Genomic DNA, 144179 nt, shown 5'->3' with positions numbered 1-144179 from the left:
ATGCAGATTCTTATCCACTGTACCACCAGGGAAGTCCTCCATTCCCTTTCTGTTTTCACAGAATAAGAGCGAACATTCTTAGAATTCGGAGAAGGAAGCGCTCATTTCATGTGGGACGTCAGGATAACTTCTGCAAGGCTTGACAATAATAACTAATATTTATTTGGTGCCTTCTTTATGCCAGATCCTGTGCTAAGTGCTTTACTGGCTCATTTCATTTCGTCGAATCTTCTCTGAGCCTCTGAAGCAAGTATTCTTGTTTCCTCATTTTTCAGATGAGGAAACTGGCATTCAGAGACATTAAATAACTTGTCCAAGGTCACACAGTATCTTGGACTTATCTCTAATCAGTGATCAAGATAAGATTTGAAAGCAAGCTCATGCTTTTGGCCATCATAATATATTAGCTATCTATTACTATGTCACAAATCACCCCAAAATGTGTCAGCTTAAAACAACAATGAACATTTATTATCTCACACAGTTTCTGTAAGTAAGAAACGCCGGAGGTACTCATCTTGGGTGCTGAAGGTCCCTCGTGAGGTTAAAAATCAGAGTGTCAGCTGGGGCTGCAGTTGTCGGAAGGCTTCCTTGAAGCTGGAGGATCCAGCTCTCAGATGGCTGTGCCCATGGTTGAGAAGCCCACGCTGGGTGCTGGTAGGCGGCCTCAGTTCCACACTAGGTGGGCCTCTCCAAAAGGCTGGTCGGGCATTCTCTCAGCATGGCAGCTGACTGTCTCCCGAGGAGATGTTCAAAGACAGATCAAGGTAGAAATTGCAGTTGAAAAAATAAATGATCTAGCCTCAAGTCAGACACCACTTCCACAATATTCTTTTGGTAACATAGGTCGGTCCTATTCAGCGTGAATGAAAACGGCACAAAGGTGTGAATAACAGAAGATGGAAGTCACCGGGGACTCTCTTGGAGGCTGGCTACTACCGTGTGCTCCTCAACACTCAGGAAGTACTTGACAAGGCATTTCACATCTTTGGAACGGCATTGATGAAATGGTAGGTTTTTGAGTTGGACCTGGAAGGCTGGACAGTACATTAATAGTTAGAAAAGGTAGGAAGTAGGAGCTAATCATTTCTCTTTGCCTCTTCACTCCCAATTGTCATCATTGTTAACTGACATGGTCATTGTCATCATCCTTATGGCCATCAGCATTCTAGAGATGTCCTAGACTACCTTCATGGGTATTTACAATTTATGATTTTAAAGATACGGACAGAAGTCCACACATGTATAAAGCTATACATATACTGTACAATGCAAAGCAGCAGGTATTTTCATGGAGTGAGAAGGATGAATCCTGAGCTGTAGCAAAGACCTGCTTGTTTGCTCCCTGGAAAGCATGTCTCCATTGAAGCCTAGAAGAGGAGGGACTTGGTCCCTTCGCTGAGGGCTGTGAGGGAAAAATCTTAGTAAACTAAAGTGGGCTGGCTCCAGATGCCCTTGCTGCGTGTTGTCCTGGCACCCTGAGGCTGTAATTTCTCATATAACAGGATGCTACATTTGACTTTCTGGTGTTTTGGCAAAGTCCCCAAGGTTGAGACCATCTGTGTAGTACATGCTAAGGGATTGTGAAATCAGTTTTTATTAAAAAAGATTCTTAGTACATCACTCACATGAGTTAGGGCACTTGGAGGACAAACGATGAGGTGATAGTGGGGATGAGTCTGGAAAGGCTGGAGGGTGAGGAGTCAGAGTGGGGAGTCTCCTTCCTCCACACCAGATGAGGAGAATCACTTTGGAGAATCACTTGGAAAAATCCCTGGCATTGAAGGGACTTAGTGACTGGTGCACAGCTATGCCTGGGAGGTCTGAAGAGAAAGTCAGACTGGAGTTACCTTGATGAGAAAGAGGTATAAGGACCATACTGGTATAAACAGTCCTCCCAGTGGCAATGGGAGCCGGGGTATGGCCCTGAGAAGGTGGAGCCAGACTTGAGTCACGCTGAAAGGGTCTCTATCCAAGCCATCCCTTGTGACTCCAATAGAGAGTCCAGGTGACTGGAAGTGAGGGATTGAGAGGTCAGCTGGGGAAGGAATGACCCGTATCAGGGAATTAGAGGAGGCCAGTTCCACCACTGGAGAGGAAGTCCTCGTGGGAGGAAGACCAAGTGTTTACACATATGCATTAATGAGGACACTTGACCAAGACAGATGACCCTGGGTCCTTAAGATCTTCTCATCTTCCTTACCTCTCTCAACCCTCCTTCCTGCCGACAAAGTCGTGGGTGGGAGAGAAGGGCATGCATGCATCCATGCTGAGTCACTCAGTCGTATCTAACTCTTTGTGACCCCATGAACTATAGCCCGCTGGGCTCCTCTGTCCCTGGGATTTCCCAGGCAAGAATACTAGAGTAGATTGCCATTTCCTCCCCCAGGGGATCTCTCCCACCCAGGTATCAAACCCATGTCTCTTGCATCTCCTGCATTGACAGGCAGATTCTTTTACCACTGTACTACCTGGGAAGGCCAAGAACCCAGCAAAGGAGCTCAGACATTGCCTTTCCCTGCTGAATCTTCCCAGCCTGAGTCAGTCCCAAGACAAGGCTGGGGGAGCACTTTTTAACTGGATGAAAGATTGAAAATTTGCCATTAGACTAAATGGGACTTTATAAATTACCTGAAACGTGAAGTTATTCTTTAATACCTAAGAGTGGCCAGAATAAATATAGGATCAGTTGTTGGCACCTAAGATTTCCAAGGAATAGGAAGATGGAGTAGGTTTGTGGAGGCAGTGATAAGAAAATTGAGTTGCTTTTGATTGACTTCAGTTCTTTCAGAAAGCTGGTTATATTTTGAAAGGTGATTCTTTCCGACTGCATTTTCAGCTCTAGGGGGGCAAAAGTGCATGTTAGTCTTATCCACTGGGGAATTCCTAGCAGCAAGGATTGTGTGTAGCTCACTGTAGGTGTCCAGCAAAACTTTGTGTAATTGTGCTGAGTTGAGTTGAAGGGTTTGGACTAGAGATGGGTGAATGTGATGCATATCTATTGATTCAGTGGGAGAGAAAGATCCCTCATTTAGGATGTAGTGAGGAATGTATGATGTGATGGCAGGACTGCCATATTGCAAGCCCTGGGTTCTAAGCCTGGCTCTACAGCCAGCAGGCTGATTACCTTGGGATGATACCAGGACTCTCTGGGCTTCAGTTTTCTGATCTGGAAAGTGAAGAGGTTAGTTGGATTGGCAAGTGGATTCCAAACAAGGCTGTATATGAAGAATCAATTGGGGGTGCTCTGTAAACACAGATTCCTGGACCCACTCCTGTCTCTTTTCCAATTGAGGTTGGTAGTATCTAGAATAGGGTCCCTAGATAATTCTGATGTACCAGGCAACTTAAGCACTCACTGACCAAGATGATTGCTAAAGTCTGTTCATGGGTCTAAATTGCTTGCTTTATCTGAAAAATGGGAATGTTCTTAGTATTTGCCCCATAAGGTTGGTATGAGGATTAAATGAAATAACACATTGGAAGAGTTGAGAGCAGCTTCTGGTACATGTGACCTACTCAGTAAATAATATCTCATGAACTATAAAAATAGAGTTTTGCCAGCAGAGTAGAACTGTCAACTTAAAATTTGGTTTTAAACCTGTAAGTATAATGCCAAATCTTTTCTTGTTTTCCTTTTATTTTCTTACACATTTCCAGCCTTGTTCATGCCCTTTCTCTCTCTCATATGTTTGTCATTATTTTCTCTTTAAAATGTTTTCTTATCCCATCCACCCACAACCCACGCTTGTAGTTGTCTTTCTTCTCACACTGAAATTACGGACATTGCTCACTCATTTTCCAGTTCTCAGGGCAAGCTTCCACCAGTACCTCCACCCCGGTGTCCCTGAAATGTGATGTCTTAGAAAGTCCCTGGCATGCAAGGCAAGTTTTCTGTAAGTTGCAGAGTGAGTCGAACAAGAATGGAGGACAGTGGGTAACTCCATGTTCAAATTCATGGTCAAGTCCTGATGGACGGAGGGGCTGCTATTGCCCTGGTGAATGTTGATCTTGGTCAGGCTCGCCTTCCTGGATGGTTTTCATTGCATCCTGATTTGGCTCAAGCCAAACATTTTGTGCTGGGCCAGCAGTTGTGAAATCCACAGCATATCCAGTGGTATTGTGTGTCTATTTTTAGACTCCATGTCCTCAGGGCCACAGAGAATGGGCGTTCTGTGGTATTTCGCTGCTTCTCTTGGGCCTTGCTGTCAGGGAGCTGACCTCATTTTTCACTTACCATCAGTAATTGACTGCAGAACCATCTCTGTGTTTCTCCAGAACCATCTCAGACTTTCTTCACGCACCTTCCCATGATGGAACTGCAAGTACACTGCCTGGTTTCCCGGATGGAAATTAATTCTGGCCTAAGGCACTGCTCCTATACAGTTTTCTACAGCTGCAGGGGATAGGCCCAAACTCAGCATACCCTAAGTCCTTGCAAGTCCCTGATTTTGATGAGCTGTTAAGGAAGGGGATGATTAGAATTGGAGAGAGTGGGGTTGGGTAGACCTATTGCAAGGTTTGTCAAACCCAGAGCAAGGCAAGTGGTGGAGAAGGTGGTTCTCACCTACCCTCTCTGTTATCACCCTTTGACAGATCATCATTGTAACACTTAGCCAATCAAGCTGTTAGTTGCTGGGGAATTTGTCTGCATCTGCTAGTAGCTTATAGACTGCTGTGGCTCAGGCACTTAGTGGGATCTCAGACACTATCTGTTGAGGGAATTTGGAATACATTACATGAGAAGTGGGTCTTATCTATCATTTATTTCCAATGTCACACGAGATTTAGGAGACGGTAGGGACTTTATCCTATCTGTGAATGAATATCAGCATCTATGGCTTTGGAGTTGGCCAGATGTGTTTTCGAAAGCTGGCTCCACAGCTTTGCAGTCAAAATTGATCTGTTTTCTTTCTGAGCCTCACTTCCTCATCTGCATAATGGAGATAATAGTATTCATCACATAAAGCTTATCTTGAAGGTTGGATGAGCTAGGGTATCAGTTGATGAAAAATTTCAGTCAAGAGAGACCCTCAGAACTGATGGTGACTCTGGGGGAAATTAAAATAGAGACATCAGAACTGGAGGCGAGATGGTAGGAAGAGCCAAAGATATGGTGAAGGCCAGTGAAGAGTATAGAATGTGGCCATTTCCCTCAGCTGGTAACCATTACCGTTTGCGTAGTCTACCCTCTCTTTTTGGATCAGAAACTTAGATGTCCAGACAGGGAGACTGGAAGGTTCCTGACAGGCTTCCATGTACAGTCTGGGGTACCCAGGGCCCCCTGATTCCACTGAGGCAGTCTCTGCTGGAGGCATTTCTGTAACAGGATGCAGGTCACTGGGTCCAGTGGAATTCAGGACAATGGGAAGCTGAACACAAACCCAAATGCTCTGCCCAGATCTGGAAGATCACTCCTGGTGGCACCAAGGTAAATGGGCTTTTCAGACTGTGACTTCTGTAAAATTCTCAATGTCTATAGCCAGTTTATATAGTTAGTGTTTGAAATACGTTATATGGAATATTTGGCTGTTTGAAAGTCTAAGAGAGTAGTACCACAGAACGATCCATCTTCTCTTATATGCTGTGTATCCTCAGGGCTCTACAAAAAGGGGGTAGGAAGGACAGAGCAATGTGTCACTTCAGAAATATTTTTAAAAATTTCTAATTACCCAGGAAAGTGCGTGTAATAGTTACACATATGTCAAATCTATCAGTGTCTGACACCTAGATATTCAAGAGCCATTACTTTATCTTCTCCTCTAGGATTAAAAGATGACTAAAAAAAAATCATCAAGTCATAATAAGAGGAAGAAGCCCCAAACCCCCAGTTCTAAATCTAAATCTGTTTTTAAAAATGTTGCAGAATTATACTTTCTTAGACCTTTGATCACCCCAAACCTGCTCTCTGTTCTCACTAAATGCCTGGGAGAAACCAGCTCAGATCATGATTCTGGAGAATTTCCTTTTGTCCTGACCATTATCCAGCAACCAGTGCAGGGAAGCACAGTGTGGGTGAGAGAACTGCGGACCTCTCCTCACTCACCAAGGTGGAACTTCAGGGGAGTGGCTGGAGGGCAGGGAAGAGCTCTGGACTGGGAGCCAGGAGAGCTGGGTTCTCACCCTCACTCTGCACTGTGACCCACACGACTGTGAGCAGGCTACTTTAATCCAGGACTCAGTTTCTCCCTCTGCCAAACGAAGTGCTTGAATCAAATTGCCTCCAAAGTCTTGACAGTGGTCCTGTTACTGTTCTAGTCAGTCATGGCCTTTCTCATAGGTGAATTAGACATTGATGCCCGTTGCCACATAGATGTCGGTGCTTCCAGTGATGGAAGCACTTGGCCATAAACTTGCTTTAGCAGATGGAAGGTGGGCAGACGTGATAGGGTCACTCACTGAACAGAAGTTTTAAGAGCCCTGGTGTGGTTCAGTTGCTGCTCTCTTACTCTCGGCCATGAGACCAAGAGGAGCTGCTCCCCAACCTGGATCCTAGAACTCAGAAGACATCTGGAGTGGAGCCACAGAGCCACAGTCCACCTGCAACCAACAGGCGACATGAGTGAGAAGTGAATCTTGGTTGCTGTAGGCCCTTGGAAGCTTGCAGTTGTCTGTGATGACAGCCTTATTTAGGGAAAGTGGGCTCATATGGTCTACAGTTTTGACATTCTGGGCCTTCCTGCCTCCAAAGCAGGAGCCTCTTGGTCATTCCCCTCCACACAGAAGGCATGCCCTTTCTAAAACCAGAATCATCTGATTGTGTCCATTAGGGCTCTTTGGTTGCAAGTTTCAGAAAATCCAACTCAACAAGCAGAAGATAAAAAAAAAAAAAAGTTTAATAGTTTATTTAACAGAAAACTCCAGGATAAACTTGGCCCAACTTTACCCAGAGGTGTAGTATTATCATTAGGACGCCATTTCTCTCCATCCCTTGGTGCTACTTTTCTGCTTTCTCATTTTTGCATTATCCTCAGGCAAGATAGCTGTTTTAGCCACCTTCTCTAGGCTAATCCAGTCTAGCCTAAAAATGACACTCTTTTACCAATAGTCCTTGTGCAAATCCTGAGTCACTCTGATTGGACCAACTTGGGCGAATATTCCTGAAACAATTCCTGGGAAGTCAGAAGGATAGAGTTACTGTGACAGGCTTACTTCTAAATCAATCACTGTATGACTTGGGGGATTTTGTGCTCTGATTGACTGGGTTTGGGTCACATGCTATTGACCCAAGAGCTGTAGAAGGATGGCTCTCCTAAAGGCAACTGAGCTACTATTGCCGGGAGAAAGGGAATATCTGTTGGAAGAAAAATCAGTAAGTGAGCATTATCCTCCCTTTGTCACTTGCATGACAGTGAGGAAAAGACTTAAACCATGCCCCCCCTCCCCATAATTTTCAGAACCAAATCCCAACTCTTCACTTTTTTTATTTTTAATTTTTTTACTGGTGGATAATTGCTTTACAATATTGTGTTGGTTTCTGCCATATATCAACATGAATCAGCCACAGGCATATGCATGTATATACACGTACATATATATATGGAGGAGACAAATCCCAACTCTTTGATCTGGGCCTCATTCACTTTGCTGACCTCACCTTCCTCCCCACTTCCAGTAAATCCCCCTCTTGGCCAGGTTAACTTTCTCAGAAATCAGCAGAAGACTATGGACATCTCTCCTCACTCACCAAGGTGGAAATTCAGGGGAGTGGCTGGGGTGCAGGGAAGTGCACCTTGAAGTAAAACGAAGATATGTCAAAATAGAGTTAGGAAAATTGTTTTTTTTTAAAAATTTTTTTGGTTAATTAACACTTTCAACACATGCATAAAAAGTTCAATGGGGATATAATCTCACTAGATGACTAGGAGGAGAAGCCTGAATCTGGGGCCCTCTGTGATGGGGAGTTTCAAGGTGAATAGGCTACCAGCTACACACTCAGCCTCTGAACCATGTCAGCTCTCCCCAGCCTAAGAGGCCCTGAGCAGCCTCACCAAGCAGCTCTCTCTTTCTCTCTCTAGTCGCTAAGTCATGTCCGACTCTTGCAATCCCATGGACTGTAGCCTGCCAGGCTCCTCTGTCCATGGGATTCTCCAGGCAACAATACTAGAGTGGGTTGCTGTTTCCTTCTCCAGGGGATCTTCCCAACCCAGAGACTGAACCTGGGACTCCTGCATTGCAGGCAGATTCTTTACCAACTGAGCTACACCAAACAGCTATGATGCCTGACAAGCAACTGATTTCCCAAATGCTGTTTCCGAGCCTCAGATGCCTTTTCCCTGCCCCTTTCCTTTCCCTGTTTTAATTCACACCCTTTAAATGTAAGCAACTTGCCTTTTAAAGACCGCACCTGAATCTTATAGACCAGGGGCCATTAATCTTTTAACGCCTTGAACCCCATTGGGAAAAAAAAAAATGAATTTGTGACATAGTAAACTATGTGCTTCTTCTTAATGCATTAGATAACAAGATCCAGAAGCAAGTCTAATATTTACCATGGTTTTGGTGTCATGATACACATACATGCTCTTTCAAAGTTTCTGTCACAAATGAAATGTGATATGAGAGTATCTCTGATTATAATTTGTGCCAAAGTCATGGGTACTACTATGCTACTGTGGTTTGTTGCCTACACTCCTAGGAGAAGGGGCTTTCTCATTTCAGTTACAGGTTGGTGAAAATTAAGATAACTTTTTTTTTTTTTTAATGTCCAAGTTCAGGGAGCTCTAAATTCAGTCTACAGACTGTAAGTTATTAATTCTTGCCTAGTCCAATTTAGATGGCCCTGAGCTAAGATCTGGAAGCATTTTGTCTATGTCTCTGTATCATGTATCTTATCTTCTGCTTTCAAAGCTGAACCCTCAGCCTGCCTGTAACCTGCCTTCCCTTCATCTACTTACAGGAAGGGTGAGGGCAATGGGGGAAGATGGAAAGGAGGTTGGACCTCTGCTGGTAGCCCTCAGCCTCAGCTTCTGTCTCCAGCTCCCAGTGCCAGCTCAAACCGAAATACTTCACCCAATGAAATTCCCTTCTTTCTTAGAGAGAAAATTTAGTGTCTCTCAATTGCTGTTTGCTGAGCTGACCCTGATGATGGGAAAGACTGAAGGTGGTAGGAGAAGGGGACGACAGAGGATGAGATGGTTGGATGGCATCACCGACTCAATAGACATGAGTTTGAGTAAACTCCGGGAGTTGGTGATGGATAGGGAGGCCTGGCATACTGCAGTCCATGGGGTCAAAGGGAGTCAGACATGACTGAGCAAGTGAACTGAACTGAACTGAGCTTGACTCTTGGAAATCCAGTACTGGAAGAAGTGCTAGAAGCCTCTTTCTGAAGAGACAGTTTCTACACTTTCCTGGTGTTTGTAAAGTCTTCCCTAAGGAGACCAATGACCACCCTTTCCCCCTGATCAGGGGAGTAGATGGGGAAGGGGGGCAGTTAATCAGATGCTAAAACCAGTCAGTGTGTGCGCTTAGCGGCTCAGTTGTGTCCAACTCTTTGCAATCCCATGAACTGTTGCCCTCCAGGCTCCTCTGTCCATGAAATTTTCCAGGCAAGAATACTGGAGTGGGTTGCCATTTCCTCCTCCAGGAAGCCAGAGTTTTCTTTATTCTCTTTGTTGCAAATGTTTTACCATCTAGATTAAGTGCTTAATTGGGTCTCTTGCTTAGTCTGGAAAAATGGTAATCACTGACTAGTTGACTGTAAGTTACCTGAGCATGGAAACCAGGCTCTGTGTCCCAGTTTCTAGTATGCATTAGACATTCAATATTTTTGGAAGAAAACTTCTATGAAAAAACAATAGTCAATGAAGGTTAAGGTGTCAAGAATGAAAATCTAAAATATACCTGATTCTTGCTCAGTCCTAAGGCTTTCATTCAAACATTTTTCTTCATCAAACCAGTCTTTCTCTATTATCCTCTCTTGCTCTCCCACCTAATACCGTGTCCAGTTAAGTGGTTTTGCTTTATAACCTTGCACCAGGAAATGACATGAAACATAGACCTCCCTAATGAACACTTGTTCCCTATATTTTTGGGGTGAAAGGACTGACAGATTCTGGGGAGAGGCTGAGAATACTTCATTTAACAATTGATTAATGACAAGAATATTAATTTTCATATATTTTCTTTCTTAACCACTGAAAGGTGAACAAATCAAACTAAAAGGGCTGTGAAGCTGTGCATGCTTTTATCACTGGGCCCCTTTGCTCAGGTCTGAGGGCCTCTGTGCAGTCGTGCAGCCATTTGGATCAGATTTAATTTGGTGACTCTTTTCATGTGCCACTTGTATTCTAGGCAATCTATTGGTTTTTCCTGGAACCACCTGGCTCACCAGGTGATGTGGCTTTTGTTACAGACTTTGGTTTATGGAGGTTTGGGGAACTGCAGATTGTGAGGTAGACCAGAAGTCCTAGAAGGTGGCTGGTTTGTCACACAAAATATTAAAAATTGGGAAATAAGAGGTCTACTTTTAAAAATTAGGATATTTAACTACTTTACTGAATTTCCAACTTTTTTTTTGAAAATTGGAAGGCCTGGCATTACTGAGTTCACTGTCTCATGTTCTAACACTTGGTTGGTGTTGAGTCAAAGCTGCTGTTACTGGTGCCCACAGTTACCCTCTGCTTTCTATGTTTAAAATTCTTCAGGCTTCGTGTTCTTATTTCCTTATAGGAAAGTTATTCCTATAACTTTCAGGTTATAGACCAACGTTCTTTCTATGGCCCACAAGGCCTGCATAGATTGACTCCTGCCTGCCTCCCTGTCCTCATCTTATGCCAGAAATAATAAAAGCAGTCTTATATATAGGGCTAAATATGTTCTGGACTCTGGACAGTCTCAAGAAAATCCTGGGAAGGAGATACTTTTATTGTCTTCATATTATGGGTGAAGAAGTGAGGCACGGAGAAGTCAAGTAACTTACCCAAAAGCACACAGCTAGGAAGAATCATAGTTGGGATGCAAACCAGCCAGTCAGCCCCTTGGAGACTCCACTCCTAACCACTCCATTCCTTCTCTTTGCATTCCAGTCACATAAGTCCCTCCCATCACAGGCTTTTTCCATGGGTGTTGTTACCCTGTCTACCAGGCTTTCCTGTCCTTCCCCAGCTTTCCTCACCCCTGGATTTCTCCTCATCCTTCAGCTTCAGTTCAGATGCTTCTTCCTATGGGAAGCCACTTGGTGTCTGAACCTCCAGAAGTCATAGTTTTGGTTTCTTTCTTCTTGAGCAATGCTTTCCAGTAGAAGCTTCTATGATGATGGACATGCTCTATATTTGTGCTGACAGTAGGGTAGACACTAATCCCATTGGTTGCTGGGCACTTGGCTGGTGTGACTGAAGAACTGAATTATTGACTATGTTTAATTTAAAATTGAATAAAAATCACGACTTGGGGCAAGTGGCTACCATCTTGGACGGCACAGCTTTGGAGTTTATGCCTTCTGTAGGAATTATACTCTCTCACCCCTGCTGGTCGGATCTGTGCGTGTCAGTTACAGACCGTAAGCTTGATGAGGGCGGGTAAGACTTCTTTTGCTTCCCATTATATCCCTGACCCTGTAGTCAGTGCCTGGCACATTCCAGATAACGCCTGAATGATATACTTTATAGCTTTTGTCTCTGCTAGAGAAGAATGTGCTAGAGATGGGCAGTCTGAACTCCACCCAGGCAGAAGGTGGCTTTGCAACAATGTTGACACTGGAAATAAAGCTGTATATGAACCCAGGCTCCAAATATGAGCTCTGTGAAAATGGAAAGTTTCCTTTTACCATTAGGAAAATGGAGATAGTGATAATTGCTGACTCAGAAGATTGTGAGGCATAAATGAATAACTGTTGATAATAATAGTTAAGATTTCTTATGAGTTTATTTCATGTCTTCTAAGAGTTTTCTATGTATCGTTTCACTTGGTCCTTGCAGAGAGCTGGGGCATGGAAGAGCTGGGTGACATGGGGCGTGTGGGTAGCACAGTGATGCAGCCTTGTTTGAGCTCACCTGTTCCCTCCCCAGAACCACCTCCAATCATCATGTAAAAAGTGCCAGCTCTTGTTGAAAATCCCAGCATGTTTAACTGTTGTCCATTTCCACACCCCCATCTTTGTCCCCTCCTCCCCTCCCCCAGACCCCACCAGCTTCTCCCTGGTCCAGCTGCAACAGTGAAACCCCCTGCTGGTTTCTGGGGCCAGCTCTGGGAAGCCACTGCCTTTGTGGGATCCAGGTGGCTGAGCCCACCTCACAATAGCTGAAGAGGCCCTGGAGCTTGGGGACAGGCCGGGTGCCAAGTGCTAGTGAATGGGCTGACAGCCCAGTCAGTCTCTCTGCTGACCCTGCAGCTGCCCCCGACCTTGTGCGGCTCCATTGGCCACTGTGAGCATTGTCCAGCTGTGAGAGGTCAGCCTCTCTATCCTCAGGCAGGGTGCTTTCCATTTAGCTTTGTTGAAGACTCCTCTTTGAAGGATTCCGACTCGGAGGCTGAGAAGGGGGTGGAAGGAGAGTTGGAGGGAGAGGGGAGGAGGGAGAAGAGAGGGGAGAAGGGAATGAGCTTTGTGGGTAAGAGGTCAGCTTGGTCCAGAAACCAGGGTATTTTGGACTTTGAAAAGACCCTGATTTGGGGAAAGTCTGAAGACTAAAACAGAAGAGGGTGGCAGAAGATGAGATGGTTGGATGGCATTACTGACTCAATGGACATGAATTTGAGCAAACTCTAGGAGATAATGAAGGACAGAGAAGCCTGGCATGCTGCAGTCCATGGGATCTCAAAGAGTCGGACATGACTTGGTGACGGAACAATGACAGCCTGTTAAGCAATGCTTTGCAATAAGGCTAATGCAAATGAAACTAACACTTATCAAGAACTTGTGATGGGCTGGGCATTGTTCTGATCACCCTTCAAAGCCTTTGTTCTCTGACTTAATCCCATTTGACAGAGGAGAGGACTGAGGAACAGAGAGGTTAAGTAACTTGCGCAAGGTCATACAGTAAGTGATAGAGCCAGGATTCCAACACAAGCGACTGGACTTCAGAACCTAAGTCTTTATGAAATCATAAACCCAGATTATCTCATGTGCATGTTGGGAGACCCAAAGATTAGTCATCAGGTACACCCTATTCCTTGCACACCTGGGACCTCAGAAATCTAGAGAGGAGGCATCTTGAGGATTTGCTCAAGGTCATATCTGTCACTGGAGATGGAGCTGGGTAAGAACCCAGTCCCTGATTCTACTTTAGACCATATTAGAAAAAGATCAGGACTTGACTATGCTAAAACAATCAGAATTCCACCTCCCTGGTGACTTCAAGTAGAGATTCCAATGATGTATTTCTGGAAGCAGGTATAATGAGATGCTCTGTGAAAGATGCGACTGGAGGTGGGTGAAGTCTGGGTGGTGTCTGTAGAGAATCACTGTGCATACTTGCTTACCAAAGGCAAACTCTCTCCATCGCTTGGTTGTGGAGCTTTGTCTGATTCATTGGACCCTTGGACCTTATAGAGAAGCACTAGCTGCAGCTCAGGTTGGGAAGAAAGGGGTAGAAATCAGATAGAACTGGGAGGGTGTATGGTACAGGGGGAAAGCCATGGACTTCAGAGTTGGGCAGACTTGGGTACGGATGCTTCCTACATGGTAGCCTGTGTAATGTCAGGAAAGTCCTTAGAAACTATTGCTTCCAATGGGCAACAGTAGCTCTCAGGTCTGTGTGAGCCCAGACAGAGTCATTGAAATGCCTAACACACAACAGTCACCTTCACCGGGGATAGCTATTAATACTCTTAAGATAGTTAACCAACAGTTCCTGAAGTGTACTGTTCCTAACAGCTCCTAAAGTGCAGGGGTTTTTTGGGAATTAAGAGGTATTACTTGACAAAAATTTCTATAGCCAAATAAGTTAGACAATGTAAGATATGCAGATTTCTTTCTATAGAACTTCTCAATGCCTTTAGTTGAATTCTTCTCCAATTCTGTCTCTAGTCCTACTACTTAGGATTCTCAATTCTGATTTTTGAAAAAAGAGACATGGCTTTCCTATTCATTTATTTTGTAATAACTTTTAGGAAGAATTTATTTATTGTTGTTCACCTTTGTGGAATATTTTTCTTTAGTTTTAATTGGAGGATAATTGCCTTACAATATAGTTTTGGCTTCTGCCATACATCACTGTGAATTAGCCATAAGTACCCATATGTCCCCTTCCCCCTGAACCCCTTCCCACCCCCACCTCATCCCACGCCTCTAGGTTATCACAGAGCTCCAGATACCCGTACATCAGCTATCTATTTCACACAAGGTAGTGTATATATATCGGAGAAGGCAATGGCACCCCACTCCAGTACTCTTGCCTGGAAACTCCCATGGACGGAGGAGTCTGGTAGGCTGCAGTCCATGGGGTCGTGAAGAGTTGGACACGACTGAGTGACTTCACTTTCACGCATTGGAGAAGGAAATGGCAACCCACTCCAGAGTTCTCGCCTGGAGAATCCCAAGGACGGAGGAGCCTGGTGGGTTGCTGTCTGTGGGGTCACACAGAGTCGGACACGACTGAAGCGACTTAGCAGCAGCAGCAGCAGTGTATATATATCAATGCTATGCTCTCAATTCGTCCCACTCTCTCCTTCCCCTGCTGTGTCCAAAGTCTGTTCTCTATGCCTGCATCTCTATTCCTGCCCTGCAAATAGGTTCATCAGTATATTTTTTCTAAATTCCATATATATGTTAATACTTGAAATTTGTATTTCTCCTTCTGACATACTTCACTCTGTGTAACAGGCTGTAATTCATCCACCTCATAGAACTGAGTCAAATGCGTTCCATCTATTTAGTTTTGATAACTGTTTCCCCTTTGGGCCCTCTATGTCTTAAAGTATCTTGAATCTTTGGTGGTACTCTGAGTGTTAATTAGTAAGGTCTACTGGGCTAAAGGGATGGTTGATATGTGTCATACCAGGTGTCTTGGGGCACAAAACCAGCATTTATAAGTGAGGGCTTACTATGTGTTGGTTACTTGATATACATAATCTTATGTATGTTTCACAAAAGTCCTGTGTCATTTTATTATCCCCATTTTATAGACTGGGAAACAGACTCAGAGAGCTCCAATATTCAAGGCAATCTGTATAGTTTATACAGCTATGCTTCAGGCTGCTTCCAGAGTCTGCATGCCTGGAGTGGTGGTATAAGCACAGACTTTAGGGATGTCGGGAAATAAAAAGTAACCAGATAGAGAAATGAGAAGCTTCTTGGGCAAGGAAGGGTAGAGGAGCCCCAGAGCAGGAGTGAGTTCGCTGGGCCACACGCTTTTCTCTGCTGAATGCTGGGGCTGGGGAGATAATTGAATAAATAAAGAGCAGGGTCAAGTTTCCTGAAGGTTGACAAGCCTATAAGATGACAGTCCTCATCTAGTTTAGGGGTGGAAAATGGGGGTAATTGAAAGAAATTGGTTATTTTTGTCACCTTTGGCTGAGCCCTGGACCTTTCATGTGTTCAGTTTGGATTGATGTGATTTTCCTGCCCTGTTCTAGTCTCTTTTTTCCCCTCTAATTTCTGAAAGATGGTCTTGGAGCCAGTTTCTGAGAGATGATGTTTTCATTTTACATGGGGTTGCTTCAATAACTTAATATTACTTATTGTCATTTGCAATAATCACTTGAATATTGGAAATAAGATCTTTAGGGGGCAGAAAAGCTTGCCTTCTTTCCCATTTGGAACTAATGATTATTCTTCTTAGAAGAATGAAATGGAACTTGGGAGAATTAAGCCTAGAGAGGAAAAATGGAAAGTGGGCTAGAAGCCAAAGCATTTGGGGTGCAGTTCTAGCAGAAATGGGCTTCCCTGGTGGCTCAGATGGTGAAGACTCTGCCTGCAATGCAGGAGACCTGGGTTCAGTCCCTGGGTTGTGAAGAGCCCCTGGAAGAGGGCATGAAGACCCACTCCAGTATTCTTGCCTGGAGAATCGCCATGGACAGAGGAGCCTGGCGGGCTACAGTCCATGAAGTAAGTCAGAGTTAGGACTGGAGGCACCACTTAGCTATGTGACCCTGAGAAAGTCCTTTTACTTCTCTGGGTGTCCATTTTCTCATTTGTCAAAGAGAGGGTTGAGCCAGGTCTTCAACTCTAATATTTCACAGCTTACTGTGTGGGCATGGGATGGATAAATACACAGTACAAGCTTAGGACTGCAGGTAAGGTCAGGCTTGGGGTGCTGGGTCTGGTGGGATAAGGTGCTGGGGGTCTGGGTCTGTGGGGGGCAAGGTTTCCTTCACGACATCAACCTCAGAGGATTCAGGTGCTCCCCCAACTCTGGATGCTATGCCACACCTTGCAAAGACCATGTGGCATAGTGGTTACAAGGTCTGAATCTCAGCCTGGCCACTTTACTAGCTGAGTGATCTGGCCAAATCCAAATGACATCACCATAATTTAAAAAAATATCCCAGAGTTTGGGATACACAGATTGGCCTGGAAATACCTGGTGCCAATCCACTCTTGTAGTGTTTTTCATCTATAAAATGGTTTCCAATCAGTTATTTTCTGAACACATGAAACTGAAATAATACAGCTTACAGACTCACAGGGGTTTCCTGGTGGCTCAGCGGTAAAGAATCTGCCTGCAATGCATGAAATGCGGGTTCGATTCATGGGTTGGGAAAATCTTCTGGTGAAGAGCATGGTAACCCACTCCAGTATTCTTGCCTGGAGAATCCCATGGACAGATGAACCTGCTGGGCTACAGTCCATAGATTGCAAAGAATCGGACATGACTGAACGACTTAGCACATAGGCTTTTTATTGATAGTAGGTCAAGGCAGCCTTTGTCTACTCTTCCCAGCTCTCCTCCCATTCCGGTTGCCTTTGGGCCTGGGATCATCTCCACGAGTCTCCCGTCTCTCTTCCTTTACCTAGGAACACCTCCCTGTGAGCCCATAGGGAAGGAAGTGGGCCTTGAGGTATAATCTACAGAGAACTGAATTCTCCATGCCCCCTAAACTGAGCCCTCAACTGGCCTCCCTTGGTGCCCAATACTTCATCACGATGAGGACTTCTCTGGCCCAGAGGCAAGAGATCTAGACTTGCTACCGACAGGTGCAGTTTGTTTCCACCCTAGAAGATTCCAGAAGGGAACCTCTCTGAATCCAGGCTCCTCTGCCTGTGGGAGCAGATGTGTCCTTCCTCCCCCCACCCCACAAAGTTGAGAGAAACCCAAGGGTGTGTGCGAAGCACTCTACACCACCAGCCCATACGGGGTTAGTTGCACCTGATGGGATTTGGCTCTGGAATCTCTTCACCTGCTCAGGCACTCGCCCCCCACTCAGGTCCAGCTGACTCTCACCCTGTAGAACTCTTCCCCAGCATGGTCAGATCTCCTGTTTGTTTGTTTGTTTTTAAGATAAGCTAAAACATCTGGATTTAAAAGCACAAAATAATCTCCCAAGTTTAAAATGTTAGCGAACTGTTATTTTTCCTGCAAGACCCATTCCAGTGATCACTTCTTCTGGGGAGTCGTTCATTCCCCTTGTCTCCTCTGAGCGCCCCCCCCATGCCTTCTGTGTCTCTCCATCATCATTGAGTCTTATCACCTTGTGTAATCTCTCGTGGGATGCATACTTGTCCAGATTTAACCCTGAGTTATTTAAGGGTGATCACCTGGCTTGACTCACTTTCCTCAGGCCCTGCAAAGAGAGACACTCAACAGACTTTTAGAATGAATCGATGAATCAATGATCAACGAAGAGCTAAAGCAGGCACGTGTTATGTTATGATTCAGAGCTTGCTAACTCAAGGACCAGGCAAGGAAAAAAAAAAAAATCCTTGAAGCTGGCTGCCCTTAAGACCACAGGTGCCTGGCTGTTTGTAACACGAACCATCTACTTTCTGTCCTATTACATGGGTTAAGCAAGTGTTAATTGCTCAGTCATGCCTGGTTCTTTGTGACCCCATGGGCTGTAGCCCACCAGGTTCCTCTGTCCATGGGATTCTCTGGGTAAAAATACTGGAGTGGGTAGCCATTCCCTTCTCCAGGGGATCTTCCCAACTCAGGGATCGAACCTGTATCTCTTGCATTGCAGGCAGATTCTTTATTGTCTGAGCCACTAGGGAAGCCCTGGGCAAACTGCCCCACAAAACACCTGGGCCCACTACTCTTATATCCTGGCACATCCCTATGTGCTGAGGGATTATATATCATGCTCTGAATAAAACAGCTACACTCAGGTGCAAAACTGAGAAAAAGAAACAGGACACAAATTACATCAATTGTTAGGGTAGCCAGGATACTAGTGATGTTCTTGCCATTAAAAAATGTATTATGGTTTCAATGAAAAATTTGTTTAGTTGGAAATAATTTTGATAGTGGAACATGAAGAAAGGTACAAAGTATATTATTACTAGATATCCATGTAGCTGCCGCCTTGAATTGCTGTTGATATTTTATCTTCTTTCCCTCAAATATTTTTATATGAATGAAATTTTAAAATCAGAGTGGAAATTCTCTTTCCCCTTCTTTCTTGGTTCACTTCCTCAGCCTTCTTCCTCTGCCCACCTTACCTCCTCACACACCACAGGCGTTGATATCCCTTGTTTGGTGGGTCTTTTTTATACTTAGCAATGTTGTTTAGAATAATAAATAAAAATAAGAGAACAAAATCATTTCCCCTTTCTTTGTGTGCCTGTGCACTAAGTTGCTTCAGTTGTGTCTGATTCTTTGTGACCATATGGGTTGTAGCCTGCCAGGCTCTTCTGTCCATGGGATTCTCCAGGCAAGAATAGTGGAGTGGGTTGCCACAACCTCCTCCAGCTTGCCTTTCTTGACCCAATGCCTATTCTTTTAGATACCAAGATGAGAGGCTTAGGCTTCCAAGGTGGCGCTAGTGGTAAAGAACCTGCCTGCCAAGGCAGAAGATGTAAGAGATGTGGATTCAGTCCTCTTCTGGGTTGAGAACAGACTGGAGCAGAGCATGGCAACCCACCCCAGTGTATTCCTGCCTGGAGGATCCCATGGACAGGTCCACAGGGTCGCAAAGAGTCAGACACGACTGAAGTGACTTAGCACGCATGCCCACAGGAGAGGCTAAATCTTCAGTTTGGGAAGCTAGAATATTTTAGTAGGCATCACTAGGAAGAGTGTGGTCCCAGGAGATGCTGTTTAGGGCAGTGTGATATGTTCAATGGGATTAAATGTGTCCAGTGCAGCCAGGGAAAGGACATGATATTCAGTTTACCACATCGTGGGTACTTTAAATACGTAACCACATTCAACCTTTCCAGAAGCCTATGAGGAGAGTATTCATCCCCATTTTATAGAGGAAACTGAGGCTTATGGAAATGACAAGATAGCCCAGGCCAGCCCACTAACAATCACAGCTGGATTTGAACCTAGGTCTGTCTGACTTCAGCACGCCTGCCTGTAGATGTCAACGGAGTAACACAGGCTGTGAACAGATTTGGGTTTAATGGCTAAGGTTCTTGTTCTCATTAAATAGAACTTCCACTGGGTGCTCTGTTTTCTTTCACTCACTTAGAATTTTTCTGAAACTTTCTTTCCTTAGGGCAACATTTTCCATCACAAAAAGGTGATTTGTTTTGGAAAAACTGGGGTAAAAACAGCTCTACAGTTCTTGCTTTCCAGAGAATGGAAAAACACATGCTATTTGGTTGTGTTGTTAATAGCTACTTTGAGAAACAACATGCAGACATTCACATAAATTATTTCTTCTTTGTTAATCACGCCAAATGCCATCCACAGCATTTCCAAAGAACAGCTGGGAACGTGAGTTGAGAAATTGAGTAATTTCCTAACATATTTACTTTCCTCATGAAATCTATATCCTCTACTTTAGGAAGACAAATGTGTTTGGGATTTCTCAACCTGGAGTAATTTCACATTTTCCAAGGACCAACAGACTTCCAGGTGCTCTTGAGGGACATTCGAGTCTATGTGACATCTTCAATTTAACAATCCCATAAAATAGGGAGAGATATAGAAAAACAGATGAATGAATAAATGGCTAGTATTTTGCAATTAGAAAAGCATGTCACATATAGTATTTCATACATAATCCTGGAGGGTAGGGGAGGAGATGTTGTTATTCCCATTTTACAGAAGAGTCAGATGGGATGCTCAGAGGTTGAGTGGCTGGATTAGGCCATGTGGTTGGTGAGGGACAGGACTACCCTTTCACCCAAGGTCTCTGGACTCCAGGAACTATGCTCATTCCCCAGAGAGACAGAGGGATGGGGTTTGAATCTTGACTCTGATGCTTATCAGATGTGTGCTCTAAACTTCATGTCTTCAACTGTAGGAGGAAGAACTAGGATGCCTATAACCAGAAGCATGAAGAATCAGTGAGCTAAGGAAAGACTTGAAAAAAGATGTCTTAGATCAGGCTCACCAAGTAGTCTAAGCAAAAAGTGGGGTCAATGGGAGCATCCTAACTCTTTTTGTAGTCTCACTGTTGTTGTTGGTTAGTTGCTCAGACTCTTTTGTGGCCACAGGGACTCAGCTCGACAGGCTCCTCTGTCCATGGGATTTTCTGGGCATGATTACTGGAGTGGGTTGCCATTTTCTCCTCCAGGGGATCTTCCTATCTTCCTGACCCAGGGATTGAACCCACATCTCTGCACCCCCTGCATTGCAAGCAGATTCTTTACACTGAGCCACTGTGGAGGACTAGTCTCACTGTTTAGTAATTGATTTTTATCTGGGCACATGGCTGCCCAGAATAGAGACTTCATTTCCCAGCATTCCTTGCAACAAATATGACCATGTGATCAGGTTATGACCAATGGGATATGACATGAAGTGAGGGAGGAGGTCTGCCTGCCTTCTGTCTTTATCCTTTCTGCCTTCTGTCTTTATCCTTTCTGCTGACTGGAATGCAGACATGGTAGTAAACCATTTTGGACCATGTAGGTGAAGGCAACATCTCCATATTAGTTTCCTGGAGCTGCTGCAACAAAGTACGACAAGCTAAGCAGCTTAAAAAACAGAAATTTATTGTTTTCTGGCCTTGTTCTGGAGGCTCGAAGTACAAAATCAAGGTGTCAGCAGAAGTTAGTTTCTCCTGAGGGGTGTCAGAGAGGGTCAGGTTTGTGCTTGTGGCCCAGCTTCTGATAGTTTGCTGGCAATCTTTGAGTTTTCCTTGGCTTGGAGATGCATCACCCCAGTCTTTGTCTTTGTGGCATTTTCCCTGTGTGCCTTTCTGCGTCAAAACCTTCCCTTTTTGTAAGTTCACCAGGCATATTGGATTAGGGGCCACCCTACTCTGGGATGAGCTCATCCAAGCTTAATGAACTACATCTGCAATGACCCTATTTTTCCAAATAAAGTCACATTCTGAGGCACTGGGGTTGAGGACTTCCACTTATAAATCTTAGAGGGGACACAATTCAACCCATAACCACTTCACAGTGGATGCTGTGCTGTGATTACCTTTTAGGACTGAAGGATTTATAGCAACAGCTGCCAGCCCCCAGCTCCCAACATTTGCTGAGATGTGCCCTCATCTGAACCCTGTTTTCTGCTCCAAGGTCACATGTCTGCCCTGGGGGCAGACAGGATCCAGTGACCAACCTTTGTGTGTGGTATAAAGTCTTGGTCTCAGGACGTCAAGTTGGACAATGCTGAAAAACCATTACAGTTGTGGGGTACCCCAAAGGATTGGCTGAGGCTGTGACTGCATCAGAGCCCATGCCTCCCTCTGCTCAATCCAGTCTGTATATTTTTCCATAGATGTCCACCCTGTATGTTGGTCTCCAACCCCGAGTCTGTTTCCTGGGGAGCTCAAACTGCAACAAACCCTAAAGAATCCAAAGCAGAGAAGAATCCTGCGTCCGACCCCCAGGGAGTTGCCCTAATCAGCCTCTACTGTTTACTGTGATATAAATATAAAAATATAGAATGAAAGAATATATATAGAAAAAAAGAAACTACCCCTCCATTAAGCCTGTACTATTTGCTGCATCTTACACTGCAGTGAACAGCTGACTCATTGGAAAAGACCCTGATGCTGGGAAAGATTGAAGGCAGAAGGAGAAGAGGGTGACAGAGGATGAGAAGGTGGATGGCATCCCCGATTCAATGGAAATGAACTTGGGCAGACTGCAGGAGATGGTGACGGACGGGGAAGCCTGGTGTGCTGCAGTCCATGGGGTCGTGAAGAGTTGGACATGACTTGGTGACTGAACATAGCAACACTGCACTGCAGGCTTCCCAGGCTCAGCGGTAAAGAACCAGCGCAAGAGACACAGGGGACGTGGGTTCACTCCCCGGGTCGGGAAGATCCCCTGGAGAAGGGAAAGGCTACCCACTCCAGCATTCTGGCCTGGAGAATCCCATAAACAGAGGAACCTGGTGGGCTACAGTCCACGGAGTCACAAAGAGTAGGACACGACTGAGTGACTAAGCATGCACGCATGATCTACAGCAGAACCTGTGTCTCAGCACTTGGTGAGGTGTAGGGGGTGGTTTGCACAGAGCAGGTGATTGTATTTAATGAGATCTGACAATCTCTCTAGCCTGGAATTTCTAGGAACCCCAGATTCTGTGAACACAGTATAGTGGACAGTGGTCTCCAGATTTGTGCATCATGCTGGAAACTAAAAAAACTGCTTGTTTGCGGGTGACATCAAGACCTCTTGATGTCTTTGTGGTGGGGTCTGGACTTCTGTGATCCTGCTAGCTGGGCAGCCATCTGAAGATGGCATTTGGGATGAACTGGTGTGGGGGAACTCACTGGGCTTCGCTTAGGGGATTTGGTTCAAATTCTGAGTATCTCTCTTTCCAGCTCTGTTATTTTTCCGGGCTTCAGTTTCTCCGTCTCTGACACAGGACTGAATTATTTGCAAGTCCTTTGCTCTGCCTACTTAGAAAGTTGCACAAGGCCAAATTAAGCCCAGATGAAGGGCTTTGAAAGGTCAGTAGCGCTGTCTAAGTACACAAGGTGTGATGATTGTGATTGGTATTGACATTAAAAGGCTGTTTTTGGTCACAGGTTGTGCAAACCAATGCTTGACAGATGCTGTTCCCCTAGTGCTCCCAGGAGTCTTGTTGCTGGAAGATTTTCCACTGAATGAAGTTCTCCTTCAAAAGTTTTGTTTTGAAACCAGAAAGCCAGTGAGGAGCCTTGGTTGATCCTGGATGTGGGCTGAGCAACTCAACTAGCCAAGCTTGGTGCAGGCCTTTATCTAGGCCTGGACCTTTGTGGAACCTGGGAAGAGATGCTCTTTTGTCCCTAATCCAGCTTGTCACGGTTGATCAAATGTAAAAATTGCAGTTTCCAGATGTCTCTGGACTGAGTTGAGCCAAACTCTCTGCCTTTGTCTTCATTTTTTTGTTTTTTAAATCGAAGTCTAGTTGATTTACAATATCGTGTTAGTTTCAGGTGTACATGTGGTGATTCAGTTATATATGTATATGTGTGTGGTGGTGGTGGTTTAGTCGCTAAATTGTGTCTGACTCTTTGCCATCCCATGGACTGTAGCCTGCCAGGCTCCTCTGTCCACGGGATCTCCCAGGCAAGAAAGCTGGAGTGGGTTGCCATTTCCTTCTACAGGGGATCTTTCCGACCCAGGGATCAAACCCAGGTCTCCTGCACTGCAGGGGGATTCTTTACTGACTGAGCCACCAGGGGCACATATATTTATATATATGTGTCTATATGGGCTTCTTTTCCTTTTCTTTTTTTTAGACATTTTATTTCTCAGCTCTTTTTAAAAGCCTGTATCTTTATTTACCTATGGCTGTACTGGGTCTTAATTGCTGCAAGCAAGCTTTACCGAGTTGAGGTGAGCGAGGCGACTCTTCATTGTGGTGCACGGGCTTCTCATTGTGCTGGCTCCTATTTGGAAGCAAGGGCTCTGGGCATGCACGCTGGCTCAGTAGCTGTGGCTCTTGGGCTCCAGATATAGGGAGGCAGGAGGGGGAGGGAGGGAAAGGAGAGGAAGATCAGAACTCACCGAGGCTGCCGAGGACCTCGAGGCCAGGTCGTCCACCCTCTCCCAGTTACCAGTCATGACACAAGGTTCAGAGGGGTTTATCTTGTCAAGGTCACAGAGCAAGTTTGGAGATAGCTGGGTGTAGAACACTGGAGTTTCAACTTCTTGGCCTGGGGCTGTTTGCCACCCACAGAGATTGTTGACTGCTGCTTCCTGGAAGCCTCTGCAGAGCTGGGGAGTTGGGTGGAGCCTGGACTCCTTTGCTTGGACCTGCTTTCCTATCTCAATAGCTGGTTCCTCCCTTTGGTGTTGCTAGATCCTTGTTAGATTAGCTTCTCAGAAGCAGCCATGGGCAGTGACCCGGCCGGTGGCCCTACTTTGAAATGCAGTAGAAAGTTGATTATGGTCTGGAACAAGGGCGCTGTGACACCTTCATTTTCTCAAGAGACCCACCACTGCCTGAAACTGCCCTATTAAAGGACCTCCTTGGGGGCTGCCTTGCTAAGATTCCTCTATTTAAAATGTAAATAACCCTGGGAGCAGCAGCACTTTTCCATCTGACCTGCTTTTGTTGCCAGAGCTGAGAGCCGCTCTGATCTCCAGCAGGTCCTGAAAGAGAACCGAACTGGGCGCTGTGAGGGCCTGGGGGTGGGGAGAAGGTGGAAGTGACGACCAGGTGTGGGAAACTCCCTTCTCTTACTGCAGAGCTCTGGTGAGGGCTGGTGGGCTCTGGGGCCCAGCCCCTGCCTGGGTGAGGGGCATTGGCCCTTCTTGCCCAGGGATCTTGACCTGACTCCTAGACTGCCTGGGAGCCTGGGTGTCCTCAGAACTGGGTGCACCTTTGACTCCCCTCACAGACAGGGAGCAAGGGATTTCAGGGGTGGGCTCCACGCCTCACGTGGGGACTACCCCAGCTAGAGGGCTAGCTGATACTTCTGGCTACTTTGGGGGAAAAGATCTTAATGTGTTGGGCTCAGAGCTCTGTGATGGTCATGAGAGGGCTTGGTGTGGGGGTGGTCTTTGCAAAGGCAGAGGAGGTACCTCTCTTGCTAATGTGATTTCAGGGAAAATCAGAAGAAGCCAGGTGCTCAAATATATCCATGAGCCCCCTCACCCAGCCCCCTGCTCTCATTGGCTCTGCCTCCTCACCAATGGATCAGCATTTCTTTCAAAAAAGAATATCATAGAAATATGATATGAATGATATGTCATGAATATCATAGAAAATCTAGAAATGCATAAAGAAAAAACAAAAACATCTATAATCCTGTAGCCTGTAGACAACAGACTGTAGCCCACCAGGCTCTTTTGTCCATAGGATTTCTCAGGCAAGAATACTGGAGTGAGTTGCCATTTCCTTCGCCAAGGGATCTTTCTGACCCAGGGATCGAACCTCCATCTCCTGCATTGACAGGTGGATTCTTTACCATTGAGCCACCAAGAAAACCCAACCATCAGGTGTATCTGTCTCTAAATTCTTCTAGGAGAAAATTGTAGGTGGTATGAAGTATCAGCTAAGTTCAGACTTTGAAACTGCATGACTTGGGTTGGAGTGCTGGCTGGACCATTTATGAGCAGTCAGAGTTTGAACTGGTTATCTCAGTGTTCTGAGGCTCAGTCTGCATCTCTCAACAGGACCAGGTTGGGAGGATGAGTGAATATGTGGAAAGTGCTTAGAGAACTACCTGGCACATGGTAGGTATCAGTTAGTTTGTAGCTATGCCAATAACCCATCGTATTACAAACTAGTGAAAAGTTGGGCAACATTTTCTCCTGCAAAGAAATAAAAAGGAACCAGTCATCAGATCATCAGGGTGAGGTGGGGTTGGGGTTGGCTTGCCCTTTTTCTGGTAGTCTCACCCCACATGTGATTCAGCTTTCACAGTCAGGGCCTCTAGAGGGTCTTTCTGCATACTTCTATTCCAGTTCAAGCCTTCGAAGATGAAAATCCTCCGGGGGGGGGGGGCAGGGGCGGGGAATGAGCTATTTTCATTAAGGTGCTAAGAGCTTATCAGATCTGGGCAGGAAGGGAGGAGACATTCAGTGGCTCAGAGAGGAAAGGAGAGAAAGAGGAAGAGAAAGAGGAAAAAGAGGCAAAAAGTGCTGCAAAAGGCAGGACAGAGCACAGGAGATAGCAAGACCAGCCCTTCTGGACCAGACTGCACTGGGTGCCCCCAGCCCCTGACCTGGCTGCTGTCCCACAGGTCTCCCCCGCCTGAGATGAGGCAGGGCATTGAAAGCCCCCCTGCCCTTCTTAGGTAGCAAATAATGAAAGGAGCCTCAGTTTTCTCACTTGCAAAATAGAAACAATAACCCTTCATTTGCTTGTCACGAGGTTAAGTGCAATGTTATAATGTATCTGTGGAGCTTGCTAGAATGCCTGGCACAAAACATGAAGGCAGCATATGCTCATGAAAAAGAAAACCAAAGGACCTCAGTAGACATCTCTCCAAAGAAGACATGTGTATATTTGTTTGCTAAGTCGCTTCAGTTGTGTCTGACTCTTTGCGATGCTATGGACTGTAGCCCACCAGGCTCCTCTGTCCGTGGAATTTTCCAGGCAAGAATACTGGAGTGGGTTGCCACGCCCTTCTCCAGGGGATCTTCAAACCCAGGGATTGAACCTGGGCCTCTTATGTCTCTGCATTGGCAGGTGGGTTCTTTACCACTAGCGCCACATGGGAAGCCCAAAGAAGACATATGGATGGGTAATCAGCACAGGAGAAGATGCTCAACATCATTAACCATTAGGTAAATACAAATGAAAATCACAATGAAACAGCATCTTATATCCATTAGAATGGCCATTATTATTATTTGTGACTGCACTGTGTGACTTGTGGGATCCTAGTTCCCTGACAGGGATTGAACCTGTGCTCCCTGGAATGAGAGTGCAGAGTCCTAAACACTGGACCACCAGGGGATTCCCTAACATGGATATTATTAAAACAAACAAACAAACAAAACTCAGAAAATAATGAACATTGGTGAGGAGATGGAGAAAATAGAATGCTTGTGCCCTGATGGTGGGAATGTAAGATGGTGCAGTCATTGTGGAAAACAGTATGATGGAACCTCAAAAAGTTAACCACAGAATAGACATTTGACTCAACAATTCCATCTCTGGGTACACACTCGAAAGAAACAAAAGCAGGAACATGAAGAGATACTTGGATATGCATGCTCACAGTAGACTTGTTCAAAGAAGCCGAAAGGTAGAAGCAGCCAAGTGTCCATGGATGGATAAAGGGATGAACAAAATGTGGTATAGACATAGGATAGAACATTGTTCAGCCTCGAAAAAAGAATGAAATTCTGACGAAAGCTATAGTACAGTGGAACCTTGTAGGCATTATGCTAAGTAAAATAACCACTCACAAAAGGACAAATCTTGTTTGATTCCACTTTTATGAGGTGCTTTGAGTAGTCAAAAGCACAGAGACAAAGAGTAGAATGGTGATGGCTGGAGGGAGTGTGGAAGGGGAATCAGGATTTAACGGGTGCAGAGTTTCAGGCTGGGAAGATGAAGAAGATGCAGAGACAGATGGTGGCAATGGTTGGACAACAGTGTGAATGTACTTAATACCACTGAACTGTATGCTTAGAAGTGATGAAAATGGTAAATTTGATGCTATGCATATTTTCCCACAAAAAGTAGCAAAACAAAACCAAACCAAGGAAGTTATACTAGCAATGTTATTATTAACAACAATTATCGTTATATTTCTGAAAGTGGATCCTGTTTATTTTCTTAACTCTCTTGTATTTCCTAGCCCAGCATAGTTCCAGGCTCTACAATAGGAAAGCTTCAAGCAAAACAAACCTTGGAACATTAACTAAAGGAACAAAAATCATTGGTAGTTATAAGATTATCTTCTACTTTTGGTCTTCCTTCCCCTTTTCCTTCTTTGGGAAGTCATGTCCTGGGTCTTTATCCGGTTTTATTTCCTGAACCGAGCTCAGTGCCTGCTTACTAGAATTTTTTTCAGTGAAAAAACGATAAAGACTATTCCTAGGAAACTTGTGTCTGTTCTCCCATTTATAATCCTAGAAATGAAACTTGAGGCTACTGACGTGGGTTGTATAAAGTCAGCAGAGCAATTAAGAAGCTAATATAGGGACTTCCCTGACTGTCCAGTGGTTAAGACTTGGCGCTTCCAATGCAGGGGGTGCAGGTTCGATCTCCATTTGGGGAACTAAGGTACCATGTGCCGTGCAGTGCGGAGGCACCTCCACCCCACAAAAAGCTAATAGAGGGATCAGAGCTATCTCAGTTCATTGTGATAGAACCAGACAGGTGAAAAGTGAAAGCTTTGAGGGCAGAGGAGCCAAGACTTGGTGAGAGAAAAGCAAGATTTCATCCCTTTCCAAAAATGCTGAGTCCTTAATCACTAACCAGAAAAAGACATGTTTTGAATCCTCTCCAGGATTCAAGTTCACTTCGAAAGGAACTGGCTTCATTCCCTCAAGAGGAATAAGAGGCTTTCCTGGCACTTTGTTTTATTCATTGAACATTTCTTTGAAATGGTCTAATTTGGGGGATACACAATAGCCATTCCTTGGTAGAGCAAGATTTATCTCAGGGTTTGAGAACCAGTAGGTGAAAGCCCTTGGAGACTGGAATGGAAGCCCTGTTTGATTGGCTTATTTTCACAGAGTATTTGAAACCACTGTGGTCCTTTCTCATCTCACAGGCCATGGGATTGTTCTTTTGAGTGAGAAGAAAAAAGGAAGAGGCAGAACTGGGATCTCTGACCCAGTTGACCAGGAAGCAGATGAGTATTTGTTGTCCTTAAGAGAGTCTGGACATGGTTACTGCAACTTTCACTACCATTCTATGCACACCGGTTATATTAGTTAGCTTGTGCTGTGTAACAAAAGACTCTAAAACTTAGTAGCTTAAAACAACAGCCATTTAGCTAGCTCATGAGACTGCGTGTCACTGCCTGCTTCTCTTATCTGGGCCAGATGTGACTTACAACGCTGGCTTCATGCATCTGTGGTCACTTGCAAGATGACTTGGGGGCTGGCTGGTCTTGGGTGGCCTCGGCTGTGCTGGCTTATTTCCACTTCATGTGGCCTCCCATCCTCCAACAGGGTGACCCAGCCCGGGCTTGTTCCAGTGGCAACTGTTCAAGACCTCAAGAGACAGAGCAGAAGTGGACAAGGTCCCTTGAGGTTCAGGCTGGGAACCGACCGGATGTCACTTCTACTGCATTTTATTGGTCAGAGTGAGTCACAAAGTCAGCCCAGATTCAAGGAATGGGCAAATTGATTCAAGGAGGGGAATGATGGTAGGCTGGTTTTGTAAACAATCTATCATTCTTACTTTACAAGTTTGCTATCATCTGGGACATCATGTGAATGGGAGAAATAATGAAACAGCACTTAACACAGCGCTTGCCGTTAGTCATGTTCATGAAATGTTGGGTAAATAAATAGAAGCAATTTATTAGACAGAGAAGACAAAAGTAAGAATAAGATGCCATCCTTGTCCTCAAGAATCTTGGAGCCAAGAGGGAAGACAGATGCATAAACAGATCATTCTGATAAAGCGTGGTCAGGGTGGCCTTTAGCAGTGTGGATGGATTATTGCAGACATCAGTAAGAGATGGGCTCTCCTCATCCAGCCTGGGAGTAAGGGTGGGGTGTAGAGAAGTCAGAGACAGTAAAGTGTAGTGGTTAAGACCATAGTTTCCAGCCATCTTGCCCAAAGTGAAACCCAGCTCTGAATCGGGGTGTGATCTCGGGCAAGTCACTTCACCTCTCTGTACCTACGCTCCCTCATCTTTAATATGCAGATGTTAAAAACAGGGCTTACCTCATAGTGTTTGCATGAGTATTAAATGAATATTTGAAAAGTACTTGTAACAGTGACTATATAATAAGCATTATGTGAGTGTTAGCTATTGTTATCATTTTTTTTTTTTTGATAATGAGTAGGTTTTAGCCATAGGAGAGCTTGGGAGAGATCAGAGCATTCTAGACGTTAGGGGTTTGGTATAACCCTGTTGCATTCTCCTCGCCTCTAGATGTGAACCAACAAAAAGAACATAGGACTCAGACAGAGGAGAGAATCAGCTGTATACTGCTAAAGGTGGACTAGCGGTCTCAACTTGCCTTTGAGGATGATGTGGTCTTCCTTCTCCTTACTACAAAGCTGGCATACAGTTAGTGTTCAGCAGGTTATTATTTGTGACTCCAAACCTCGAAGTTAACTACTGGATTCTTTCGGCTCTAACTGAATTTTGAATCTAACGGAGATCAAATTTCTGGGAACTTTTCTTACTTGCCCCCCAACTTCCTTTCTCCTTCCCTGCCTCCCTCTACAGAACCTAAATACGTCTGACATTACTTTCAGCCTGCTTTGTAGATAAATGTAACTATGTGACCAAGTTCTGGTGGAGGGAGTAGGCTGGGAAGTATTTTCTTCTTTCATAAAAGGGAAGAAAGACACATGAAGGGCTCACCCCACCCTCAAGCTTTCTTACTTGGAAAGCAATAGTATGAGAATGTGATGTCTGGAACTATCGCAGCCACCTGTGACCATGAGGCAATAACCCAAAGTTACAATCAAGCCAACAAACTAAGAATGGTTCAGAAGAACAGAAAGAGCCTGTGTCCTTGATGGCTTTTGGAACTGCTGAGCCATCTCTGGAAGAATGTACCTCCAGGGTTTTTGTCATGTAAGATAATATGTCTTCATTGTTTGTCACTTTTCCTTAGTTATTTTGTTCCTTGCTGTTAAAAGCATTTTTATATAAATCCTCTCATGACAGGAGAAAGGTACATTCTCACTAAGGCTGTTCAAAAGAATGAGCTACACACTAAAAATCTCTTCCCAAAAAAATGGCCAGCAAGTGTTCTTCCCCCACCCCATGGTGAGTACTCTTAAATGGACACCATTTATCTTGGATTTATGTGTCTCAATGTATTTTTAAAAACCAGTCTCATTTCTTTATAGTTACACATGTGGGCTTTAGCTCAGCTTAGTTCAATATTTACTTAGCACCAATTGTATGATGCACAGTAATAGCACTGGTGATACACAAAGAAAAACAGACCCAGACTCTGCCCAGTCTAGAGGGGAGAACAAACGGATAAACAGTTTCAAAAAAAGAGAAATTTCAATGATAGTATGGAAGTTCAAAGGAGGGGAACCAACCACATGGTTGGGGAAGATGATAAAGATAGTGAATCAAACCAGGAAAGAGAGTATTTACTGAACACTTACTTTGGGGTGTATGAAAAATTAAAAAAGTGAAAGTGTTAGTTGCTCAGTCGTGTCAGACTCCTTGCAGCCCCATGGGCTGTAGCCTGCCAGGCTCCTCTGTCCATGGAATTCTCCAGGCAAGAATACTGGAGTGGGTAACCACTCCCTTCCCCAGGGGATCTTCCTGACCTGGGAATTGAACCTGGGTCTCCTGCATTGCAGGCAGATTCTTTACCATCTGATTCACCAGGGAGTATACAGAGTGTATGAATGTATGACTTGTATCTTGAATTCCTAGTTCTGGAAACCTACATCAGCTCATGAGAACTCCCTCCCTCACTTTTCGGCATCATCATAGTAAGATAGATTAATTTACACCTCCATAAATGACAGAGAGATGAGGGGTAGCATAGTCAGCCTGGGCACTAATAACATACCTAGGATCACCGGATTAGGGGCTGCTTATTTGCATATAGCCAATCAGAACAAAAGTGTGAACAGCAACACTCCAGTGAAACCAAAAGGAAAAGGAGCTGGGAACTCTGAGCTTTCAGAGCTGGACGGCATCTGCTGATACTGCAGGGCCCATGCTTTATACCTCTACATGTCCCTCGCTCACTGGCCTAAGGAACCCTGGAAAGTCTTTGCCAGCGGCTCTGGATCACGCTCTGATGAGAACTTTGGGACTGGATATAACCACAGTTATGGCTGAGACAATTACTGAGGCAAGAGAGAGAATACTCATTCCTACAGGTGAGCGATTCCTACAGGTACCTTCCTGAACATTAAGGCACTGATAAAGCCTTTTATCTCAAAGGAGTAGATGTGTTTGCATTAAGGCAAAGGTTAAGTCTAGACAGTTTAGGTAATTTTCTGTTGGGAGACTTTTTAGTGTTAAATAATCCTCTTTGTGTGTGTAATATGAAAGATGTCCTCAGATGGGCTTTTATATATGGCAGAGCCAATGCAGTGAACAAAGCCCAGCTCTCTGTAGCCTGAAACCCGTGTAGCTCTGACAGGGTGCTTGTAAACAGGGACTACGTCAGGAACTCCTAGAATGACATGGATGGAGTTTGCAGGATCCACTGTCTCTGCAACTCTGTTGTCTATAGGTTTCACTCAAGAGGCCAGGATCACAATCAAGGTTGGACTCTTTACAAATCCAGGAAAATACCCTTAGAGGACAAGCTCACCTCTGGCCAACACTGTCACATAGGACTTATTTGCAAAAGTGAAGGCAAGTTCTCTTTCACCCACACTGACACTTCTTAAGCTCATCTGGCTATGCTTGAAATTCAGTAATTAGAGTTTCATCCTTTTGGCTAAAATCAAACAGGCAATCTGTGCTTTGTTAAGTACATTTCTTGGAGAGTGAACTGTTAAATTTACTAGTCACAAAAGTGATGTTCTCGTGTTCCTGCCTCTCACTGGATGCTCTGAGCAGCCCAGTATGATATTTGATATACTTGTTTAATTGATGAGGAAACAGAGGCCCAAACAGAAGCCAAAATCTAAACCCTTAGCTTGAATTTCAAATTTCTATGAGGGATGGGGGCCCTTGGGTCTCACATTGCTCATGTGAAGATCAGACACCATAATACAATTGCTGGGACTTCCCTGGCAGTTCAGTTGTTAAGACAGTGCTTCCATTGCAGGGGGCCTGGGTTCAATCCCTGATCAGGAGATGAAAATCACACATGCCATACCATGAGGCCAAAAGTAAATTAAAGAAAATAAAGGAAGTGTTATCATTAGTTAAAAAATTAATGCAATAGCACAGCTCTCATGGATGTCATCAGGAGGACCAAATGAAGCATGCTGCTCTTTTGCTTGTTAGTTCCTTTCTTAAAAAATATTTTTATTTATTCATTTCTGGCTGGGCTGGGTCTTTGTTATCGCGCAGGCTTTTGTCTAGTTGCAGTACGTGGACTTATTGCGGTGGCTTCTCTCATCGCAGCAGACAGGCTCTAGGGCGCTCAGGCTTCAGTAGTTGTGGCGTGTGGGCTAAATAGTTGCAGCTCCCAGTTTTAGAGCACAAGCTCAATAGTTGGGATGCATGGGTTTAGTTGCCCCTCAGCATGTGTCATCTTGGCGGATCAGGGATCAAACCAATGCCTCCTGCAGTGGCAGGCAGGTTCTTTATCACTGAGCCACCAGGGAAGCCCCTGCTTGTTCCCAGGGAGCCACAGGGAAGCCCCTGTGAACATCATTCACATTTAGCAGGTGGTTCTTGGTAGTTCTGATCTGAGGGGCAGAGAGTTACCAAGATGCAAGAGGAGAAACAGCTGCTGCAACAGTAAAAAAAAAAAAAAAAAAAAAAAATAACATTTCCCTTTAATCAAGCCCTTGTTATGCACCAGATGCAAAACACAGTTCAATATGGTCGTGCTGCTGACGAGAAAGCCCACTGGTAACACATGAAAGCCAGGGGTGAGAACCAGAGTGCGAGTCTACTGGGTGAAAATACTCCAAGGGCATACAAACTTCCCTAAAAGCCCTTTCAGCTTGATGAATGTGTGGAGGGTCTGGTCAGCGACCTTTTCAGAGAACATCGAGGTAGCTTGATGTTTGAAAGAGCAGGAAGTCAAGCTGAAGCCAGGCCGGGTTCTTTGTCCTGCCCTTTTTGTGGTTCACTCTACTCTAATCTCGGAGAAGGAAATGGCAACCCACTCCAGTGTTCTTGCCTGGAGAACCCAGGGACGGGGGAGCCTGGTGGGCTGCCATCTATGGGGTCGCACAGAGTCGGACACGACTGAAGCGACTTAGCAGCAGCAGCAGCATACTCTAATCTCGGAGAAGGAAATGCAACCCACTCCAGTACTCTTGCCTGGAGAATCCCATGGATGGAGGAGCCTGGTAGGCTGCAGTCCATGGGGTCACAAAGAGTTGGACACGACTGAGCGACTTCACTTTCACGCATTGGAGAAGGAAATGGCAACCCACTCCAGTGTTCTTGCCTGGAGAACCCAGGGACGGGGGAGCCTGGTGGGCTGCCATCTATGGGGTCGCACAGAGTCGGACACGACTGAAGCGACTTAGCAGCAGCAGCAGCATACTCTGATCTGGAGACCGATAGCTCCATACATTCCATTTCTTTAGAAAAAGGATATTGAGACCCTGCAATGAACCGTATAGAAAGTATTTCACAAGTGACTTTCAAACATACCCCCTCTTTTTTCATTTTGACAAAGTCCCTGTGATGGAATATTATCTCCCATTTTATAGGTCACAAGTTTAGTGGCAGACCTGGTCCTCTAACTCCATCTTCTACTCTTTCCATCACATCACTTCTCCCTGGATTCCTCAAGTTCTTTGAGTCACCGTCCTAGGAGCTGGTCAATGTATTTTTCTCTGCCAGGCAATGTATATTTCAGGCTTTGCTGATCATCTGGTCTCTGTTGAAACTACTCAGTTCTGTTCTTATAGCTCAAAAGCAGCCATAGACGTACATGAATAAATGGGCATGGCTGTGCTCCAAGAAATCTTTATGTATAGCATTGAAATTTGAATTTCATATAATTTGCAGATATCGTAAAGCGTTGTTCTTATTTGATTTTTCCAACCACGTAATAATGTGAAAATCAGTCTCAGCTTGTGTGGGGCACAAAAAAAGGTGGTGCGGGCCCCTGCTCTATCTTAGTTGTAAAACTGGGGAGCGTGCATACCTGTCTCTTAGATTTTATGGATTAAATTAGATCAGACAGGGAATACACGTTCACAGAGGACATCATCGCTCTTCTGTCCCACTCTCAGAGCATGGGCTTTCCTGGGCTTCCGTTCCCTGGTGGCTCAGACCGCCCGCAATGCAGGAGACCTGGATTCGATCCCTGGGTTGGGAAGATCCCTGGAGGGGGGCATGGCAACCCCTGGAGAATCCCCATGGGTAGAGCAGCCTGGTGGGCTACAGTCCATGGGGTCGCAAAGAGCCGGACACGACTGAGCGACTGAGCACAGAGAGTGAAGGGCTGGCCACTTGCAGGCCTGGTAGTCTGTAAATTCCTGCCAAATTCTTGAGAAAGAGCTTTGACTTCCTGCCTTTTCCTGGGCCTGAGGACATCCACGCCTCCTGGATCGCCCCGGAATCTCTCCACTCTGCTTCTATTTTAGCCAAGTTTTTTTTTTGTTTGTTTGTTTGTTTGTTTTTTTCCCTCTCAGTCCTGGTCATTAGTTAGTTTGTGCCTTGGTTCGCCCTGAAATGAACTGGATTTCTTCCGCCTGTTTCATAGAGATTTTCGTGGGCAGAGGCTTGGCCACTTGGTGGTGCTATGGGAAAATATTTCTACTGGTAATGCCACCGGGAAGTTCCTCCCAGAGAACTTCAGGTTTCAGGGTAGGGACACCAGAATTGGCATTTCTTGGGGGGAGGCGGGGAAAGAGGTGTGGTTCATACCTGGGCATGTGTTTTCTGCTTTTGGCCACATTCTGTTAATTTGGGTATTCAGGGCTCTGGATTCTGAGGTTTCAGGAATCCCAAGTCAGATATATGCATTGGAGGGACCAGGGGAAGACACTGGTTCCCAGATCCCTGCCCCACCCCCACTTCTGTCTTGTTTAGGGAGGGAGTCAGTCTCTCCCCTCCCCAAACAAAACATGCAGTTCTCTTTGGAGCCATTCAAATGGCCCTTATCTTTCAGCGAGCTGACTTTTTGTGACTTTTATAGAACTGCTGTTTGCGAGATGTGATGTTGCTTGGATACTAGCTGCGGTGGGGCCAAAATACCTGAGTTTGAGCCCCTGGCTGCCCATTTATGAGCTGTGAGAACTTAGATAAGACACTCAGTCTCTTAACACATCAAGTGAAATGAGCGAAAAATCAAAATCTCTAATCTCAAGTAAAATATCATTATGAGAATGAAAAGAAGCCAGTTTGTGAAGGCGTTTGGCACTCTCAAGCAAGCCCATGGGAGATATTAGAAACTTCCTGAGGGCAGAGGACTCTATTAGCTGACTCTTGATCCCCAGTCCTGCCACAAGGACTGCCTCTTATAGGTGCTCAGGGAACATTTGTTGCATGAACGAACGAAACATGGGGATGCAGAGATTGTGAAGGGAAGGGGAGATTGGCAATGTGCTTGGTAAACTAAGGGTTTCAAAAGACGAGGCTGCAGAGGGAGCCGGAGCAGCAGATCCTGGAGCGGAAGTTGGGGCACGTGCTGCAGGTACTGGGAAGGTGGCTACCACATCCCTCACCAGCTGGCTGCCTGGGCAGCCTGGCTCCAGCTGGGCCCAGTTGCCAGGCCACAGGCCACCTAAGGCCCAGGGGACCGCTCTCGAGCAGGTGGGCCAGGAACTTCTGCCATCACAGGCAGGCTGGTGCCACGCCCGGAATGCCCTTCTTCTCCAGCCCGCGTTCGGTGCCTCAGTCCCTGGTGACCGTAAACATAACGGACGCAGGGCCTGACACTGAGCTGCCCTGGGTCTTGGCAGGGCAGGGCTGAGGGACCGTATCCCAGGGTTAGAAATACAAATAAAAACAAGACAGGTAAATACAGGCAATGATGTAGGCTATCTAGATCCCAAGGCTGTTTTTCCCTGACCTAGGTTTTCTTTCGTTTGTTTGGGACAAAATCACTTGGGAAATTGTGATTGCTTTACAAGGTTGTTATAGCTGATGGAATAAACTGAATAAAATTATTAATTAAAAAGTCAGATAGCAGCTCCCTTTATGTCAATGCTTATCACATATAGGTACCATGCTAAACACTTCATAGATATCATCTTATTTACTCCTATAGCATAAGTATTAACCCCATAGAATCACATTGTACAATACAATAAAGTATTAATATGATATCCATTTTACAGATGAGGGAACTGAGGTTTAATCTTTACCTACTTACTGGGTTCATAGAGGCAGCAGATGAAAGAGCTGGAACTCAAATTATTTATCCATCCATTCATTCATTTCACAAAGAATTATTGAGCATTTATTATATACCAGGTCCTGGGGATTCATGAGCAAGTAATTAGATAAAAATCTCTGCTTTGACCAGACAAACACAACAAGTAAGTGAATTGTATAATATTCTATGCTTCCCAGGTGGCACTAGTGTTAAAGGACTCACCTGCCAGTGCAGGAGAGGTAAGGGATGTGGGTTCGATCCCTGGGTGGGGAAGATCCCCTGGAGAGGGCACAGCAATCCACCCAGTACTCTTGCCTGGAGAATCCCCATGGACAGAGGAGCCTGGTGGGCTACAGTTCATAGGGTTGCAAAGAGTCAGACACGGCTGAAGGGACTTAGCAGGCATGCATAATATTACACATTGGCAAATGCAATAGTGGAGAATAAAGGGGGTAAGGAGCCCCACTGGTGGAGTCGGGGAAGAGAGGGTGGGCTGTAGTTTTAAGCAAGACGATCAGGAAAGACCCCACTGGCAAGATGACATCTGAGCAAAGAGTTGAGCTGGATTGCTGAGTTGTATGGAAGTGGGTCAGAGATAGTATTTTAATGCCTTTGAGCTTTGCCCATTGGGCAACTTGAAAAATTGGAGTTCAAGGAAGATTTCTATGGATTCACCTTTTTCTTAAGTTCATTCTTTCTTTCTGGGGCTATGCATTTCCAGAGTAAGAAATAAGAAGGTAAACTAGAGAGAAGGTAAAGGTAGTCAAATTCATCCATCCATCCATCATCTTTCCAATGTTTGTATGGCACCCATTATAAGTCTGATCTATACTTCTATTAGAATGAAGATAAGATCTACCTCTGTACTGTTGGATACAATAGCCATTAGCTACATGTAGCTATTGAGTGCTTGAAATGTGGCTATGTGACTGGGAAACTAAATTTTTAATTTCATGCAATTAATTAAAATTTAAAGCAGAAAACCTTGGAACAATGGAAAATATTTTTCTGTTAAATACAACTTAATTGTTTTGCTAGGATTACATTTCTGTTTGACCATTGGAAACGTAGCTCTGAATTGAGATTTACAGTAAGAGTAAATTATGCAAGGGATTTTTGACATCTTAGCTCACAGAGAAGCATGTCAAATATCTCATCAATGAGTTTTTTAATATTACAGTCAAGATTACATCTTGATTGCACATTAAAATCACATTTTGAACAGACTAGGTTAAATAAAATATAGGATTAAGATTAATTTCTCAGTTTTTAAACTCCTTTTTAATGTGGCTGTTAGAAAAGTTTAAATGCTATACAGGGACTCCCCTGGTCATCCAGTGTCTTAAGACTCTGTGGTCCCAATGCAGGGGGCCCGGGTTTGATTCCTGGTCAGGGAACCAGATCCCACACACTGCAACTAAGACCTGGAGCAGCCAAATAAGTAAAGAAAAATAAATACTAAAAAAAGAAAAAAGGATGAATTAGAAAAAATAAATGCTACATGTGGCTCACATTATATTTCTATTCGATGGTGCTGTTCTAGACCTGAATGCCCTGGAGCTTTCAGGGAACTGAGCAGAGCTGGGCACACAATTGAGTGATTATACTACCATCATGTAAGTGCTATAACAGACCCAGGAACTGAGTGCTCTGGGGACAGGGCCTTCTGTTCTGGCCCGCGCAGGATCAGAGGCAGAGTGACATCTCAGGCTCAGTGTCCGAGGTGAGCTGGAGTTTGTCACCTGGAGGGCAGGAAAGGGGGTGTTCTAGGCACTGGGTTCAGCATGTATAAAGGTGGAGAGATATAAAACAGAGTGTGGTACCCCAGAAACAACGGGCACTCAGTGGGAGGAGGTGGTGTGGATACGAATCAGGAGAGGGCTTCTAGGGTCACAGCATCAGGGCAAGGGAAGCAGGCATTACTCAGCCAAAGAAAAAGGCATGGCTGGGTACCTGTGAGCTAGCAACCGTAACAGATGCTTTCTTCTACAGTAGCTCATCGGCTGAGTCCACACAAATGTGTTGAGTACCTACTGTGTGCCAGGCATTGTTCTACATGCTGAATATACAGAGGGAACAAGACAAAGTTCCTGCTCTCAAGGACATGCAGATAGTAATATCCAGGACAAGGAGGAAAGAGAAGAAACCAAGGTCAGAGAGGCTGAGTGACTTGGGTAAAATCACAGAGCTGTTAATAGGCAGAGCCAGGATTCTGACCTGGGTCTTTCTGATGCTAACGTCGATATTAGTATTACCCTGTCCAGATGCCCTGTATGTGAGGCTAAGGAATTTGGACTTTGTCCTGAAAGCCACAGGAGACAGCAGAGGAGGGAGATAGAGGGTCAGATAGACATGTGCTTTAGGAACGACATATGGTGACCACTTGGAGGAAGGATGGCAGACAGGAGATCAACTAAAGAACTAAAGTCCTTGCTTTGCAGTTCTTGTAGGTGCCTCTCCTTAGCCATCATCAGAGATACCTCCCTAGATCTCTTCCCTCCCGCCTCAAGCCTAATGTTCAGTACAGTGGTTACAAAGAGACTTTCCAAACCCAAGTCTGATTATGTCACTGCTCTAATCAGGATTGGCCAATGGCTTCCTGCCTGACTCAGAATAAAACCCAGAGCTCTCCCACCACTCCACAAAGCCCTATAGGATTGGTTCCTTTGGTTAACTCTCTGACTTCAGCTCCTACTCCTCTCTTCCTATTTCACACCACTCACAGTGGAATATTCTACTCTACTCACTGTTTCATCAATAGGCCAAGGATATTCCTGCCTTGTGGCATTTGCATTTTCTAGACCCTATCTCCCGAGGTCCTTCCCTGGATATCCATATTTTTCCTAGAGACCCACATGGTCTATTCTCTCGCTTCCCTGGAGCCTCTGCTCAAATGTCACCTTATCAGAAAGTCTTTTTCTTACCATCCTCACCATTCTGTACCTCTTTACTGGGTTTTATTCTTCCTGCTAACCCCTACAGTTATAGGACATATAATGCATTTATTTGTCTATCTGTAAACTGATAGACTGAGCACCAAAGAATTGACGCTATCAAACTGTGATGCTAGAGAAGACTCTTGAGAGTCCCTTGGACTGCAAGGAGATCACACCAGTCAATCCTACAGGAAATCAACCCCGAATATTCTTTGGAAGGACTGATGCTGAAGTTCCAATTCTTTGGCCACTTGATTCGAAGAGCAGACTCATGGGAAAAGACCCTGATGCTGGGAAAAACTGAAGGCAAGAGGAGAAGCGAATGACAGAAGATGAGATGGTTGGATGGCATCACTGACTCAGTGGACATGAGTTTGAGGAAACTCAGGGAGATAGTGATGGACAGGGAATCCAGGCGTGCTGCAGTTCATGGGGTTGCAAACGGCAGGACATGACTTAGTGACTGAACAGCAGCAACAAAACTGAATGAAGGCAGGGACTTAGCTTTTGTTCACTTCTGTATCTGCAGTGCCGAGAGTCACGATGAGCCCATGGTAAGCACGTAGCCAATGTGACTGAGTGCATTCGCCCATACAGGGAGTGTATGAGGAATACATTAATAAAGTGTAAGAAAGGAAAACTATTTTTATTTATTAATTATTTTTACAGGGCTGCCTCTAGTATCTTTTTCCAAAAAAAGACTTATTTAGGTATTTATGGCAGCACTGGGCCTTCACTGCTGCGCATGGGCTGTCTCCAGTTGCAGCAAACAGGGGCCTTTGACTGCGGTGGCTTCTCTAGTTTCAGAGCATGGACTCCAAGACACGGGGTCTTCAGTAGCTGTGGTGGGCTCAGTAGTTGGGGTGCATTGGCTCAGTCGCTCTTCATTGTGTGGGATCATCCTGGACCAGGGATCAAACCTGCGTCCCCTGTGTTGACAGGGGGATTCTTAATCACTAGACCACCAGGAAAACCCTATCTCTAATATCTTGACTTTTATTTTTTAACTTTTTTTTTTCTTTTACAGTGGAGTATTGCAGAGTAACAAAGTTGTGATAGTTCCAGGTGGACAACAAAGAGGCTCAGCCATACATATATATGTATGTATCCATCACCCCCTGGTGGCTCAGCTGGTAAAGAATCAATGTATGACAAAACCCACTGAAAAAAAAAAAAAAAAATACAATGATGAAAAAAAAAAAAAAAAAAAAGAATCCGTGGAAGACCTGGGTTTGATCCCCGGGCTGGGAAGATCCCCTGGAGAAGGGAAAGGCCACTCACTCCAGTATTCTGGCCTGGAGAATTCCATGGACTGTATAGTCCATGGGGTGACAAAGAGTCCGACATGACTGAGTGACTTTCACTTTACCCTCCCCCCCAAATCCCAGACCAACCACATAACATCATGAGGAGTTCTTTGTAGATCTACTATACAGTAGATCCTTATTTGTTATCCTTTTAAATATAGCAGTGTGTACATGTCAATCCCTAACTCCCTAACTATCCCCTCCTCCCCATTAAGAACTCGTTATATCTCTCGAACCTGCCCAGAAATCTCCATTCAACTTCCTTGAAACCCAAAGGCTCTTCCATTGTAGCCAATGAGAGTTATTCCCACGCGACCCAGTGCCTCTCTGCCTGTGACACGTGTGCTCTCTCGACTTTCTGGCGGCCACTCTTTCCAGGGTGGTATGGTATTGTTTGCTCCTGCTGGAGTCCTGCCAGCGCTTTCTCTGTTGATGGGGAATTTATCACATTTCAGTTTCTTTTCTCAGTAACAGAACCTTCCGACGAATCCCTTCTGTTGTGTTCCCACAGGAAGCTGCTATCTTATTTTTCAGTATAAAGTTTAGGACAGAGAAAACAAGGCAAATGGAGCTGCTGCCAATTGTCCACTTGCCCCATTCACTTCACACGTGCACGAAGCAGGGAGGAAAAGAAGGAACGTGCTGGGGATGTCAAACTGAAATCTCCAAATGGGGTCGAGAATTGTCAGCCCTGAGGAGCATCCCGCCTGGTGATAGGATTCCACAGAGAGGCCAAGGTACCTGGCCAAAGGACCAGGGTATGGGCACAACAGGGGTCAGGGGCCCTGTCTCTTGTCCCGTGGGTTGTCCCATTCTCCGGGGATGACCCAAAGTGATGCTGTTCCCAACAGGACTCTTCTGGCCCCTCAATCAGCAAGTAGATGAGAAGAATGGAAAGTAGGATCTCAGTCTGGGTTATTTCAGTTGAATGCTTGTAATAGCCACTGATTCTATTGATAATTCTTTTTCCTGGTGTCACGTCAGCCCCCTGAAATGGTTGTCCACTATATCCTTGTATACACAAAATTCCAGTGGGAAGGTGGCCAAAGATAGGAACAGCCAATATTTATCGGGTGCTGTCTCGTGCCGTCTCATGTTGCTCTTAGTGCTTTTTATTTTCTGCGTTAACGCAATCAATCCTCAACAAACACCCTCTCTGCTAGGTATTATTTGTGTCCCCATTTTAAAGATGGGGAAATTGAGAAACAAAGAAGTTGCCCAAGACCACACAGTTTGAAAGTGGTTAGAGCCAGGACTTGAACTCAGCCAATTCTGATTCTGAAGCCTGTGTGCTTAACCACCATTCTTACTGTTTCTCTAGCCACTTAGCTGCGGAAGGAACATAGCATTCTATTTTGATGTACAAGGAAATTTTAGTTTTTAAGCATATCTTCCACTTTTAAATAGCCTGGGATCTCCCAAGAAGTTTGGTGGCTGGAGGTCAGTTGAAAGCTGTAAATGGTATTTATTACCCACAGACTGGGTGAGTAAGAGGTTCAGCTTCCTGAAGATGAGACCAGGCCTGTCCTGTCACAGCGCACTCTCAGCCCCAGATGTCTGGTATGTAGCGGGAAAAACAAGAAATACTGTTGAATGACTAAATTTGTTTCTTATTAAATCATTTTATGACTACTGAATACTATGCTTGTTTGGATCTTGGATACATTTAATACAGGGAAAATAAGAGGAAAAACCTTCCAGTTCCAAATAATAAGCTTTCTCCTTAAATAAGCAAGGGGACAGAGAACATAGAAGTGGCATTTTGGGTTCCAACTATTGAGATTGTTGTTATAATCTCCCATTGTGCTTTTTATATGTAAATATGGTGGTGTAGTGGTAAACAATCTGCGGGCAGGAGATGAAGCAGAGGAGGGTTCCATCCCTGGGTTGGAAGATCCCCTGGAGGGGGAAAATGGCAACCCACTCCAGTGCTCTTGCCGGGAAAATCCCTTGGACAGAGCAACCTGGTGAGCTATGGTCCATAGGGTCACAAAGAGTTGGACTGGACTGAGTGACTGAACACACACAGAGTATAAATTGTATATGTTTGTTAGGATAGTACCAGCTGCTGTAACAAAGAACCTCTGTAATCTCAGGGGCTTAACACAGTAGCAGCTTACTTCTCACTCATGTACCAGTCAATGTCCTGGCCAGAGGTTGGCTTTATTCCTAAGGTGATGCAGGGACACAGGCTTCTTTTATTTGGTGACCTCACCATCGTCTGGGGCTTTGGAGCCCTCTGCTTCCAGCTAGGCCATGAGGGGAATGCACATTCATTTTTCTTTTTCTTTTTTTTCACATCCATTTTTCAACACTCTGCTCTAGAAGTAACACACATCACTTCTGTTCATATTCTGTTAGAGATAACCAGTCATAGGGCCGCACTGGGATGCAAGAGAGGTGGGGACATACATTCCCAGCAGAGCAGCTGTCTGTGAGCTCACCTGCTTGAGAAGCATGAATATTTGGTGGGCAATTAGAAATCTGGGCTTCCCAGGTGACTCAGTGGTAAAAAATCCACCTGCCAATGCAGGAGATACAGGTTCAATCCCTGGGCTGGGAAGATCCCCTGGGAAGGGAATGCTGGCAACCCATTGTAGTATTCTTGCCTGGGAAATCCCAAGAACAGAGGAGCCTGGAGAGGTCACAAAGAGTTGGACATGACTTTGCAACTGAACAACTAGAAATCTGCCACTGTGAAGAATGAACACTTTCCTGGGTTGCTTTTTTTTTTTTTTTAATATTATTTTATTAGTTGGAGGCCAATCACTTCACATTTCAGTGGGTTTTGTCATACATTGACATGAATCAGCCATAAGGTGTCTACCAAACAACATATTTAAGTTAGAAATATTACAACCTTTGGTAACTTTCCAAAACCTCATCTAGAAAAATGTAAGACTTAAGTTAACCAAAGCATACGCATTTATGGATATGAGCTTGGATGTCAGGCAGCTTGGAACAGGGATCAGAGGAGAGCCTGATCACAGACAACTTAACCTTTTTGAGACTCAGTGTGATCAGCTAAGTGGGGATCATTAATACCCATCTTGCAGTTTCATGATGATTAGAGGTAATAGATATAAGTGAAAATGAAAGTCACTCAGTCGTATCCAACTCTGCAACTCCATGGACTATACAGTCCACGGAATTCTCCAGGCCAGAATACTGGAGTGGGTAGCCTTTCCCTTCTCCAGGGGATCTCCCCAACCCAGGGATCAAACTCAGGTCTCCCACATAGAGGGTGGATTTTTTACCAGCTGAGTCACAAGGGAAGCCCCCAATACATATAAAGGTCCTGGCAGACGGTAGAAGCAGATAAACCATAACTGGCTTTAGGAGGTCTTCTGAACAGCTATTTCTTAATAGAGCAAATATTACTTTCTTTTTGCCTTGACAATGGAAAGTGTAATAAAGAACAAATAGTGGGCCTTATGAAAATATAAGTTGTAGGACTTATATTATGCTTCCAACTGCTAATGTGACAACATTGGTCCCATATCCATAATGAAGCCAGAAATCAGAGTCTAATCAGGCAGTATGATTAACCTGCTTATAATTGCCTGAATTCTAGTAAGAGTCATAAGAAGGTGAAAAATGAGTATAATATTAATAGCCATGATTTACTGAGTCTATTTCTTAATCCTTGCACCAACCCCTGAGACACACTGTTACCACACCAATACCACCTATGTTATTACCATCACCATTTTGCAGATGAGAGAACAGAAGGGTAAGAGGGAAAGCAATTGTCCAAAATGCTCAATTATGAGTGGTGGAACAGGGATTTGAACCCAGGCAGTCTGACTCTAGAACTCAAGCTCTTAACCAAGGCGCCTGGGAGCCTGTTGGAGGAAATGCGTTATCTATGTGAAAACACTTGAGCACAATGCACGATAACATTGTGCTAAAGTGTGGTTCAAATTATAAATGCTATAGGAATTCAGTCTGGAGAGGAACTCCCTGTTCTCGGGCATGACTGTGTGCCAGACATTGTACTGTTTCCATCCTTCCCAATTAAGGAGAGGTAGAACTGCATATGTGGAAGAGCACACGCTTGGGAACTGGACAGGTAGGGTTTAATTCCTGGCGTGGCTATTTACAACCTGTGTAATCTCAGGCCAACTTCTGAACCTTTCTGATATGGTTTCCTCAACTGAAAACAGGGTTTACTGTCATAAAATAGGATCAGCACATGGTAGGTGCTATTTATTCGATACTGATTAAGTCCTAGGCACTGGGGAGGATCACCATCAGGCAGAATAAGTTAGGTTATGCTGCTGTAACAAACAACCGCTAAATCTCCCTGGTTTAACACATTTAATATTTGCTCACACTGCTTTTACAATGCAGGTTACTTGGGCCAGTTCTCCCATCGTTACAGAGGCCCAGGCTGGATACGGGAGGCTCTATCTCTGTACTTCATGGTTGTTGTGATTGCCAACATTGAATTTTCAGGATTGTCAAGATATGGGCATTTACCCATTGGTCCTTCAAAGTTTCCACCTAAAAGCAATGCACATCACCGCTCTCATTCCATTGGTCTAAGTAATGTGGCCACATTTAATTTCAAGAGATGGGGTAGTGGATTCTCACCATGTCCATGGGCTTTCCTGGTAGCTCAGACAGTAAAGAATCTGCCTGCAAAGTAGGAGACCTCTGTTCGACCCCTGGATTGGGAAGACACCCTGGAGGAGGGATGGCAACCCACTCCAGTATTCTTGCCTGGAGAATCCCATGGACAGATGGTCATAAAGAGTTGGATACCACTGAGTGACTAAGCACAGCACTTGTCCCTGGGAAGGGAAAGATCCAGGGTAAGCAGTTTTAATTACCGCTACAGACATGATCCGTTTATCTGTAAAACAGATCCGCTAATCTACACTTCAAGAAGAAACTGAAACTCTGAGAGGTTAAGTCATTTGACAAATGTCACACAGCCTAGCCACTGGGAAGCCAGGCTCAACCGGCATGTTCTTTATACTGACTTTCTAATCTACATATGCAAAATCTACAGATTTTGTGTAAAAGCAGAATAGTTGCCAGAGGTAGGCAGGGAGACCCTGCAAGTGTGGAGGACACATTTCGGTGACTGTGGTGTTACAGACTATTACTCTGGCAGCGGGGAGGGGGCTTGCAGGGAGGATGTGCTGTTGCTGGATCCAGGGTAAGGTGATAAGGTATAGACAAGCCTGAAGACAGCAGGAATGCAGAAGGGATGAACCTGAGAGCTGCGGAGGAAGGGCGAGTCCGGCTCACCTTTGAAAAAATGAACCACCGCGCCATCTGTAGAACGCACGAGACATTCCTCACCGCTCACTCTTCCCATCCCAGTCTGGTATACCGCACTATTAAAAAAACTCCCGAAGCCCCCCTTCTCCTGCCTTCTTCCTTATTTTCCCTTGCTGCTTCTTAGAAGAAGGTGGCAGCCTTGCCACAGTCGTAGCCCTTCCTGCCTGCCCCCCGCTTGTGGGGGTGGGGTGCTGGGTACCACCTCCAGGACCTGGCCATTTCAGTTAAAGGAGAAATACAAACGCCCAAGGGGCCAAGAGGCCTGCCTGGCTGTCGCCTCTGGCTCAGCCGGTCTCAGGCCCTACTCCATCCGAGGTCCCTGGTTTGCCCATCTCCAAACACAGCTTTGGCGGGCAGGGTGGGCGCCCAGCTGCATCCAGGCACCTCTAGCGACCTAACTCTCTTAAGCTCCCAGGCGGGAGTCCTGGACAGTGTCGGAGGGCCGCAGTGCGGCGACCGGCCGCAGGTTCAGCCTCGGAGCCTCCCTTCCCCCCCGCCTTCGCCTTTCTCCGGCGAGGGCGCGGGGCCGAGGTCAACGCGCCCCTTTTGGGGTTTTCAGGGGCGCGCAGCTGCCCCGGCCCCGGGAGCCGCCCTACGCCAGCCGGGATGGGGTCTGCGAGGCCGGGGTGCGCCCGGCGGCGGGGGAGGGGGAGCCGTGACTCACCGCCTGTAACCCGACACCGCGCGCCTCCCCTCCCCCAGCCTCTCCCCGTCTCCGGCCTGGCGGCCGCGGCGACACCTAAAAGAAAATGAAGGGGCGCCCGAGCCCGCGACGCCCCCGGCCGGATCGCCAGCGGGCCCCGGGGGCCCCCGGCTCCGAGCACTCTCGTCTGCCCGGCCCCGGGGCTCGGCGAGCCGCCGCCGTCGCCGCAGCCAGGGCGCGAGCCGGAAGGGAGGCCGAGCGGCCGGAGCCGGAGTCCGAGGAGGCGGCGGCGGCGGAGGGCCCGCGGTAGCGGCGGAGGCGGCGGGCGAGCCGCGGGAGGGGGCGCCCGGGCTGGGAACCCCCCGTCCCTTTCCCAGCCGCGCGAGGACAAAGCCCCCTGGCCGCCGGCGCGGCCTAGCCGGCGCTGCACAAAGGGCGAGTCGCGACACGCTTCCATCCCCCTCCCAGTTCGGGGTGGCCCCGGGCCCGGGAGGCGGGCGGGAGGTGGGGGAAGCCCGGGCCGCGCCGCCCCTCGCCCCCTCCCCGGGGGCCGGCCCGCGCGCCGCGCCCGCCCCCGCGCCCGCCCAGTCTGCGCGTCCTCCCGGGGAGGGGTCTGGGGGCGCGGCGCCGCACATAACACTCCCCCTCCTGCGCTCCGAGCCACCCCTCTCCCCTCCCTCCTGCGAGCACCGCCGCCTCCCCTGCCACCGCCGCCACCTCGCCGACGCGCCGCAGCTCGCCGCGGCCGGTGGGCGGTGCGCGGATCGTGCGCGCCGGGGGCGCCAGATGTGCCGTCCCCGCCGCCGCCAGTGACCCAGCCGCAGCCCCGGCGGGAGCCGGCCGCCTTCCCGATGCTGCGGGGGCGACCGTGAGCGCGCCCCGCTTTCTCTCGGCGGGGACCCCGACACCGCGAGCGCCCTGCCCGGTCCTGCCCTCTCCGGCCCGGCTTGCCCCGCGTTCGGACATGGAGGGGGCCGCTGCGCCCGCGGCCGGCCCGGACTTGGGGCCGGGGGCGCCGGGCTCTCCGCCGGAGGCGGGGGCGATCGCGGCCCCCTCGGCGGCGGCCCCGGAACCCAGGAAGCCGCACGGTGTGAAGCGGCATCACCACAAACACAACTTGAAGCACCGCTACGAGCTGCAGGAGACCCTGGGGAAAGGCACCTACGGCAAAGTCAAGCGGGCCACCGAGAGGTTTTCGGGCCGAGTGGTGAGTTGGGGGGAAACCCGGGGGGCTCGGTCTAGACGCGGCTGGGGACGCAGCGCGCACGCGGCGGGGTTTGGGGGCGCAGAGGGGGTCTCTGGCCCGAGAGGGGGCTGCTCCGGAGCCCCCAGATTCCTCATTCTCCCCCGCCCCAGCCCCCCGTGGCTCAGGCGTGTTTTTCTTCCGAAACACTTGTTACATCCTGTCTGCGCATATTTTGGGGGTTTTGATCCCAGCAGCAAAGTAGTGTTTATGATTTGCAAACACTTTGCACCATCGGGACTGTTGGGGTCTCCCTCGCGGGCACGCATTCATGCCCTGGAATGCCTCATTGCTGTAACTCCACACAGAGCCACATCCGCAGCTCGGAGCTGGTTCGCCTGGCCCCGCATCCTATAGATGAATGAGACCCCCCCTCCCCTGCATCCTCCCAGTCCCCGTCGCTGCGGTGCTGAGGTCGCTGCAAGGGAGGACGGACTCCTGCCTGTTTTTAAGAGGAAAGGTTAGGGGAATAGAAGTGAAGGTTCAACCCTCATGCCTGAGGGTTGTGACAGTTTGCTGCTGGCTTCTGGGAGGACTGAAACGCCTAGGGCATCATGGATAGCCACACTGAGTTGCAGATTCAATTGCCTTTCAGGCCCCGGCTGCAAGACTGCCGTATTGTGTAAGGGGTCTGACCCAGCACCCCCACTCTTTGTGACAGCTGCAACCCTGCCAGGGTCCTAAGGCCATTACTCAGCCCCAAGTAACATCTTGAGTGCTTTGGAGTCTTTGCATTGTCCCAACCTTGGCTTGTTGTCATTTTCCTTTCTGCAGAACAGGCCCTTGCAATCCATGCTGCTTGTGGCTAGAGGGTTGGGTTCAAAGTGACTGACTATTGCAGAAAGATTTTGTGTGGTGTGTGGCAGAAAATTAACATGGTTCTTTGATTTTCAGCGTATCAGATGGATTTTAATCGATTTAGGGCCAAAGTCAGGAAGTAATTATGGAACTCCTTGTGTACACTTTTGGGGTGTGTTTGGGGGCCCAGGGTTGCTTATAAACTTAACACATGATCACAGGGGAAAAGCAGAATGGGCTGCTGAATAAAGTAAGTGGTGGGTTGATGTCAGTATTTTTGCATCTGTGCAGTGACAGTTCTGTGGACAAAACATGGCACCAATCAGAAAGTTCAGCCAGCCCAGTTCTCAGATACTGGTTTATCTGGATAATCCCTTCATTCTAGGCTTCACTCTGGGTTGATACAGCTCTATCCTAGATCCTAAAAATTAAAGTCCATTATAGATTAACTGGAAATTTGAGAGATTGTACATAGTATTTTAAAGTTGTCTCCTATCAACAAAATCTATAGCAAGTCGTCGAGAAGGCAGGTGCCATTTTTGTAGATTGAAAATTTTCAAGAGGAGATGCAAAAATGTCCTTTGAGGAGCACACTCCAAGGTTCTGTGGAAGAGGAGGCTGAGAAACGTGCGCTTCATTCATGCTTTTTGTCTGAGGTGATATTCCCCAGGCTGGATGTTGAATAAGCAAAAACTAAGCCTAGCTCCTTGCTCATGTTGTCTTAATAGCTGTTGAAGAATCACGCTGGGAAGTTCGAAAGCGGAGTAATGAAAACCAGACGCGGTTGGAGCTGCAGGTTGAGGATGTGAGCTTGTGAAGGGCTGAGTGGTAAGGGTGTGTCTGGGATCTGTGAGGGGGCACTGAACTCCGGAACGCTGAGTAGCTTGCCGCCAACTGCCAGAGTGAAAGCTTGTCTGAGGGCAGACATCTTTCTGAGCTTCGCTGGGGCCTCAGGCATTCCCTCTGATAGCTGTCTGATCCACGGACTAGGATAGAGCGAAAGGGATTGATTGCATCAGTAGGCGCGAGCCTGCCTTTCTCTTGTGGTGGGTGTCTCTCCTTTATTTGCAGAAACTCTGAACATTCCTTCGGGATTTAATCGAATGGCCACTAGGGGGCGCCCTGAGAACGGAGGAGGCCCATTTCACCGCAGCAAGCTGTTGAGTCCCGCTGTGTTGTCCAGCCCTCTGTTCAGTTTCCCATTGTGCTGCTCATTACAGCCCCATCACTTGTTTTACTCGAAGATTATGCAAAGATTCTAAATCTGGTAGCAGATCCACATCCAGAAACTGGCAGTCCCCAGACTGCTTTCTACCTGATAGATAAGCTTCGGATGTTAGCAAAATCATCTAAGTAGATGCATTAAGCAGATGGGAAAACCGAGATTGGGTGAAGGGAAGGCTTCCTTGACTTCAAGTCCGTCCCTCCACCCCCAACCCCGGTCCCCTCCTCGCGGAGCACGCTGCTCACAGATGGTGTCAGAACTTAAGTGAGAAACAGAAATTGTCAGGTGGAAAATTCCCTATGCCTGACTGGACAGAAAATAAAACAAACATTAAAAAAAAAATTGGTCAGCAAGTTGTTCTTGCCTGTACAGTGCTTGGTGACTCAGAATCTGTCAAGAGCAGCAAGAAATTTTCATCTGAAGTGTGACTTTGGAGTTTTCTTCTGGTTCCAAGGATACACTGAATATCCACTTGCTTTTGAGGTGCAGTTCCGGAGAATTCAGAGGACGTTGTCTCAATTCTGCCTTTTAGGTCTTTGGGTAGTCTTGCGAAGTGATGCTTTATTTTCGTTTGTACCCACGCCTTTCCGAGAACTTTCCAGGAGGCGCCGTGCCTTTCAGCTGCTTTGCCAACACGAGTGGCCCAAGTAGGGTGTTAGGCTGCCTGAGATGCTATGAAGTCAGCACCCTGGAGACAGAGGATTGTTTAAGAATCTTGTGGCTTTTAATTGCATGTCTGGAAGGGCCTTCTGACTCAAACAGCACACCATGGAGCATCAGCATTCTGTCAAAGGCAGTTCCGAAGAGAGAGGTTGCAGAACCAGGAGCTTGGAGTCAGCTGGTCCAGCCCTCTACGTGGTCCAGACATTCTCCAGGCATCCTTTTCATCCCAAGTGTAGTCTTGCTGCTACTATCTGAGCATGTCTATGAGAAAGGACTCAAAGTGGCTTCTTCCAGAGTTCATAAGCTGCACAAGTGAGGCCCTCTGGCAGAAGGACAAAGAGCCCTGGCTTATGTTCAAATCCTGACCGATTCCTGACTAGCTTTGTGACTTTGGGCAAGCTGTGTAACTTTCAGAAGCCTCCACTTCCTCATCTGTAAAATGGGCTAATATAGTACCACCATATGAACTAGTTGTGAGAATTGAATAAAATAACCTATGTGAAAGTGAAAGTCACTCAGTCGTGTCTGACTCTTTGTGACCCCATGGACTCTACAGTCCATGGAATTCTCCAGGCTGGAATACTGGAGTGGGTAGCTGTTCCCTTCTCCAGGGGATCTTCCCATCCCAGGGATCAAACCCAGGTCTCCCGCATTGCAGGTGGATTCTTTACCAGCTGAGCCACCAGAGAAGCCCTTAGAAAGCCTCAAAAGGTGAAATTAGCAAATTCAGTTTCTTTTTTTAGCAGATTTTTATCCCCTCATTTCACTTGGACTTTCATTTAGGTTTTAAGACCATCAGAGAGGCATGATGCATTGACCAATTAAATCACTCAGAGAGATGTAGGAGAAATAATCAACTTTTCAGGTTAATTAGGGAAGTGCACCGATAGATAGGAAGCCAAGACCGTCAGCCAGATTCTGATAGGATCTGAACACATTTCTAAGGCCTTGAGTTTGGGCTTTGTTTATTGCACAACTTTCGTTTTGATACAGTTTCGGGCAAGGCTGCAGAGCAAGCCCCTGTGTTATAACATGGCATTTTATTTGAGCCAAGCTCCCTGGACCCTCAGGCTGCACTGAGCACTGCCAAAAAATCCAACAGCAAAAATAAAACAACGTTTTGGGGAGAGGTGTTATGCGATCAGCTCACTGTCAGCTAAGTTCACCTCTCTCTCTGTTCCAGGTTATCTCTTGTGAGTAGTGTGAGGTGTGGTGTGAGCAGGAAGCAGGTCTCTGGGAGGGTCTGGCATGGGAATGGCAGGGCTGGTGGGTCAATTGTGCCCCCAAATTGCTATGATGCCCTGGGATCGGTGATGGAGCATCCTCACCCGGCAAAAGAGCTGACTTGACTAAAAGTGGGTGTTTTAAGCATTGGCTCCAAGTTATTCATAGCTCGGTGCTGGAAAACTCCAGCTCAGGGATACAAATTAGTAAGCTGGCCTGCCAAACCAGGGGTGTATGACTGTCATATGCAGGGTGGCTGGGGTACCATATTGCAGCTAAGGCCCAAACCTGGTTTTAAAGTATAAGGGACCTTGACAGATGTGTAGTCCAAACTTTTCATCCATCCTTGAGGTGAGAAAAATAAGGCACAGAATTGTCAAGTGACTTCTCTGAGGTTGCACAGCTGGTAACTGAGTAGGCTGAGTCTAAAAAACCTGATTCTTCGTTCGGTATTTCTCCATCACTCATTTAATAAATCTTTACTAGAACAAGACATGATCCTTAGTCTTAACGAGTTTATAATCTAGTAGCAATGATGAAATGTACTTACAAATATTGAACTAATTCTGCTCAGTTCAACAAAGATTTATTACCATCTGCCATATGCTTCTCACCATGTTAAATTCTGGGGCATACACATGGATAAGACCCAAGGAACTTATAGTCTGGTGGAAGAGACAAGAGTGAGCAGTTGCTAGGCTGTGGGTACCTCTTCTGTACAGGAATTGATTACTTCTGGAGATTTTCAAGTTGAAACATAGCTCATTGAAGATCAGTTCATTAACTTGAGTGCCATGCTAGGTAGGAACACCCCCTCCCTCAAATGCCGCAACTGCTCTTATTGCTATCAGCCGATATTTTTGAGAGTTCGGGGTATGGCAGACTGTGCTAAGTGCTTTATAGACATTTTCTCATGTCTGATTGTCACCATGACCCTAAGAGGCTTGCACTCACCTTAGACCCATTTAACAGATGGGAAAAACAATACTTGGGGAGTTTGAGTAACTTGCCCAGGGTTAAGTAGCAAGGAAGCATCAAACAAGTCTATTTTGAGACCCACTGCTGCTGGAAACACGGAGAACCTTTTATCTTTGTTGCACGGTGGGTGACCTCCGGATTTGGATGTGGTGTTCTGCTCACGTTCCAGAGAACTAGTCATGGGGAGATGCTGCTACTGGGAGCTTTCTCGTTGTTCAGGAAGGGGATTGAGAGAGGGCCATGGAATACGGTAGGATTAGGGAGGGAAAGGGCTGTTAAAGATGACCCTTGATTTGTATTTCCAAAGACCAAAATATGGAAGCTTTCAGGCAGAGGGCAGATTCCGGGGTGAGCAGGCCAGATCTCTTGGAATGTGGGCTTTATGCTGGGACGCAGTAGGAGGCAAGGCAGGTAAGATAGGACTAGGTGGGATAATAATAACATTTAATAACAATAAATAATAGCAGCTAATTCTTCTTGGGTGCTTATAATGTGCCAGGTCCATTTAACTAATTTAATTCTCATAACAATCCTGTAATCGTCTCATCTTCCAGATGAAGAGGCTGAATCACAGAGAGGTTTGCTAGCCTGCTGAGGTCACACGCTGCAGCCGAGCCGGGGTCTGGACTCAGGCAGCGTGAATGCGAAGACCGTGGCCAGCTCCCTTCCCCTAGGTGGGCTGAACTGGGCTCTGATCACAGCGGGGCTCCGAGCCCAGGGGTCTGCAGTGCTGGCTTGGAGCCGGGAGCCAACCTGGAGGGTTTTGCAGGAGTTGAGCTATGAGAAGATAAAGATCGAAATGGTGTCAGGGGTGAGCGGGGGAGATGTCTGCTTGTTGGGCCACGAGTCTGTCTTAATGAAGCAGGTCCAGGAGCGCTTCTCCTGGGCACACACTGAGTTCTTTGTGCCTTCAGCAGCCTCAGGTTCTGGAATCCCTCGGGGCCCTCCGGAACTCAGCTGGTTCACTTTCCTGGACAGAAGTGCTCGCTCACCGCTCCAGGACGTCTGATCTCACTTCCTCCCAGGAAGCTGCAGTAGATAAGGATTGAGTCAAGGTGTCTTGTCTGCTGACAAGCCCCATCCGACCAACTTGGACCTGCTGTCCACGCCTAGCAGAGTGCCAGGCACATAGGAGTGCTGGGCAAAAGGCTCATGGGATGGCACAGAAGGGAATACAATAGCGAGTAACTATTTCAGGAGGTTGGGAGCTGTAGGTCATCACCCCTGACCTCAAGGAGCTTTCTGATTTGTGGGCTTGGAAAGACAATGGCTGGAAATGAATGGCAGGTAACAGCAGCATCTGCAAAGTCAGGCAGACCCTTCCCTGCTCGAATTCCCATTTGGTCTTGTGCTCGTGGAGAGGAGAGAGCCGTGCTGGCTGTGGCTTCCTGTCCTCAGTGGCTCCGGAGTCAGACAGCCTAAGTCTCATTTGTCTTTCCCACATGAAAGTCCTGGAGCATCTGTAAGTTATGATTTGCGAAGTATCTGCTTTAAAGCAGAATGCATTTATCATCCCGCCGGCCCAGACGACGCTGTGCAGTGCAGGAATGAGAAGATCCCAGGCCCAGGGCCCAGGAGGGGCCGGGCCAGATGACCCACCCATGAGTAGAGTCTGGCTGTATTGATAAAATTCTCTGGAAGTGGTCCAGAAGCAGCCAGATGTTGACTTCACAGTGAGGCTCTTCGGTAAACTTTTAACTGCATGTTCAACCCGGGGCTGGGCTAAAGATTCCCTATCATGAAGACACAGCTTCCACTGGGGTCAGCCCATCTTTTCCTTTCCCTCTAGCAAGGTATATTTCCTGAGGGCTTCCTAAAGTGCCCAGGACAGTGGGAGGTTTCAGAATAGAATATGAGAAGTCCTGCCATGGAGGTACTGAGGACTTGGTTGGGGCGTGTCATGAACACATCTGGAATAACTGAGCACAGCACAGGGGGCTTATGTGAATGAGGAGGAAGAAATGCCTGTAGAATCAGACAGACTTGGGTGCCTATTCTCCCCTGTGGCTCAGCACCTGGATGATCCTGGGCAAAGTTGCATATTTCCTCTGAGCTTCTGTTTTCTCTTCTAGAAAATGCGACTGCCAACATCCAACTAAGCGGGATTGCCGTGAGAAGTAGGACTGGGAGCCTTCCGACGCAGAGCTTGTGCATATTAGGCTCTTGGAAATCAGAGCTAGTGAGAAGTGCAAGCAAGGAGCGCCTTGGTGGCCTTCTTATTCCTGGTCGTGGCTGTCCCTGCTTTAAACCCTCGCATGGGTGGCTGAGGACTTAAGCTCTGAATCTGCCACATCCTTCAAGTCCTGCCTGGCTATCCAATTCCTGCTTCCATATCCTCCTGTCTTGGCCCTATGTCGGTTTCCTCCAGAGCTCGTGGGTTTGATGATTTGTCTGTACCCACCCTCCCCTTCCTCCCCCATTAGGAGGGAAGCAGGGTCACTGTCTTACCACTGCATCCTGGCCTGTAGCCAGGCAATATGGTAGATGCTCAGTATGAATGAATGAATGAATGAACGAACAAACAGCTGCATGAAGAGTGCACCCGCAGTCCCGAGAAGGGAGGGGTCTGTGGAGGTGGGAGGCAGCAGGGAAGGCCCCTTGGGCCCCCATCCTCCCCCTTTTCCGGGTCACCCCTCTCCTTACCACCCTTTGGACAGCTGTGGGGGGTCGGCCCAGCATGGCCAGGTGCCTCTCCATCACAGCTCTGCGCTGAGGCTGCAGGGAGGAGGAAGGGAGCCGATTCCCACCCTTGGCGGCTGCTTCCCGCAGTTCTTTCTAACTCTCTGGCCTCCCTGGTCACTCCCACACTTCCGGGAGCCGCCAGCAACCATCCCCCCTCACTGCATCCCCCACCCTGTCTGAGAATCCCCGGTGATCAGCTCTGCAAGTAGGCAAGCTTGAGATGCAAAATGCATTTGCAAGATTTTCAAAACATTTTCTCCCTGGGTTGTAAATCAAGTACTTAAAGAATTGTAAACCAGCTGGAGTGCAGAGTTAATGTATGTCTGGAAAAAAAACACCATCGTGATTTGCCTTTAAAACTCGAGAAAAGAATTCCACTTGGTTTACTTTCATTAGAGGTATTGAGAGGCAGCCCGAGGTGTTTAGTGGGAGGGTGCTAAGAGGCCGCCATGGTAGGTTCCCTCTTTCCCTGGAAGGGAGGGGAAGGCGGTGTCCAAATGGCTCAGAGTGCAGCTTGCATCTCTGTGGCCAAAGGGGCAAGTCCCCAGTGTAAGAAAAGGGAGCTGCTGCTTCCTCAGTGTTTCCTTACGACCCCATCCCCTCCCGCGGGTGTCACAGCCCGTGCATCGCTGGTTCTTCTGACTCTAAAGCCACAGAGGCAGCTGATGGGTGCAGGTTGGGAGGAATCCTTGCTGGCCATTGTCATTTCATTGTGATCAGGCTCAGTTCATGTACGATTCACCCCAGCTGCCAAGGACACTCATACCCCCAATCTCCTTCAGGAAGGTGGAAGGAAAGTGTGCCAAAGGGGTGGTTCTGAGTCTGCCTCTGGAGCCAGGCACCGGGGTTTGAGAGCCTGCTCTAACCTCCTGTGTAAGTTTGAGACTCGGTTTCTTCGTCTGTGAAATGGGGAGTGGTTGTGAGGATCCAAGAATTGCCTGTCGAGTTCTTAGAAAAGTGTTTGGCCCATAGAGAAATGTTATCCTTGAAGGAGCCCTCTTCTTGGGAAAGGCAGGACAGGGTCTCAGCCGGCTTTGTACCTCCAGCAACCTGGGCATGGGACAGCACAGAGTAGGTGCCCGAGTGTTGGATCCCTTTTCTTCACCTACAAATCGAGAGATCAAGACAGAATGCTCAGCAAGGTCCCTGCCAGCTCATAGGAGGAGAATCCTGGGATTTGCTGAATGGAACTGATGAAACAGACTTCATTTCCTATTGCCTGGTTTTTGGCAGGCGGTCTCTTTGTTGAGGGAAAGGGAAATATCTTCGGCTCCCCAAACTCTTTTAAGATTGTTTGGTGTAGGCTTTGTCAAGTGTAGGGAGAGCCTGCATTTCCTTTCAGCTCAAGGCAGGAATTGCTGTTTAAACTTGTTTATGAAGTGGGTTCTGGACAACCCATGTGAGTTAGAAAATACTTTGAAAGAAGCTATCAGTTTTCTCATCTATAAAATGGCATGATAGTAGGACCTCCTTCCCAGGTTGTCAGGCACTGTGCCAAGAACAGTGCCTGACACGTAGCTGGTTGTCAGTAATTACAGGCTGTTATTATTCGGGATTCAGAGGAGGGCAGTTTCATGTTCTGCTGGGTTGCTTGACGGGATCTCCACTCGTTCCTTGGGTACTCTGAGTTTAGGGGACTTTGCCTTGGAGGCTGGAGGCTGGAGGCAGAGAGACCTCTGTTCTCTGTTGTGCATTTGAGTGTCCCCGTGCTTTTAGCAGTGATGGGGGGGCATTCGGCATCCAGGAAGCTCCTTCATCCCAGGGACAGGTGGGTGGAGGCAAGACTTCAAGGAGGAGGCCCTCTCCCCACGGAAAGGCATGTTTTTGGCAGCCTCATGTAAAAGGCAGAATAGACGCTTGTGTTTACTACTCCCTCATCCTTAAAGATGAAATCACACCATCAGACTCACCTCTGTGGAGCACTCTATATCCGCCAGGTCTTGGGGTAAGAGTGTTGCCTGCATCGTCTCACTGAATTCCTGGTCATTCTTAGACCCTCCCTCCTCCCACAAGAGAGATGCTATCACAGCCCCCACTTTACTGCAGAGGGAACTGAAGCCCGCAGGGATACACCATCTGTGACAACCTGGGGATGATGGCTGGAATGAAACTCACGTCTGTCTGAGCTCTTGGCTATGACCCTAGATGGCTTCCAAGAAGTAGAAACAGTTGTCAGTTTTCTTTCTGCCTTTCCCAGGTCGCACGTTTAAACATATTTATGCACATTTTGGCTGAGCTCTTGTTCTGTGCCAGGCTCTGTAGGCACTGGGGAGGCCGGGGCAAGGGCACAGGGTATAGCCTCTGCCCCAGAGGAACTCAACCAGCTCTGGTTCTAGATCATGCCACTACCCTTTGTCATTTCTGCATCCCCAGCCTCCCAGCCTCTGTGGTGTACTCTTAACCCTCCTGCCCGTCTGTTGAAGGAGACCCATTCCCTGTTGTGTGTTTTTTTCCACTTTCTCTCATCTCTTAGAATTTCATCTCTTTGTATTGGATACTTTCATTATACAACCTTGACTTTCTTGTTATCAATTAGAAGAAATGCCAGCAAACTTTGAGAAGCTCTCAGCGGTCCTTCATGTAACATTCCAGCTTGTCTAGTTCTGGGTAGATTAGAAAGTGAATCTTTCTCCAACTGGCAGAAGCCGTGGGAGGGAATAGACTGACACTTGGGTTGACCCGGTGAGCTCAGAGCCCAGCACGTGAATGTGTTTGAATGGAAAGGCAGGATCGTGATGCACCCGCTCAGGAGAACCTCACTTTGCGTCTTCCTCACCGTTAATTGATCTCTGCTCCCCAGGCAGAATCAAATGAAATGCTGTGGGAGGGAACCAGTGTGTGAGTGGGCATGCTGGCAGCTGGTGGTATCAATCCTGGAGAGGGGAGGGATGAGGTGGAAATCTCCACTGATCGTAGCCACTTTCTTGAATGTGTAGAAAGGTCCAGAGTGGAACGATGATCCTTTCCCTAATGATCGTAATAGCAGGAAACACGCATTGAATGGTGCATGTGTGCCAGGCACTTGTTCTAACCACTTTAGGGGCCTTCTCTCCTTTGAACCTGCATTATTAGTGCGTTCATTTTGCAGACCGGGAAGGAAAGGCTTAGAGAAGTCACATGACTTTCGCAGAGTCACAGAGCTGGGATCTAGGGCTGGGCTGTCTGACTTCAGGCTCAAGGTGGTAATCGCTGGCCTCCATGGCCTTGCACGGGTGTGAATCCTTGGAATCTTCTGCAGCTTCCTGCTTTGGTTCTTCACACACACTTGGAGGCCGGGGGTGGAGTCCCACCGAACCCAGCCAGACTCACTGTTGTCTCCAGGCTTGTGGAAATAGCAGCTGGGGGAACTTGTTGCTGTGAAGCCGGCTGCTGCGTGTCTTACGCCTGGTGCCCGTGTCTGGTTCGCGGGAAGAAGGTGGTCCGTGTTTGCTGAATGGCTGTGGGGAGTCAGGAGTCTGGGGGTGTGGTCAGGACGCCTGCGGGCTGGTTCCCCCGTTGCCGCCAAGTGAGCCGCGTGCCCTGGGGAGAATGATGTCCCTTCTTCTGTACTTCTTCAGCTACTTTCTCTGTGAGGTGAGAGTTCTAGGGTTGATCTGGACTTCCACTCCAGCCCCATCCAGATTCTGCAGTTGGTGAGTCTTCAGGTCTGGTCTCCAAATTGCTTCAAAGTGGGAGTCACTGAATCCTCCGTTGTTGGTCCTCCTTCCCGGGAAGGCGGGCTCTCCCAGGGCTCGGATTTTCACCAGTTTTGTTTCCTGGTGTAGCCCAAGTGCCTCGCACAGTGCCTGGCACATCAGTATTGTTGACTGGCCTGTATGCAGGCCTGAATGAATGATTTGCAGGTATCTCTCTTGCTGATGAAACCTCAGGATATCAAAAATACTGTCGCTGAAGTCCAAGAAGAAAATTAAAGAGCAAAAGTACCATTTTCCAGGAAAAACACCCTCTTTATAAAGCCAAGATGCAGCCGAGATGGGGACAGTTTATTATCCCTGCTAGCCGAGGGATTAGGGAGGCAGGCAGGATTCCTCGATTTTTCATCATCTGGTGATGCTTTTTGCAAACCACAAAGAAAACAAAACAAAAACAAAAACTCTCCCATTCCTCCCCTCCCCGCTCCACCGCCTCCTTTAACTTCAAGCCCAAAGAGCTCTTGCTGCTTGAAACAGCTCATGAAGGAAGAAATTATAACAAATATTTTGCATTTCTCTGGTGGCGGCACAGTCTGAATTCCTTTCAGTCCCACAATGAGTTCTAATTTTATGAAATGTTTGGATTAGCCACCAATTTTCCGGTGGAATTTAGGAGGCTTGTATTCGTACTTATGCTTGAAGCGAAGAAATCTCGTAAAATCTACGCAGGGCCCAGTGGGACGTTGTAGCCAAGGACAAAATGACCGTCAGTGGAATGACGGGGACGAGAGAGATCTCTTTGGCAGCTGTGGGCAGGCTTGGTGGATGATGGTTTGTTCTTGAACCATGGTCTCTGGGGCTTGGCCGGGCTGCATACCACTTCCAACTGATCATGGCCTATAAAAATTCCAGCCCAAGTACAATGCCTTGTACCTGACCTTGTTCTTTCGATTCCCAGAGCCAGAGAATGTTAGAGCATCTGGTAATTGGGTGAGAGGCATTTGATAACACATGGTGCTTGACCCACCGCCTCCCCCCGCCGCCATAGCACTGAGTGCCTTGTGTTATCATTTCCCGTTTGCTAATCTCTTTCCTCCTCCAGACCTGCACTGTCTCTTGTGGACACATGTGCCTATTAAAATTAACATTCATTACAATGAAATAAAATTAAAACCTTAAGTTCCTTAAGCCACATGGTAAGTGCTGGATAACCCTACGGGGCTAGTGGCAACCATCGGACAGTGCGGGGAGGATTATTTCCATCATCATAGAAAGTTCTAAAGGATGCTGCTGCTCTAGAGGCTGAGTGTAATGACAGCAGGGACATGTTCCATCCGCTTCCTTGTTTATTAGCTCCATTCATAGCTCTTGTCACCATCTGTAATTACCTCTAAGCAGCCTCATTCATTATCTTTTCTGCATTTCCAGGGTTTAGTCCAGTTACCTAGTATATAGTAAGCATGGTGAAGATTTTGAGTAAATGAATGAAGTTGTTTGTCTGATTTAGCATCACTTTGCATGTACCTTCCATATAGCAGCGGAGAAGGCAATGGCAACCCACTCCAGTACTCTTGCCTGGAAAATCCCATGGACAGAGGAGCCTGGTAGGCTGCAGTCCATGGGGTCGTGAAGAGTTGGACACGACTGAGTGACTTCACTTTCACTTTTCACTTTCATGCATTGGAGAAGGAAATGGCAACCCACTCCAGTGTTCTTGCCTGGAGAATCCCAGGGACAGCGGAGCCTGGTGGGCTGCCGTCTGTGGGGTTGCACAGAGTCAGACACGACTGAAGCGACTTAGCAGCAGCAGCAGCAGCCATATAGCAGACCTTCAAAACAATTGACTGACTACTTACAGAGTTGTAGCCCTTGAATGGATTCACCTGATACCTGTCCAGCACGTATTATATGTCAGGCATACTATGTGTAAGGCTCAAAGGCTGTGATGGTGAGCAAATGGACATGACTCTCTAGTTAAGGAGCTTAGCCAGTCTAAGGGCTCTTAGATTTGCAGGGACGTGGGAGTCTCTGGGTGTGCCTGGTAAAATGCACCATCCTTCGCACCCACCCCAGAGAGCTTGGTCCAGCGAAGCAGGGGGACTTAGGGAGACCTGGGAGTCTTCAGCAATTAAGCCAAATACCATAAGGAAACGTGATGGGGTTGGTCCATGATGTATCCTTGGGAAACACAGCAGTGGGAAGCATTCATCTGAGGATATATCACCCCACTTTCTTCACTCCACACCTTTTGTGATAACTGGAGCCCCCCTAAGGCACTAGACCTTTATACTGGAGCCATAGTTTGAGATCTCTTTGTTATTATCCCATGGAGGAATAGTAATAAGAGCAAACAATTACATAGCAGGAGTTGGGTCAGGCAGTAGTCTAAGCTCATTGAATCACTGGCTTAATTCATGGTCCCCCTAGGAGATGCCCAGCATTATCATCCCCATTTTACAATGGATAAACTGAGGCACAGAAAATGAAGTCACTGGCCCATGTTTACACTACTTGTAGCTGGAATTGCAACCCTGAAGTGCTGTGAAGCTGCTGTTTTCAGTCACTGGGCCTTGAGCTGCTGCTCCCCGAAAGTCAAATGTGCCTTGACATCCTTTTTTGCCAGTTGCTTAGAATCAAAGTTCAGGTATATTTATGAATTGCCTGTTTAGGGACTTAATATGTGGGCCTTAGGAACTCTGTGGCTCTATGAATGCCCATCCCTGGCTTCAAGGAGCATCATTCGTTCAGACGTTCCCTTGGGCTTAAGATGCCCCATCTCTGTGTGGTGTTGGCAGGTGACAGAGGCTTGCAGCTCATAGAGGAGACAGAGGCAGGGGCAGGGACCTCCCAAGAAAGCGTTGCCCCCAGTTAGATTGTCCTCTGGACAGGAAGAGCAAAGCAAATCTTACAAACTAGGTGTTCCCTCATTTTGCTGCTTGTGACTCCATTCTTTACACAGTTTTGCTGTAGAATATGCCTATTTCGGGGCTTCCCCGGTGACTCAGCAGTAAAGAATCCACCTGCAATGCAGGAACCCACAGGAGATTCGGGTTTGATCCCTGGGTCGGGAAGATACCCTAGAGGAGGGCGTGGCAACCCACTTTAGTATTCTTTGCCTGAAGAATCCCTTGGACAGAGGAACCTGGCAGGCTATAGTTCATAGGGTCGCAAAGAGTCAGACCCAACTGGAGTGACTTAGCACACAAGCCTGTATCACTGGGTAGGGGTTCTGAGTGTGAGTATTTTGTGTGTGTGATGGGGGGTGGCATTCAACACAAGGGACAATGTGCCCTTTCCCCCTAACTAGCAAGGCAGGCAACCGCTTAGAGTTGAGAGATGCCAAAACTCCTGACCCTCTTGGGAGAACCTTGAAAGAAGGAGAATAAAGTGAGGTTGGTAGGATAATCACCCTCCATAAGTGTTTCCGTGCATCATTCCATTTCACAGCGACTCTGTCGTGAAGTGACCATTATCCTTACTTTGCAGTTAGAGACGTTGATCCTCAGAAAGGGTAACTCATCTGCTCAAGGAAGCAGGGTAGCACCTGAGTTGAAGACTCAGGCACATCTGACCCTATTATGGGCTCTTCTCCCTACGCTGCGGGTTCTCCATCCCACTGAGCATTAGAACAGCCTGGGGCCCTTTTAGAAGCTCTCTGAAGATGGGGCCCAGGCAGCACCATTTTTTAACAGATGCTTCAGTGCATAGCTGAGTCCATGGTGGAGCCTGCTGACGACAGGGGCCCTAGGGTCTGCACTCCTGAAGGTGTCTCCTCCGTGCCTGGTCACCCTGGGACCTTGCCTGCAGCAAGGCACGACCCCGCCCCTGTGTGGCCCCCTTCCTCCAGGGAGGGCTGGCGTGGCCTCAGCCATCCCACTGGACCCGAGCCGGGGACCTTTTGCTCCATTGCATCAGAGGCTGCCCGTAAATCGGCAGCTGGCTTGTTTTCTTTTTAGGCTTCAATTGTAGCAACCTTTGTGCGTCTGTTTATTTCAGGGAAATAATTCCATCCTGCAAAATCGATTCCCTGAGTGCTACAGAAGTACATTTGGAGGGACTTCTTTTACTGGGGTGACCCGAAATGTCCCCTTTCAAAAGAGGCTACAGCTGTTCCTTGTCTCCCAACCCCCGTCTCCCTTTGCCCTCTGACACCGTCCTCTCAACCTCATATTTGGAAGGTTTCGCTGCAGGATTTTTACTTACACACATTTCTGCATATGGCCTATTTGTTAATAATAATAATTTAAAAAGCGGTTTTGTAGCACGTACTGTATGTTGGACAGTATTGGGCATTTTTTATACATTGTCTCATTGCATTTTGCCTTTTCTTGGCAATGATGAGCGTAAACACTTCTAATCTGGGGATCTTTATCCTTGAGTGGAGGAAGTTACAGTTGTAGCTTGGTTTGCTGGTGTTTTTTGGAGGATGAGAGGAGGGGGCTTCCCTGGTAGCTCAGTTGGTAAAGAATCCACCTGCAATGTAGGAGACCCCAGTTAGATTCCTAGGTCGGGAAGATCTGCTAGAGAAGGGTTAGGCTTCCCACTCCAGTATTCTTGGGCATCCCTGGTGGTTCAGATGGTAAAGAATCCACTTGCAATTCAGGAGACCTGGGTTCAGTCCCTAAGTTGGGAAGACCCCCTGGAGAATGGAATGGCTACCCGCTCCAGTATTCTGGAGAATCCCATGGACAGAGGAGTCTGGCGGGCTGCAGCCCATGGGGTCACAAAGAGTTGGACATGACTGAGTGACTTTCATCCTTCACTTGCACACACTGGGAGGATGAGGTGTCCCATGGACTATAGAAGCTGCCATATTGGGGCAGTTGGCTTGGCTGGGATGGTGGTCGGTCGTTGGCTGATTGAGCAGAGGAGGGGGGGGGAAAGCAGAAAGCAGCCCAGCAGTCCCTAGGATTCAACCTGCCATGAGTCCCAATCAATAAAGTAGAGAATTCTCATTAGTCTGATGCATTGGTCAAGTGGAAATACTAAAAAGTTATAATAGAGAGCTTCACATATATTTTTTCAGGTAATTGAAACTCCATGTTTCAGTGGAGTTGTACAAGCCAGTCTTTCAAAAAAATTGTAGCCATTTCTTATGGACATCTTTCTCAAGATTTCTCAAGATGTACACTTCCTTCCTTCTTAAAACAAAGTACCTCGAAGGTAGTTAAACCCTTTCTTGATGTCTTTGGGGGAACTTCTAGACTGTCAGTGCCGCATTTTGGCGTTCCCATGCCTGCTATTCATAGTTTCTCAATCTGCTCCTTCATCAGCTTCCATGACTTTGTGTGACCCGTTTACATGATAGCGTTTTTCTGTCGCCTCTAGCAAACATGATGCATGCTCGGTAACTGAAAACTCACAAGGCACAGAAAAGTTAACGATGAAAGGTAAAGCCAGCTGTCCTGCCTTGATCCATCAGTGAGGCTGTCTGTAGTGGCTTCCTAGTTTCATGTTCCCACTTCCCTACAGATTGGCCATGACAAGCTTGTTAGAACTGTGTTAGCAGGAAGACATTGGGCGACCATATTCGGGGGCTCAGTGGATAGATTCTAGGCCGTTTCTTGGGGTGGCTTTTCTAAGAATTTATTTCCCTTCCTCATACAATCTTCAGAGGGCCACGAATCTAGAAATGGATCTAGAAAAGAACCTAGAGTCTAGAATCATGACAATGAATCTAGAAATGTACTGTTTTCTCATGCAATGGAATGAGCCATTCTGGGGGGACTTGGGCCAGCCAGACTCACTCAGTTTAGTATGTGGGTGAGCTAGTTCTCTTGATTCAGGGTCCACTGCATTTTCCATTTTGTTCACATTTTGCCTGTGTTCCAAATTGTGGGTTAAGGGATAAATGACTTTGGAGTATTTGGAAACCTACCCTCACCTCATTCACCTAGGTTGCTCAAGTGACAGACTTTTTAACTTCTGAAGGAGTAGAAAGCAGGATGCAGCGCTTTCCTGGTGGCTCAGTGATAAAGAATCCGCCTGACAATGCAGGAGACAGACTCGATTCCTGGCCAGGGAGGATCCCACATGCTGCGGAGCAACTAAGCGTGCACGTCACAGCTATTGAGTCTGTGCTATAGAGCTGGGGAACCACAATTGCTGAAGCTTGCATGCCCTAGAACCCGTGCTCCGGCAAAAGGGAAGCCACTGCAATGAGAAACCCGCGTACTGCAGCTAGAGTAGCCTGGGCTTGCTGCAACTAAAGCCGGCATGGCCATGAAGACCCAGCACAGCCAAAAATAAATAAAATTAATTAAAAAAAGAGAAGCAGGATGCAGCCTCCTCTTCAGCATGCCAGACCTACTGTCTTTTTGAACATCAGTCTTAGATTAATACCGAGATGGACGCAGAAACACACTTGAAAGCAACTTGCATCAGTCTCTGTACATAGCTTACATTTTATGACCTGCTTAGAGATGCAGGGCGCATAAATCTCAGGGAGGACGGCCTTATTTACTTGTTCGTGTTTTCTGCAGATGGGGCACTTGCATCAGAGCCCGGCTGGCCTCAGATGTCGGCTCCAGGATATTTTAGCTGAACTGTATGAGTCCATTAAACAAATGTAAGAGTTTTGGGGCAAGGAGGGCTGTGTCTCAAACCAAATGTTTTACATGGAGAACATCTGGGGAATATTGGTATTTGTGTGTACAGTACATCAGAAAGCAGCTTGGCGGGCTTCAGCTGGGATGTTTCTGGCCTGCGGTTGCTGGATTTGACAGTTTTGTTGTAAGGGAATGGTTCTTATGAAGTGTTGCCATAAAGGCAAGGCTTGGTCCAGGAAGGGGTGTCCTCGTTTAGCCGTGTACTCAAATTGCTCTGATTAGCTCTCCGGCCAGATTGCCCACGGGGAATAGGTCTATATCTGAGCTAGTTTTCCCCCAAGGTTTAAATGACAGAAAAAGGAAGCATCGCAGTGCCAGGACTTGGGGTGTTTCTTCTTTTCCCTGTGGTTCTATTTGATGACACTTGGAAACAGGTGTGTCCCAAGTAGTATTGGGCGCATGATTCAGGTACCTCGGTTGAACTTGGGATGTTGCATTTGATGACCTGCAGGGACTCGGGGCACTCCTTTCCCCAGTATTAGTTTCCTTCTGCAAAATAAGTAGCCTGCCTTATGGGTTGTAGAGAGAGCAAAATAAAGTGGATGACATTGTATACACGGTCGTTGTTGTTTAGTCGCTAAGTCACGTCTGACTTTTTGTGACCCCATGGCTTGTGTAGCCCGCCAGCCTCCTCTGTCCATTGGATTATCCTGGCAAGAATGCTGGTGGGAGAGGAGCATAGTTCAGTTTGTAACAACTGGTAAATGTTTTATAGGGGCCTCCCAGGTGACACAGTGGTAAGGAATCCCCTGCCAATGCAGGAGACTCGGGTTTGATCCCTAGATTGGGAAGATCCCCTAGAGTAGGAAATGGCAACCCACTCCAGTTTTCTTGCCTGGAAAATTCCATGGACAGAGGAGCCTGGTGGGCTACAGTCCACGGGGTGGCAGAGAGTTGGACACGACTGAGCACATACACACATATTTTATAGGGGTGAACGTCATTTGGCAGAGAATACAGTTGAACTCCCTGGACCTCTTTTGCAAGATAGATCAAAATGACCTGACTGGACCCCAAGTCAGCCAGAAAAAAAAGGGCAAAACTCCATAATAATTTACTCTGGCTTTATTGGGGCGTGAGAGGAAATTGTTGTAAAAATTAACCTTCCTGGGTCCTGATGATGGTGTTTTGGCTACTACCAGTCAAGTGAAGTAGTCAGAGGTCCATCTTACGCTGGAGGTGATGGAGGGTAAGGCTCACGACAAGAGTGTGTGTAAGGGGACAGGGAAGGGTCTCTTTGTTGGGGATGGGAAAATTCATACTGTGAGCATAGTGGGACTCATTTCCGTGTTTAGGAGCAAGTGTGAGACTCAGGGGTGGAGATGGGGAGTGAGGCAGGGAAGGACTTCTCAGGAGGCCCTGCCTTTGCACACAGACATCAGTTTCTGCCTGTTACCTCACAAAAGAACCCTTCGCCAGGGACTCAGAGTCCTAGAAAGAGCATCTCCTTGGCCAAACCCTGGGTCACGTGTCTACTCATTGGCACAGGGAACGTGAAGCATCTCTTCTGGTAGTCTCTATGAAACTGTATCCAGTGGGGTATGGGTGATCCCCAGTGCAAAGTCAGGGTGCTCCTACTAGTAGAAGGATGAACAGGTGCAGGGCAGGATGGAGCCCACCTGTTCTTTGCCCTCTCCAGGGAATTACAAGCAACCGGAAGGGTAGGTCCATGATCTGCTGGACCTTGATCAGTGCCTTATCCAGAGCAGATTTCCCAGAATTGCTTGCTGGAGAATTGACTGGTTGTTGCATCATTTTAGGGATGCACTTCCCAGACCCTACTGTCTGATTCTGCCTTTTGCTCAGCTGTGTTGACTGATCCCGCAGAGAGCAGCAAGGAACAGCAGCGGTTGTGTTTTTGAAGATGAAATGATTTAAATTAAAAAAAAAAAAAAAGACTTAGGTGGGGACAAACAAGGCAGTGCAGTGTGGCTTTGGTGGGACCTGCATCTCCAGAGGGACTTCCCTGGTGGCTCAGAGGATAAAGCCTCTGCCTGCATCTCCAGAGACTCTGATTCAGCTTTTTTTTTCCCTCTAAACATGCACTGAATGTCAGGCCCTGTGCTCCTTGCTTTGTCTGTGTTGGTACTGAATTTCAGAATGTGGTCTTTGGGTTTAGTGAGACCCAGCTCTCCTATTCATTAGCTGTGTGCCCTAAGGCAAGTTCTTCACCTCCCTCAGACTCAGTTTAGATTCATCGAGCAAGCAGAAATAATGTTTTAGCAAGAATTTAATGAGGGAGCGAGCGGTGGAGAGGTTTACCAGAGTGGTGCCCAATGCTTGGCACACAATAAGGGCTCGATCACTGGTGATTAGCATGATTACCATTAGCTGTTGTCGTGAATTCTCTCCCAGCCCTTCTGGTGTCTGCACTATCACCATTCCATTTTCAAGATGAGGAAGTTCAGGCTCAATAATTTGGGGATAAGTAGAGATTTGACACTTGAGAGTTCAGCAAGTTCAGAGAGGAGTCAGTGACAGGGAGCTGGGGGCTAGGTTGGGTGGAATAAGATGCCCTGTTATTGTTTTAGGGTTTTATAAAAGATCTTTTTGATATGGGGGGGGGGATCATTTCAGCCACAGCTTTTTGGCATATACAAAACACCAGTCACCTGCTAGGCGCTGGAGACGTTGCAGTGAATAAAAGAGAAATGGTCTCTGTGAGTGAAACCTACAGGTGATGGTGAGTGAGGTTATGAAAGGGGACCTGTGTATGTGTCGTGGGGGCTCATCGCAGGGGGTGGATGTGGAGGAGGTGGTCAGCTGGAGAAGTTAGTTGCAGACAGTAGGGCATGGAGGGATCTGGGCAGAGGAAATGACCAGCACAAATGTCCAGGGGCATGGACACAGCCAGGCTGCTCCCTGAGTCCCTGTGAAGACCAACAGACCCTGCCCCAGTGCCCCCAGGGGTGGGAGTTGAGTGATGGGTGTTGAGTGAGGGTCTCGGAGGCAGCCGGCCTGATGTGGTGGCGGGCACGAGGGGACTGAGCTTGCTCCTTGAGAGTCGGGCTGTCAGTGCTGGGTGGGGTCTGTGTGTTTGTAGCCGGAGGTGCCGCAGCGACAGCATTCCTGGAAGGATGGTGGGGCGGTAATTAGCGAGCTGACAAGCATCCAGATGGATTGTGGGGGTGTGTGGGGGGGTGCTGTGGAGTAGGGACCAGCCTGTGAACTCTCTGGCTAATGGACACTGGGAGCCACTGACAGCTTCCTCAAAAAGAAGCTGCTGCTTCTGAGGAGATGATGAATGAGGCCTCTGGGGGACCGACTGCAGCCGTCCTCTTGTTCCTTCCTGACTGTTCTGTCTGTGCACCCTGATTGCTATACGTCCCCTTTTCAGACTAAGGGGGATTGAGTCAGGATAAAAATAACTTCTGAAGACTCCCTTCTTTCACTTGTCTGTAGAATCACCCATAGAAAAAATGTAAAACTTAAAAGCCTTGCCCTTTCATTTGTGTGTGTTATGTGTATCCTACCATCTTAAGACATTAGGAATTTCTTTTCTTCCTTCTGTCCACCTGGATCACCCAAACTCAAGTAGCTAATTTGCTCTCCCTTTGGAAAACTGATGTTGTTTCTTAAGTCTTTTGTGTCCCTTTTTCATTGGTTCCCGAGGTCAGTGATCCAGTGGGAGTCTGAAGTTAATATTTAAAAGAAGTGTTTTCAGTGAATTAAGAAAAAAATGGGATAAGAACCTCCCAGGTACACCTACTCATGTGTGATATCAAATCAGGCTTCAGGAATTGGAACCAGGTTTGGACTGAGTTGGACTGAAAACAGCATCCCCAGCATGTCTGTGTGAGGACAGCTCGCTGGCACCAAATGGAATGAAATCGTGCGTCGTGCTGATCAGCGGATCCTACTTTGCTAGCACGCTTATGAGTGGCTGTCCCTGCCCCCCTCCAGCCCCCCACCCCGTCTCAATTTATTAATCATAGGAACTTTGTTGTGCTGGGGCCTGCTTCACATGGAAATGTTAATTTAAACCCCTTTTAAACAATTTTTTTTTTTTTTTTTTTTTTTTAATTTTTTTATTTTTCAGTGGGTTTTGTTATACATTGATGTGAATCAGCCACAGAGTTACACGAATTCCCCATCCCGGTCTCCCATCCCACCTCCCTCTCCACCCGATTCCTCTGGATCTTCTCAGCCCAACAGGCCCGAGCACTTGACTCATGCCTCCCACCTGGGCTGGTGGTCTGTTTCACCACAGAAAATATACATGCTGTTCTTTCGAAACATCCCACCCTCCCCTTCTCCCACAGAGTTCAAAAGTCTGTTCTGTACTTCTGCGTCTCTTCTTCTGCCCTGCATATAGGGCCATTGTTACCATCTTTCTAAATTCTGTATATATGTGTTAGTATACTGTAATGTTCTTTATCTTTCTGGCTCACCTCACTCTGTATAATGGGCTCCAGTTTCATCCATCTCATTAGAACAATTTGTTTTTAATTGGAGGATCATTGATTTACAGTGTCGTGTTGGTTTCTGCATACAACGTGAATCAGCCATATTTAGGCATAGGTCGCCTCCTTCTTAAACCTCCTCCCCACCCCCACGCCGTCCCGCCGCGTGGGTTGTCACAGAGCACTGTGTTGAGCTCCCCAGCTGACTCAGCAGCGTCCCCCCAGCTATCTGCTTTATGTGTGGTAATATATGTTTCAGTGCTGCTCTTCCAACTAGTCCCACCCGCTCCTTTCCCCGCTGTATCCTCAGGTCTGTTCTCTTGTCTGTGTCTCTGTGCCTGCCCTGCAAATAGGTTCATCAGTATAGTTTTTTCTAGATGCCATGTAAATGCATTAATATATGATATCTTTGCGGTGGCAGTTTCAGTTTTGAAGCTAGCTGTGGTTTGGAATTTGTTTAGGGATCCATAACACCCCAGGTGTTATGTCCCAGACTAGAGAGGAACTGAGGACCCTTGTTGCTGTCCCAGTGCTGCTCTTAACTTTGTGAACTGGGGACTGTACTTTAACTTCGCTGGAACTCAAGTTTCCTCATCTGTAAAACAAGGGGGTTGGCATAGAACATTCTGGGGTCCTTGCAGCTCAGACATCTGCTGGCAGTGATGATACTGGTTCCGCCTTCTCACCCTTCATCGTGTGCAAGATCTGATCTGATACGATCCCTGCGGCCACCTTGTGGGGTTGGTGCTCCGTCAGCCCGCTTACAGATGAGGTAACTGAGGCTGTGACATGCGGGCCCGAGGACCTCCCGTGAAGGGGGGGCTCCTGGGCCTCGTTCCTGTGACTGATGACAGGGCCGAGGGGCTGAGGCTGGCTTTCTTAGCAGGGCTGCTGGCCGGGGCTCTGCTGGGCTTGGAGCTGGATGAATCAGAGTTGCACAACCCTAAGCTTATTCAAGCCGCGGTGTAAACAGTGTCAGAGTGATCAGATGCTACTGCTTTAGGCTGTCCAACTTAGAAGTAACCTCAGCCCTCTGGTCTGATCTGTCCTCTCCCCAGAACGATTGAAACCTGGAGCAAGAACTGCTGCCCTTTAGATTTCCAAGTTGCTGTTGTATTTTATTTCTGAGTTGCTGTGGCATCTCACTTTCAGGAATGTGTGAGTCCCCGGATAAACCCTGTGGTCCCAGCCTCGCATTTTCAGTCTTTTTGTGACGCTGGTGTTGCCTTTGTGGCATCTCTTCTGCTACCAGAAGCCCTTTCCTGCAGTGCCCTGGGGTTGTTTCTTAGAGATTTCCAGTGGATCCCAGTAAGAGGGGGTTCCTCACAGCCCCAGCCAGGCCCTCTCTCACAGAGCAGGCAGGACTGGGGGTGGGGCTCCAGAGCTCATTTGCTCTTTCTTCCCTGGGACACATTCACTTTGACCCGGCGTGGGCGCTCCAGGTGGCCTGCAGAGCCGTAAGTAACCCATGAACAGCCAGCGTCCGTGGCCTCCGGGTATCCACAGGCCTGCCTTGGGTTAGGACGGGCCCCAGATGTGCAGATGACCCAGATGTCTTCTGGGAACAAAGCTTCCTTTTCCCAGGGGCAAATTCAATCAGGTCACTGAGCCTCCTCAAGGAAGTAACTTGCTTTAAATTCCTTTCTTTATAGATAGGCAGTTCATGAATTTCCCTGAATTATCTAGCTTTTTTAATTATCTAGCTTTTTGGCTGCAGGGTGATATATATATATACATATATATATATATATATTTTTTTTTAACTCAAGCTTTATCTAATTCATTTTTATGTATTTATTTTTTATTTTTGGATGTACCATTTTTATTTTAGTTCTCTGTGTGTATGTGGTTGGTTGTGTCCGACTCTTTGTGACCCTGTAGACCATAGCCCGCCAGGCTCCTCTGTCCATGGGATTATCCAGGCAAGAATACTGGAGCGGGTTGCCATTTCCTACTCCAGGGGATCTTCCTGACCCAGGGATCACACCTATGTCTCTTGCATCTCCTGATTGCAGCTAGATTCTTTACCACTGCACCACCTGGGAAGCCCTATAGTTCCCTGACCAGGGATCAAACCCGTGCTCCCTGCTTTGGGAGGGTGGAGTCTTAACCACTGGACTACCGGGAAAGTCCCCTGCATAGTTAGGGAATGAGTGCCCTTCTAGCCACCTTGATTGCGGTTTAAGGTGGTGGGTCTGAGACATCACTGTTGCAGGATCACCTGGGTGCCTATAGCTTGCCCTCATGCTTGAATTTAGTAGGTCTGGGGAGGGCCCTGGAGTTTGCATTTGAACAATCAGCATCCCCTTTCCTCCCCACCAGGGGGTCTGATGCAGGTGGTATGCCGACCAGCCTTTGGCAAAGTGCAGTCCCCTGGAATCTAACTGTGCCCTGGGGGCGGGCTCATGGCTCGCTTTGGCATCGCTGCTGGCACTAGCTTTCCATCGGTGGCTCTTTTGCTTTCTACCTCGTCAGCCCTGGCCACTGTCTCCTGTTTACAAACTTCAGTGCCATACAGGGAGTATAAATCTGCCCTCAGTTAGTCATTAATTCCACTCCCCTTGCAGCATCGCCACGTGTAATGATGACATGCTCAGCTCAACCCTTGAGGGGGCGGGCACGGAACCAGGGATGGCTATACAAGTAGATAGACATGTCCCCGGGCCCTCTGAGGTCCTCTTAGGCGGGCCCTGGCCTGGTCAAATCAAAGTCTGGTTTGCTATTTTAGTTCTAGAGATAGAACACATTTTTCATGGCAGGAGAAAAAAAAAAAAATCAGTGTCGTCTGAGGAAACAGCATTTTTTATGGGGAATTTTGATAAATTGAAGATTGAGAGCTGATTTACTTAGGATTATATTTTCAGAACCTCTTGCACGATTAAAGGGCTGGTGGCGGCAAATGGTAGGATGCTTTTCTTTGAAGAAAAAGCTCTTTCTTACACATGCCGTGCTCCCTGACATCAGGGTGCCTCTCCTCGGAGCCTGTTGATACAACTCTTGGCTTCTAACCTGCTTCTGTCTGAAAAAACATCCATGTATCGACATGAATCAACAGGCCAGAGAGGAAGAGGCCCACAGGCCCTGCGGCAGAGCTGGCTTGGGTCCCTGCGGGGCTGGTTGCATCACGGCAACTTGCAGGAGTGTTGTCTTGAGTTGGCCAGACTCCTCAAAAAATGCTGGGGGTCATTTAATGAATAGGGGCTTTGGCTCGAAGGTGACCTCCTGGCTGGCATCACCATGGTCATGGCTGGTCATAGCCTTTCTGAATGAGAGCTCTTTGGTGATCCTGGGGAACTTTGGACCCATGGGTCCCACGAGGAGTGGTGCCTGGCCTTGAACTCTGACCATCAGCCAGACCAGGGCAGGAGCCCCCACCTCTGCTGGCCTCCAACTTGACCTGGCTAACCATTCCCACTGCCAGTGGCCTCTGGGCCCCTTGGTAAGAAAAGACCCCCCAAGCTACCTCTGACGCAGCGCCCTGCAGCTCCCGTGGAATGTGGCCGGGTGTGAGATCATATCTATGAATGGCAAGGAAGCGGCCAGCTCCCATTGCTGGAGCAGGACTCAAACTTGTTCTCACTAAGTGTGACTAATGCCATATTTATGGCCCCATTTCTTCTCTGCTGCTTGTTCCCCCGGTCCTGCCTCCCTGGGACTTCACATGGGACCCCGTACAAAAACTTCATCTGCTTGGAGGATGCTCATCACACTGGGCTTTGGAGATTCTTTGGGATCCTCGGAGAAATTCTCTCACCTGCTGTGTTTGCTGTCCACCCCAACTTTATCCATAACCTCAAGAATCAGCAGCTTCTGGGCTCAACCAGCCTGGGTTCAAATCTTATCTTTGTCTTTTACAGGCTGTGGAATTTTGGGCAATATTTATCTTCTCGGTGACTTGGTGGCTTTGTACAGTGGGGATTAGGATTGTAGTTAGGATTAAATGAGATATGATCCATTGGCATCTGGTTAACACATTATAAATATTAGCTGTTGTTGTTACTAGGAATGTTGCTACTTTTTTAAGAAAGTTGGTAATGTTAAGGCTCAAGACAAAGCGTTAAGATCTTTCTCCTCAAAATGTGGTCCCTGGGCTGACATCACTGGCTCATTACCTGGGAGCTTGCTAGAAATCCAGAATCCCAGGCTCCATCTTAGACTTTTGGATTCAAAATCTTCATTTTTGACATGAGTCCCAGGACCCCTTTCACAGACACTGTTCTAGAACCCTCTCTTCAGACTGACATGTGTCAATCAATGAGCATCATGGGAGGAGGCTGTGGAGGGAGCAGGGCAGTGATTCTCTTGGTTAGAGGCTCAAATATGCAGTCTGCCTGGGATTTCCCCATTTTGAAGCAGGCCAGGAAGATAGCTGGCTGCCCTGCTCTTTGTAGGCAGGCAGGGTGGATATAAATTTTCACCTATTCTTGCCTCAGTACAAATGTGGGGAAGGGGAGGATGTATGTGGGAGGAATCGGCAGGGGGGAAGTCTATATGATGATATCCTGTGGGCTTGTCACGCCTTTAAATGTGGCCCAAGACGCTGTATCACTGTATTGTCCTGACAAACCTTGTTACAGTCACAGCCATTGAGTGAAACCCGAGTACCAGTCACTTACATTATTTCCCCTCCTTACAACAGCCCCAAGAGTTAGGACTTGCTGACTCCATTCTACAGATGAGAAGACTGGTGGTTTGGATTCACCTGAGGTCACCCAGCCATCAGAAGCCCGAGCTTTCATCATACTGCTTTGCTCCGCGCAGCCCTGCCTACATCCCTGAGCTCTTAACATTCACAGGAGCCACTGTGGAAAAGTGGCTGCAGAGCAGGTGGTTTTGGGTGATTATTCAGCAAAGAAAAAGCGAACCCTGCAGAAGAGAAGGCTATTACATTAAACAAGGGGTCAGAATTGGCTGGGCTGTTTGCCTCTTAAACAGGCAGGCACCGCGGGGCAGAATTTGCAGGTCCACAGCCATAAGGTTTAATCATTAAATGATAGGGTGGCCTTATTTAAAAGCAGACCATTTTATAAGGCACACGGTGCTGTCTAGACTTGGGAACCCTTAGGAAAGGAGCTGGGCTGTGTGTTGGGCTCAAACACCTGGGTCCCCAGCTTCAGTGAATTCTCTCCAACTCCTGCAGGGACAAACTGAACCTTTTTTTGGAGGGTTTATGATTTCAGACATTTGGTAGTCTTTTTCTGCTGCGCCCTTTGCTTCTGTTTCTTTGTAGATATGTGTGTGTGTGTGAGTTGCTCAGTTGTGTCCGACTGTTTGCGACCCCATGGACTGTAGTCCATCAGGCTCCTCTCTCTGTCCATGGGATTCTCTAGGCAAGAATACTGGAGTGAGATGCCATTTCCTACTCTAGGGGATCTTCATGGCCCAGGGATCAAACTTGCATCTCCCGCATTGCAGGCAGATTCTTTACCGTTTGAGGCAGCGGGGAAATATGGGTGAGGGTTGAGAAAACTGGAGAGGAGGTTTGCTCCATAACATCGTGTATCTATGGGTCTCTTTGGTAGCCTTTGGCCATAAGGGTAATCATGTAGATACTTGTGTCATTTTTGCTTGTTGCCCTTGTCCCCTCACCCCCTGCCTGCCAAGGGCTGGGGCAGAATCACGTTGCATCACGACGTCTCAGCACTGTGCTCGGTCCCAGGCGGGCACTCAAAAGGATTAAGTCCATGAACAGTCAAAATCCAGAAAGGCGCCAAGTGGATGCCCCGAGTCAGGCTTCTGTTTCCAAGCGGGAACATTGATTGTTCACCTGGTCGCCACTGGAAGAAGAAATGGAAAACAGCTCTGAGGCTGTGTTTTGGATTCCAGTTGTTCCTCCTCCTGTCTGGTCTCAGACTCAGGAGCCATGATGCTCCCGTGAGCCCAGCTGCTCTGAGCTTCTGGACGTTTCCGCTAAGGGTACAATTTAATGACCCAGGAGAGAAATTCTCATTCACTTAACACCCTGTGAGAACAAAAGGGGGTCCCCATTCCCTAGACCTTCTCCTGCTGCCCCATGAGGATGCAAGGAGGAATTAAGTGTGTTCCCAGCCTGGAGGGTTAAGGAAGGGAGGCTCTATTTATGGGGCGTTCTCTCTGCCTGAAACATTCACTGAGCACTTGTCCTGGGCCAGGCGTGTTCTGAGCCATTTATTTAATCTTCATAAGGACCTGTGAGACAGGTGCTGTGTTTTCCTGCCTGACGGATGAAGAAACAAGAGCACCAAGAGGCTGTGCCCCCTGCGGCAGGTCACACGGCTGGCACGTGGCGCAGCCCCGACTGGAAGCCGTGTTCCTCACCCATCCTGCCAGACTGCTGCGCCTGTGCGGCCCTCCATTCATACCCTCCCCTCCACAGAGGAGGCACCACGCTCCCGTTTATGAGCCCATTCTCCTCTTTAAACAGCTCTCCAAAAACGTGACAACCCTTCTGAGCTCTCTGGGTTTCCTCTGGAAACATCTTGGTAGCTGGATTTGGCTGAATATGCAGCAGGCCAATTTCAGATTGTGCGGGAAGGGAGTGGGAGGGCAGGGGACGAGTGGCCCATGCCGCTGGAGGGTCAGGGGAGGTCTCCCTAAGGGACCTGGAGCTGAAGCCTGAACGATAAGGATGTGAAGAACCACGGTCTGATGTCTGTACCGTATATTAAGTGCCTCCTGAATGCCTACTATTATTCTTATCCTTATTGCTCTCATGGTTGGCCAGTAATTGGATCTGTGACCTTGGGTGAGTCATCACGCCGCTCTTGGGAGTTGAACTGAATGTCTTCCCTCTGTCCTTGACAGTTGCACAGTTCTAAGAGATTTCTAGCATTTGTCTCCCACTATGCCTTTGACATAGGGGCAGGATGAGCCCTCTTTTACACTTTCAATAGAAGATTCATTGTCGGATGAGGGAAGCTTTTGTAGACAGCCAGCCACCACGGCTGTTAACGTTTATGGAGCCCTTTCAGTTTGCTGAGTGGTGGAGTGGGGTTTGCTTAGAATGCGGACACTTTACTGGGCTGGAAGCATCCGCCTGGCAGATATGCCGTGGGCCCATCTGCCTCTTGCTGCACTGTTGGGGAGATTGACAGGTGGGATTATTTTCTTACCCCCGAGAATGCCACTACCCTTGCCTGACCCTGAATGGTGAAAGAATTTATTTCTATTGTCATTTGACAATAGGGCCTCCTCAAGGCCAAGTTCAGCCTGCTCCATAATCACAGGGGTGGTTTCTCCCCTCAGCCCATCTTTAGTTCATAAAGGAATGCAGGAGTTGGTCCAAGAGCCACCCACATCCTCCCTGGCCTGCGTGTGTTCACTGTCGGCTTCCTCCAGAGCAGGCTCCCAGCATTGCAGGCCCCGCTCAGATACAATAAAGCCTTCCAGTCATGTCTTTACATTTGACGTAAGCAAAGGCAGGCTTTTCTTGCTGTGTCCTGAATGGGGCTGAGGTGAGGGCCCGGGTGAGCTGGGGGGCCTGACACCCTGGTGAAAGGGGGCCTTGAAGCTGGAAGCTCATTCATCTTTGTGCAGCCTCTTTGTCCAGCCATGTGGTCCACCCACAGTGTAGGGCAGATGCTGCCTGCCCCTGGATTTATAGCAGGGCATCATGTATTTCTCCTCTGCTTTCCCCATTCCTCGATTGCCCACGTAGGTAGGATGCAGCGAAATCCTAAGCCATCAACCTAACGTTCCTGTCTTGGTGGTGACGTTCGACTGGAATGGTCCCTCCTTTTGTGCTTCAGTTCAACTGTCACTCCCCTGGTCTGGCTTCTCAGCCACCCAGTAGCATCAGCCTCCCCGTTCTCCACTGTCCTTCCCTCCTTTCCCCTTTCCTTCCCTCTCCCTTCCTGCCCATGCTCAGTGTTTCCTCAGGCCTGCCATGCGCCTCTTGTTAAGCTCTGGAGCTAAAGCAGTGAAGAAGATCCCCACTAGTGGAGTAATGACACCAATATGGATTTAATGACAACTGACGAAAGTTCTGCAAAAGAGAAATCCAGGGACCTGCTGTCTGATCTAACCAACACATAGCAAAATCAAGAATAATGAGTTTCCTAGTTCTCTTGGACTGGTTGTATTTTATGGAAACATCTCCGTGTCTCGGGCTGCATGGGTATCTGCTGCAAGTCGGAAGCTGCAGATGTTCATAGAGCTATGAGTGCATTCCTGCGGAGACTGCCCCTGCTTGACTCTGAGATATAGTCAAGGTGTGACCCTGGGCGGCTGCTAACAAGGCCTTTTTCTCCAGAATGCTTTGTGCCTTTGCAGTCCGAGGGGTGGTTTTACTTCCTTTCCTCCAAGAAAGAGTGCTAAGTTGAGGGCTGAGGTCACAAGAGGACCAGTTTGGAGGGAACTAAGCAGGCTTTCAGAGCTGGCAGCAAAACCCTTGGCGAGCTTTCCTTCTTACCCATGGATAACCCACCGCCTGCCCTCAAAAAGGTAGTTTTTGCCCCCCTTAGAGCCAGGGCAGATGAAATTACCAACCAACTTGTTTATGAGCAGAGATGAATCCACTGGCAAACATAGTTTTTCCCTATGAGATTCCCATTGTCATTTAATTTAAAAAAAATAAAAATTTTTTTTTTTTAAATTTCTGTGTTTCTTTTGAGTAAGTTCTCTGTGTCGTGGCCCTGGGAATTCTCTACAGTTTGGATTTGCAGACGACTTTGGCACAGGGCTTTGGGATCAGCTGGGGCCAGGCAGGGAGTCTAGCTTTGTTTTCTTGGATTTACTCTGATTTTTTTTCTTTAGCAGAGCCTTTTGGTCATATCACATGCTATCAAAGGTGCCTTAGTGAGAGGAAGGATGTTGGGAGGATTTGGCTTCTGAGCAATTGCATTAGCACAGTATAGGCTAAAAGTCTTAAAATCCAGGCTTTAATCAGAACTGGCCTCCAGACAGGCCATGCAATAAGGCCTGTCCATCACTGTGGCAGCTGTACGGTGGGGCCGATTGGTGTTAATTTCATCTCTTGGTGTTAGTCACCGACCTCCTGTGCACCAAGCTCTCCTTTTTTCTTTTTTTTCAAAAAGGATCAGAATTCCTAGAGTAAATGAACCTGGCCCTGTTGAAGGAGCCCTTTGCGTTGTGGGGGAAGGGGTGGAAAAACACCATCCCAAACCGAGGCTGTTAAAATCTGATGTTTTCTGTTGTCTGGAGAAGGGTGTTTTTGCTATAAATGAAAGACATGATAGGGGGTATTTCGAAGTTTTGTTTTGGTTATTGTCAGTTCTGCCAACAAGTAACATCTGTATTTATTTTCCGAACTCTCCCAATGGCTGATTTGCATCTGTTTAGTTCTCTGAGTAACATTTCATTTCCTGACTTTATAGGTGGCTATAAAATCCATTCGTAAGGACAAAATTAAGGATGAACAAGACATGGTTCACATCAGACGAGAGATTGAGATCATGTCATCCCTCAACCATCCTCATATCATCAGTATTTATGAAGGTCAGTGATTTTTTTTTTCACCCCCGTATCAGTTACCATTTCTCATACCATGGGGCCTGCCAAGATTTTTAGGTAATTGCCCTTCTGGGCAGGAGCCAAGTATTTTTCCTCATGATGCAAAAATAGCCGGGTGTTATCTCTTATTTGGTTACCTTGAATGCAACCAGACACATGTAGCACAGTGTACACTGGTCATAAAATAGCTCTGGCTGGTGCCTTCTTCCATCTTCCCGTTTCTTGGCAATTGCTAAGCAACCCATCTTATTGACAGCCAGTATGTGAGACACCCATGGTTTCTGGAAAATGGCAGTTTTCTGGGTGGCCAAGTAATGGTGAACCTGTTGTAAATGTCATTTCCCAAAGCTGACGCTTCAGGGGTGATGTCATTAGTTATTGAAAGTTAGCCTTTTTGAGTTAGGAATTTCCAACAGGTCCAAGAAATACCAAGAAAGAAGAGGGATCAGTTGGTGTGACAGATATTTTGCAAACAGAATTTACGTTGTTGGTGTTTGGTGAAAAATGGGGACGGAAAAAGCTTATATATGTGCTCCGGCTTCAATTCTGTGGTCCTTCACAGGAAGAAATAAACTTCTCACATTTAAAAAAATATCCTTTAAAAAATTATAAAAGCAACATGTGCTTATTGCAAAAATGATCAAAATATAACTTAAAATTAACATAATTATTAGTTTGATAAATAGCTCTGCATCCATATTTAGATTCGTATCTACTTCTCTATATCTGTATGTGTTTTTTATCCAAAATGAGATCATACTGTTTATACTGGGTTTTAGCTTTATTATTTTTCATTTTTTATATCATACATCCTTATGTGAATAAATATTCCCCTATAAGGACATTTTAAAAAGGCTTTATAGTATTCCATTTATGGGCATACCATAATTTATTGGTTCTATCTCCTTTTGTCAAATATATAAATTGTTTCACATTTCTGCTTATAATAAACAGGGCTTTTAATGGCTTTCCTTGTAGACCATTTTTACATTCATTTCTGATTATTTTTTTGTGAAATAGTTCTAGTCTTGGACTTACTGAGTCAAAACAGTTCTACAGAATATTTTTAATACATGATTCAGAAAAATAAACCTATTTTTAATTTCTTATCTGTTCATCATAATTTATACAGTAAGGGCTAAGAGGAAACCAGATGGTAACCCTAAAGTTTTTCTGATATTTCAAATTTTCCTTTTTCTGGTTCCCTTTTGATGTTTGCTATTCTTTTTTTTTCCCCCTGCTATTTCTATTTTTGCTCCTCATCTAGAAGTAAGTGCTGGTAATATCTTTTATCTTGATTTTTCTAAAGCTCATTTTTTGGGGCCCTTGGGGATAAGGTTTTAGGAGAAATTTATATTTATTCAGTCATTTATTCATTCCACAAACATCTCTTGCGGTGAGCCTCTGATTTCAGCCCCTGGACCAGTAGTATCAGCGTAAATTGGGTTTGTTAGAAATGTAAGAGTCCTAGGGCCTGCTGTAGATATGTAAATAATATATTCTGGGACCATGGAGGCCTAGGCTTAGAAGTTTTCATGGAAATATATGGCATCCAGGCTGGGCCTTGAAGGGAGTTTCTTCTTGAGGAAGAATTGCATGCCTGTGTGTGCTCAGTCGTATCCAACTCTTTGCGACCCCGTGGACTGTAGCCCACCAGGCTCCTTTGTCCATGGCATTCTCCAGGCAAGAACTATAGTGGGTTCCCATTTCCTACTCCAGGGGCTCTTCCTGACCCAGGGATCAAATCCACATCTCTTTCGTCTCCTGCATTAGCAGGCAGATTCTTTATCACTGTGCCACCAGGGAAGCTCGAGAAGAGTTGATAAAAGGAGAATTCCAGGCTGATAGGAACAAATCTGAATATGCCTGGTAATTGAGGGGAATTTCCAGAAGTGAGAAGTGAGTCTTGATACAAAATGCAGGATGGAAGTGAATTTTATTAAATGTGGAGTGTTTTTGCCCATTGTGGCCCAGTTGCCATGGAAACATGGAAGCCTGAAGGCCACTGTGCATGGCATGGACCAGTGTGGGTCACGTGCTGTGTGTGCACTTCTGTGTTTGAGATTTCTTGGCCTCGAGCTGAAGGCTTCTTTGCCGGGAAGGCAGAGTTTTAATCCAGCATGAAGTTTCCAGTTCTTTATTTGGGAGACAATTTGTGGTCACAGAAATCTGGCATCAAGAAGCCTACTTCTTCATTAGCATCATGCCCTCCTTGGCCTTGGGAATTCTTCAGGCTGAATGGGAAACAGGAGTCTATCTGCTTCCCAAAGGAAAGCCAGAGATGAACCTCAGTGGAATTGTGTACTATTATCAAGGTCAAAATGGCCTCAGTTCAGCCCTTGCTGGTGGCTTCCAGGAGAGAAACCTTTGCTTGTAACTTTAAAGATGGGTATCTGCATGAATTAAAGTTCTTTGGGTGACTAGAAATAATTTCTACCAAGGCCTCAGGTGAGAGCTAGGGCTTCAATTTCTAAAACCCTTTGAACTGGTCTAGGGAGTCAAGGAGGAGCTTGAGTTCTCATACACAACATGAGACTTTGGGCAGGATGGTTGGCTTTTCAGTGCCTCAGTGACTGTACGTATAAAATGGGGATAGCCATCCTACTCCTCTCCTAGGGTTTGGCAGCAGGATTAAATGAGATCATATATATACAAGGTAGGTTCCAAAAGGTCATTGATGTGAAGTCTGTGTCAGCTTCATCCCAAGTGGTTCTTAATGTGGGGTCTGTTGACAAGGGTGTTTCAGGGGTGCATAGCAGGGGTCTGTAAATCCTCTGGAATAGTATATAACTGTATTGTCTAAAACAGAAGTCACTTGTCCTAGTTGGATATTTAAATTAAACTTAATTGGAATAAATAAAATATACTGTTGGTCTGTCACATTAGCCACATTTCAAGTGTCTCAACAGCCACTTGTGGTTCGTGGCTGCCATATTGGACAGCATAGATATAGAGCATTTTCATTATTGCAGGATGGGACCATGTTGGTATATAATGAGTTCATGAGTTATTTTTCTCTAGGTAGAGGGTGAATGCATAGCTTTCATCAGACTCTGAGAAGGATGAACTATTCAGTCCATGGAATTCTCCAGGTCAGAATTCTGGAGTGGGTCGCCGTTCCCTTCTCCAGCTCTGCCCAACCCAGGCATTGAACCCAGGACTCCCGCATTGCAGGCTGATTCTATACTGTCTGAGCCACTAGAGAAGCCCTTCCTGACCTCAGATAGGTTAAAAAGAACTATATTGCCTTTAAGAGTTTTGTGATCAGCAGTGTACCTTACAAATAAAAGGTATTGTTTTAATCCAGAGAACTCCCAGGTATTTAAATATGCCCTTTTTTTTTTCCTTTTAATTTCTTGGAGATCTCCAGTTTCTGTTCTGTTCTTTCCTTTCTCCCATACAAGTCCTTTTTCTCCCACATCCACTAAATAACTGTGGAGGAGGGCAGCTCTCCTCCCTTCCCAAGGGGTTAGGAACAGGTGATCCCCAAAGTGTGGTTCCAGCTGTGACCCCCCGCCTGTGACCCCAGAGTCTCCAGGTCTTTTGACTTTATCTGTCCCCTGTCCAGGACCCGAGAACGCAGCACCCAGAGTGAGGTTAGACATCCTGATGTTATCTGTAGAATTCTGCTTTGTTCACAGAGCTCTGCCATATCTACTCTCTTTTGATCCCTGCAGCCTACCCAGGAGGTGATCAGCCCAGGTGTTCCCATGTTGTGGTTGTGGAAACTGAGGCAGATTCATGACTTGCTGGGTGTGTTGGCTTGCTGGGGCTGCTGCTGCAGACTGAGTGGCTTAAACAATAGAAATTTATTTTGGATTTGGAGGCTGAAAGTCTAAGACCAGGGTGTGGATAGAGTTGGTTTCTTTTTAAGATCTCTCTCCTTGGCTTGTAGATGGCTGTCTTCTCTGTGTATCTTCACATCTGTATGTGTCTGTATCCAAATTTATCCTTATTAGAAGGTCACTAGTCATTTTGGCAACCCCACCGATTGTAGCCCGCCAGGCTCCTCTGTCCATGGGATTCCCCAGGCAAGAATATTGGAGTGGGTTGCCATTTACTCCTCCAGAGGACCTTCCCCCAGGGATTGAACTCATATCTCCTGCACTGGCAGACTGATTCTTTATCACCGAGTCACCAAGGAAGCCCATTTTGGATTAGGGTCCACCCTAATGACCTCATTTTAACGTAATCACTTCTTTAAAGACTCCAAATAGTGTTGTATTCTGAAGGCTAGGTGTTTAGGACTTTGACATACGAACTTTTTCGGGGGGGGGGATATTCAGCTTATACTTGGAAGAGGGCATTGCAACCCACTCCAGTATTCTTTCCTGGAGACCCCCATGGACAGAAGAGCTTGGCGGGCTGTAGTCCATGGGGTTGCAAAGAGTTGGACACGACTGAGCAGCTAAGCACAGCACATTCAGCTTGTAATATTGAGTATGCTGACTAGTTGATGGCCCTAGCACAAAGTTCTTCTTACCCGTTTGTTTTTTTCCTCTGCCAGTCCTCAGCCCTGGATCTCTGACCTCATGTCATATTTTGCTGGTTCTGCAGCCCACCACTGTGCTCCAGGCATCCCCCTCAGCCTGGCCTCTTCCCCCTTCTTTTGAACCTCGGAGCATGGCAGGGGCAATGTGGTGACAGCAATGGTGGTGAAACCTGAGTTTATCAGTTAATACACTGGTCTCTCTGCAGCTCACAGAGTGAAAGGGGAACCTTCTTCTTGACAGCTGATTGTTTTGATGTGCCAATCAAAATTCTTAGCTTAGTGCTGAGATGCATTAATTTTTGGAGTGAAAAATCAGTGCCCAAGCATCTAAATGGCTGTTGGGACATTAGCCAAGTGAACTTTACAATTTCTTCTTAAACAAGGACCTTTGTGATTTAAAACACACACACACAAACATACACACCAGACATACCCTAGCAACAACAGCAGTAGCAGAAATAATAATAGCAGTCATGACTAAATTCCTGGCCTTCATAGTGGGTACTGTCTTAAATATGTGAGAGCATTCAATCTCAGCATGGTGTGTACCTTAGAAAATAATTCTGCATATATCTCAAGAAGAAGCTTGGGTCCCCAGTCTGGTGAACTCACTGGTCAAGTGTTTTCTGAGCATTAGTTCATGGAAATGTAAGTTATTTGTATACTATTCACAGTACTGGCGCCTGGCAGGCTATAGTCCATGGGGTCGCAAAGAGTCAGACATGACTTAGCGACTACACCACCACCACACAATACCTGCAGGCTCATAAAATCTGCAACTTCACTGAATCAGTGCTGCTGGTCACCAAATCTCAAAAATAATTCCTTTCAAATGTTTCTTTCTTGAACCAGACCCCAGGGTTACTCTCGTGTTGACCTGTAGGTGAATGTGATTGACCCTCAAATTTATCAACTCTGTGTAAACACAAACCATCACTGGCTCCTAATGCTAAGTAAATAAAAGGGGATAGACATCTACCTTCTGGCGTGGGATGCTAAGGGTAACCTAATCAAGAGAGAAAAGGAAGAAAGAAATCACTGGCCCCGTCTCAAGTTGGACCCCTGTTTTCAGTCAAAGGGATTCCATTCTCTCAGCAGGGAGGTAATTGACAATAAGGAAAGAATAGCTGAAAAGGAAGTGCCTGCCTGAGCATTCAAGTTGGTTGCCTAGGATGGAAGAGATAAAAATGGTTTTTGCCTGGGGTTCTGATTTCAGGACCCAAGTTCAAACATCAAAGGCACATTGTCTCACCCCCATTTCCCCTTTTAAAGCCCCAGAGATTCAAATCTGCAAAACCTTGTAGCAGTGTCTTGCTGCATAACACTTCAGGGAAACAGCACCCCATCTGGTAACAGTCACGCATGTAAAAGCAAAAAGGTGGGGAGTGGGGGAGATTGGGCTGCAGCTTTCACTTTGATGACCTCGGTTTTTTTGTTCCTGGAAATCTCTCTTCTTGGCCCTGTAAGATTACATCTCTCTCTTGGCCCTTTGCATTGTGATATTCCGGAACTGGCTAGCCCTTTCATCACATCCCTTGTCTTAGGTAAGAGGGAGCCTGGCTTTCTGGGACAAAGTTGGATGGCTGTTTGGCATTTGTCAGCTGTGATTGCTTGCCTTTGGGAGAGTCTCTCAAACTTCAGAAACAAAATCGCAAGCAAATGTGTCTCTTTTGATAATCATGCGAGTTTCATGACCTGGCTCCATCTGCCTTAAACCTGCTGCCCATGAGAAGGCATGAAAGAGACTGTATTCTACTCAGTTCTCAGAACTCCTACCATGGAGACGTCTTGCATGAGTTTACATCAGTTAAAAGCTCCTTCCAGCTTCTTAGAAACATAATATGCTTTCTCAAGCAAACTGTGCCTTCTGAGATTCCATTAGATCTTTCTGGAAGGGGATATGGGCTTCTCCCAGGGCTCAGCGGGGGAAGAGTTTGCTTGTCTCTTAGTGAAGAATCACTGCTTTAAAAATCCAGGCTTCAATGAAGGGTGTTCCTGCCTTCTCCTCCCTCACAACTTGTGGCCAGAGATAGTTGGGCCAGTAAAACGTGCTTCCACGAACCCAGAAGAGGTCCTGGAGTCAGAAACTGTTGCTGCCCTGGAAAAGAACCCCTTGAGGGTGGCAGGATCCCAGTAAACAGCCGAATAATACATCTGAGCACTGTTCTCTGACAAGAGACTCAGAACCAGTAGCATCAGTGTCTCCTGGGCCCCGCCCTAGACCTACGGAATCGGAACCCTACAGCTGGGCCTGATGCGCTGTGTAATAGCCAGTTCCCTAGGCGACTCTAATGCACTCTCAAGTTTGAGAAGCATCATGTTAGAATAACCATTGCTCAGTAGGTTAGATTAGAAACTGAAGCAGGGCTGCGCTGCGAGCATCAATGGTTTGGAAACACCTGTAGTAGAAGCAATTAACACTTTTCTCCTCTGGCAGAAAAAACCTTAATCTAGGGTTTTCAGGCAATATCAGATCTGGACTTTGGCCCTTTTGAAGGCAGGGGATGACTGAATTGATCTAACAAGATCTGTGGGTCACTAATAGTACCCCATGTTCTTCATTTCCGTAGTCATTCATTCATTCATTCATTTTACAAAAATGTATTAAGCACCTATGTTCCAGGTACTGGTCTAGTAGGGTAAGTATGTATTTCTTGTCCAAATGGGCTTAGAGTTGAATGAATCAATTGCTTTGCAATTACCACTGTGTGATTTTGGGGTAGTGACTTAACCTCTGTGAAGCTTGGTTTCTTAGCTATAAAATGAGGTCAATAGCTAGCTACTTTATAAGATTGTGAGGATTAAGCTAATGGGGAGGGACTTCCCTGGCAGTCTTGTTGTTAATACCTCACCTTCCAGCACAGGGAATGCAGGTTCAGTCCCTGCTTGGGGTACTAAGATCTCACATTTTTTGGCCTTAGGGCCAAAAAATCAAAGCATTAAAAAAAAAAAAAAAAGCCAGAAGCAGTAAGGTAACAAATTCAATAAAGATTTAAAAAATGGTCCACATTAAAAAAATTTTTTAAAGAAAAGATAATGAATAAAATTGCTAAGCATGGTCTGAGGTCCATGCTCAATAAGCCATACTGATTATTCTTGATGTGATGTTAGAGATCTGAGAGGTCATTGCTGGCTGAAGTAGAAACTTCTGTTGGGTGGTGGTGGGGTTGAGGCCAAATTGCCCAAGTCAGTGATTCTGAGCTCTGGATGCACATTAGAATCTCATGGAGTGTTTGTAAGAAGAAATGCTGATGCTACCCCTAGAGATTTCAGTTTAATTGGCCAGGCTGAGAAAGATTGGCTTGATCCTCCAGCTAGGAGGAAACGATTGTCTTGGTCCGATCATTTGTCATCAGTGGATTCCAGAGCAGAACGTGCGTCTGGCAGTCGTCACCAGTGAGCCGTGGGCGATACCTCTGGGCCTGGGTTTCCTTCCTCAGCCATTTGGTTGCTGCCCTCATCAGGGACTCAGAGCCCCATGAAACAGTTTGTTGAACTTGGCAAAGTGGTGTGTTATGCTTGTGTTTACTCTTCTGAACCCATGGCGAATTGCTGAGTATTTTAACACACTCCCTCTGCTGCCAGATTCACAAGTTCCACATGAAGTCTCTCTCATCAGACTGGATCCAAATGGAGGACCCCCCCCTCCCCCCCGCCCCATCAATCGCACAGCCCCCAGAGAGTTTTCTTCACTTAGAATCGGACGAACGAGCTCTTGGGCTATGAATCTGTCCAGTCACGTTTCTAATGAGTTTCCTATGAAGTTAGCTATTTGACCTTCAAGTGTATTATTTTCATTGTTTTCATTTGATTACACCCAAGTCATTTTTCTAGAGACTGGAGATTAGACATAAAACAACCGAACGCGAATGCTACTCCCTGGCTGTCCAACCTCGCCCTCTTGGGTTTCCTGGAATTCAATATTTTCTAGTGCCTCAAATAATACCACTTGTACTTGAAGCTAATTTTTAAAGAAAAAAAAAAAAGGAACTGTATTGCCATGTAACATACAGTCTTTTGAAATGAACTAGGATGTCTCTGTAAATTTGCCAAGGCTGCAAGTATTAGGAAGGCTCATGGAGTGTAGGAGACTTATCTTTACAATGACCATACCCTACAGGGGCATTTGGATCCTGAAAGGAGCATTGTACTTGATGAACTGTAACTTATAACTTTCAGAGTCTGAGATTTCTTTGATTTGGGAATTTGTGCTCTGCCCACTCCAGTAATTCTGTAGAGTGGGTTTCATCTGGTAGGTGTGACTCCAAGATCGACATCGGTGCTTTGGGACACCATTGGGAACTGAAGAATGGACCCTAGTTAAGAGAGTCAGGCTTGCTGAGTACTGATGCCTTTGAGTGTTAGTTCACGACCTCCTCTCTTCTCACACCCGTCTACTATCCAAGGGCACAAATGCAATCTCAGGAGTGGATTCTGCCAATACAGATTCATAATAATCCTGGATTTGATCCAGGCATGTCTTCACTTGTTGTGTGCTGGGGTAATCCTTACAATGAGGTTAGGTGCTTCCATTTAACAGATGAAGAAGCTGAGGGGACAGAAAGGTGAACTAACTTGCTGAGGAAAGTCAGCTGGGTAAATGGCAGACCTGGATTTGAACCCAGGTGGCCTGGCTCTGGGAGTCAGGCTCTTAAATGCTGCACCCTATTGTCCAATGAAGCGGACTCAGATTTAGGGTTGGAAAGATAGTCCTGAGCCACTCCTGGAAGGTCAGGCGGTGACCGGGACCAGAAAGGTGATAACTGCAAGTCTGACTTCTCCACCCTACGTGATAAGGGCAGGATGAACCTGAAAACTATCACAACACTGTTAATTGGCTATCAGTTCAGTTCAGTCGCTCAGTCATGTCTGGCTCTTTGTGACCCTATGGACTGCAGCACGCCAGGCCTCCCTGTCCATCACCAACTCCTGGAGTTTACTCAGATCCATGTCCATTGAGTCTGTGATGCCATCCAACCATCTCATCCTCTGTTGTCCCCTTCTCCCACCTTCAATCTTTCCCAGCATCAGGGTCTTTTCAAATGTGTCAGTTCTTCGTATCAGGTGACCAAAGTATTGGAGTTTCAGCTTTAACATCAGTCCTTCCAGTGAATATTCAGGACTGATTTCCTTTAGGATGGACTGGTTGGATCTCCTTGCAGTCCAAGGGCTATACTCCAATACAAAATTGTTGTTCAGTCGCTCAGTCTTGTCCAACTCTTTGCGACTCCATGGACTTGCAGCATGCCAGGCTTCCCTGTCCTTCACTCATGTCCATTGAGTTGGTGATGCCATCCAACCATCTCACCCTCTGTTGTCCTCTTCTCCTCCTGCCTTCTATCTCTCCCAGCATCAGGGTCTTTTCCAGTGAGTTGGCTCTTCGCATCAGGTAGTCAAAGTATTGAAGCTTCAGCTTCAGCATCTGTCCTGACAAGGAATATTCAGGGTTGATTTCCTCTCTTAACTGGAGTCCATTCTTCAGTTTCCAGTGGAGTTCCAAAGCAGTCTCGGAGCCGCATGTTGCCAGATGAACCCACTGTAGGAATTACAGGAGGGGACAGAGCACATATTCCCAAATCAAAGAAATCTCAGACTCTGCAAGTTAGATCCTGAAGGAATCCAATACAAAACAGAAAGTTTAAAAAAAAAAAAAGGTGGAATGAAACCATATAGAGAAGTCTGCTACGGTGATTTTCAGGGGAGGGAGATGAACGTTGTTTTCACAGAGGATGGGACTTCTACCCCTTCACTGCCCAAACTGAAGATGCATGCTTTTTTCTAGAAGCTCATTGGAGGAGGGTGGAGTCCAATAGTTGGTCCACCTTGGTGCCCTGATTGGCGTCCTTCTCCCACACAACCCCTCTTTGCTGGCTATTTTCCTGCCATCCCGGTATTTGCCGTTGGTCCCCTCGGATAACGCTGAAGAATGGTTCTTGGCCAGCCTTTTGTATCCGCTCTTCCTTAGGGGGTGTATACACTTTCTTTCATTTCGTCTGCCTTCTGTGGAGTCCACTGCTGGCTGTGGGTGGCCTGGTTGGCTCTGGTTCTCCTTGGGCATGCCAGCCAACATCCAGAGTTTTGGTTTAAGAAAAGACAATGAGTGAATTAAAGAGCCTTTCATTGTCCAAACCAGGAAACACATTGAGTCAACTCTGACCAACTCACGGACAATGGGAGAGCTGCCAGTTCAGGTTATTTTTCTCACTCTCAGTGCCCTAGGCTTTCTGATGTAAGGATTAGAGGACCATTTTATGAAGCCGTGAGCCCATGAGGTGTTTGAAATTTAGTTCTGGGGAGGGAACTCTTGAAGAATGAATCTTGTATTGACTAAACGACCTAATTAGGCTGCAGACAATTCTTGCAAAGGAAAGATCACTCTATTTCTGAAATGAAAAAGAAAGAGGCTTTCTGGGAGGGTCCTTCTGAACTTTAATAAAAGAGCATCCCCAAGGAGTGGAATGGTCTGAGGTTTTAGGAAAGTAATAAAAATGCTGGCAATGGGAGGAGGCCCCACCACGGAGAGAAGGGCAGCATCCTGGAACTGATTTAGAAAATGGAGCTAATAGAAGGCAAAGGCGTGAAAAGAATTCTGACTGATCCATTTTAGGCCCTTGGCTTTTTGCTTAAAACTAACAAATGAGCCTTCCTCTTTTTTTTTTTTTTTAATTTATTTGGCTGCATTGAGTCTTAGTTGTGGCATGTGGGCTTATGCCCTGAGGCAAGTGGGATCTTAGTTCTCTGACCAGGAATCGAACACACATCCCCTGCATTGCAAGGCAGATTTTTAACCACTGGACCACCATGGAAATCCTGCCTGCCTCTCTTGAGGTTACATGTAAAGCAGAATGATAGCTTCTAATTTTTATAACCTGCTTCTCATGGAACATTAAATGATTCCCACCCTCTCCCTTCCCAAGCCCATTTTCTTCCTAAATGGCCTCTTTTTGGCTCTAAAGCAGCCAGTGGATGGTTGAAATCCCAAGATCTCACTCATCAGCGTTTCTCCCGGGCCAGGGCATTGTTTTTATCATATGCATTTTCTCAAGTTCTACAAGTTGTGTTATTAACCCTGAGGGCAGCAGGAGGGAATGGTTAGGAGTCGGGTAATTAGGGAGGTTGTGAAAGCCAGGCAATCAGAAGGCAGAACTGGACTGTCAAACTCGACATCTGATGAAATTCAGAATTAATTGGGAGAAGTAGCTGTTACCACAGTAACCAATTTCCACTCTCCCTTGAAATGGAAAATAAACAGAAAACAGGACAAATACTTCAAGTGAGTGTCTGGAAAGAAGGCCCTTCTGTGGAATAGTAGGAGAAAAAGGAGAGAGTCTGGATATTTTAGGATTTGCTGAGACAATGGCAAAACCAGTTTGTACAAACAGAATGCAAGGCGTTTTTGATGGTTCAGTTCCACCCTTGTTTTCTCTAGGAATCTCTGCAGGCCCTTTTAGAATGCCTTTCCCATCTTCCTCTCTGATCATCTAGGTACTTAAAGTCTGTATCTCACAGGTTAGCCCTTGATTTTAAGTACTGGAAGGGAAAGGCAATCCACTCCAATATTCTTGCTTGGAGAGTCCTATGGATGGAGGAGCTTGGTGGGCTACAGTCCATAGGGTTGCAAAGAGTCAGACACAAGTTAGCAACTTAGCATGCATGCATGCAAGCAGTTTTATTCAACTAGATAGCAACTCCTCCAAGAAACAATGTCTTATGCTATGTTTGTTTCCCCTTTATCATGTAGCAAGATGCTGAGATAAATGCTTCAGATAAGCTGATAAACAAGTATTTTCAGAAAAGAGAGTGATGTTGGTTAATGAAAGAGAGTCTTTATTGAGTATTAGGCAAGGAGGGTAAACTTATGATGGAGGAAGGTGGTGGGGAGTCATGACGAGAATATACGCTTTTGAGTCACACACATTTGGGATCAAATCCTAACTGGTTGTCTTCCCAACAGAAATGCATACAGAGCAGCATCAAAAGACAACACAAGAATGTTCATAGCGACTTGGTTCATAGTGACCCTCACCTGGAAACAACCCAAATGTCTCTCACCAGCAGAATGGATCCATTCACAAATCGGAGTACTCTACCGATACTCATCTCATCCAGCAGTACTCAGTACTCAGTACTCTACTCATCCAGCAGTGAGGATGGACAGTCTTTGACTCCATAGAACAGCATGGATTAATTTTACAAATGTTGAACAAATGAAGCCATACACAAAAGAAAATACTACATGCTGCGATTCCACTTTTAGAAAACTCAAAATCCAAAACTAATCTGTGATGGTGGCCTATATACATATCCTTGGGGAGATGGTTAGTGACTGAAGAAGACATAGGGGGTAGTTGAGGGTGCTGGACACATTGTTTCTTGATCTGAGTGCTGGTCCCCTATTTATGAAGTAGGAATAATATTAATCTCATAGGATTGTTAGGATTTCATCACATCACCCCGAGACTTTCTCCAGACAGTGATCCCTCCTCCCCTAGAAGGCTGATCCAAAATCACTGTGCAAGGTTCAGACAATCCATGGCGTGGAGTAATTGCTCGATAAATGTTCACCACAGTGATTATGATGAACTTTGCTGGTGGCTCAGACCATAAAGAATCCACTTGTGATACTGGAGACCCAGGTTCAATCCCTGGGTCTGGAAGATGCCCTGGAGAAGGGAACAGCAACCCACTCCAGTATTCTTGCCTGGAGAATTCCATGGGCAGAGGAGCCTGGTGGGCTGCCATCCATGGGGTTGCAAAGAGTCAGACACGACTGAACCTTGCACAGTGATTTTGGATCAGCCTTCTAGGGGAGGAGGGATCACTGTCTGGAGAAAGTCTCGGGGTGATGTGATGAAATCCTGCACTGTTTCATGGGTCCAGGATCCTAGATGCGACCCTGTCCCTTGTTCATCTGTTTATTTTTCTTGGCAATGTTTGGTCACATGTCTGCTGAGCTCCTTGTGGGCATTCAAGGGCTTTGTGTTCTCTTCATAGTCTGTTCCTTCTTTCTCTTGTCTTAGTCCCCAGCACTTGTCCACTCTGGTGATCCTGCTTAACACGCTCCTGGTTCCCCCTCACTCATGCTGCTGCTTCCGATGGCTGGTGTCTCCTCCCCTTCTTACCCTGATAAAGCCTTCTTCCACTGTCCCCCATGGATGCTTTGTAAAGTTTTGTTGCTCTGTTAAAAATCTGGGTCTGCACCACATGGCCTCGGGCCCCACACTGCAGACTGACTCAAGCTGAGCTCAGCTTCTATTCAGGGGCTTAATTTTCCTGGTAGGCCTGGCTTGTCAAGGGCCATAGTTTTCCTTACCATTCTGGAGCCACCAGGCTTCTGGGTAAAACTGTCTGGCCAAGAGACACAGGCTTTCATTTTTCAGAAAGGAAACCCTTCCCAACTGGTGGAAAATAAGCTTTTGCTTAGTGACTAATAACATAAACACAGACGAGATTTCTGGGCTTATAAATAACCAGTTGTAAAAGTGCCCAAGGGAAGCGGCCCTTTTTTGCCAGAAGAATGGCTGAGAGTGTTCCTATCACCTGGCTGATACAGACCGTACAGTGGGCAAACCCCAGCCGTGGGCTGGGGGTGCGGAAGCCGGTCATTCTTCAGGACGAATTCCCAAGGCCTTGCTCTTATATGTGATAAATCTTGGGCTATTCTGGAAAAATAATAGCTGATCTCTAAGGTTCTTCCTGCTTGAAAATCCTGTGATTCTGGAGCAGCCACCGCATGTTTTAAAGAGTGATGCCAGGGAGGAGAGGAAAGTCTTAGGGTTTTGTTTTGCCAGAGCTGCCTAAGAAGCAGACAGAGTAATTACAAGAATAGCTCATGGTGACTGAGCAGGGGCTTGGGCATGGTGCTTGGGGGCTAGGGCCCGTGAGCTCATTGAATCCCCCCTTACTGTGTGAGGAGGTTCCTGGCCTTCTTTACGGATGAAGAGACTGAGGTTCAGAGAGGTTGATGTATGTGGATAGTAGGATAGGGGCTAAGAGCGTGGAGTGTGCAGTTATTCGAGGGCTCAGGCCTTGTATTTGCTCTGTGTGGCAGTCACTAACCTCACTGTACCTGGGCTTTCTCATCTGTAGAACAGGGATAGTCATATTCTATCCCAGAACAGACCAGAGCCATGTGATATAATTCATGCAATATTGGCACAGTGCCTGCACAGAGTAGGCCTTCCATAAATGCTGCTATTATTAGGAAAGGCTCAGAAAGCTTCATATATAACACTACATGGCCTCCTTGTAGTGGATGTAGATGGATCACTGATGCTCCAAGTCTAGAAATGTTTGCAATCAGCTTATCCGGGGTTGCAGTCATGGCGTTGACTGGGAGACTCCAGCTGCTTCCTGCTGGAGGACTGAAGAGTGGGGTTCCAGAGCCAGGCCTGGTCACATGGACAGTTCTCTTCACCCGGCTGCCCACCAGCCCTGCCGGCAACAGTGGGGCTCTTGCCTCATTCATTCAGTATTTCCCAAACTGGCTCCTAGTTAGTTCAGTAGGAATATTGAAATGGCCAAATCACCCTGCAAAACTCAGGGTTAAAGAAGCCAGGTTTTCCAGGGGTGATCAAGTATCACCATTTTCCAAATATTTTATTGATGTTTGACCGTGGAACCCTTTATTCCTCTGTATGTCTTGTGGGACTAGTGCTCAATGAAACATGTATTTGGAGCTGCCCCTCCAAACACAGTCAGCAAAGGAACAAGAGTGAAAGGATTAGGGGAGATTATTAGGAAAGGGATGCCTGGGAACATGAGACAGGTGAACAGGACCAGGGTCTATTTTAGAGGTAGGAGCAGCAGGACTGACTGTTGGAAGCTGTTTAGTAAACTCTTTGGCACATTGAACTATGTCAAACAGAACTGTGTTTATACCTCCTTGATACCAAGTTAGCCAGTTGGAAAGGGACACGTCTGGTCATTGTCACAGGCCTTTTGTCTCCATGTGGCCAGTGACCACACCTTCTGCTGGTCACTGAAGGGATCAGTGGCTTCGGCCTCCTTTAAGCATGCATCAGGCTTGCTGGAAGTGTGAGGCTCCGTGTTTATTTCCCCGTCAAAGTACTTTCCCTATCTCCCCCTCAATTACCTCCCCCAAAACCCACTCTGCCACCCCAACTTTTAAAATTAGAAAACCCGCTGCCCTCTCCAGGGCCTGTCACTCTGTCATTTTTTGGGGCTAAGCCGTGCATCTTGAGACAGGTTTTCCAGTTTCCAGAGTTTTGTTAATGAAGAGTGCACAACAGGCTGAAATCCCCAGCAGGAGCCAAGGCTGCGGGGTGCACCGAGGCCAGGAGACTTGGGAGCAGCCAGTTTTATCTGGCTGTTCTCTCTCCTCCTCCTCCCTGCCCTCCTGCTTCTCTCTTCTTTTTATCAGAGAGGTCTGGCTGGACTTGAAGGAGCCAGAAAGGAGCTGGGGGGGCCTGAGCTTCTAGCAGCCCGTGACGAGGTGTGGGAGGACAGGGGGCCCAGCCTGGGGCACATTCTGGTTCACTTGAGTGTCTGTGTGTCTGGCTCAGTGCTAGGCCCTGGGGTCCAGTAGTATTGATACCAACAAGAGTAACTATTATTGAGTGAAAAGGCAGGCCTTGTTATAAGCATTTAAAATACCTGATATCAATAACCCCCCCCCGCCCAAAAATTCTAGAAGTACGTAATGTTATATTCACATTTTCCCGTTGACTGAAGTGAGGCACAGGGAGGGTAAGCAACTCTCCCAGAGTCAGCAAGTAAGGGGCAGATCCAGGAATCTGCTTAGGGGTGTCTGGTTCCAAAACTAGTTTTTACCTCTCTAAGTCCAGGTTCACAGTTCAGACAGAGGAAATAAATATGTAAGTCAGCAAATATATCCACGCAGTGGGAAAGTGCTGTGATGCAATATCCATTAGTACGGTAAGAGGTAGAAAGGAGGCAGTGTGGATGCCATATTTGAGTTTATTCTTGCCTGATGAGTTGGAGGGGCCCTGGTAGGTCAGACAGGTGGGAGTAAAGAAAGAGGGAAGAGCAGGGAGGTGGGAAATAGCAGTGTGTGTTTGTGTGTGTGGTGTGTGTGTGTGTGTGTGTGTGTGTGTGTGTGTGTGTGTGTGTGTGTGTGAGTGATAGTGAGAGACTGTGAACAGTCTGGCATCAGTGGGCATAGGGGGCCTGACAGGAAGTGGCAGAAGCTGATGAGATGGAGGGAGGTAGGCAGGTGTCTACCTGGGAAGGAGGGTCTTGGGTATCCTGCAAACATTTTTATACTATATCCTTTGGGAGTGATGGATTTCAACACAATGATTATTTTGTCCTTGCTCAAAAGGACTTCCCTGGTGGTTCAGACAGTAAAGTGTCTGCCTACAATGCGGGAGACCCAGGTTTAATCCCCAGGTGGGGAAGATCCTCTGGAGAAGGAAATGGCAACCCACTCCAGTACTCTTGCCTGGAAAATTCCATGGGAGGAGCCTGGTAGGCTACAGTCCATGGGGTCGCAAAGAGTCGGACACGACTGAACGACTTTACTTCTTCGAAAGACATCATACGTGAAAGCCCCAAGCTTTCTGCTTATGAAACATCTGTGGAGTGGCTTTGGCTGAGGTGGAGCTGAGGACCAAGAGCCCGTCTTTCACGGCCTCCTCTGACCTGGCCCCACGGGCATCTGACTGCCCAGAACTCCTAGGTCAGTCTAGCAGACTTTAAGCATCACTGCTAGAGAACATCAGGGTTGAGCAGAGAGAAGTATTTAGTACCATGTAATGGTTTACTGCAATGGTCCAGAATGCACTTACGAAGTTTTGAGTCCCCTCGCTTAATAAATATTAATTGAACCCCTTTGCCAAAAGGCCGTGAATGCTTGGGATACCTCTGAATAAAACAGACCAAGCCTACTTTGCATTCTAGTGGGACAGACAGAATAAATGCACAGATGTGTAACAGGGATAAGAAGAGCCCATAGGACTTGTCAGACCCGAGGGCCGCATTTGGAAGTTTGGGTTTTGTTGTGAGTAAGATGGAGAGTCTGGAAGGTTCTAAGTGAAGAGGTGACAGGTTCAGCCACCCATTCGGGATCCAGGTAGCTGGTCCATATCCAGTGATTAGTAAATGGTCGTTGTGTTTGTTATTCCCCATCGTCCCATCAACAGGGAGATGTCGGGGTGGGAGGGGCTTGTGAGAAAGGAACCTGGTGAAGGGAGTGGGTCCGCAGAAGAGAGGCGCTTGCCCTTCTCCCCGTGCACTGGCAAGGGGCGTCCAGTCTCAGCAGCGGTGATGTCAGTGTCCACCTCCTCGTCAGGTCGCTGGCCTGATGGTCCGCCCCCGGGGCAGCGACGTCTGCGTCGTCGCCTCTCTCTGCCGCGCTGTCTGTCCTCCTGAGTGAGCGTGTCGGGTAAACAGGCTGTTTGTGTGTCGCCGTCCCCCCCGCAGTGTTCGAGAACAAAGATAAGATTGTGATCATCATGGAGTACGCCAGCAAAGGGGAGCTGTACGACTACATCAGCGAGCGGCGGCGCCTCAGCGAGCGCGAGACCAGGCACTTCTTCCGGCAGATCGTCTCCGCAGTGCACCACTGTCACAAGGTATGGCCGCCCCGCCGCCGCCGCCCCCGCCGCCGTGGTTTCCATGGCAACACGAGATGCTCTTCATCTGAGGAAGGGGCCATCTGCTCTTTGTGGTACCGCTTCAGTTCAGTCGCTCAGTCCTGTCCAACTCTTTGCAGCCCCATGGACTGCAGCACGCCAGGCTTCCTTGTCCATCACCAACTCCTGGAGTTTGCGCAAACTCGTGTCCCTCCAGTCGGTGATGCCCTTGTAAGTCACTGTAGAATACAGAGAATTTATAAACTAGAAAGAAGAAAATCACCACCACCTTGAATCCCAGAATCCAGGAATCACCCACTGTTGACATTCTTGTTTCTTTCCAATCTTCTTCCTGCTACTCCTCACATTTATTAAAAACTTATTGAATAATTTTAGGTTTACGGGAGAGTTTCCAAGATAGTACAGAGTTCCCACGCACCACGCTCAGTTTACCCTGATGCTAACATCTTACAGGATTGTTGTACACTCATTAAAATGGAGACACCCACATTCGTATACTGTGATTAACAAAACTCTCCAGATTTTACTTGGATTTCACCAGTTTTCCTACCAATGACCATTTTTCCATTCCGGGATCCGATCCAGACACCACTTTGTATACATTTTTACATTTCTGTCTTGCTGTTTTTTTCACTTAGAATTTTAATTTAAACAGTTTCCTATGTTACTAAAAATTCTCTATCATTATTGTGATTGTTGGACATTTAGATTGTTTCTAATTTCTGGTTATTATAAATAATGATTGACATCTTTCTACATTAACCTTTTTTCTAGCATTTGAATAATCAACTTAAGAGAAATTCCAGAACTGGAATTAGTAGACCATAGGTTCTGAACCTTTCTATGCCCTGGTTTCTTTTCCTTGCATAGGTTACATCCACATAGGTTATGTATGAGTGTGCGAGTGTGTGAACTCACTTCAGTTGTGTCTGACCTTTTGTGACCCTATGGACCATAGCCCACCAGCCTCCTCTGTCCATGGGATTCTCCAGGCAAGAATATTGGAGTGGGTTGCCATTCCCTCCTCCAGGGGATCTTCCTGACCCAGAAATTGAACCTGAGTCCCTTAAGTCTCCTGCATTGGCAGGTGGGTTCTTTACCACTAGCGCCACCTGGGAAGCCAGGTTATGTACACACATGTACAATTTATTGCAACACAACTAATGGGATGTACTCTTAATCCCCCCAATTTAGCTACCCTTGGCCTCTAGAGAAGGGAGTGAAGTACACAGATAACTCCAAGCTGTACTTCACCCAATTGTTATTTATCACTTTAGTCCTGATTTTCATCCCATTCATACTTTTCCACAGAACTGTCACACCTGGAACAGTCCCTTACTTTGAGGACTGTAGTGACTTGAATACAGCATAGCATCCAAACTAGAGTCAGTTTCTTCATTGAAATGATTGCAGTACAGGGCCTTCTGGCTTGTTCCATGTTCTGGTTAGTTGAGGGTGACTCTGGGATGACCATCTTTTAATTATTTATAATATAAAACCCTTAACCCATGAACGTTATTTGACTTCTTAGCTGACTCAAAAGGCACTTATGATTCAGATTGTACAGTGTTTTGTATCTTATCATCATACATTATCATAAAGCATCATAGATCCTACTTTCATTATTTAAGAGTGTGAAACTTCGGTTGTGTATGAATGGGATTTCTATCTTATGAAAACTAGGAATGCAGCCGTGTAAACCAAACTACTCCCAATACTTAAAAAAATCAGCCACCTTGTGATCTGTATCTTTTGTTCAGGAGCCCTGCTTTGTCCTTTTCTGATTTCAGAACACATCCCTGAAGGTTTGAATTAGAAAGAGCGGTAGAAATACATGTTTTCATCCTCTTCAGTCAGTGTTTTTTGAGAAACTAGGAATTGTCAAATGGAAAGGAAACTAAGCAATAAAGTACCAGCTGTGAACATACAGATTCTGAACTAAAGAAATCCTGAATGAAAGACAATTCCTAGCCAGTTGGTTTGCTTAAAAGGGCAGCTTCAATTGCAAAGGTCTTTTATACTGAATGATGTTAAAAACATCTCCCGGTCTGAGTAGCTGGTTCTTTCAGTTCCTCTTCTTTTTCCCTGCCCACCCACCCCCTTAAAAGATCGTTGGGTTTTAAAAAGTATTGAGCTGGACAGTTGTTACTGCTGTATAGACCAGCGGCCTATTGGTTAAGGATTTCTTTTCACTGTTCAACTGGCTGTCTGCTTGTCCCTGGGCTCAACAACCAACCTTGCCAGTATTTGCTTGAACGGAAAGGTCCTGCAGTATGGCAGCAGCCTGCTTTGGTCTCCTTGGCCTCTCCCCCTTTCACCCTTCACCCCACATTGAGTTCTGCCCAGCAGAGAGGGATTTCCAGAACCTTCCCTTCCAATTGCTTAGGAAATAACCTTTGGAAGGGCTTCTGTTATCCTCAGGACTTTTGTGCATGGTTTTCTAGGTCCGAAAAGGTTGAACCCAGTGTTGGGGAGACAGGTAGATAGATAGACAAGCCAGGTCTGTGAGCCCCGCGTTCTGAGCCGCCAGCAGGGAAATCTGCCTCTTCCCTGGGAATCGCCATCACAGACAGACGGTGTCTGCCCCTGCCTGGGACGACACTGCTTTCACACGGTGGAATGACATTCCCACAGAGAATCCCCCCGCTGTTTTACAGGCTCTGGGGGAGAATGGATTCCAGTCATTTTTCCCTTAGCCACCCAGCAAGTGACTAATGCTCTCCTGTCGCTGGTGCCGGTCGCTGGCGGGGCACTTCATGACAGTGAGAGAGGCCCCCGAAGGATGGGGGTGAAGACCACCGGCGCTGGTGCACTTTAATCTGTCAGAGATTTTTCCCTTTACTCACCCTCCTTCCCCCTCCCCTCCCCCCCACATTTCTCCTTCATCCCAACTGCTCCCATTCAATTCCCTGCATGTCCTCTCATTTCAGAATGGTGTGGTCCACCGGGACTTGAAGCTGGAAAATATACTGCTCGATGACAACTGTAATATTAAGGTAAAGCTCTTGCCTCACTGATGGATGTGCCAGACCTGGGGATTGTAGCCAGTGGGGGGTGGGGTGGTGGTGGTGGTGAAACGCTCCTCCAAGCTACAGCCTACGAATAAGGCAGCCACTTCCTTCCCTGGCTGGCAGGGCAGGGAGCATCACTAGGCTTGAGCCCTCAGTTCAGTTGAATTCATGCAACGCGCATTTATGGATCTCCAACTCCATGTCAGACATTGTCCTAAGAACGGACTTAAAATACCTTCCCTGCCCTTGGGAAGCTCATACTCTGTAATGATCACCATCAAAATACTTACACTAGTCCAGTGCATTTGTATGTCACATCATATTTGCCCGATATCACTTAAATAGAATCTTCACAACAACCATGTGAGATAGAGACTGTTATTTATATCATTTAACAGATAGGGAAACCCAGGCACAGAGATGTTAAATAACTGTCCTGAAATGACACAGTGGTAAGCAGCGGAGTTGGAGGTTTGAACCCATATCTCTCTGACCCACTGAGCCCAAGTTCGAACCGTTTTGCTGGGTTTGCCCCCAGGCCCCCAATTTTATTATCTATCCCAGTCATTCCTCTGTCACTCCCACCCCCTGTCTCCTACTTCTCCCTTCACCCGCACCCCCACCCCAGCTGTGGAACTGGGAAACTGAAATGCTGTTGGGAAAAGAATATACCAGCAAGTGATGGGGTTGACTTTTAAGGGGAATATTTTTGCTGGCTGCTGCCGGAGCTAGAGAAAGCTCTCCTGGCCAACAGGGTTCCAGTGCCTCCCACAGAGCACTCCACATGGCCTTTTGATCATGGCTGCAAAATAAGCAAATGCAGTTTCAAAATAAACGGGAGCTCGCTGCATGTGTTTCATTATGAAATGGCCTTGGTACTCCCGGCACCAGGGGTCCTTCTCATTGGCTGCTGGTGACGTTAGTGCCTCATCCCTGGTCCCCAAACCAGGCATGGGAATGACCTTGCATCATCCCCTTCTTTAGTTGTTGCTCTCATTTGGGGGAGTGCATCACAGGGAGACTCTTTCCTTACTGGGGAGGATGGAGTTGCCTTGCTGTTTGGATTCTGTTCGTGGATCATGGCAGCAACCATTAGTCACCATCATCCTATGAGAGGCCCCTGGAAGACACGTCAGAGTGACCTCTTTTTTTTTTTTTTTTTGTGAGTGGTTGACTGTGATCACATATTTCTCTCTAGTCCATAGCATAAGCAGTAAACAGTTGGCCGAATTAGTCTTTCTAGGAACAGGAAGTGAAATCTCAGGGTTTCTCCATTTTTGGTAAAGTGGGTTGAAGGAGCAGTGGCTACAGGGTTAAAAAGAGTTCCATTTTGTGTGGTTTACTAGCTGCTTGACCTTGGGGGAGCCACTTAACCCTGTTTCCTCAGCCATAAAACAGGGAGTTGGTAATGCCCACAGGCTTGTCTTGAGGACTGAACAAGATACTCTGTTTAGCTTTATCTGAGCACTGTTCAGTGAGTCAGAGTTAAGAAAAGCAGTGGCTTTGGGGTTGGATGGCCTGGTTTTGTAATGCAGTCTTGCCCCTTACTGACAGCAGTGTTTTAGAGGAATTGTTCACTTATCTAAACCTCAGTTTCCTCATCTGTCCAGTAGAGATGCCAAGCCATTTCTTTGGGGATTGTTGGTTATCTGTTCATTACCATGTGTCAGGTCCTGTGCCTAGTCCTGGACAATCCACGACAAACGTGAGGAATTTAGACAGTCAAAGCTGTTAGCACTTGACTCTTCAAATCCAAGGCACCTGCTGATGAGGCTGGTCGTCCGGGAGGAGGTTGAACAGGAAGTCAGCTGCACTGAAGGTGCCTGAGGCGTGGTGGTCAGACCACAGCTAGAGAACTGGGTTCTGCTCCAAGGGACACATTCTGAGGGTTTGAGTCTTCCACCCTGCCAACTTTCTCTGCAGGTTCTTCCTGCCACCTGCTCCCAGAGCTCTCAAAACAAGACGTAGTCTTTACAAGGCCTGGAATGCAAGCCTGTCATTCAGGGATTGGGGTCTGTGGTACAGCTTGACCTCCTGGTCCCATGATGTAGTAGCAGAAGTGATAAGGCACATAGCTTCCTATGGAGTCATAGAATTCCCCAATGGAGGAGAAGAATGGTTAGCATTCAGAAAGCAATTGTGCTGGGAACAATGCGCAGGAGGCCTGAGAGAATGGCTCATTTACATAAAGCAAAAGGGCAGTGGTGTAGGGCCTCTCAGCTCCCAGGACCCAGTCTTCATCCAGGGTCCCTGACCATCATATAGGGAAAAAGCAGGTGCATTAAATATTATGAAAATTGAGGTTTTGGTCCTTTTGCCTTAGGAGTCTTTAAGAATTTCTACTCCTGGCATTTACCAAGCTAAAATGCATATGTTGAGAGTGAGAAGAGTGTGTGTGTGCTCAGTGTCCAACCCTCTGCAACCCCATGGCCTGTAACCCACCAGGCTCCTCTCTCCATAGAATTTCCCAAGCAAGAATACTGGAGTGGGTTGCCATTTCCTCCCCTAGGGGATGTTCCTGACTCAGGGATTGAACCGTCTTCTCTTGAGCCTCCTGCATTGGCAGGCAGATTCTTTACCACTGTATCACCTGGGAAGCTATAACTTTCCCTTTTTCTGATGCTGTCCCTTCCTTCTGCTTGTTCAAGGACCCCTAAAAGGATCTGAGAAACCTAGAGCTTGAAAGAGTCTTTAGGTCATTTTCTGACTTCTGCATTAACCATCATGGCCTACAGAGTCTGATTGCCTCAGTACGTCACTGTGCCTTTGTTTCCCTGGAAAGTGGCACAGAGCTTGTCACACAGCAGGTACTCTGAACTGTTGGATTTTGCAGTGAAGGGATGACAGCCAGGATTAGAATTCACATGTTTGACTTGCAGGCAGATTCTCTTTTCATCATCTCACACCCACTTCCAAGGTTTTTGAAAATGTGTTTCAGCTGCTGTTGATCTGTCTTCCGGCTGCATGTGCTCAGCTCTTCCTGACTCAGCATTTTGCTGGAAATATATTTAGAAAGGGCACTTGTAGCAAAGACAGACAGACAGACACATGGCCGCAAGCTGGCTTCCGCGTTCAAGAGATCCCATGTCATCAGTGTCTGGATGGGGGTGGGGGGGTGGAAGGGGTGGAGGGGGGCATTGACCTTGAAGGTCTGTTAACAGCCAGCAGAGTATGAGGAGCAGGTACCTGTCAAAATGTGGGTCCATCTTCTGTATTTCAAGGGTAGAGGACCTTTGCCCAGGAAGCCTATACAAATGTTACTGGTGGAAACTTGTCACGTGTCGTTGCAGTTGTGGTGTGAGCCACGACTCTTGTTTCGTTCTTCTTCCCTTCCTGGCCTGATGTTGACTTGCAAAGAGCACATCTGGCGTTGGGAATTATTTATCTGGCCACTGCACAAGGGTGCGGCTTCTAAAAATATTCACACAGTCAGTCGGCAGAAAGAATGAGAGCAATGTGCTTCTCTGGGTTGCATTCCGTCCTCTGTGGAGAAGCATGTCTACCAAAATAGACACCCAGCATAGCATTAATTTGCAATTAATAAAAACGGGCCAGATTCACATCCTACTCTCTGGGAGAATGGAATGCCGACAATTCCCATAGACGGCTCCTGTTAAAGTGCCTGACAATGAGAAGAGGGCCCAGCACCAGGGTCAACAGACCCCCAGAAAAGAGGGCTGGGAATTTGGTGAGCTCCCAGGGCTCAGAGTAGAAGGACACAGGGGAAATGGCCTGTTGCCCCTGATGACAATGGAAACACCCGCTGCTGTGGATAAGAGCGGCTCTGAATGGCCAGGGCTAAGTTGAAATGGAAACCCCGAGGCTTAACAAGACCAGGATGGGCAGCTCAGGGTATGGGCCTCTGGGTTTTGATTTTACGAATGTGAGGACACTGCGTTCATGCATTCACACATCCATGCATTTGCTTGTTCACTTGTCCACTTATGTGTGTGTGGGTACATATGTATCCATGAATGCCTGTATTCTCTCCTCCGTCCTTGCACTTATCCGTTCAGCAGATTGAATATCTCCCATGAGCACTATTTATTCAACCACAAGTATTTACTAAGTTGCTACCGTGTACCTGGCGTGGTGCTAGATGCTGGGAATTTAATAGTGAACCAGATGGCCAGGTTCTTCTATTCTCGGAGCTCAGGCTCTAGCAGTTGTTAAACCAGCTGTAGTAATAATGAGCCATGAGAAGTTTACAGAAGTGAATGAGGAAGGTAAAGTACCTGCCCTAATGGATTTAGAATTCCAGTTGGGGCCGCAAACAATAAATAAACACATCATGTAATTCTCTGGTGGTGATGAAAATCCATGCAGGGTGAGGCTGGAGGATGGGGGTGTTATTTTAGCTAGGGGCCAGTGGGGGTGGGGGCAGTCAGAGAAGGCCCCTTGCATAGGACTCAACTCAAATCCACTAGGCTTTTTGGCCTCTGTACACACAGTTCCCTCCAACTGGAATGCTCTTCCTATTGATCTTTACCTACCCATCCTGAGAGTCTCACCTTCAAGTCCTCTTCTTCCAGAAAGCCTTCTTTGGTCCTTATCTCTTAGCAGGCCCAGATGGCTCTGCTGTGTGCATTATAGCCCCATTGTAACCTTCCTGTTAAAAGGAAGTGGTGGGTCTGAACTATGGGAGGATCAGAAAGCCATTGCTGAGGTTGTGGTGACTGAACTGGGTTTTGATGGATGAGTAGGGGTTCAATAGAAAGGAATGTGGTGACAGCCTTCCAAGGGGTGAAAGAAAAAGTGAAAATCTCCCAGTTGTGTCTGACTCTTTGCGACCCCGTGGACTATACAGTCCATGCAATTCTCCAGGCCAGAATACTGGAGTGGGTAGCTGTTCTCTTCTCCAGGGGATCCTCCGAACCCAGAGATCGAATCCAGGTCTCCTGCATTGCAGGCGAATTCTTTACCAGCTGAGCCACCAGGGAAGCCCAATGTGATGATGACCTTCCAAGGGGAAGAAGCAGTAAGCACAGGAATCGGGCAAGTCTTGGAGGCTAGATTAGGAAAGTAGCCTTTTCTGAGCCCCTGCTAGAAGCCAGAACCCTGTGGCAGAGCTTCCACAGCCTGATTTCATTTGGTTCTGAGAATGCCTCCACTAGGGTGGATCTGATTACCACCGTTTTACAGATGAGGTTCCCATAGCTGATAAGCAGTGAGGCTGGCTACCATCCTAAGGGCTGTTGGACTGTGAAGGCCAGGCACCTGACAAATTCTCTAACTCTCCCACCCAAATTTGCCCTAAATCCAACAGCGCATCCTCACACTCACCAGCTAAGGCCACTTCGTTCTCGCTTCAGCTGGCCTGATGTTGTGTGTAGGCGGCTTGCAGACAGTGGGCCCAGGGGAAAACCCTCCAAGTGCTGATGGTGGCTGTGGCCAGGCAGCCCGGGTCACCGTGGCCAGAGCAGCTGTACGGGGAAACCATGGTTGAACGTGCCCCCCTGAGAGGGTGCTTCATGGAGCTTCCCCAGATGGCTTGGGGTGCATCATTTCCTGTCTCTCTCGGGAGGAGGTGTGATCTTAGATCTTAAGATAGAAGCCAACCCCACTTACTCCTGCTCACTGGTTCACTCCCTACCGTCACTTCGGGACAACTCGAGTGAGGCTGTCATGGGAAGAGCCACAGTAGTGAACTCCAGATTCTGAGAGAGCTATGGAGTGTGTCTTCCTGAAGAGTGACACAAAAAGCCCATGTCCTCCTTACCCCCAAGAGCCATAACTCCCCTTTATGTGGAGCTTTACAGCCAGTGCAGCTCTTCACCCATGTCTCAGACTAGCCACTTTCCTTTCCTTGGCCTCAGCTTCCTTGTCTGCAAAATGGGGATAACAGTGGTACCTGGCACTTAGGGTTGTTGTGAGGATTTAATATACGTACCACTCACAGAATGGTGACTATTGTGTAGCAGTGCTGCCATTATTATGATTTTCTCATTTAGTCTGATTTTGCTTTTCACAAAAGCGTGTGGTTGGGGCTGTTGCAATTTGCTTTTCCAGCAAAGGAAACAGTTTCAGTTGGAAGTAAGTGATCGATAACATTGACTGAAGGCCTGCTATGTATAAGTCATGGTTTAAGACACTTAACATCTACCAATTCATTTGATTTCATATCAGCCCTGTGAGGTAGGTTACATCATAACCATCATCCTCTAATTTACAGTTGAAGGAACCCAGGGTCAGAGTATCTGACATGCAGCAAATCCCCTGGGGATCTTGTGATAGTGCAGACGCTGACACTGTAGGCTCTGGGCGGGGCCTGGGAGCCTCAGTTTCCAATGGGTTCCCAGCTGGTAGGTGGCGAGGCCAGGATTCTAGCTCAAACACTCAAACCCAGCATCCCTTGCTTTCCCCATCATATGATGCAGCCTCTGTAAGGCTGGACATGCTTATTTTGGAAATGGATTTTAATCATTTCTCTTGGCCCTTTGGTGGACTCTGAGCAAACAGTTGTTAAGTAAACCAAACCATTGGCATTATCCTAATGGCTGTAGTTTATAGAGCTGGCCAGTACTTGGGCTGTTGCAGGGCTCTACATACGTGTCCTTAACCCTCACAACAGCTCTAGAGGTGGGCTCTTCTATTATTCCTGTTTTGCTGATGAGGAAATTGCTGGCAGTTCCCACATCACCTGGCACTGCCAAGGCCAAGGCTAGCTCCAGGATCTTCTGGCTCCACAATCTCTGATCTGTCCAGCGCACGTCCTCTCAGTCACTGCAGTTACTGTCTGACCACCGCTTATGCTATCAACATCAGCTTTCTTTCCCAGAGGTTAACCATTAGCAAGCCAGTACTTCCTTTTTCATTGGGTGAACTCCCAGGGACTACTCACAATAATCTTTAAAACAATGGTGGTAAAATAAACGTAACATAAAGTTTAGCATTTTTAGGTTTTCAGTTGAGTGACATTAAGTACATTCAGATTGTTTTGCAACTACCACTTCCATCCACCTCCAGAACTTTTACATCTTCCCAAACTGAAACTCTGTTCCCATTCAACAGGAACTCCGCATTCCCACACCCCTGCCCCGGCACCACCCCCCCCTCACCCTGATCCTGCCATCCCCGCTTCTACCTTCTGTCTTGATGAACTTGACTCCTCTAAGTACCTCACATAAGTGGAATCATGTAATATTTATCCATTTGTGTCTGGTTTGTTTCACTTCGGCGGATAGTGTTTTCAAGGTTCGTCCATATTGTAGTGAGGCTAATTCTTTTGAAATGTGAATAATCATTTTCCAGTTTGTGTCTCCGATTTTCATCCAGCAAGGCACACCTCTAGAAAACAACAAAACTCCGGAAATGAAGGACATGAGTGTTGACGTCTTTTTCAGAGTCCAGGCTGAATTGAGTAGCCCAGTGTGAGGACAGAGGTGGTTCTGAACCGGGCAGAGCCGCAGTCCGTTCCCAGTACAGATGCAAAGTGGTCACCTTCCTTCAAAGCCTACCAGTGTGTTAGCAAAATACCGAAACCGGGTGCCTCCGTGGTGGAGAGTCACTCTCCACACACAGCTGATGTTCTGCTACAGAGAGTCTTACAGAACCCAGTGTTCACGTGGGTCTTCTGGCTCTGACCTTCAAGAGAGACAATTCTTTTTTAACTTGATTTTTACCCGAGTGTAGTTGGTTTAAAGGTTCTGTTCGTTTCTGCTGTCCAGCAGAGTGAACCAGCCACACATGTACACATGCCCCCTCCCTTTGAACCTCCCATTCAGGTCATCATAGTGCATTGAGTGGAGGTCCCTGAGCTGTGCAGCGGTTCTCACTATTTTACACAGTGGATCTTCTTAAGTCCTCTAACCTTCATGTGCTTCACTTACAGAGCAGGGGGCAGGGCTAGCTCGATTATGACTTTTTCAGGTTGGAACCATATCTGGGATTCTTTTTTGTTTTATTATGTTTAAAATAATCATTTCCCCAAACCCCCAAATGTCTTTTATTTCGTTCTCTTTATGGATTTTGCCTTTTTCTAGTATCTTCTGTGCTATTTCACTTTCGTATTTTTATTGAGTTCAATTCACTTAAAAAATCCTATGTATTTGAAAAAGAAACCTTACATAATTACTTCCAATGGAAAACCAGTATTGCTTTGAGTGTAATGAAGCTAATCAAGTTACCCATGTGAATTTAAATGGGGGACACGTATTTGAGCTCCAACTTTGTAAAAATGCTTAAAATAGTAATTGGCACATACATTATGTTATTTAATTTTCACCATGACATCGTGGGGTTGGATACTATTCCTACCTCCATTTTGCAGGTGAGAAATGGAGACTGAGAAGTTTTATAACCAGTGGCCATTCCCTGTCTTATCGTTGTTATATGCTCCATGTGGTGTGGAATCTTAGAGCTGCAGCCCAAGTTTAAGTGGCTCAAAGATGGAAAAGTGTATGTGTTGATTAATATTGCTTTTTCGTTGAAGTGCCAAGAACATGGACTAATCTAGATTTCTGTTAATTTTATGTCAGCAGCAATGACAGTTTTACTGGGAGAGGCTGATAGGCATCAGTCTGTAAGGATGGGAGTGGGACGTAACATAAACAAACTTCTCAGAAGGGCTACAAAGAAAGCAAGGATGCCTAGCCTTGGAGCACTTGGTGTGCATGTGGGGATTTGCACGTAGTGGTGGCGGGTGTCTCGTGTGTGTGTGTGTGTTTGGAAGCTCATGCAGTGCCCCAGATACCACCAGCGCTCACAGTGCTGTGTCGGCTCCTGCCTTAGCCAGCTTCTTGGAATGTTCCAGGGCTGCAGCTGGTCCCTTCCTGTCCTGATTGACAGGGTATACTTCATAAAGCTTCTAACCAACTTCCTGAAAGCCAGGCAGGGAGGGGTCTTGATAAGAAAGTGAAATTCAGGGCAATTAAGTGCAATCTGAGTCCCGAGAATGCATTTTCTGAGTGCGGTTATGTGCCAACTGCTTTCTGTGCCATTCCATTCATTTGGGGCGACTTTACAAAACTGGCTTCTTGGCGCTGCATTCAGAGCCTCAGCTGGGCTGGATATGAAATCACTCATCCTATTTATAAGCCTCAAGTGGAAATGGGTTTGGGGTAGGGCAGAAGTCCTCAGAGGCTCAGCGTGGAAGGCTGTCTTAGACTGGCTGAAATTTGCAGATTGCCCAGGGGTAGCACAAGGCAACGGTTTGAACCTTTGGAGGCATCTGGTTTACATTGTCGCTTGCTAGTTAGATCTGAGATGAATAACCTGATTTCCCTAAACCTCAGTTTCCTCATCTGCTCAGTGGGTTTTTAAAAAATTGTGATAAAACATCCATAATGTCAAATTTGCCATTTTAGCTGTTTTTAGATATACATTCAGTGGCATGAAATACATTCACATTGTTGTGTAAATGGGATTTTAGACAGGATTAGATTGGAGAGTGTAAGGTGCTAAGGTGCTTAGAACAGAGCCTGATAACTGAAGGTTGTTCAGTAAGTGGTAACTAAGTTTATTATTATTATTTTGTATTATCTACTAATTATCTTGTGCTTTTCAAAATATAAGGCCTGTTCTGGTGACAGGTGTTTCTTGGGTGAGGACGGGTGGTAAGCAGTGGATGATACAAAGATGAGGGGTGGATGTGGAACCTGCCACCTGACTCGGGGGACTCAACCTAGTATGCAAGGTGAATTTATATATATATATGTATATGTATATTTGTATATACATATGTCCTGACGTGTACATACACAAGTAGTATATAGTATATAGATGCTATATATATATAGTATATATGTACTTATATATACTACATACTTATGTATATGTCAGGACATATGTATATACAAATTTATATGTACATATGTAGTATATATGAATATATGTGATAATTTATACATGCATAATATACATATATGTGTGACAATGTGTATACGTGTAACATATATACATTATATGTATATGTGAATAGGTGCACACACAAACACTCAGAAGAGCACTGCCATAAGGATAATAAAACACTTCAAGAAACCAGAGGAGAAGAGAGTGATTCCCAGGGGTGTGTGATATGAGAGAAGCAAGGTTAAGGAAAACATTTGCTGCTGCTGCTGCTGCTAAGTCACTTCAGTCATGTCCGACTCTGTGCGACCCCATAGACGGCAGCCCACCAGGATCCCCCATCCCTGGGATTCTCCAGACAAGAACACTGGAGTGGGTTGCCATTTCCTTCTCCAATGCATGAAAGTGAAAAGTGAAAGTGAAGTCGCTCAGTCGCGTCCGACTCTTCATGACCCCATGGACGGTAGCCTACCAGGCTCCTCCGTCCATGGGATTTTCCAGGCAAGAGTACTGGAGTGGGGTCTTCTCCAAGGAAAACATTTGGCTGGACCCTAAAGACTTGAAAGTTACAAAGCACCTTGGCCTTCACGATCTCACCTTGATTAAACTTTTTCCTGTCATTCTCACAATAGTCCTGCAATCTAGAACATGATAGGGGTCATGGGTTTCCATTTTCTTGTAGGTAAACTGAGGCTCAGAGTGGCTTAGTGACCCTGCCCCATGTCACTCAGATGGCTGGTGGTGGAGTGTGGGCCGCAATATGGTGACGCAGAGCCGGTGCTCTGGGTCCGTTACATCTAGGGCTCCAAGGTGTGCACAACACAGTTCTGATCAGTGTGTAGGCGATGATGTCCGGGACACAGGTAGGGGCATATACCACATGGATGGATACCGTGAGGTCTTTGGTAGGCCACAGACAGTTCTCTTAGAGAAGGCAATGGCACCCCACTCCAGTGCTCTTGCCTGGAAAATCCCATGGATGGCGGAGCCTGGTAGGCTGCATTCCACGGGGTCGTGAAGAGTCGGACACAACTGAACGTCTTCACTTTCACTTTTCACTTTCATGCATTGGAGAAGGAAATGGCAACCCACTCCAGTGTTCTTGCCTTGAGAATCCCAGGGACGGGGGAGCCTGGTGGGCTGCCGTCTATGGGGTCACACGGAGTCGGACACGACTGAAGTGACTTAGCAGCAGCAGTAGCAGACAGTTCTCAGAGTAGTAACTATACGCTTTAGTGTTCATCAGAAACACAAAGCATGTGATTCTGTGGGTATTTCTCAGGGTACATCTTTACTGATGTGAGAAGAGAGTCCTTGCACAGAGTGATTTTTAAGTAATAGAGCACGCTGTGGGTGCCAAGCACTGCAGTCGGGAGTCTCAGGCGCAGTTGTGCAGACTGGTCTTCGTGTGAAAGCTCAGGGCTGGAGAGCAAAGGACGACCCAACCCAGCTGGCAGAGGCTGGGGCACCGCAGATGCTCTAGTCTGGGAGGGGTGAGCGGAGCCGGTGCAGACACTGACCGCAATGCTAACAGGCTCCCTGGGGCTCGCTTCTCTTTACAGATTGCGGACTTTGGGCTTTCCAACCTGTACCAGAAAGACAAGTTCTTGCAAACGTTCTGCGGGAGCCCGCTCTACGCCTCTCCTGAAATTGTCAACGGGAGGCCTTACCGAGGGCCAGAGGTAAGCGGCTTGCCTGGTGTGTAAGGCGGGGGTGCTTAAGGGAAGGAAAGAACTTAACCTAGGAATACTTTTAAAAAAAACCGTAAAAGCAAGCAAGCAAAACCTTATATGATTATAAAAGTCGTAATATATATGTGTATATATATATCTGGAAGAAAAATCCAGAAGAGCCTAAAAGAGAAAATAAAGTTGCCTCCAATTTCCCTATGAGAGATAACCAATTAATATTTATGTGATTTTTTTAAGGGTTTTTTCCCCCCCCAGTATAGATCTCATATTTCAAATAATTGAGATCACTATATATGTGTATATCTCACCTTTTATTAACTTAAAATTGTCACATTTTCTAAATTTGTTATTAAAAACATGGTTTTTAGTGATGACACACTCATTTTATGCATATACCATAATTTATTTAATCACTTACCTAGATTTAGGCAGATTGTTTTTAGTTTCTCCCTATTATAACAGAACAGGCAAAACACAAAGCCAACTGTCTCAATCTGCAGTGAATCTTTTCACATGCATTTTGGACAGCATGTATTTTTGATCAAGGAAATACATTTTAATTGCATCTTCTGACTCATGGAAAATGCATCTCTCTATATGCCTAAAGCTATCAGGGCCAATGAAAGACGTGTATGTGAGAATGTCCTTTTGAAAATGGGTGAGTTGTGACTGATTACTCATTTTTAGAAAGATAGTTCTGTTTGCAGAGAGAATCATCTACTTAGGATCCTTTAAATAGCAGCCGTTCAATGGGTTGAAATGTTTTCTTCCAAATATTTATCTGTTTGAGAGTGTTTAGGGGCAGGGCAAGAGGGTAGTAAAATGGATGCCAAGAGCCTCCATCAACTGCAGTAAAGTCTTTCTAAAATAAGAATGTAAGGGAGGAGCCTAGGATCCAATTTACAAAACTGCAGAAACTCGACACTAAATTTATCATAGATAACGAATGCTCCTGTGATCACTGATGGTCTGTTTCCGAGGTTACAAGCTGGCAGCCTGTGATCTGGCCAGCAAACATACTTTATTTGGCCACCGTAGTCTTTCTGAAAAAGTGAACAAACATTTAATCAGTTGGAGATTTCACATAAAAGTCTGTTTTCTGACTTCTCTTGAAAAACCAAAGGCTCTAGTAGTGCTGGGCCTGTTTGACTAAGCGGTACCCACTAGCCAGAGGAGGCCGCCTGCTTAAGATGGGTGACTGTTCTCCACAGTTTGCCTTCAGACCAATACTCCACGTTGTACCCCAACTTATCTCTTGTTTGTTCATGTTTGTTGCCTGCCTGGCTCTTGTAGCCATCTGGGTTTGCAGCCCCTGAGCCATTTGAAGAAGGCGCAGGATTCCTGAATTAGGAATCCAGGGACCTGTGTTCCCGTCTTACCTCCATCACAGGGATGGGGCGTCTCCGGAGAAACCATTTAACTTCCTTGGGCCTCATCTGTCAAATGGGGCTGAGAATAATGCAGGGCCCTACCTGTCTCCCCAGATCATAGTGAGGATCAAAGAAGATCATCTATTCAGGAAAATTCTATGAGTTAGGACTGTTTGAAATGGAAAGGTCAGGCTCTGAAGCAGGCCCCAGGTGCACTGCATATCAGGTGTCAGGCCATGGTGGGAACCTGGCTGCCAGGTGTTAAATTCCCTTCCTGGGGTCGTTGTGGGTGGCTGCTCATGGTCTGTGATGCTGATGTCTGGGAAGGGAATCTACTTGTCCTGTCTCTCTTTGCTTCAGGTGGACAGCTGGGCCCTGGGCGTACTGCTTTACACTCTTGTTTACGGAACGATGCCTTTCGATGGTTTCGATCACAAGAACCTCATCCGGCAGATCAGCAGTGGTGAATATCGGGAGCCCACGCAGCCCTCAGGTGCGCACCCGTGGATGGTCAGTGGCTGGGCCGGGCAAGGCCAGCTCACGTGTCCCGCTTTTGTGTCGATGTCTGTAAGGAGGACGCCTGCTATTCCTCTTCTCCCCAGGTCTTTGCTGAGCTGACTTGTTAGTGCGCTTTCCCCAAACCTTTCCGCTGTGGTACCTGCAGATCAGTTGTTCTACAGAGCAGGCTAGGAGTCCTGTTTGCTTGCTGTGCAAACTTGGGCAAGGCTCTTACCCTCTTTAGATTCTGTTTTCCGCTATTGGTGCACATTTCGGAAAAGGTACGACATGAAGCCCCTACTAGTCTGTGTAGACATAAACTGCCTTGGTAGACTCCAAGTGCACGAGGGTGGCAACTACTCTTTTTCACACCTTGCCCCGTTGGGGGTATGGTGCATGGGTGTTGTTTCATTACCATAGCCGAGAACAACTCTGTCCCATTGCCCCCACCTCCTAGCAAACTCAGCGGTTTAAATGACTTCGATGAGCCGTGTCTCTTGGTTCCCTGGATTGGTGAGAGCTCCTCTGGCCTGGCTGGGGTTTCTCCTGCAGTTGTAGTCAGATGGTAGCTAAGGTTGGGGCCAGTTGTGGGGACACCTTGGGGTCCCTCTGTGTGGGCTATCTCTGTGAGCGGCCTCCTCAGGCCTGTCCCTTCAGGGGGTAGCCAGGACTTCTTACATAGCAGCTCAGGGCTCGAAGATGGAGGAAGAAGTGGCTGCCAGGTCTTCTTAGTGTCTCCTTGGAAGCCAGATAAGGTCACTTCTGCCATGTTTTATCAGTCAAAGTAACCAAGGCCATAAGCTCCATCTCTTGACAGGAGAGCATCATGTGGGTATAGAAGGGGTGTGTACAGGTAGTCGACTTTAGGATGTAATTAACAGATCTTTCATATACTCGCATCCTACATGTGTGTACACACACACACAGGTTGATTCTTATTATTTGTGGCAATTCAGTAAAGTTGCTGTGAATGCTGAATTCGTGAATACTGAACCACTGCTCCTAGGGAGATACAGGGCTCGACTCCTGTGAGCCTCTGGTCACGTTTTTGTCAACTGATCACTCCATATCCTTGTCTTATGTAATTTCTGTTTAAAGATGCCTCTTTTAAACTATACTGTTGATTCATGAACATCAAAGTCATAGCCAACAGCACTTTCATTCATGCCTGAGAGCAGCTTGTCTGACTCTTGTCTGATACCTGTCTGACATTTTCTCGGCCTGGCACCTCACTGTCTTCTTGCCCTTAGAATCACCAGACAGCACTTCAGCACCACGCTTGGGGCCATTTCAACAGTGAAGTCGCCAACAAAAAGGGCAACAACGTGAAAAGCATGAACTAAATGGATTATGAAAAGGACACTTACAGCATAAGGGCAGAAACAAGCAGATACTGCCTTGTTGCCTGGTTCTGGCTCAGCTGGGAACACACATGTGCAGTGGAGGCAGCTCATTTTTTGCCGCTCTGTGGAAAGCACCCCAAGTATTGATTTGGGGGTTACAGATACAGCTTAGTGAATAGGCAAGTTTACAAATACAGAATCTGAATAATGAACATTGACTTATTTTATATAAATAGATACAGATATACACATATCTATATCTGTATATATTTTTCAATGAGCCAACCTGTGGGGTTTGTTGGAGAAAATTCAGGGGGACCTCTATTGTAGCCTTTTTGGCTCAGTAGCCAAATGGTGCCAGCACAGTTTCTGGCACATTCCAGGGGTTCAGAGACTATTTCTTGACCGAATGAATGAACACCCTGTTGCCGTACAGAGGTATGCTTCACCCCCAGCGCCATTGCCAGGCCCCTGCCAGCTACTCATTAACTGCATAAGTAGCAGAGGGGAGGTGGCACCTTCCCGGGATATAATTCAACCCCCACTGGGGAAGCACAGTTTGATCTTAAAAGGTGATTTATAAGCTGCGAGAGTCAGTTGGTTCATGTGGCCTCCTCAACATCCCTTTGGGGCTTCCTCTTAATTCTTTGGCAGCAGAAATTTGCAAATGGAATTTTTCAGACAGGCCGTAAACGGATGGCAGATAGAGATCGGCTCTCTGATCCGACAGCGGGGTAAGCTATGGATTATGTCAGAGAGGGACAGGAGGTGAGCGCTGGGTGTGGGTCTCAGAGCCTCGCTGAGGCCCTGGGGTTCAGGCCAGCCTTGAGCACAGTGCCTTGCAGTGCCCAGGTGTGCCAGCTATGAGCACCTCTCCATCCTTCTCTGTCGCCCCCTTGATAGCCTCTTTTTTTGCCATTTCAGCCCTAAAATTCCCTCTTTGTGCTGACATACTTTCCCAGTGACCCGAGCAGTGTGTATTTATAAAAGTCTACCTTTGGAGGACTAAAGAGAGTCATGGTAATCCACACCTGTTTTCCCTTTTGGTAAGACGATACCCATCAAAGGAATGGTGGGGCCCTGCTTGGGCTTGGGCTTAGATTCTTTCCTGGTTACCTGGTCTTCCCCATTTTATAAAGATCTGAGTTGATGGAAAGCTCAGCAATTTGACATTGCATCACCATGTGGAGAAGCATGCCAGGCTGTGATGGCACCCCGGCCTGTGGCTCTGAGTCTGGCTGGTGCTCTCTGATGTTCAGTCTAGAAGGCTGCAGCTTCCTGCTCCACAGTGTGGCTGAACTAGGGCTTCATTTGGATTTTCCTCAAATGAGTGTCTCCTGGCATGTCAGCCCTATGGCAAAGCCCAAAGCTCCCATAAAATGTACTGTTCCTAGAATTCTCTGGTAGACCATTGGTTAGGGCTCTGTACTTCCACAGCAGGGGGCATGGGTTTGATCCCTGGTCCAGGAACGAAGATCCTGCATGCCAAAAAACAAAAAAATGCATCGCTCCTTTTGTTTCTTGTCCTGTAGATGCCCGAGGCCTCATTCGGTGGATGCTAATGGTGAACCCCGACCGCCGGGCCACCATCGAGGACATCGCCAACCACTGGTGGGTGAACTGGGGCTACAAGAGCAGTGTCTGCGACTGTGACGCCCTTCACAGCTCCGAGTCCCCGTTCTTGGCCCGCATTATCGACTGGCACCACCGTTCCACGGGGCTGCAGGCTGAAGCTGAAGCCAAAATTAAAGGCTTGGCCAAACCCGGGGCCCCCGAGGTCGTGCTGGAGCGTCAGCGGTCACTGAAGAAGTCCAAGAAAGAGAACGACTTCCCTCAGTCTGGCCAGGACTTGGTGCCTGAGAGCCCATCCAAACTGAGCTCCAAGCGGCCCAAAGGGATCCTGAAGAAGCGGAGCAACAGCGAGCATCGCTCCCACAGCACTGGCTTCATTGAGGGTGTCGTCAGCCCGGCCTTACCGCCCACTTTCAAGCTGGAACAGGACTTGTGCCGGACTGCTGTGCCCCTGCCAAGCCCCCCCGAGGCTGAAGTACCAGGTAAACTCAGCCCCAAACAGTCAGCCACGATGCCCAAGAAAGGCATTCTGAAAAAGACCCAGCAGAGAGAATCGGGTTACTATTCATCTCCAGAGCGCAGCGAGTCTTCGGAGCTGCTGGACAGTAACGATGGGCTGGGTAGCAGCATCCCCTCCCCCAGCCCCCCAGACCCGGCCAGGGTGCCATCCCACAGCCTCTCCTGTCGCAGGAAAGGCATCTTGAAGCACAGCAGCAAGTACTCAGCAGGCACCATGGACCCGGCCCTGGCCAGCCCCGAAATGCCCACACTGGAATCCTTGCTAGAGCCGGGTGTCCCTGCCGAGGGCCTCTCCCGGAGCTACAGCCGGCCTTCCAGCGTCATCAGCGATGACAGCGTCCTGTCCAGCGACTCCTTTGACTTGCTCGACTTGCAGGAGAACCGCCCCACCCGCCAGCGCATCCGCAGCTGCGTCTCTGCCGAGAACTTCCTCCAGATCCAGGACTTTGAGGGGCTCCAGAACCGGCCCCGGCCCCAGTACCTGAAGCGGTACCGGAACCGTCTAGCAGACAGCAGCTTCTCCCTCCTCACGGACATGGATGACGTGACTCAGGTCTACAAGAAGGCGCTGGAGATCTGCAACAAGCTCAACTAACTCCCGGGGTGCAGGGGCGGGGTGGGGTGGGGACAAGGGAGAGGAGTGGGGGTGATGACTGGGCTCTGGAGCTGGTTACCTCTTTGCTGGCCATGACAATAGACTGACAGAGGGATTGGTGCTGTTTGGCTTTGGCCAAATTTGAAGGCTGAGTCAGTGCCTATGTGGGAGAGGTGGGCAGTCGGCCAGTCCTGCTGACTGCCAGTTAGAATTGGGATCCTAATTGGCATTTTGCTTTATGGCATCTCCTAGGGGACCAGCTGTCCAGGGGAGGTGGTGTTGGCCAGCACTTCCAGGATAGGGAGGGAGCATATGGGAGAGGAAGCATTTCTGTAGAAGTCATCTGCATGCTTCTGGAGGAGGGCAGGACAGACTATAGCCATCCGTTGCAAAATCACTCAGAACTTGCCGCTTCTCATGTTATTAGCAGGCTTGGTCTGACTGCATAGGGAAGGCATGGTGATTTTAGTTATCTGAGCTTGAATCAGTGATCGATTGATAGGGGCTGCTGGGGGTGGTTTGTGTAGCCCAGTGGGAAGGAGTGCTGTGATTGATTAGTAATGGCTGTCATGGGGATGGGAAGGGGTGCAGTAGCACTCATGCCTTGTAGTTATCATCCTTGACCTGGCTAAGCCCTGGGAGTGTTAGTGTAGATCCCATGGGATCTATGTTGTCTCTTTCATGCCACCGTGGGGCATTTGTTAATTTGCTACTCTACCTTGAATGGAAGACAGGGCCTTGGTCAGAGAAAGAATGCTCTGGACACTGCTGAGGACTTAGAGTCAGCCCGTGTTGATTGTCTGGCTTCCTGTTGTCTGCCTCTTCTTTCCTAGTGTCTGCCTGGCTCTTGAGCACAACCTCCTGAGGGTGGGCGGGGGAAATGTTGGTGGTGTCAGAGGTCAAAACTATGGTGTAGAACAGTGCTCGAGACCCTCTGTGATCTTTCTAAATGAACAGAAATTGATCTGTATCAGCACAGGGGCAACTTGTCAATTTAATGTCTCAATATTAACTGGAATGCTGCCTGTGGGTTCTCACCTGCATGAATGTTTTGAATTGGATGTGATACTGCCTACAGTCTCCAAAGGAGTAACTGAGTCAACTCTTTACCCTATTTACTCACAGTAAACAGTTTCCTCATCCACTCAGTGTAGAATCCTCAGAGGTAGGCGAGTTTGCTTCTGGGAGTTAGTGTGTAGGTGGGATATTTGAAGGAGGAAAGTCAAGTCAGGCAGAAGGTGTTTTCCCCCTCAAATCTAGGTATTCTGTGTCATGGGTTTGAACTCCTAGACTTTGAGGGAAAGGTTCCAGCCCCTCAAATGAATAAGCTGCTGAAAGAGCAGAGTGGGTTGGGAGGAAGCAAGTGGAGAGGGAGCATTTCCCTGGATGTCATCCTGATGGTTCTAGAGAAGGCAAACGAGAGGTGTGACAGGACTCTTATCTTGAAAAGTCACATAACTCACTTGTGTAACTCCTGGACACCCAGATTGCAGGTGAGACGACATCACTCCCACAGTGGGACATCTTCAGATACTGAGTTTGGGATTGATGGTCTTATTTGGGAGTTTGGGACGACCTCAGCTAATTGAAACTCTTGTTTCAAGATGGCCAACTTCTGAAAGCCACCTGGATATTTGAGGAGAACTAGTCTTGGGGGGTGTCTGGGGGAAAACCAACATGGGGAGATGAGAAGGAATTTACCTTCACACACGAAGAACATTGATTAGAGTGAAACTGCCCTCTGCCAAGGGAGATGGCTCCAGTTCTCCCCTTGTCACCAGCTCTGGGGTTTTGGCTTGTACATCCCTTCGGGTTGAGCTGAGTAGTGTAATATGGGAAGCTTTGCAGGTTTCCTTTCATTCAATTCCACCTTCTTCCTGAACTCCAATATAGGTTCAAAGGGAAAAAAAAACCCTATAGCTAGCAAATTGTATGTGGGGTATGTGGCTGCGTGGAGGGCATTCTCCAACCTCTAAAGCTCCCTCTTGTATCATTTTATGCAGCCTTTTCTGGACAGCCTATACTGCCACATTGCTGGTCCCTCATGCATGGCAGCCTGTCTAGTTGGTAGCTGTCAGTGTGACTTAGGTATAACATCTGCCTACTGGTTGATGTAGTTTCCTTTTGTCCAAGTGATTGTGTCTGTTTGGTATTTTCCATCCTTATAATCTTTAAGTAAAAGTGACACTATTAAGGAAAGTCATTCTATCCCTAGCCTCCAAAATACATGTATTTTCTCTTTCTCAGTGGACCCAGACAGTGGATTGTGGCAAAGCTAGTCCTCCACTCAGAGGCAGAGACTGCATTGAGTCCTAGTCTGCTGGTGGTCTTAGGCACCTGCAGTATTTCAGGGACTGAGTTTTCCCTTCAAAGAGGGCTGGAGATTAGCTGATCTCTCAAGTCCCTGCCTAGTTCTGACATTCTGCTAACATCCTCTGGATGTTGATTCTGGATATGATGTTGACTCTGTCCTTTCAAAAAAGAAAGAAAAAACTTGGAATAGAGGGAAAAGACCTCAAAGCAGCTCCCTTCCTTCTTAACTAAGTCCTCTCATCCCTTCCAGCCAAGGAAATCATGCTTGATTTATCTCCATGGAATTACACTACAAGTGAGAGACACTTTGATGACCTGGTGGGCCAAGCAGGAGATTCGAGGTCAGCTCTCCTGGTCCTTCCTTGCCTCCGTGGGCCTTTCAGCGTCTTAGTTTACACCTCTGCCAAAGGCGTAGAGTTAATACTTCTTTTTACAGGTAAATTTCAAGGCATGATCAGTTTTCAGGAAGTGCTTCAAGACCCCAGGTGAAATGAAAATGCCAAGTGCTCTCTGAATTTCCATCCCTCTTAGAAGGTGCTGCTTCTGCAGATGGCAAAGAGTACTTTTTGGGGTGAAACTCAGGTGAGTGTTGGCCAGGCCTGTTGTCTTGAGTACAAATGTGAATGACTGACTGACTGCTTATTGCCAAACTGGAAATGTTCTGTAGGGATTTACTGGCATGGTATCATTCCTAGAAGAAAAAAAAAAAAAAGAGAGAGAAACTTGACTGCACATTTTTTTTTTTAATCCATGTTGTGACTTTTATTTAATTTCTATTTTTTTTGGTAATAAAAAGTTGACTTTTTTATTTGAATTTGTCTTTTTTTATTTATTGGTCTGAAAGGCATTTCAAAGGTATTATAATAATATATTGGTGTAATTTAATTGGTGCAACATGCTTTATGGCTCCAATCAAAATTGGTTTTCATTCATTTGATTGATTTGAGCCCAGGACAGCCTACAGGGGATTAAAAAAAAAAAGCTGGATAACCACCCAAAGTGTTTGTATTTTCATTGGAAACTGATTTTGTTTTTGTTTGTTTTTATTTTTAAATTAAATAAATTGCCATGAACTGAACTGGAAACTTGTGTCTTTATTTGGTTGTTTTTCTCTTAGTTAAGAGATAGATTGGGTATTAAGTAACAGAAACCCACCCATTAGCTTAAGCACAAAAGGGAAATTTCTTCAAAGTTCTCAGAAGAGAAAATGTAGCTGGCAGTGCAGTTGGAACCAGGAATTGAAAAAGTAGGATCCAGGCCCTCTTTTCTGCTCCTTCTCACAGTCCAGTTTTATTCTTCTCCTTCCGTAACCTTACTTTCTCCTCCCAGGTTTTAATGACACACCTTGGCTTATCCCCATAGCTTACAAATTCACATGTTCTCAGTTCTAGTTTCCAGAAAGTTGACCAGGTTCCTGCAACCTGTACTAGAGATGGCATCAAAGGTTAACTCAGCCACACTGGCTTTCCATGTTAGCCTCCTCTGCCTGCCCCCTGCCAGGGTTCTCTCCATCCAGGCAGTTGTTGCCTAGTTGCAAAGAAGTGTGGGACTCTTTTGTGACCCTATGTACTGTAGACCACCAGGCTCCTTCTGTCCATGGAATTTCCCAAGCAAGAATACTGGAATGGATTACCATTTCCTTCTTCAGGGGATCTTCCTGACCCAGGGGTTGAATTCATGTCTTCTGCACTGGGAGGTGGATTCTTTACCATTGTCCCATCTGGGAAACCCTGTTGTAGAGGCTGAATCAAATGTGACATGTAAGGGGTAGCCAGAAAATAGAGCTGGTTGGATTGCCACAGCTAACATATTGTCAACTATGTCAGTGAGGTTAATGTAAAATGGTAACTTTGAGGAAAATCAAGAGAATGAGTATTTATTGAGCTTCTACATGGGTGCTCCCTTCATCCTATTCAGTGGCAAGTGGTATAAACCCAATTTAGACCATGTTAGGGCTTCCCAGGTAGCTTAGCAGTAAAGAATCTGCCTGCAATACAGGAGTCATAAGAGACCTTGGTTCGATTCCAGAGTCAGGATGATCCCCTAAAGGGGGAAATGGCAACCCACTCCAGTATTCTTGCCTGGAGACTCCCATCGATAGAAGGAGCCTGGTGGGCTACAGTCCATAGGGTCTGGAAGAGTCAGACACAACTGAAGCGACTTAGCATGCACACATGCAGACCCTGTTACCTAACAAGACAAATTTACTGATTCATGCAACTGAGAAGTCCAAGATGTGTGTCTCAGCACAGCTGATCCAGGTGTTCAAGTGATTCCTTGGTCTCTTTTTTACTCTTGCCCGATGTAAGCTTTATTTTGGGGCAGGTTCTCTCTGCATGGCAGCAAGAGAGCTCCAGGTAGTAACAGAGTTATGTAGTCCTCTTACTGTTTGATCCTAGAGTCAAGAGAGATGGTTAAAATACTAGCTTTTATGTGCCAAGAAAGGGCTGTGATTGGCTTTCTGGGGTCACATGCCTCCCTCTGATCCAATCACAGAGCCCACATGGAGAGATGCTCTGATTGGCTAGCCTGGATCATGTGCCCACTGTGGTATGCTCGAGTGACAGTTCCTTCAGAATCACGGAGCTGGGGAGGGCCTGTTGTCCGAAAAGAAGGGATGTAAACCTGACAGAAAGTGACCCATATTAGTTGTAACTTTTGGACATTAATTTCCTCATCTATAATATAGCATTAAATGATCCTAACTTTCAGAGTTATTGTAAAGATTAGATGAAATAAATCACTTAGTACCGGATCTGACACAGAAGATTTTTAATTTATAAATGAGATCAGGAAAGGTAATAATATAGAAAGGAGGTATATTTGTTAGGAAGACTTTTAGCTGTAATATCAGGTATGACATCAGAAAATTCAGCTGAAACTTGTTTAAACACCATAGGGGCTTTAGTAGTTCATATATTTGTAATTTTAGATAGGGTGGATATCATGGTTACTTAGGTCTAGTGGGGAAAATGGATAGTAAATAACAAACAGCAAAAATGGATAGTAAACAACCCCCCCCCCACACACACACACAAACACCACCCCAAATTAGATTGTAGAGTCGGACACGATTGAGTGACTGAACTGAACTGAACTGAAGAGCTATAAATTAAATGGATAGGACCCAGAATCAGAGAATTAAGGGAGGGCTACCTCTTGTAGAGAGTAGTTAGGGAGGGCATCCCTGAAGAGATGAGCCTTGGGAAGAGGTCTGAAGATGAAGAACTAACTATACGAAGAGTGATCATTCCAGGCAGAGGGAACAATGTATTCAAAGGCCTTGGTGTCTTTAAAACAGAGCTTTATAGGGTTAAATTCAGGTCCATTTGTATAGCGCAATCATGATCCAGGCAGTCTGGTGTTTTGCTAAACATATGTGGCCCCGTTCTAATGTGAACTGGCTGTGATCTTTTATGATTCTGTGTATCCTTAATTACAAATGGCTGCTTCCTCTGACAGGTGGTCCCCAGACGAGACATATGCCAGGACATGCAATTTTCAAGGAGAATATGTTTCCACTGCACAAATTCACTGCCAATGTATTGACATTTATGGAGAGGATTTTTTTAAATCCGCAGAATCATGTGAAGTTTGGGGCATGGAAGTGGAGCAGTGATGTTCTATAAAGACCAGAAAAATGCAGACTAACGTTTTCATATCATAAAACCTGCCCCATTCTATCACAAGTGTGTGGTTCCAGTAAGGAATTCTGTAGAAAATTAGCAATCCATTTTCTTTTAAAACTGACAAGTATTTTCTTACTGATAAAAAGTTTATACTTCTATCCCTACCTGACTGGGAATAGCAACTCTATCTTGACCAGCTGGTTCCTCTGTCCACTCCCTATGCTAGTTTTCATTTTTTAATTAGTCTGGATGGGCTATGTTATATTAAAGTAACCAACCCTGAAATGTGGGTTACTCAGTGACCCTTAGTCTCACCAAGTGCAATATAACTTGGGCAGCTCTTACTAGCATGCCATCTCCACATGGGCACTCCAGGATCTGAGCTTCTTTCATCCTGTTGTTCTGTCATCTTGGGGTCCTTCTTGTCTAGTTATTCCAATGAGGGCAAGAGAGAGCACAAGTCAAAACTTCTTCATGATCAGGACTGGATGTGGTGTTCATCATTAGAAATCTGTCACCTGATCCCAACCTAACTTCTTGCATAGTCTTCAAGTCTATAGTACTTAAAAAAGTGAAAAGTAAAATAAGATGAGATGGACCCATAACAATGGCTCTGTCGTAACTTCCATCTGTTTACTATGGGTGAGCGGGCAGCATAAACAGAAATCAATATTGTTAACAGCAACCAAGTACCGACTGAACTGCAGGCATTGAACCTTCCTTTTAATGCTTCACCTGTTGTAATGTTCCTTGTGTTTCCTTATCTCTGGTTTTTAAAGATGAAGGGCTTCCCTGGTGACTGAGAGAGAAAGAATATGCTTGCAATGCAGGAGACCCGGGTTTGATCCCTGGACCAGAAAGATCCTCTGGAGAAGTGAATGGCTACCCACTCCAGTATTCTTGCCTGGAGAATTCCATCGACAGAGGAGCCTGGTGGGCTGCAGTTCATGGGATCACAGAGAGGTGGACACAACTGAACAACTAACACTTCAAAGATGGGGAAGCAGTCTTGGAAACATCCAGTGGCTTGTTCAGGTCGTCCAGTGTGGAGCTGGGTTCAAACATAGACCAGACTGACCAGCTTCTGAGTCCAAGGTTTTAACTGCTCTGTTGTGCACCTGGGATGATCCTTCAAGTCAGTCTCCTTGATCACATGCCCCATCCTGTCACCATTCCTGTTCATGAAAATGGCATTTTCCTGCAGAAGCAAAGTAGGTACCACTAGGAATGAAGAGCTGGCCCGAGTCTGTGCATTCTCCCAACAAACACGGATAGGAGAGCAGTAGTCCCCCAACACCCCATTGGAATCAGATTCTAGAAGACCTGATATCAGTAGATGGAGCTAACATCGTTGACTCAGATTTGGTTATGCTAGAGTGGTATGGGATGAACAGTGAGTCTTTCCCATCCTGAGAACCTGCTGGGTCTTAGAACTCTGTAGAGGGGACATAGGCCTTCAGTGGCCAGGTCCCTTCTGTCCAAAGCTATGTAATCACATGTGCCCCCAAAGAGAGCTGCATGCATTCTTTCCTGTGCTAGTGTGCCTAACACGACCCTGCTTCTAGAGAACTGAGAGCACAAAGCAATTTCTTGGAAACATATGGAAACACGGGATGTCAGTCTGAGCTGCCCGGATGTGCTTGGGGTCAGGCACAGCAACAGCAACTTCAATCACACAAAACGCAGAGCATTACCATGTCTTCAAAACCTAGAGCAGGGGCATTGTACAGGCGTGGTTCCAGTTGGACTTCCAGAGGAACTCCTTGTGGTTAGGTGAAATTCAGGGTGGGAACAATTCATTTAAGAGGCAATGGAGAAAAGGAGCTCCCCAAAATGGCCATCCTGAGAAAGTCCTGCAAATTGGAATTTGTGAATCACTGAAGCTAAAAAACATCTGATTCAGCAGTGCTTAGGGCATTCCAGAAGCATCAGCCATCAGACTTTGGAGCCCAGACGAAAGATGCATGCAAAGCAGAAAGCCAGATGTGGACCTCTGAACCAAGCCTGCTGGTTAGCTCCAACAAGTCCATGGCTGTGGCTTTAATCCCTATGAAGTACAGATGATCCCAGGTGGTGGGTGCTGCTTTAGACTGATTTCTCATAAACACCATTTGGGGCATCATGATGATGAACTAAGACACTTGGGGAAAAATGCTTCTCCTTTGAGAGAAGCAGCTCATAATCACATGCTTGGGTCCTTTTGGGATTCAGAATCGTGGTGGGTGGGAGGAGACAGGCAACAAACAAACAAACAAACAACAATATGTCAGATGATGATGAGTCAATGGAAGAAATAAAGCAGGACAAGGAAATGGGGATGGGATGAGCAGCAGTATTTTTGGTACAGTTGTCAGAGAAAGCGTTATTGATTAGGTGACAGTTACGCAGTAAGCCCTGCAGCTGTGTACTGAGAAAGTATTCAGCCAGAGTAAGCATCAAGTGCAAAGTCCTTGAGTAAGGAGTACATTTGAGGAACTCAAGAAAAAACAAGGACCAGGGTGACTGGAGCAGAAGAAGTATTAGGAAAATGACTAGAGATGATGCCAAGGAGGTAGGTGGCTGTGTCATCCCAAGCCACAGAGGCCCACATGGAATATATGGAGAGATTATTTTCCTGAAACTTGCAAAGATATGGCCCAAGTATGGATAGAAATCCCCCAGATCTTTGCAACTACATATCAGAGTGAGGACAGATCTTTTTTTTTTTTTTTTTTTTTTTTGTAAACTGATGGCTCTACAGTTTACTGCATCCAATTTTAATCACAATCTACCTTCAAATAATATTATGCCACTTGATATAACGTAAAAACTTTCACTTCCCCTACTGTGTTTATACATTTTACTTTTACATGTTTTAAACCTCACAGCACATTACTGTTTGTTTTAAATTATCTTAATACTATCTTTAAAATAGAATTATCTTAATGAAAGAATCAGACCATATAATTCATGTTCGCTGATTTCATGTTCACTGTATTTTTACTACTTTGTGTGCCTACTTTCTCTTTCTGGTATTATTTTCCTTCTTTATGAAAAACTTTCATTAACATTTCTTCTAGTAATGATTCGCTGGTAACAACTTCTCTGAACTTTGTCTGAAAAAAACCTTCAACTTTAGTTTGGAAAGATATTCTCCAGTTACTACATTTTAGGTGACAGTTTTTATTTTTTGTTCTTTAAAGATATGCCACTACTTCTGGTTTCCATAGTTTCTGATGAGAAGTCTGTGAAAATTTTCCTCTTTGTTCTCTGTGTATAGCATGTCTAGCATGTCTTTTTTTTCTGAACAACATCTCATATTTTCTAGTTATCACTTTTTCTTAAGCAATTTGATTCTGACTTCTCTTGTATGCTTTTCTTTGTGTTTATCCTTTGGGTTCATTGACCTACTTACATTTATAAGTTTATTGTTTTTGCTAAAATTTTGATTTTAAAATTGCCATTTTGTATTCAGATATTCTTTATATTTATTCTCTTTCCAGAACTCCAGTTACATATGTTATACTGCTTGATATTGTTCACACATTTTATTCTTTAAAACAATGAGGCTTTGTTGGCATTTTTTTTTGTCTTTCTGTCCTTTGTTTTGGATTTTTTTTTTAGGGGGGGAGTATGTCTTCAAGTTCACTTTTCTTTGATAGCATTTAATTTGCTGTTAATTTCATCTAGTGAGATTTTCAGAATTGTGATTTTCAGATATTGTTACTTTTCATCTCTAAAAGTAATTTTGGGTACTTATATGAATTCATCAATGTCTCTGTACTCTGGCTGGTGGGAATTTGAATTATTTCCAGCCTGGGTGAGCTCAGAATTTGCTTGGTTTGCTGCTCCCGAGAAAGTTTTTTTTTCATGTTATTTTTCTTTGCTCACTTTCCCCCTACACATTAGCAGATTAACATTTAAAGACTCAAAGAGTCCCTGTGCAGATTTCTGGAAATCTTTCTTTGCATAATACCCTCCTCTCCAACACTCTGTGTCCCCAAATCCAGCTGCCTGAGTCTTCATGGTCTTCCTGAGTACCGTCACTTTCTCTGTTTGGGTTCCCCTTCCCGGTGATTCTCACCAGAAACTGCCCTCTGGTTAAATTCTTACCTCATTTTTCCCTTTCTATTGGCGATTATAGTCCTAGGTTGCTTATTGTCTAATGTCTGCAAACATATATTTTTAATATATTTGCTCTATCTTGAGGTGTTTTTTTGTAAAGGAAAAAAATGTAAACAAAACAACCACAACAGCAAACAGTGGGGCAAGGTGTATCTCACAGGAGTTTCTCCTTCACAGATAGAAGCTGAAGTTTAGTCATTTGTCCAAACACAGAAATAATTCATGGCAGAACTGGATCTTAGACACAGATATGACAGAATTTAGAGCCTGTGGCCTTCACTGTTACTAAGTTCCTCTTCACCATCCCCACCCTCTTTTTAAAAACACACTCTGCAAAGCAGGCAGGTAAAAATCCTGTCAGTGAAAGGCAAGTTGATTATTCTGCTTACTGGTAATTCCAGTAAAGAGGATTAGCCCGAGAGCTTGCTGTTGTAGTCGGCTACTTCTCAGAGGTTCCCTGCCTCAGTGAGCTTTCTTTTATTATTTTCACTTGTGACTGAAGAATTTGCGGGGTGGCTCTTCACTTAATTTGTTCTTTCATTCACTCTATCATTTATTTATCCATTCAAGATTATGGAATAACTACCACATTCCAGACACGAGGCTTTTCTTCAGGCTGGGGGACAAGAAGTAACTCCCCACAGGTTCTCTTTTGCTTTCTTCTTCCTCTCCTTATTCATTCTCCCAAAACTTTAATGTGATCGTGTGGGAAATGCCCATATGATGACATTTTAAGACTGTCTCCCTGGACTCTGGTGAGGTCTCTAGTGGTTAGGAGAGAAGTTAGGGTCTCCTTCCAGATTAAGCACCAAAACCCCTAGGAGGAATCAGATCAAGCCACTGAACGTGAGCCAGCCATCAGTGCTTCAGGAGAAATGTATTAAGGGCTAACTGAGAATAAGAATGCATACCAACATGGCTCCTTGGGAAATGGGACTATGAGAAATGGGAAATGAGAAAACAAAGAAATTATCACAGGAAAGGTGGCAAGGATATTCTGAAATTTGCCTCAAGTCCATCCTAAAGGAGATTAGTCCTGGGTGCTCTTTGGAGGGACTGATGTTGAAGCTGAAACTCCAATACTTTGGCCACCTGATGGGAAGAGCTGACTCATTTGAAAAGACCCTGATGCTGGGAAAGATTGAGGGCAGGAGGAGAAGGGGATGACAGAGGATGAGATGGTTGGATGGCATCACCGACTCAGTGGACATGGATTTGGGTGGACTCTGGGAGTTGGTGATGGACAGGGAGGCCTGGCGTGCTGCAGTTCATGGAGTCGCAAAGAGTCAGACACGACTGAGTGACTGAACTGAACTGAGCCACTTGAGGCAAGCATATGTTTCTTGCCATTTTCCGTCTGGGTGTCATAATAACAAAGCGAGTAATGTTTTATAGGTTGCAGAAATGGTTCCCAACATTTTGGTACCAGGGACTGGTTTCATAGAAGATAATTTCCCATGGATCGGAAGGAGTGGGGGATGGTTTCAGGATGATTCAAACACATTACATTTATTGTGCACTTTATTTCTGTTATTATTACATCAGCTCCACCTCAGAGGACCAGGCATTAGATCTTAGAGGTTGGGGAACCCTGGGTTACAAGTTCCCTCCATACTATCTTTTACCTTGAAGCTGCCTCTCAATAGGCCCTGGAGGTAAACATTAATCCCACTGAGAAAATGGATGCTTGGAGAAGGGAAGTCATGGACTCAAGTCATTCAGCTGGTAAGTGCATGGCCTGAATCTGAACTCAGGTCATGTAACTCCAGAGACTCCAATCCTAAAATCTGCTCTGTCATCTAGGCATGCAAAGTTGCTTGCTATGACCGAATCATCTATCTTCATTACTCATGCAATCAAATGAGCAACTTGCTTATGTAGCCCCTCTGCAGAGCACCAAGTTCTGTGCCAAAGGTCATCAGGGCTCTTGCATGTCATCCAGATGTTTGTTGCCAAACTTAGGAATGAGTTCTTCCCCTGTGTGGCTGGTTGATTGGAATGGAAGCGAAAAAAAAGTCTGGCCAACAACTGCCCAGGAGACCAAGAAATGACAAACAAAAACATACAAAGATGTTCTCATCTTAAAGCTCTGCACTCCATCTGGGCAACTGCATTGGAAAGAAAGGACTTTTGAGGAGAGGCAGGACTTAAATGATGGTCTATCACTAGGTCTGCCGCAGCTGGAAAGCAAAATGTAATGTATTTGCAGGGTGAGGTTGCAGAGCTGTTCCTAAGAGAGGCTTAAGCAGGCCTTAAATGAAGGCTACATGGGTTAATGAAATAAATGCATTTCCTGCTTCTCCATGATTTATATTTCTAAGGCTGCACCACATTGTAATTCAATAAGGCTGAAATGGCAAGAATGTCTGGCAGATATTTTGGGAATATGATACTTGGCTCGTTGTGGTGGTTCAATGTCAGTATCTGGAAATGAGTGAGATGCAAAGGGACATCAGAAACAGGTTTTTTCTTTTCTCTTTTCAATCTCTACTACCTCAAACATAGCCCACACCTTATCAACTTTATTCATGTCAATATAAAAGGATATTTACTGAAAGTTTCCTGAAGCTTATGATCTATTTGAGAGGTATTTACTGTCTGCCAGTTATGGGCCTCACAATTAGGAAGTTTATGCTTCAGTTCATGGTTTGTCTTTTTCTCCTGATGTAACAAGAGACTTCAGCTTTGTGGCCTAAGTAATAGTTGGGTGATCTTCTGCCACTTTCCAGGGATCCCAGGACTGTTTGAATCCACTTCCTTGTATGTGAATGTATGGGCCAGTGAGATAGGAGAGAGAGAAAAATATACTGGTTTTAGGAGAAGACTTTTTGTTTCCTTTCTACTGGCTTTTATTGACTACCAACTCTGTGCTACTTACGGTTCCCAGGTGGAAATATGCCCTTTTTGTCATTTCTGCATGTTCTGTGTCACTTTCCTCTGGGGAATAGTCCCTCCTAAAGCAATGTGACTCCTGTGAGGCACCACCAGCTGTAATTACCTTCTACACTGCACGAGTGAGTGCTTTACCCACTCTAATGAGTCAGAATTCTTCTTCTCCTAGACCCAATGATGGGTCGCAGATTTACTCCAAAACCCAAACAAGGTCAATCAGTGCCATTTGGGTGATCAGGTGTGAATATTGGGAGAGAGGGGTTTGTGTTTTTTTCTTTTCTTTCTGGAATTACGGTAAGAATGAGGTAAATGAGTGAGATGCAAAGTTTTATAGCCAAGTGATAAGAAAGAATGAAGCCAAGTGAGGGGAGAAAAAAGAACCAAGAATGTGAAGAAATGTGTGCTGCAGCGTTGTTTGAACTTCTGGGTTCAGCTGTCCCTAAAGCAAACAGGGGGCTTTGAAGGTAGTGCTAGTAGTAAAGAATCTACCTGCCGATGCAGGAGATACAGGAGACTTGTGTGGGATCCCTGGGTCAGGAAGATCCCCTGGAGGAGGAAACGGTAACCCACTCCAGTATCTTGCCTGAAAAATTCTGTGCAAAGTGGAACCTGGTGGGCTACAGTCCATGGGGTCACAAAGAGCTGGACACAACTGAGCACAAAGACAACGGTAAGGCTTCTCTTGGGTTAACAAAGAGTTAGTCTCTTTGGGGGCAGGCTTAATTAATTTGATTTGGATTTCTGTCACTTGCCGCCCGAGAATTCTTGTCTGATACAGTTTCTGAGCATAACCTGGAAGAAAAAGCCAAAGGGAACTCTTAGTGGTACAGTGGTGATCAAGGCAGACTTGGCCTCTGCCCTCATGGTGTTCATGGTCCAAGAGGCTGTCATTTCAATGTCTGTATCAGTCAGAGTTCTTAGCTTCAAACATTAGAATCAATTCTGGGTCTTTTATGCAGAAGTGGAAATTATTGAAAGCTATTTTGTAAACATAGAACTTTTGAGAGGGCCAGATGTTGAGACTGCAGGTGCAGAAATGGTTCTGCTGTAGACTTAGGTAGAGACTCCCCAGCCAGTTCCAGACATTGCCCCTTGCCCTGCCAACATCTGATAGGGTGATGCTGGGGACAGGCCACTAATGATACAATATTTGTCACAGATGCCACTGAAAATTGGAGATAGCAGCCACCTCCCTTCCTAGAATAGACTCCATGTGGGGTCTGCCTTTAGGTCAAAGCTGGGCATGGGTTTGTCTAACTCATGGGAACTGCCTGTACCCTAGCAGGAAGGGATGTGACTATCTGGTTTCTGCAATAACCTCTACCTTGCACTAAGCCTCGTAAGATGAGGACTTCTTTGGACAAAGGGTGAGAGTCCAGAGATGTTAGGCAGCCAGGTGGATGACAAATATCCACAGTGTTTACCATAAGGTTAAGTTTGAACATAGAGCATCTTTGGCCCCAAGAACTTGGTGTATACTTTAGAGGAAGACTAAGATTCGACAAATTTTGCAAAATAGGTTCATATGACATATTTCTTCAAAAGGCCAAGCAATGAATGCTGCTTCTCTTTTGTTTGCAAGTTATTTTTTAGTAGAATAACAGCAATAATAATGATGATGGTGATGATGATACCAAATCAACTTCTAGTTTAGGATAAGGTAACAATTTCATTTTTTCTGAAAACTGCCCCAGGTGTTAGCTTTATCATTAGCTATATTGATGATCGAGCAAAATTAGAGACTGCAGCTTGGCTCTTAGGTCATATGGAGCTGTTTTGCTCCTTCTCTTCAGGTGAACATGAAGCAGTGATGACATAGCCTCCCCCACACAAGATGCCTCACCTGGGACCAAGGGAAAAACCTGAGGCTCCTGTGGGTGGATGTTGAGCAAGAGAGTGACCCAAAGTGTCCTTGGATGACCTTGCTCTGTGCCCTTCTTCTGGTCTCACCAGCTGATCACTCTGTCCCATAGGAGAGAGGGGTGAAGAGAAGGGTAAAATATTCCTGATATTCCCTCTGTTAAGTAGGAAAGGAGTTCCCTCCCCTTTGTCAAAGCAGGAAGAATAAACACTCTCCTAGTATTGCCATTAGCTGGGGTCTTCCTCTGTGTCAGACACATTACCTTAGCACTTTACAAAAATAATCTCATTAAATTTTCACAAAAATCCTATGAAGTAACATGAGAGCTAATATTTAGTGTTTATACTAGAAAATTTTCTAAGCCCTTGGCATCTTTTAATCAATTCATCCCTTATCAGCTTTAGGCAGGGTCCTGGCATGAAACAGGATAACCTGATATTTTAATTAAAGGACAATTTCCGAAGTCCCCAGGGGTAGTGAGGTCGGTGTGATGAAGGGGGCAGGTGCTGGACTCTGGAAGGACAGGAGCTGTCATCAAGGGAAGCGGCAGCCAGAGGGACCACTGGGAAAGTCGGTCTCCGGCCGGCCGTCTTTCAACCTCCGCTCAGCTGCCTAATGATGGCTTCCTTCGTGAGAAAGGGCCTGCCCCACCTCGCCGGGCCTCTCGCGCTGTGTGGGATTATCTTTCCCTGCTTCAGGCACAGTGGGCGCTCTTTTTCTAAAGCATGTGTGTCGCATGGCACCTGGCCAGCAGCAGTGCTGGACCTGTCCTCCACGGGAGGGAACAGGTTCCTTCCACGGTGGCACAGAGGAGTCCCCATAGGCCAGTTGCCCTGTATCCACCACCAAGAGAGGCCTGACCACCGGGGGGGACCCACACCCACTGTGGGAAGCTGACCTTGCCCCATCTCTTCTCTGTGAAAGTAAAGCTTTGCTCCTTCCAGTATTTGACTGCACTGTGTTCTTGATGACTCTGATAAGATGCAGTGGGGGCAGAAGTGTCTAGAGCCTTCCCCTGGGACTGGCGACCTGGGCACCGTCCTGCTCCACAGTGACCCTGAAGGGACAGAGCTTGGCACTGACCGCGTCACTCTTCTCCTTCCTCTGATCTGCCAGTAGCTGCCCCCCCCCTCCACCTCGCCCTCAGCCGAACTTCAATGGGAGCCACAGAGCAAGGACCTCCTCTGATGTGATGAACACCTTCTAAGGGCTCAGCGCACATGGCCAAAGGCGGGGAGTGCTTCTGGATGGACAAATGGTACATCCTCAGCACAGGTGTGTGCGATCACTGCCTCCATTTCCTGGACGAGGAGGACAAAGTCAGGTTGGATAGACGATGAACCCACAATTACATCGATGAGAAGTGACAAAGACAGATGGCAACTCCTTCCTTCTCACTGTGAAGCTTGTGCTCATCACTGTCACTCCAGCCCTGGGGCTTGTGGTTGTGGCTTTACTGCCTCTGAGAAGAGAGCCACAGGCTGTGTGTCAGGCAGGACACGGGGGTTGACCCTGATTGGGTTTCTACTTTGTAAATTATGCAATTTACTTGCAACAGGCCTATTGATACCGGTATTGCTGATTTCTTTCTCTGTGTGAAGAATCCAAGCCTCAGAGAGGTTAAGAAACTTGCTTGAGACTACACAGCTGGTGAAGGTACTAACCTAAATCTGTTGGGTTCCTGAGTCCATAATCTTTCCGCTGCTTCACAGGCAGAGGCAGGAGGAAGGAGAAAGATAAGGGGCTGTTGCGTAGGCCATTTGGGGATGGGAAGCAGGAAAAGAGAATCAGGGGCCTGAGAAGCATTACTGACTTCCCAGAACTGACTCATTGGAAAAGACCCTGATGCTGGGAAAGATTGAAGGCAGGAGGAGAAGGGGACGACAGAGGATGAGATGGTTGGATGGCATCACCGACTCAATGGACATGAGTTTGAGCAAGCTTTGGGAGTTGGTGATGGACAGAGAAGAATGGTGTGCTGCAGTCCATGGGGTCGCAAAGAGTTGGACATGACTGAGCGACTGAACTGATCTGGGAAGCATAAAGCGTGCGGGCAGGCATCCCAGAGTGCCATCTGGAGTTCCATGAAGTCCCCGCAAGCAGCCTTTATCTCTGCGAAATCAGGCCAGCCGGCTGGTGCCGAGCTGCAGCTTTGCCGGGAAGCCTGAGAGCCTTGTGCTCTGGAAGCAGTGGCTGGCGTGGATGATTACGCAGCAGATGGGAACTTGAAGTCACATGTCGGACCGAGCCCAGCCAGCAGGATCTGAGTCCTCTGCAGCGCTCTCACATGTTTGAGACGCTCTGAATTTTCTCTCCTTTGACTGTGCTTCCCACTCCCTCCCAATCGCTCCCCTCTCCCTTTCCTTTAGCTGTTTTTGGCTTTAACTTCTGCTTTCTCAAGGTCCCTCTGCCTCCTCCTGGGACCTGGGGATGCATGTTCACTCTGATATTTTTCAGGCTTCTCCCATGCAACACATTCAAATAAAAGCCACTTTTCCCCCACCCAGCCAACCTGTTTTCTTCCTCCCTAGTTTCCTGCTTTGCTTGAAGGCATCAGATGAGGATGGAAACTAGGAAGAGCCGGCTCTCCACCTCCGTCTCCACTCGGCTTCTCCATCACCCTCCATGCCCTGTCTGCTCCCACCACCAGCATCCTAGTTTCCACCCTCATCCTCTCCTGCACCAGCTAATCTTTCTTTCTTCCTTCCCCACTCCCTCCTGCACACTGCCACCCCAGGTGTCTCTCCAAAACCCGGATCGGATCGCGCTTGTAAAACATTTTCTAGGACAGATCCACAGTCTTAGTGTCACTGAGCAGGGTCTCACTCTGTGACGCACAAAGAAGCCGATATTATGGCACCAGCTTTTGAGAAAAGAAAGAGCTGTATTGAGAGGTCGACTGGCAAGGAGACAGGAAGCCAAGCTCACAAGTCTGTTTCCCTGATCCAGAATCTAGGGTGAAATTTAAAGGGTTCAGGGAATTTAAAACATGGAAGCTGATTGGCTAGTCTCCAATCAGTCCATATTAGCTACTCGGGCTGCTGGAGGCCAGATTTTCCTTATTACAGCACTCCTCGCTTCATAAAGGGCTCTGGTGGTAACATTTCTATTCTTTGAGCTCTGTAGACTGAAGGTTCTGGGTTCCGGGTCATCCTGGAGACTTTGGCACCCAACTTGAAGAGATGCAGTGCTGTCTGTGAAATAACTCAAGGTCTGACTAATCAATCAATCTATTTAAGGGAGGCAAAGTTCTTCCCTGGTGGCTTGCATGGTAAGAAGTCTGCCTGCAATGCAGGAGACCCAAGTTTGATTCCGGGGTCAGGAAGATCCCCTGGAGAAGGAAATGGCAACCCACTTCAGTATTCTTGCCTGGAAAATTCCATGGACAGAGGAGCCTTGCAGGCTACAGTTCATGGGGTCGCAAAGAGTCAGACACGACTGAGCAACTTCACTTTCTTTCACTGTCTTCTTTCTTTCCAAACCTGGTTTAAGCTGGTCAGTGAGCAAGGAGAGAAATTTAAGGCTTGGCAGAGTAGGTTGCGACTTAGCAGCAGCAGCAGAGTAAGTTAGGAGAGGAAGGTGTGGTGGGCAGAATTACAGCCCCTGTAAGACTCCAGTCTTAAGGACAAAGGGACTTCATAGATGTGATTATGTTAGACAAGGGATGTCTGAGCCCTCCTGGGGAGACTCCCCCTGCATGAGGAAGCCTCACCCTTCTGTCTCTCCTATCTACTCACACCAGATACCAGCTCTCCTGTCCCCTTGGCTGTCTTTCTCCACCTGGCATTGCCAGGAAATGGGATGGAGTCCTCAGAATCCCACTCACCCAGGAATAGCCAGCAGTCACAGCATTCCTTGGGTCTTGGGACCCACCTGGTGCTTTCAGCACTCCAGGTACTATTTAGCATCCTTACTGCATCCTTTCTTCTTCTGCCACATATCCTCTTAGCTCTGAGCCAGGCCAGCACCAGAAAGAGCAACAGCAGAAAGCCCTCTCATTTGGAGCCTGTTTTCTACTCAAGATTTTTGGAGCAGAAGAGGCACTGGCCAGTGATTATGAGGTTTGAGTTACCATATTGGTGTGAAGGCCCAGCTAAATGGAAACAACTAAGTTCAGACCCCCAGAGAGGGAAACCCCAATTCAAAACTGCCTCAGGTGATTCCCCAATAGGTTATCTTTGAGGATGACTAGTGGCACTGACAAGAATTGGTTCATGGAGGCATTTATTTATGATAAATATTCAATATATACCTATATATTCAAACCAGCCTATCCTAAAGGAAATCAATCCTGAATATTCATTGAAAGGACTGATACTGAAGCTGAAGCTCCAATACTTTGGCCACCTGATGCAAAGAGCCAATGCTTTGGAAAAGACCCTGATTCTGGGAAAGATTGAAGGCAAAAGAAGAAGGGGCCGGCAGAGGATGAGATGATTAGATAGCATCACTGACTTAAAGGGCATGAATTTGAACAAACTCTGGGAGATTGTGAAGGACAGGGGAGCCTAGAGTTCTGCAGTCTGTGGGGTCTCAAAGAGTTGGACACAACTTAGTGACTGAACAACAGCAACCTATATATTCAATAAAGATATAAATGCACATTCAATATTCAAATATATACGAAACAAGTAGTCAATATATAAACACTTGCTACTTGGTGCACACCTAGGGCTGCACAGTAGAGCACAGGGATGAAGCACATGATTGTTGAAGACCTACTATGTGCCAAGCACTCAACACACATGACCTCACTCACTAGTTACTGCAGCCCCAGAGGTGGTATCATCACTGCTAGTTTACAGATGAGGAAATGGAGGCTGAGAGCATGAGTTAGTATGAGGGAGACTGTTTTCATACCTCGTAAAGCACAGTGGATAGATGATTAGAATTCCTGCTATCATGATCAGTCATTATAATTAGCAATAGTACTGACTGTGAAATATAGAAAGTCAATGGTTATACATGCTCCCTGGATCACAGCCTGTTAGGGTGACAGGAGGACAAGACATCAGGAAGGACAAAACAGTGGACTGGGTCCTTTATCCAAAACCGACTTCCTATATGTGTTTAGACACACCCTGTCCTAGGTGCTTTGTTTACATAGCTCATCCAATCCTAATGACTACCCCCTAAGAAATAGAGCCTATTATTATCTTCATTTTACAATCAAAGAACTTGAAGCATAGGAAGAGACTAAAAACACCGAGAAATTATTCAAGGTCCCATCACCTGTGGGGATTTGAACCCGTATACTCAGACCCTGGAGTTGGCTTGCTTTGCTGCTAGATGGTACAGTTCCCTGCCTAATTGCTAGCCTTTATCACCTGAGGTATAAGAGTGCCATTTTTCACTAACAAAAATATAGCATGCACAGTTCAACTCAAATTTCAGGTAAGCCACAAATAAATTTTTAGTATAAGTGTATCCCATGCTCTATGGTCATATATTGGGTTGGTCAAAAATTTTGTATGAATTTTCCATATAATCTTATGGAAAAATTCAAATAAATATTTTTGGTTAACCTGTGAATAGGTGTGCTAAGTCTGCTAAAGTAACTAGCACGTAGTTTGTACTAAAAAAGCCCATTTTCCTTCTCCTTTGGCAGACACTGCTTCTGCCTACCCAAACTCCTGTTAACTCTCTCTCTTTACTAACAAATGATCATTTCCAATTGGGTGCATCCTCCAGAATGAAGGACGGTGTTTCCTGGGCTCCCTTGCTGGGCCCTAATATCTAGGTGTGCCCAAGTGTCTAAGTTATATCAAACGAAATGTAGTCACATTGTAGTGTTTTTTGGTGCTTCTGGAAAGTTCCAAAGGGAGGGGACAAAGTGTTTTTCCTTCCCTCTGGTCTTTCACATTTCCCCCTTTATCTGGCCTGTAATGTAGATGTATCTGTGGCATTCTGGCATTCGTGTTGGACCATGAAATGACCTTGAGGCCAAAGTCATCAGATGAGGTCAGTGGAACAGGAAGACAGACGCCCTGTTCCCAGTGACCAATAGAGTGAAGTAACACCCGTCTATTTGGAGTAATCTGATAGGTGAAAGATGGTATCTTGGAGATGGAAATGGCCACCCACTCCAGTACTCTTGCTCTGGAAAACCCATGGACAGAGGAGCCTGGCGGGCTGCAGTCCATGGGGTTACAAAAGAGTCAGACATGACTTAGCGACTAAACAACACAATAGGTGAGAAATGGTATCTTACTATAGATTTAATTGGCATTTTGTTGTTGTTGTTATTGTGAGTAAAGGTTGTAGGTCTTTTCATGTGTTTCTGGCTGCTTGCTTATTTTGCATATTAATACCATCCCTTTGAAATCTATCCACTCTGCCCTAGGGATGTGTAATTTGTCGCTTCTCCTTGCAACACTGTGTTCCATGGACCACTTTCATTACATTTAACTTTATTTCCCCTGGCAACATCTATTACCATAAACCCTTACTGTGAACCAGAATTTCTCTGGGATATATGTACCCAGGAGGACATAGATGCATTTAATTTCACTCAGGGCTGATAGATTATTTTTGGAAATGTCTATAATCCTTTACCTTTCCACCAACAGGGCATAGAGTTTTTACTTTTTTAATTTACTCATTTTACAGATATGGCAATGAGGCCTAGACAGGGGATGGGGGCTGGTCATAAAGTTCACCAGTAAGAATCAGGATTTGAGGCCCAGTCTTTTAAGTACATATTAATCAGAGAAGCTAGAAATGTTACTCCAGGGGAGGGAAAGAAAGTTTCCCTTTCAATGGTGAGAATTGCTTGCTGATGCTGGGCTCTGAGATCTGTGGAAGGTTCTAGGGAGGCTGTCTTGCACTGGCCCTCAAATTGTTCACATACCACAGATACTTGAGGGAAAGAGTTGGGGGGTGATGAGGAGGGAGGAGAGGGGAAAACACAGTGGCACTGTAACCACTAAAATCCTATCCTTTTACCCAGCATGGTGCAGTGGTTAGCTGCACAGGGTTTGCAGCCCAACAGATGTGGATTTAAATTCCAGCTCTGCCCTTTACTGTGGGACATAGAACATATCCTGTAAACTCCCCGCATTGTATCGTCATCATCTCTAACACGGCAATCGTGACATCAGCTTTGTGTGGTTACTCCGAGATTTAAAGAGAGAGTATCTGTAAACTGCCTGGAAGGTACTAGATGGTCAGTAAAACTACGAACACAATTCAACCTCCTTGACGTGGTCTACAAGTCCCGCGTGCTCTGGCCCCTCATATCTCTCCCACCCTGTCTCCTCTCCTCTCCCTGCTGTTTATTACACACTGTTGCAAACACCACTCTTTCTCTGCCTTTTCCGACATGCCAAGCCTTTTTGCAGCTCAGAGCCTTTGCTTGTGCTATTCCGTCTGCATGGAGAATGCTGGTGGTGGTTTAGTCGCCAAGTTGTGTCCTCCTCTTGCGGCCCCATGGATTGTAGCCCCCCAGCCTCCTCCGTCCATAAGATTTTCCAGGTAAGAAAACTGGAGTGAGTTGACCTTTCCTTCTCCAGGGGATCTTCCCAAACTAGGGATCAAACTTGGGTCTCCAGGGAAGGCACATGCACAGAGAATTGTCCTCACAAACTTTTAGCTTCATGGCTCCTTCTTATCCCTAGATTCTTACGTCCGGGGTCCCATCTCTTTATCTAAGCTTTCTCCCCGCTTGAGAACCCAAGCTTCTCCCTATCACATCACTCTGTCTTACCTCTTTCAAAACATTTATCATTATCTGGTGTTTTCTGAAATTGTTTTATTGTTGCTCTTCGATGAGGATGGGAGCTCCATGAGGGCAGAAAGCTCCTCTGTGTTGCTCATGCTGTAGCCGCAGTTGTGTTGAACACATAGCTGGTGCTCAATAAAATCTCCTAGAGGAGAGAATGATGATGGTGATGATGGAGGTGATGAGGGCTTGTTAATCTCCTTTCCAGGCTTCACACATTTTATCCTTTTCTGACATACCTCAGTTTCAGAGCCTCTCTCTGTGTCTTGCAGGAGTCTTGCAGGATAACAGGCAGTGCAGGTCGAAAACCCAAGGGGTGACATTTCAGAAGGAGGCAACGCAACCTTTGGGAGATGATGACATGAAGCAGTTGGGGTCTGTTGGTCTGAGGCTTGAGATTCTGGAGAGAGGTTACAGAATGCTATCCAGATATTGTTGCTGTTCAGTCACTAAGTTGTCTGACTTTTTGCAGCCCCATGAACTGTAGCACAGTCTTCCCTGCCCTTCGTTATCTCCCGAAGTTTGATCAGACTCATGTCTATTGAGTCAATGATGTCATCTGACCATCTCATCCCCTTATTACTACTTGTTGATCATTTACATCTCTCTTCACATTGTCCAGGATCTTTTACAATGCCTTTTTATCAGATTTGCAGAGAGCTTTGCACACATGTTTTATTGCGTATTATTAACCTGGCAGGGGTTTCCAGTGTCAAAAATTGGAATGCTTGCATTTTATGGGACTGGAGAACTTTTCTTTCTCAAATGTCTGACTTTGTCTTTTCAGCTGGTTGTGTAAATATAAAAGAACAAGATGTCAAGGGCAACGTGAGCTTTTTGAAGGCAGGAACTACATCTGAATCATCTTTCTATTCTCAATACAAGACCTGGTGTGTAGTAGGTGGTAAATGTTTCTTAAATGCAATAAGTGGAATGAAGGTAAGTTAATAAATAATTGAGACCTTTCTGGTGTAGACACACATCACGAATGGAGGGAGTGATCATCAGAAGCCAGATTCCCCTGCCTGCAAGGGTTAGCTTTACCCTCTGTTCCTGGATTGTGTCCTGTGAGCCCGTCTTCTTTCTACCCACAGTCTTCCTCCCCATGCTGACCAATCCAGGAACAGGAAGAAGGCTCAATCCTGCCAACAGCAAACTTGCAGGTCTCTTTCTCCATGATACTAACAACCCAAGCCCAGGTCTCAGAGGTGAAAATGTTCCTTTGTTAACTGGTTGTTGATCAACTTGTATATCACTGTGTTGCAATATAATTTTTAGAACCTCAAAGACTTTTCTAAAATAATAAAAACAAAACTTAAAAACATGTTATGTAATTAACACATGTCTCTTATAGAATAGTTAATAAATATAAATTAAAAAAAAAAAACCAAAAATCACCCATAAGCCTACCATCCAGAACTGCTGCTGCTGCTGCTGCTAAGTCACTTCAGTCATGTCTGGCTCTGTGTGACCCCACAGATGTCAGCCCACCAGGCTCCCCCGTCTCTGGGATTCTCCAGGCAATAACACTGGAGTGGGTTGCCATTTCCTTCTCCAATGCAGGAAAGTGAAAAGTGAAAGTGAAGTCGCTCAGTCGTGTCTGACTCTTAATGACCCCATGGACCGCAGCCCACCAGGCTCCTCCATCCATGGGATTTTCCAGGCAAGAGTACTGGAGTGGGGTGCCATTGCCTTCTCTGACCATTCAGAACTAATTACTGCTATTTGTCAAGGATTTAAAAATATTTATAAATAAATGAATAAATAAGTAAATAAATAAATACCTATAAATACATCTGTAAATTTTACATATGTGTGTGTGTGTGTTTGGAGAAGGAAATGGCAACTCATTCCAGTATTTCTGCATGGGAAATTCCATTGACAAAGGAACCTACAGGCTATAATCCATAGGGTCTCAAAAGAGTCAGACATGACTTAGTGATTCAGTTCAGTTCAGTTCAGTTCAGTCACTCAGTTGTGTCCAACTCTTTGTGACCCTATGGACTGCAGCATGCCAGGCCTCTCTGTCCATCACCAACTACCAGAGTCCACCCAAACTCATGTCCATTGAGTCGGTGACGCCATCCAACCATCTCATCCTCTGTCATCCCCTTCTCCTCCTGTCTTCAGCTTTCCCAGCAACCGGGTCTTTTCAAATGAGTCAGTTCTTCGCATCAGGTGGCCAAAGTATTGGAGTTTCAGCTTCAACATCAGTCCTTCCAAAGAACACTCAGGACTGATCTCCCTTAGGATTAAACAATAACAAATATACACATGTGTGTGTGTGTATGTATGTGTGTGTATTGTTGTTCAGTTCACATTCTGTCTCCAAATAATATCACATTCTGAGGTCCTGGGGTTTTGACATTTTTCATAATTTTGGGGAGAGGACACAATTCAACCCATACCCGTTCCCAGTCACCACCATAGGACATTTGTTCATACATATCTTACTGGAAGTTTTGCTATTGTAGCCTACTGTGCAAAAAAAAAAAAATGACAAAAAAAAAAAGGACTTGAAAATTAGATAATATATGTGAAAATCACTTACAGTGGAATTTCTAGGTCAAAGATGTCCTTTGAATAAAGATGAGCCTGATGAGAAGAATTTAGTCAATGAGAGATTGGGTGAAGATGAGCAGTTTCTGGGCAGATGAATAGCTAGTTTCATAGCAGGAAAAGCTTGGGAGGTTTGGGGTTTGGTATTCAAAAATGGAAAGAAGACTGAGGCATAGCAGTTAACAGGAGCATCCTAGGAGAAAGTTGGAGATGTAGACAAAAGCCAGATTGTGAGGAAGATTGTAAACATGGAGGGCAAGCCTATTAGATGTCCTCCTCATCCTCATGGGCACACAGACTACAATTTCCAGCCTTCCTTGAAGTTAGGTGTGGTCATGTGACTGATTTCTAGGCAATGGCACCTCCATCGGCCCAGTACTTGATGCTCTTTCTTCAATATGATAACATTAGAAGCCACATTTTAAGATGATGGAACCATAAGATGGAAAGAGCCTGAATCCTGAGTCATTATTTAGAGACCAGGTACTCTTCATTCAGGAGCACCCGTTTGGACTTTATCCACGTCATGGTCAGCTTTGGCTGCCATAACAGAACAGCACACACTGGGTGGCTTTAACAAG

General features: G+C 46.4%; 1 protein-coding gene across 2 annotated transcripts; it reads left to right on the top strand.

Annotated features, from left to right (window-relative positions):
• The first annotated feature begins 47782 nt into the window (after nt 1-47782).
• Nucleotides 47783-121911, top strand: NUAK1 (NUAK family kinase 1). 2 transcript variants are annotated; one of them, XM_065938415.1, is made up of 8 exons: nt 48235-48367; nt 49930-50029; nt 79931-80051; nt 97963-98114; nt 101066-101131; nt 112495-112614; nt 114354-114486; nt 117367-121911. In XM_065938415.1, exons 3-8 carry the CDS (start codon nt 79979-79981, stop codon nt 118518-118520), a joined length of 1698 nt encoding a protein of 565 aa, XP_065794487.1. In that variant the 5' UTR covers nt 48235-48367; nt 49930-50029; nt 79931-79978; the 3' UTR covers nt 118521-121911. The 2 variants fall into 2 exon arrangements, with proteins under 2 accessions (XP_065794486.1, XP_065794487.1); XM_065938414.1 differs by lacking the exon at nt 49930-50029 and having other exon boundaries at nt 47783-48367.
• Nucleotides 121912-144179: the final 22268 nt, after the last annotated feature.

Source organism: Muntiacus reevesi, chromosome 1 (genome assembly GCF_963930625.1).
Source record: "Muntiacus reevesi chromosome 1, mMunRee1.1, whole genome shotgun sequence".
NCBI classification, from domain to species: domain Eukaryota; kingdom Metazoa; phylum Chordata; class Mammalia; order Artiodactyla; family Cervidae; genus Muntiacus; species Muntiacus reevesi.
The sequence above is the reverse complement of the archived record's forward strand: the minus strand, read 5'-3'. Positions and strand labels throughout refer to the sequence as shown.

What these genes read in the sequence shown, in the direction of transcription:
- NUAK1 (XM_065938414.1), top strand. Translation starts at nt 48,125, where the DNA reads ATGGAGGGGGCCGCTGCGCCCGCGGCCGGCCCGGACTTGGGGCCGGGG. An exon ending in GGCCTTACCGAGGGCCAGAG is followed by an intron (nt 112,615 to 114,353) that starts GTAAGCGGCTTG and finishes TCTTTGCTTCAG; the next exon opens with GTGGACAGCTGGGCCCTGGG. An exon ending in GGAGCCCACGCAGCCCTCAG is followed by an intron (nt 114,487 to 117,366) that starts GTGCGCACCCGT and finishes CTTGTCCTGTAG; the next exon opens with ATGCCCGAGGCCTCATTCGG.